The 144,179-nt window shown below is 38.6% G+C and overlaps 1 protein-coding gene across 1 annotated transcript; it reads right to left on the bottom strand.

Annotated features, from left to right (window-relative positions):
• Window positions 1-29,161: 29,161 nt before the first annotated feature.
• Window positions 29,162-102,764, bottom strand: ARSJ (arylsulfatase family member J). Its single transcript, XM_068975618.1, has 2 exons — window positions 102,364-102,764; window positions 29,162-30,560 (listed from the first exon to the last, which is right to left on the bottom strand). The coding sequence occupies exons 1-2, from the start codon at window positions 102,762-102,764 to the stop codon at window positions 29,162-29,164; spliced, it is 1,800 nt and encodes a 599-aa protein (XP_068831719.1).
• Window positions 102,765-144,179: the final 41,415 nt, after the last annotated feature.

Genomic DNA, 144,179 nt, shown 5'->3' with positions numbered 1-144,179 from the left:
GAAGATTCAAATCAACAGAATTAGAAATGAAAAAGGAGAGGTTACAGCAGACTATGCAGAAATACAAAGGAATACAAGGTACTGTTATGAACAACTACATGGGAATAAAATGGATAACCTGGAAGAAATGGCAGGTTCTTAGAAAAGTTCACTCTTCCAAGACTGAACGAGGAAGAAATAGAAATTAGGAGCAACCCAATTACAAGGACTGAAATTGAAGTTGTGACTAAAAATATCTCCCAAACAACAAAAGCCCAGGACCAGATGGCTTCACAGGAGAATTCTATCAAACATTTAGAAAAGAGCTAATGCCCATCCTATAGAACTCTTTCTAAAGATTGCAGAGGAAGGAACACTTCCAAACTCATTCTACGAGGCCACCATCACCCTGATACCAATCCAGACAAAGACAACTTAAAAAAGAAAGTTTGGGTCAATATCACTGATGAGCATGGATGCAAAAGCCTCAACAAAATTTTAGCAAGCAGAGTTCAGCAACACATCAAAAAGCTCATACCCCATGATCAAGTTGGGTTTATTCCAGGGATGCAAGGATTCTTCAATACATACAGATCAATCAAGGTGATATACCATATTAACAAATTGAAAGATAAAAACCTAATGGTCATCTCAATAGATGCAGGAAAAGCCTTTGACATAATTCAGCCCCCATTTATGATTAAAATTCTTCAAAAAATGGGCATAGAAGGAACCTACCTCAACATAGTAAAGGCCATATATGATAAGCCTACAGTAAACATTATTCTCAATGGTGAAAAACTGAAAGCATTTCCCCTAAGATCAGGAACAAGACAGGGGTGTCCACTTTCACCACTATTATTCAACATAGTTCTGGAAGTCCTAGCTACAGCAATCAGAGAAGAAAAAAGAAATAAAAGGAATCCAGAGTGGAAAAGAAGAAGTAAAGCTCTCACTGTTTGCAGATGACATGATACTATACATAGAAAACCCTAAAGACAGTATCAGAAAATTATTAGAGCTAATCAGTGAATTTAGCAAAGTTGCTGGATACAACATCAATACACAAAAATCACTTGCATTTCTATATGCTAATAATGAAATATCAGAAAGAGAAATTAAGGAATCAATCCCATTAACCACTGCAAAAAAAGAATTAAATGTCTAGGAATAAACTTACCTAAGGAGACAAAAGAACTGTACACAGAAAATTATAAGACACAAATGAAAGAAATCAAAGATGACATAAACAGATTGAGAGATATTCCATATTCCTGGGTAGGAAGAATCAATATTGTGAAAATGACTATACTACCAAAGGCAATATACAAGTTCAATGTGATCTCTATCAAATTACCGATGGCATTTTTCACAGAACTAGAAGAAAAAAATTCACAATTCATAGGGAAACACAAAAGACCCAGAATAGCCAAAACAATCCTGAGAGAGAAGAATGCAGCTGGAGGAATCAACCTTCCTGACTTCAGATTATACTATAAAGCTACATCCATCAAGACCATATGGTACTGGCATAAAAACAGAAATACAGACTAGTGGAACAAGATAGAAAGCCCAGAAACAGACCCATGCACCTATGGGTACCTCGTTTTTGACAAAAGAGGCAAGAATATACAATGAGGCGAAAACAGACTCTTCAATAGTGCTGGGAAAACTGGACAGCTAGATGTAAAAGAATGACATTAGAACACTTGCTAACACCATACACAAAGATACACTCAAAATGGATTGAAGACCTAAATAAATGTAAGACCAGAAACTGTAAAACTCTGAGGAAAACAGAGGCAGAACACTCGATGACATAAATCAAAGCAAGATCCTCTATGACCCACCTCCTAGAGCAACACAAATAAAAAGAAAAGTAAACAAGTGAGACCTGATTAAACTTAAAATCTTTTGCACAGCAAAGGAAACTATAAGCAAGGTGAAAAGATAACCCTCAGAATGGGAGAAAGTAACAGCAAATGAAACAACTGACAAAGGATTAACTTCCAAAATATACAAGCAGCTCATATAATTCAATGCCAGAAAAACAAACAACCCAATCAAAGAGTGGGAAAAAGATCTAAATAGACATTTCTCCAAAGAAGACATACAGATGGCTAACAAACATATGAAAAGATGCTCTTCATTAAAGAAATGGAAATCAAAAGTACAATGAGATATCACTTCACACCAGTCACAATGGCCTTCATCAAAAAGTCTACAAACAATAAATGCTGGAGAGAGTGTTGAGAAAAGGGAACACTCTCGTACTGTTGGTGGGAATGTAAACTGATATAGCCACTATGGAAGATGGTATGGAGATTCCTTACAAAACTAGGAATAAAAGCATCACATGACCTAGGAATCCCACTCCTAGGAATATACGTGAGGAAACCACAATTGAAAAAGTCACATGTATCCCATTGTTCATTCCAGCACTATTTACAATAGCTAGAACATAGAAGCAACCTAGATGTCCACTGACAGAGGAATGGATAAAGAGGTAATGGTACATATACACCATGGAATATTATTCAGCCATAAAAAGGAACACACTCAAGTCAGTTCCACTGAGGCAGATGAACCTAGAACCTATTATACAGAGTGAAGTAAGTCAGAAAGAGAAAGATAAATATTATATCTAACATGTATATATGGAATCTAGAGCAATGGTACTGAAGAATTCATTTACAGGGCAGCAATCCAGTACTTTGGCCACCTCATGCAAACAGCTGACTCATTGGAAAAGACTCTGATGCTGGGAGGGATTGGGGGCAGGAGAAGAAGGGGACGACAGAGGATGAGATGGCTGGATGGCATCACGGAATTGATGGACGTGAGTCTGAGTGAACTCTGGGAGTTGGTGATGGACAGGGAGGCCTGGCGTGCGGTGATTCATGGGGTCGCAGAGAGTTGGACATGACTGAGCAACTGAACTGAACTGAATGGAGAAATGGACATAGAGAATAGATTTATGGACATGGGGAGAGGGGAGGAGAGGGTGAGATATATGGAGAGAGTAACATGGAAACTTACATTACCATGTGTAAACTAAATAGCCAATGGGAACTTGCTGTATGGCTCAGGAAACTCAAACAGGGCCTCTGTATCAACCTAAAGGGGTGGGATGAGGAGGCAGATGGGAGGAAGGTTGAAAAGGGAGGGGCTATATCTATACACATGGTTGATTCATGTTGAGGTTTGACAGAAAACAGCAAAATTCTGTAAAGCAATTACCTTCAATTAAAAAAAAATAAAAAATAAGCAGAGATATTACTTTGCTGACAAAGTCTGTCTAGACAAAGCTATGGTTTTTCCAATAGTCATGTATGGATGTTAGAACTGGACTATAAAGGCAGCTGATCGCTGAAGAATTGGTGCTTTTTAACTGTGGTGGTGGAGAAGACTCTTGAGAGTCCCTTGGACTGCAAGGAGATCTGAAAGGAAATCAGTCCTGAATATTCATTGGAAGGCCTGATGCTGAAGCTGAAACTCCAATATTTTGGCCATGTGATGCGAAGAACTGACTCATTGGAAAAGACCCTGCTGCTGGGGAAGATTGAAGGCAGGAGGAGAAGGGGACAACAGACGATGAGATGTTTGGATATCATCACCGACTCGATGGACATGAGTTTGAGCAGTCTCCAGGAGTTGCTGATAGACAGGGAAGCCTGGTGTGCTGCAGTCCATGGGGTCACAAATAGTCAGACATGACTAAGCGACTGAACTGAACTGAATACAGTATTGAACTCCAAAGCAAATATAAAATTCCATTGAAAAGTAGTTGAGTTTCAAAGTTTTGCAGCTTGGAAATTTTTATTAATTACCTGAAATATTCATTGGATTATTTAAATATTTTAATATTAAATTACAAAATGAATCTTTACATTATGCTCTTCTATATATTCTCGACTAAATGTGTATAGTTTAAAATTATCACAATACCCCACCCAGTAAAACTGCAGTGTTTCTAGATGGTTATTCAGAAAACATCTAGTTGAACTTGCCTAAGATTTTTCTGAGCATATGGCAAAGAGCAGGGAGCTAACAGTTTCTGTTACTTATACTCACTGGATTTTTCTGGGTTGATATATTTCTGGAACTTTAATATTACTCAAAATAAAGTAGAGAAAACAGCACAAGGAATATGATTATTTCTGACTGGTGCTTAATCCCCACTGTTGATGGAAACCTGGCAGTTGTAACATAGCAACAGAATCTGACGGCTTTGAATTTTAAGTTACTTTATAACTTAAAGGTGGGTGTTTCAGTTTCTCTTCTGCTAATAACTGAGTGTCTATAATTATCACATTGTCCTGGTTTTTTAATGTGCAAAATTGGGTTATAATGTTGACCTTTTCTTTGTGTTTCCCTTTTTCAGAGTATTACTGTTTTCCAAATTTTTTATAGTGGAGTATCACTATGCATATATCTGGATAAAATAAAAATATATAACTAAGAAAATCACCACAAAGGGAATATTGAAATGAGAGAAATAAAATGAAACGGGGAGTAATAAAATGTTTGCCAAGAGATACTGGGTGCTTGTTGGATATGGGCCATGATTTTCACTCTGTGTTTTCTAGCAGCCAACAAAAAAGCAATGGTTTACATAATTTACAGTGTCAATAAGATAAAGCTGATATACCAATAGCCATACCAAAAAAAAACCCCAGTTGCACGAGAAGCCCTATGCTCCCAGGAACTTCTCCACAGTAAATGCATTAACACTTTCATAGGGCAATTTCTTATACAATTCTTCAAAATAGGCCAATGAGAGCACCCCAAAGTGTAATTTTGTATGATCAATCTAGATGGGACTGTAACACTAAAATTCAGGCACCAATTTTCTTGTGGAAGCACCTAGAGAGACATGGAAGGATTACACAACTTTAACGGTCTTTAATCAACCATGTTTCTTTCAAATGAGTCTCTGTTAAGAACTGGATTGCCTTTACAACACACTTCAAGTTACATTTCAAGTTTATTGCCAGTTAAGTTTCAGTGGAGCTGGCAAGGAGAAATGACATTCTCTTGTTCAAGTTGAGTTCAGAAAGGACTGCGAGAGAACAGAGAGCCACCCTACCTATCCATGCAGATGGGCTGAGGAGTCATCTGTGGGCAGGAACAGGACTCTCCTCATGATCATGAACCATGGAATGATATCGTTTAACGGAATAGAAAAAAAAAATTAAAGTGAAATGATAAGCGAAGAAACAGACATTTAAATAGGTGAAGTCTAACAGAATGGGAAAGACTAGAGATCTCTTCAAGAAAATTAGAGATACCAAGGGAACATTTCATGCAAAGATAGGCTCGATAAAGGACAGAAATGGTATAGACCTAACAGAAGCAGAAGATATTAAGAAGAGGTGGCAAGAATACATGAAAGAACTGTACAAAAAAGATCTTCATGACCCGGATAATCATGATGGTATGATCACTCATCTAGAGCCAGACATTCTGGAATGTGAAGTCAAGTGGGCCTTGGAAAGCATCGCTATGAACAAAGCTAGTGGAGGTGATGGCATTCCAGTTGAACTATTCCATATCCTTGAAAGATGATGCTGTGAAAGTGCTGCACTCAATATGCCAGCAAATTTGGAAAACTCAGCAGTGGCCACAGGACTGGAAAAGGTCAGTTTTCATTCCAATCCCAAAGAAAAAGGCAATGCCAAAGAATTCTTGAACTACCACACAATTGCACTCATCTTACATGCTAGTAAAGTAATGCTCAAAATTCTCCAAGCCAGGCTTCAGCAATATGTGAACCGTGACCTCCCTAATGTTCAAGCTGGTTTTCAAAAAGGCAGAGGAACCAGAGATCAAATTGCCAACATCCGCTGGATCATGGAAAAAGCAAGAGAGTTCCAGAAAAACATCTATTTCTGCTTTATTGACTATGCCAAAGCCTTTGACTGTGTGGTTCACAATCAACTGTGGAAAATTCTGAAAGAGATGGGAATACCAGACCACCTGACCTGCCTCTTGAGAAATCTGTATGCAGGTCAGGAAGCAATAGTTAGAACTGGACATGGAACAACAGACTGGTTCCAAATAGGAAAAGGAGTAAGTCAAGGCTGTATATTGTCACCCTGCTTATTTAACTTATATGCAGAGCACATCATGAGAAACACGGGACTGGAAGAAACACAAGCTGGAATCAAGATTGCCGGGAGAAATATCAATAACCTCAGATACGCAGATGACACCACCCTTATGGCAGAAAGTGAAGAGGAACTAAAAAGCCTCTTGATGAAAGTGAAAGTGGAGAGTGAAAAATTTGGCCTAAACCTCAACATTCAGAAAACAAAGATCATGGCATCCGGTCCCATCACTTCATGGGAAATAGATGGGGAAACAGTGGAAACAGTGTCAGACTTTATTTTTTTGGGCTCCAAAATCACTTCAGATGGTGATTGCAGCCATGAAATTAAAAGACACTTACTCCTTAGAAGAAGTTATGACCAACCTAGATAGTAGATTCCAAAGCAGAGACATTACTTTGCCGACTAAGGTCCGTCTAGTCAAGGCTATGGTTTTTCCAGTAGTCACGTATGGATGTGAGAGTTGGACTATGAAGAAGGCTGAGTGCCGAAGAATTGATGCTTTTGAACTGTGGTGTTTGAGAAGACTCTTGAGAGTCCCTTGGACTGCAAGGAGATCCAACCAGTCCATTCTGAAGGAGATCAGCCCTGGGATTTCTTTGGAAGGAATGATGCTGAAGCTGAAACTCCAGTACTTTAGCCACCTCATGCGAAGAGTTGACTCATTGGAAAAGACTCTGATGCTGGGAGGGATTGGGGATAGGAGGAGAAGGGGACGACAGAGGATGAGATGGCTGGATGGCAGCAGTGACTCGATGGACATGAGTCTGAGTGAACTCCAGGAGTTGGTGATGGACAGGGAGGCCTGGCGTGCTGCGATTTATGGGGTCGCAGAGTCAGACACGACTGAGCGACTGAACTGAACTGAAAACAAAAAAGTAGAAATAAGGTTTAATTTTAAGGTAAAAAAATGTATAAAGACAAATATAATTTTTAAAATATGAAAAAAGCAATTAAATTAAGAAAATGAAAGTTGAAAATAAATAGATGTCGAAGAAGCTATGTCTAAACAGTAAAAAGTTAAGAAAGAGGTTATTAAGACTAAAAGTGATTTTTAAGACAATAAAATGAAGTTATATTACATTTATTAAAAGTGTAGGAATAAGTTTTTAAATTAAAAAATAAGAAGCAGAAAATCTAAAATACAAAAATAAAAAAAATTAGAAAAAAAATGAGGAGTAAAACATCATACAAGTTATTAATAGCAAGTTTTAAGTCAATATTGAGGTGATGAACCAGAGAAGTCATTTTTAGTTCAGGCAGAAAACTCAGCTGCGCTGTAGGCAGGCTGGCAGGAGGAGTCCGTCAAGAGCAGGGTTGGAGGTAACCTTAAGTCATTGGAAGGTGTGTCCTTCCTGAAAGAGCAGAGCTATGCAAATTCTTTAACCTACATTTTAGCAGAGAGCCTCACTCTTGTTAGAAACATTCAGAATTATGAACAAAACTGTGATAAACATTTGTGTATCTACATCTTTAATATACATTTTTACTTCTTTGGAAAAGTACTGAAGGTTAGTTGATTAAAGTATGTAGACATTAAAAATTTTTTAAAATAATACATAGTGTCAATTTTTCCTCCTGTGGCTGATAGCAATTTATATATAAATTAGCAGTGCATAAAACATTGATTTCACTTCCCCCTTGGCTAACCCTAGTAATATACACTGTTTTCTTTGATAATCTGATAGTTGAAAAATACCTTGTTTTAAATGGCATTTCTTTATTTTGGAGATTGAGCCAATTCTCATGAAAGGAAAATTTATTTATTCAGAACTTTTCCTTCATCTTTCCTCTGTCTGCTAATCTTGACATAAATATTAGAAAGCTTCTTGCAAGGTAGATAACTTAACTGGCAAATAACTTTGGAATAGTTAATAGATGCAAAACATATTTGTTCATATTCCTTTTGCTAAACAGGTCTTTCCCAAACTTTCTGATCAATAGTTAGTTCTCAAATCTGGCTTGATTCTTAAGAAAATTTAAAAAATGATTAATTAGTGACAATAGTTGTTTGAATTCTCAGTGTTTGTTGGTAACATAAAACAAATTGCTCTTATGAGCATCTAGCTAGTTTAATTATAATAAAAAGTGAGGGATTTCTCTGGCAGTCCAGGGGCTAATACTCCTCGTTTCCAATGGAGGGGGCCCAAGTTTGACAGACAGTAAAGAATCTTCCTGCAATGCAGAAGACCTAGGTTCAATCCCTGGGTCAGGAAGATCCCTCAGAGTAGGGAATGGCAACCACTCCAGTATTCTTGCCTGGAGAATTCCATGGACAGAGGAACCTGGCAGATTACAGTCCATGGGGTCGCAAAGAGCTGGACATGACTGAGCGACTAACACCTTCACTTTCTTCACTTTCACAGGGAACTAGATACCACGTGTTGCAACTAAGAGTTCACATGCCACCACTAAAAAAGATCCCATGTGCTGCAAGGAGGATCAAGATCAGATCCCTTGCGCTGAATCAGGATCTGGCACAGCTAAAAAAAAAAAAAAAAAAAAAAAATTAAACAGAGAGGCTACAAATTAAACCCAAACTGCTCTACTGAATAACCAAGAATAGTTGTTTTTATAATAATTGAGCTATATTATCACTTTTTGTTTTTTTTTGGTATTATCAGAATTTAAAAATTAAAACAAAGTGACAAAATTGATATTTAAATTACAGATAATATATCACACAATTCAAATTTTCTGAATGTAATTTAGGAACCTACACATTTATATTCTTGTCTACTGCATATTGAGTTTTCTTTGTTTAGCTTTGAAATGTTTTCTTACCACCCATTTAGAAGATATTGAGTATTCAGAAGATAGGGGCAATAGCTTCTGTATTCTAAGATCAGTGAATGAGAAAATATTAAAAATATTTACATCCCTAAAAAAACAGTTCCAATATTGAAAAAGGAAGACAGATGTTCTCACATTTTAAAATTAGATTTCAGATTGCAATATATATAACTACAGGAAAAGTTTTAAATTTCTTAGAGAAAATAGTAATTACAAAACAGTCAAAGTTTCTAAGTAGCTTATATGCTAGTGGCAATTGTTCAAAATGCATAAAATTGTTTGAAAGCCCTAAAAAATTTCAAGATTAAAATTTCATTAGATACTATTTTAGGTTTTTTGCCTTTGCTTTTAATAGAATTTGTTAAGAATAATTTTCAGAAAGCAAAGAGTCATTACAGTGTACATCTAAGACTTTAATTTTAGAAAAAATGTTTGACTAGTCGAGCATAAAAAACACTCCCAGCATCAGTTGCCTGAAATAATTAGTTAAGTGTTTAAAAAAAAAAAGTTTTAAAAATCATTGCTAATGTGGTAGCAAATGAAGAAAAACCATCAGAGAGCAGAAGTGACAAGAAAACACCAATCCAGAGAAAAAATGAGCACTGAAGTCACTGTTTATCTAGAGAGAACCTAACAATTGTCAATAGTGCAGGGCCTGGATATTAAAGTCCCAAGCACCCAGGGAGGCTGGAGGCAAAGCATGGGTCTAGAAGGCTGTCATAGAAGGCTGGGTCAGTGATAACTTCAAAAATCTGAGACCCCACTTCCCAGAGGACAACACCCTTAGTGACTGAACTGGAGGAGAAATTCCCCCTTCAGAGGAAGATGTTGAGAGTATTTGCCAGTCTAGCCTGTGTATTGTGATTTTTACTATTTTATGATACTTTAATATTTTGGAGTCTTGCTTATCTGGGAGAGACTGCCCTGCCCAGGGCTCCCTAATTCCTAGAGTCAGCGAACAACTACCTGAGAGCATGCCTTTCATATGCAAACCAAATGATCCTGAGTCCATATCCTCAACCACCTCCTTTACCTAGCTCACACACCAAGCTAAGATGCCTTTTGCCCTACATCACCCCAAGATCATGGATATTCATGCTACTGTGTGACTTAAAATCCAAGCCAGTAAGTAAGCCAAAGTGATTTTGGATTGGTAGTGACCCCAAGAGCCCAGAAAAAGAACATGCAAATATTTTGGGGGGAAGAACTTACAGTACGTTTTTCAAATATTTCTCCGAGTTCCAAAGAATATCATTTCCTAATAAAATGTCATTCAAAACATGAAGAAATAAGCCATAAGTAAGGTTAGCAGAAACAGGATGTTATGAACCATACTCGCAAACCCTGCATATATTTAGATGTCAGGGGAGCATGTAATTTCCTTGGTTCTGTCTCACCACAGCAAAGATTTGAAATGGTGGATCAGTGTTACAGCTCGGTTACAGCTCAGTTTTATTTGGCAAGCAAAGGATAGTACACCCTCGAGGCGTGAGGGCAGGCTGACCCCAAAGGAGAGGCCTCAATCCATCTTGGCCTCTTCCTTTTATATGTTTCTCTCCTCCCCTGCCTCGAGCCTGCCCTGTACAAACTGGGCTAGCAAGAGGGGGGTGTGTTTCTTTCACCTGAAATTCTCACTCCAGTCCATGGATCTTCTTTTGCTTCATTTTTGAGGGCTTTTCTCCTTCTTTGTGTTATAGCCACCACCATTTTGGACTCCTTTTTCCTATTCTAACTACCTAACAGTAATAATCAGAAAAATATAAATAAATGAGTATTTTTTAATTCCTTAAAGAAAAAGAATGAATCAAAAATATAAACAAAGATCAGATTACTGTTGATAAAGAACAAAACAGAAGCTCTAAAAATTAAAATTAGATTTAAAAACCGGATTGATGGATAAAATACTATACTACACAGTTGAAAAAAGAATCACTAAATGACAAAGAAATTACCTGGGGTGCAGCAGAGAAAGAGAAGGAAATGAAAATATGTTTAAGAGAGAAAAGAGGGAAGTGTTCCCACATGCTCCTAATGATAGTTCCAGAATAATAAAATGTAAAGATGGTGTAAAGAAACTATTTGAAGAGATAATTATCATTTCAGGTACACCAATATCAAATTCAGGAAAACCAGTGAATTCCAAAGAGGTAAATAAAGCCAAGAGAAGTTTGTTTCATTACCTCTTGCGGTTGGGAATTCTATCCTAGACTGTACTTCTCTTAGGGAGTGCTGGTAAAATAACTCTGTGCCTAACCTACACCCTTGTAATTGTGGGAAACAGGTATCTTTGCCACACCACACAGTGGGAGTACAGGCTACGTCCCCTTGCAGTTGTCTTGCATCTTGTCTCTTGCTCCTCTCTTCTCTTGCCAGTTTTAAGTCGAGAAAGCCAAGTACCCTGCTGGTTCAGTAGCTTAGAAAATTTCACAAGGTGGATGATTGTGGCGGAGTCACACTGAATTAATTCTCAGAGCCACACAGTATTATGACAGACAGTGTAGGGAGAGCTTGCAAAAGAGCACCTCTCTGGGAAAACGCTGAGTACATAAGTATTGAGTCTTCCTCTTGGACAAGGGAGTCATATAGTAAGGCTTTGAAGATAAGGAAGTTTGTTCTGCACACAGAACGCCCGCTGAGGCTGATGTATCAGTCAAGACATCTGTCTTAAGGGCATGAGAAAGAACACGTAAGGAAAGCGTAAGACACAACAGTCTCCAGAAAACAGGGCCTTGAGAAAGAAGCATTTATATCCCCACAGATGATCAGCAGCCATAATTTAGTGGAAAGAGGAAAGGTTCTGGCATCCTCAACACTGTAGGATGGGGCAAAATAAATGAAATACTACTCCTCATCGATTGGAGGAGTACGGAAAACTGCTTCATCACCTCTGATTCCTTTAAAAGATGACTTCTAGTCTTCCTTCTTTTTATATAGTGCAGAGGAAGTAGGGAGGTGGAGGGCTGGGGTGCTGGATGGTTCCAACTGAGCTGAAATAGTGCATCTCAGCCATGCTCTCTTCAAAGTGGTTGGCTCTGCCGCTGATAGTTTTTTGATTTTAGAATTTGATATTACTTGACATAATGTAGATTTGGACATTTATTCTGGGAAAATAGGAAAATATACTTGCCTCACTTGGCATTATATTGTGAACCCTAGACATTAATTCTGGGACAGTAATAAAGTTTTCCAGTGGTGGTCTACCAACACCATGTTATAACATCATAGCTTATCATCATTGACAAACATTGCCTTTTCCATAAATGTGATTGTAAACATCAGTGACAATCACTTAGTTCTCTGAACTCTGGGAGTTGGTGATGGACAGGGAGGCCTGGCGTGCTGCGATTCATGGGGTCGCAAAGAGTCGGACATGACTGAGCGACTGAACTGAACTGAACTATATTAAAAATTAATGTTTGTAGTAAAACAATACACATTTTAAAATGTGGACAACAGTAGTTGCTGATAACTTCAACCTATAAATAGCATTAGAAATACACAGTGAAGGTAAAGTCTGTACAGGTAAACATAGATAAGAAAGCCGTGTGGTTTGCTGAATTGTTCAGAATGAATAGTATATAGAGTTACTCAACCTGAGAAATTTTTAGGGTGTTAATTTCCTTTATAAATTCAATTTCATTCTTCCAAGAGACTTATTCTGAGTCCTAAACTATGTAACACTTGGGAAAAAATTCATTTTCTATTCTCATTTCTATTTCCTCTATTCTTAATCAAATTAGTATAGTACACAATAGTAAAAAAATTGGCTATGTAAAACATTTTAATCTAGTCTCTACAAATTAGTATGAGAAAAACGCAAGTTCTTTCTACCTAGAATATTCAGCCAAGGTATAATTAAATAAAAAGTTGATTCAAGACCTTGCCTTCTCACCTGATGGTCAAAGATCAATTGAGTTTGTTTTTATTTAATATTTATTTCTTCATAAATTCTTAACGATTTTATACTACTGTTATTTTCAGACTTTGGTCCTTCAAGAAAAACTCAAATCCCTGTCACATCTAACCTCTTTCAAAGCCATTATACTTCTTCAGGGGGAAAAAAGATTAAGAAATCCTAACTCAAAGGTATGACAATAGTCTTACCCATTGATAAGCTTCTCAGTAATTAAAAAGTAAAGAATAGGTGTGATGAATGAAGTTTGATTTTGATGTGATGCTCAGTATATATCTATAAATGAATTTAGCACACTTGTAGTTGATACAATTAGGAAAAATGACAGCTCTTGGAAACATAGTTAAGCTGACTCTCGCCTTCTGATGCAACATTAAACTCTCTAAGGAGACTTGATCACACACATCTGCATTATATGAATGACTGCTGGTTAAATGAAATTTGGCAATGATTGGTCTTTCCCTATCTTTTCCATATTCAGTTAAAATAAAGAACAATATTTTTCATAAATCCACAAAACCACACTTCAAGGAAAAAGAAATATTTTTTAACAATTCCATTTTATGGAAGAATTATATCTTTAGGATATACTATAAGAACTTCATTTTGGAAATGTCTTCTAATTATTCAAAACAAACATATATGAAATGGTTCCCTCATTTACTGATTTTTTTATAGTAATTAACTGGCTAAGATGCATAAGAAAAAAATAGGTCCTCTGACCTCTTTCCCAAGCTACCAATTTAGAAGTCCTATCATTATAGAAAAGAACTAACTTTAAAGTTCCTTAAGATGCATTCTTCAGTCTTGAATATATCAGAGGAAAGGGCAGGACATTTTATTGACAAGAACTATTGTTTCTGATCGTCTCTTCTTTTTGAGAAATTCTACTGCTGCATATGATTTGTTTCAACATGCTAAGAAAAACACTGTTATAAAGTTTCACTTTTGTAATCTGTTTGCCCTTTTAACATTTTCATAATTTTGAATAAGCTAAAATATTATGCTTCACTATGTTATTTGTGGACATACTTTTTAATGTTCGATATGTGTTAATGAACCAAGCAGACACTTCTTGGGTCCTCTGGTGTCACTTCTTGCCTCTTGTAGACACATGGAATAGTCTAATATATGATTTAATATCAGTATTACTGTTTCAGTATTACTGTATCAGTATTACTATTATTATTTGCTTCTACATGTAATCCAGAACTTCCTGAAACATAGATGATTCTACCTCTTAGGATTGGAAAAATAAGAATAGGCTTGACATATCTTAAATGATATCAAACACTAAGATCAGTTCAGTCAGTTCAATTGCTCAGTCGTGTCTGACTCTTTGTGATCCCATGAACTGCAGCACCCCAGGCTTCCCTGTCCATCACCAACTCCTAGAGCTTGCTCAAACTCATGTCCATCAAACCAAACTGATCACATGGATCACAGCCTTGTCTAACTCAACGAAACTACAAGCCATGTTGTTTAGGGCCACCCAAGATGGATGGGTCATGGTGGAGAGTTCTGACAATACATGGTCCACTGGAGAAGGGAATGGCAAACCACTTCTGTATTCTTGCCTTGAGAGCCCCATGAACAGTAGGAAACACTAAGATGCTTTCAGAAATATCTGAGGTAGTATGGAAAAAGACAAGAGGTTAGTTTGTGAGAGGACTTCCAGGGGCCAGGATTTCAATTTTAATGTCAAAAGGGAAATAAATGATTACAGATGATCTGAGCATGTTAAGCAAGTTAAAGGAGATATGATTCTGTGATGAAATAAAAATGGCACAAGTTAAAAAGTGGTTGTAATGCTCATACATGATTCCACTGCTTGTACAAAAATGCAATGTATTAACCTTCATTCCTTGAAACATACACTGAAGATTTTATTAACTATAGGCTTTTAAAATACAAAAGTTGATCCCTCTTTATTTTTTAATGAAGATAAAAATTTTGACACAGACATATGCAAAAGATGGGAAAACTACCATGCTTTCAAGGTGGGGAAATGCATTCAAACTAGTCAATAAAAATAAAATATCAGTGAATCAAAAGAAAAGAGTATAGATCAACAAGACTGTGTAAAAAACAGGAAAAATAATGAGGAAACTGCAGAATGCTTGCATTTTTCTTAATAGCACAAAAGTGAGGCCAACCAAGAATACAAAGGGAATTTGTCCAGGTAGTGTAGGTTTTAAGGAAAAAAATTGTGCTTTTAGGTTGCCCTGGCAACAGGTGTGCCTTCTTATGTGAAGACATTATAATGAGAAAACCACATGAACATGAAGTAAATTACAAATAGAGGTGGCCCTATCTTTCTTGGACATAGGTTTGGAAATGAGTTTGGAATGGGTGTACGCCATCAACTTAAGATGAAGTCATGAGACTGAAGATTTGAATGATATCCCAGAGTGAGAAGTTGTATGCTCACAAGCTTCTGAGGATGGCACAAACCTCTTGTTATTTTATTCTTTTTACTGATTTCAGTTGAAGTCAGGAAAAATAAATAATGTACATACATACTCTCTTCATTACAATCACTCCTGGGAAGGGACTTGGACTGGGAAACTATGGGAGGTCATTTTTCTGGCAGTCTGTGTAAGGTGGTTTTGGACCCAAACTACTGTAGCAGTCTGGGCTCTGGGTGACTCTCCTGGCTCCTATTAACACACCAGGTCTGGATATACCCCTCACATGTAGTGTTTCACTTCTGTTAGATTTATTTTAATAACAGAAACAGTGTTTCTTGAGTCTACCACGTTGCACTGACAGCAGCACAAAGTGCTAGAAAGTTCTTGCTTATATTGAGCCAAAATTTTCTTGTCAGTTATTTCAGTCTGTTAGTCCTATGTATGCAGTTTGAAAAACATTTTAATCTAGTCATGAGCTCCAGTGAGTTTAAACTGCCTCTCATAATATGTTTAACAATGATATACCTCCTAGTAATCCTTTTTCTGTTAGTAACTCTAATGAATAAGAATGTATGCCCTGTCCAAATGGTCTAAGAGAACACAGTTTTCCTACAGACTTCTCATGTTTCTCATCTTGCAAAAAAACAAAATTAAAGACCTGGATCTGAGTAATAAAACTTTTGTGTTTCTTGTTTTTTTCTCTCTGGAGGATATATATATAACAGTAACGTGAAGCTTCCAGATAACTACTTTTCTTCTACTTATGCATCAGGATTGGGTTTCTGATTCAGAGAAAGGCAGTAAAATAAATAAAGTGAAGTTATTAGTGTTTTTGTGAAGTAGGCATTTCCTCTCTTTCACACACAATTATGGAAAGTTCATTCAGTAACACTGGTTAAATTTTTGATTCCTGGAGAATTTCTAAGATGACACATATTGTGAATGTGAGAACTAGGTGAAGGGTTTTAGCGTGGCTATATCCTTCAAGATTTACTCAATTCAAGATTTACTCAAATCTTGAAGGATACATCAAAGTTTTTAAAAAAGATATTAAATAATAATAGTAAGAATGTCAGTAGAACATATGTAAGATAAAAGGACAGAACACTTGAACAACAGCTGAAATCTATTTGTTCAAGTTTCTTCACTTCTTGAAGTGGAGATAATAGACTTTAGTCAGATATCAGAAATTTATATCTTGCATGGAAATAGTACACAAATTTTTTTTTTAGTGTAAGAGAAAAGACAAGCAATGATAAGGAAAATTTTCAAGGATTTATTTGGCAGTATTTCATGAGCATGGACAACATCAAAATCAACTAAAGAAATGGTTCAGATCAGTGCCTGGCAGCTTAAAAAGACATTTTAAAGACAAATGTCAAAAGAGAAAGACAATATAAAGAGCAAATAAATTATGAAGTAAATTAGTATGAATTACAAGGAAATTAGAATATTTCCATATTGACAAAAATCCAACATTTATTTAGAATTTTAAAGGAAACAAAATAATTCATGGTAGAAAAAATATTCAAATGATGTTTAGAGGGAAAAGGAGGACTACAGTGTATTAATAATATGAAATTTATTGAAACTATAACTTCATTTTTTAATAGGAAGGGTTAGGTGAAATTTAGAGGTAGGATTAGGTAATTCATGAAATAGTTACAGTTTCTTTAAAATTGTTAGTCATAATTTAGACTGTGTTAATTGTTTAAATTGTGTCAGTCACAATTTAGAATAATTCAAAATATATTCTACTGAAATTATACTTTAACAAAACCTGTTAGGTAATTGACAAATGCATCAATTCTGAAAGTGAATAGGAGATAATTTAATAAACTACTTCATGATGTAAAGAATTAATGCAATTTAATAGAAAAATGGTAATTCATCTTTTTCTTCATAACTATTTAAATCTTACATTAATTTTACTTACAAAACTGAACATAAATATAAAAATATTGGCAATTTAGGCAAGCAGAAATAAGACAAATATTTAACAATTCATAATCTATAAAGCAGAGACTTGCTTATTGTTTTATTATGCAGGGTAATAATATGAATCCACTTAAAATTAGTTATAATTTTATATAACTGTCAGCATATGCCCTTTTCCACTAGGAAATACAAGACAAATTTTTGAGCTGCAAACACATTTCCTCATTTAATGGCCAGTAATAGCTGTAATTAGTTCTGGAACCATAATTCAAGCAAACATTATACGATTATAATTAAATATAGAAATCCACACACAAAAATAGTTGTGAATCTGGTACTAGCAAATAAAGTTATCTTTGTTGAAATATTATCACTACCTTGATTGTAGGTAAAAATACAAATTTCAATCAGTAGTCTCGTTCACTCTCAGATTAGGTTGGAACATAAATGGCAATTTGGAATAGACTATCCTAAACATGGAAGTTTGCTCAAAGACTTTCTTTAAAGATAGGTGCTCAGAACTAACAGAAGTTAACGTTAAATTTCAACAAGTGGGTTTGTTTAGTTTTTTAGAGATATTAAATATATTATATTTATTGAAAGGTGGGTAAGGTTAGGAAAGTATGAGAAAGACGAGAGCCTAAGGGAAATAGGAGACGGACAAATGGGCACAAGAAAAGAGGCAGTGGTGGAGCGGGGCAGGGCGGAGAAACCAAAGGGTAGTCACTGCAGAGATAGTGACATGGAGAGAGCTGAGGAGTATTCTCATTTCCTAAGCAGTGCATCCTACAATTAGAAAGTCATATATGCATATCTGCATGCCTTTTAATTTCCGTTTATATTTATTAGCAATTTCGGTCAGAATTGAATTTTAATCATGATGATTAGACATGGATCAATTGTGAGTGAAATGTATATACAGATCTAATTGTAGTTACCATTCAATATAAAGTAAAGAATCTGCCAGCAATGCGGGAGACCTGGGTTCAATTGCTGGGTTGGCAAGATCCTCTGGAGAAGAGAATGGCTACCCACTCCAGTATTCTTGCCTGGAGAATGCCATGGATGGAGGAGCCTGGTGGGCTACAGTCCATAGAGTTGCAAAGAGTTGGACACGACTGAATAACTAACACTTTCAGCATTCAATAAATCATTCACATTGTGTCACTTTCCTTCTCCAGGGGGGAATCTTCCTGACCCAGGGATCAAACCCAGGTCTCTTGCATTGCAGGCAGATTCTTTACCATCTGAGCCACCAGGAAAGCCCCAGTTTTAAAGGATTTGACTCAAATAACTAAAAATTAGTTACATATGGCTTCAACCAGTTGAAGGAAACTTGTTGGCATGACACTTGGTGGCATCCCTCTATAATATGTAATGGGTAAGATGTTGATTTAGGTTCCACTAATTTCCACGTGTTGGTTAACATGGTAGAAAAATGATTAAAATAACAAATGATTATATTAGGCCTTTTTTATTTTGTGTTCAATGTTAAGTAAATACTACAGTGTTCAAAACGCTTTGCTGGGTATGTATTGGTTTGATCACTAGCTTGGGGTAAATATCCGGGGGTGGAGTTGCTGCATCACGGGGTAAGTGCATAGTAGACACTCCTACTGTCAACCAAAACAAAATAATGCAAGAAGCTGCAGATAAGGAAAGGGTTTATTTGGGGTCCTAACCAAATTGTATACAATCCCCTAAGTCCCCATCTTTTGAAGTAAACAACTTTTGCTTTAGTGTCTCCGGGCCTCCCCTGAGTCTCAAAAGCTGGTTCAAGAGTCAATAATTAGAAATGTAAACATGTAGAAACAAAGAATAGCTGTTGGGCTGGGGAACTGGTAACAAGTAGGACTATAAATCAGCCCCATCCCAGAGTTACCAAACTCCCACTTCCCTCAGAGATATAGATAAAGGTCTGACACACATTCCTAAGTTGTCTTTACAGAAACCAGATCCCCACCAGATGAAAACTGCTGACCAAAATCACGTAGATTTGGTTCAGTTAAAGCCAGAAGACTGACGATGCTAGAAATTTCACCTTGATGTCAACTAATCCTAGAATCAAGCACAAGCTGATTAGGCACCCCACAGCTCCCCCTCACACTGCCTTTGAAAACCCTCCCCTGAAAACCACTGTGGGGAGTTTGGGTCTTTTGAGCATGAACTGCCCATTTTCCTTGCTTCAGTTCAGTGCAGTTCAGTTCAGTCGCTCAGTCGTGTCCCACTCTTTGAAACCCCATGAACTGCAGCACTCCAGGCCTCCCTGTCCATCACCAACTCCCGGAGTTCACTCAGACTCACGTCCAGCGAGTCAGTGATGCCATCCAGCCATCTCACCCTCTGTCATCCCCTTCTCCTCCTGCCCCCAATCCCTCCCAGCATCAGAGTCTTTTCCAATGAGTCAACTCTTCGCATGAGGTGGCCAAAGTACTGGAGTTTCAACTTTAGCATCACTCCTTCCAAAGAACACCCAGGACTGATCTCCTTTAGGATGGACTGGTTGGATCTCCTTGGAGTCCAAGGGACTCTCAAGAGTCTTCTCCAACACCACAGTTCAAAAGCATCAATTCTTTGACACTCAGCTTTCTTCACAGTCCAACTCTCACATCCATACATGACCACTGGAAAAGGCCATAGCCTTGATTAGACTAGATGGACCTTTGCTGGCAAAGTAATGTCTCTGCTTTTCAATACGCTATCTAGGTTGGTCATAACTTTCCTTCCAAGGAATAAACATCTTTTAATTTCATGGCTGCAGTCACCATCTGCAGTGATTTTGGAGCCCAAAAAATAAAGTCTGACATTTTTTCCACTGTTTCCCCATCTACTTCCCATGAAGTGATGGGACCGGTTGCCATGATCTTCGTTTTCTGAATGTTGAGCTTTAAGCCAACTTTTTCACTCTCCTCTTTCACTTTCATCAAGAGGTTTTTTAGTTCCTCTTCACTTTCTGCCATAAGGGTGGTGTCATCTGCATATCTGAGGTTATTGGTATTTCTCCTGGCAATCTTGAGTCCAGCTTGTGCTTCTTCCAGCCCAGCGTTTCTCATGATGTACTCTGCATATAAGTTTGGGGCCCTACAAATAAGCTATACTTTTCTTTATCACAACCCAGTGTCTGAAGGTTGGCTTTGCTGCATTTATGATGAGTGGACCCAAGTCCAGGTTTAGCAACATTAAGAACTGCAGTTCGGGAGACACAGAATCTGGTAACCTGAGGCAGGGCAACTGGTGCAGTCATTATAGTCAGTAATGAAAATGATGACCGATTTCTGCTCTGGAAGCTTCATGGTTGCTTTCTGGATAACAATGAAGAAATATAGGAAGTAAAAATGTATCAGTTTTGCTGACAAGGATGGGTTCCTGTTTGAAACATGATTTGCTGGGAGAGACAGAGGAGATCCCCATAGGCTGACAGGATTTGAGAGAAGGTCATAGAAACCAGTAGCTGACAGGTTGAAAGGACTGAAAGACATTTGCTGCCCAAGGCCTGGGAGGTAGGATTGAAACAAACGGTCTAAATAGTGCTTTTGGATTTTACTCTCTCTTCCAGGCAAGGGAGAGCTTCCCAGGTGGCTCAGCGTAAAGAATCCGCCTGCCAATGCAGGAGGTGCAGGGTTGATCCCTGAGTCAGGAAGATCCTCTGGAGATGGCAGGCCACTCCAGTATTCTTGCCTGAAAAATCCCATGGATGGAGGAGCCTGGAAGGCTACAGTCCATGGGGTTGCAAACAGTCAGGCATGACTTAGCGACTAGTCAACAGCAACTGGCTGGTAGCTCTACACATGCATCCCTTTATGCCAGGAAACTTCAGGATGGGATGGATTCAAATAACAATCTTTTGGACACAGGCATCTATGTGCCTAGTTCTAGGGCAGGAAAAGGTGTGGGACTCAGAGATGGATAATAAAAGTACCAAGAATGTAACATGTGGAGCCATGGTTCTATGTGAAAAGACAGGAAGAAACAGTCCAGCCACCGTCCAGGTGCTGGAAGTGCACAAGCACCGAGTCCAGGGAAAAAAGGAGGGAAGAACCTCTCCACTTATCCTCCCCACCTACACAGTCACTGCAAGCTCCTCCCTGCAGGGAGATCATAGCTTCGTGACACCTGTGACTGTGACCTTTGAAATGCTAAGTTAACTCATACAGCTCTGAACAAAAATTGAAGAAGAGAAAAACAAATTTAATAAAAAGATTATATTTTATTTTTACATATACATGGGCAGCTTCCCAGGAGAAGCAATTAGAGCTTATGGCTTGGGTTGGACAAAGGATAGTAAACTGTGAAGACGTGACAAGGCCAAGGGGTTTGAGCCAGTGCAGTGGTTTCTGGAAATGTGACGAGGAAGATGAGGGTTAGTTTAACAAGCTCATTGGTACAGCTTTCTCTCAGCCTTAACTTCCCGTCTCTGGTGATGTCTTTTTTCCTCCTGATACAGAGAAGGTGCCTTTCACCTGCGATTTTTGTCTCCTCCTTTCCAGAAGAAAAAGGAAGATCAAAGTGTCCTGCTTGATCTGCTGCTTTTAAAGTGGCTTTAAGTCAAAATAGCTAACGTTCCAATGAGGCATGTTTTGGGACGACCTGGTCTGAACGGCTACAATTTGTTGCTGTTAAGTCTGAATGAGTAGTAGATAATGTGGGTGTTATATGCGATAATTCCCTACCTTCTAGGTGCTAGAGGATTGATTATTCCAATCAGGAAAACCTTAAAATAGAGGGATGTTAGTGGGACACATATTAGAGACAAAATGACTCTATGACTAATGAGTTTTGCCATCCTTTTTGCTGAAAAGGAGCCTCTGGAATTTCTGGTGGTGGTGACACAAGAATATAGTTTCAGATAATTAAGTAAAATTCAAGTTTTGCTTTACTTTTTTAACCTTGGTTATAAAAACATCCTTTCCCACAGTTGTTTAGAATTTAGATATTCAATTGAAATTACTCCCCAGTCATTCACAACTCTTAAGGTGGAAGAGACTTTAATTCTTAAAGTATTGTTTCCAGAGAAATTAATATGTCATGTCGAAAATTGTTTTTGGATGTTTATTCTGAAAGATAAATTTGATTTCTATTTGGTTCGTTAGATAAGATACTACAGGCTTCCCTCGTGGCTCAGACGGTAAAGAATTTGCCCTGCAGTGTGGGAGACCGGGGTTCAATCCCTGGGTCAGGAAGATCCCCTGGAAAAGGGAATGGCAACCCACTCCAGTATTCTTGCTTGGAGAATTCCATGGATAGAGGAGCCTGGTGGGTATGGTTCATGGGGCTGCAGAGTCAGAAACCACTAAGCGACTAACACTTTCAAAAGTGGAGAAGGCTAAAGGATTAATATCTAAAGGATTTCTGCAAAGAGTGAATATATAGATATTTTAAATGAGCATTTGTTATTTTCTTACACCTTTTCAGTTGTTAAGATTGATTTTATTCAAAGTTGCATAACCCAATTGAAAAAGAATAGTATAGGATTGTAGCAAGTTTGCGAGGGGAAGGAAATCTCTAATCATAGATATAACATGGAAAGGTAAGTAAATGTGTTCAAGTTTGCCTAATTCCCAAGGACAACACTGGCTGTCATGTGTTTCATATTGTCATATCTAATCAGTCAATCAATGGACTTCACAGAGATGCTACAACCAATAAAATACTTCAGAAAAACCTACCTTTAAAGAAGCACAATTCTTCCTCTGCCAAACTGGAGAGTTTCTTAAGATACCCAAGGATATAGTCCATTTTGCTTCATAATTCTATGAAGAAACAAAGGTTTATTTGCCATTTATATTTCCTCTCTTATGGCTTGCTACAAAAATTATTCATAATTTAAGTCTCCACTTCTCCTTTCTGAAAACTCTCATTTAAACTACTGTGTTCTGTTATTTTCAAAGTAGTGTCACAATAATTATGTTCCACCCTGTTAGATAATAAAGATAAAATTTACTCTCAACTTTTTGTGATTTTTTGGTTTTTGTTGTACCATTCTGTTTCTGTAACTATCCATATCAAGTTAGTTTTCCCTAATGCTAGACAGACACTTTTGCATTTTACATCATTGCTATTATTGTGAGAAATGGTATTAGGGATGATTAGTTCTGTTTTTCAACAGCGAAATTCCTACACAACAATGGAAATGGAAACCCAAGCAAATGTAGTTGACGTGTTTTTTTGGTATTTTGTCAATTCACTCAAAAAAATAGATCTATATTGAATGTTGACTAGGAGCCAGGCATTGTTTTACATACTGGCCATACAGATGGAGAGTAGACATCAACTACTTTTCTAAAGAAGCTTATAATCTAGTGGGAGGAGCTAGAGAAGAAATAAAATATGTGAGTAAAGTATGAAATATATTGAAGGGTGGTAAGTCTATGCTGAAAGAGCAAGTCAGGGAAGAGAGTGGAGGAGAGGAAGGTGTTTGTTTATTTGACTGATGGCTGTGTCTCCCAGAACAGACATACACTACCTAAAGACAGGGACTCTTCCCTGTGTTGCTTGCTACCATATCCCAGTGTGTACCATTAGATGTGGCACTTACCAAGTGTTGAATAAATGGATGGATACACCCGGTGTTAAATAATTCCTCCCCCTATCCTGATCTACTTTTTTTTTTCACACTACTTTATGTAGAATGTCATTTACTTATGTTTATCATTTATTATCTGTGTTGCTGGGCTAGACAGTTACCTGCAGAAGCAATAAGAATTTTTATCCATTTGGTTCACTGATGAATCTCAAGCACCAAGACTACTGCCTAACAAGCAGGCAGTAGGATTTAATAAAAACTTGTTGCATGAATGAATTTTAGTAAGTGATTTCACTAAAAGGAAACAATGAGGTTATTAACTTCTGACACAAGAATTCTGTTTGCTACTTTTAGCAAGCCAGTTTATTCCTGCCTATAACACACATTCTGATGGCGACTGACAAATTCACAATGTATGTACCCAAGAATCCTAGGAATAAAATGCTTAAGAAACTAATCCTGATGCCAAATTCATGTACCTTGGAATATCAAATGCCACAATGTACTATCTACTCATTCAACTATCAAAGGGACAGCTTCTCTTCTATTATTAAGATTTTTTAAAAGGGAAAAGTGAGAGAAAAGTATGTAAATGAAACATGACTTGACAGTCCTGGTGTGGATTCTTTCAATGATTGAAACTTAACACAGAGTTTTGTTTTTTCATTCGAATAAAATGATTTTGATCCTTTCCTATACAAGACACATAAGGCACAGCCACCATTTATTTTCTGACAAAGCTAGGGGGATACTCATATTTCAATCCAGGAGTTTCCTTTGTTATCCTAATAAAAGGATCACAGGTTTTAAACAGTTGCCATTTACACTGGAAAAGCCACAGGCAACTCTAGAAATACAACCTGAGGATCAGAGTTCAGGAAAATGACACCTGCAAATAAATGCCCCATATGAACATAGTTTTAATGCTTACGGCGTAGAAGTCAAGTGCACAGTATTTTTCTCCCTGGATATCTTGAAACACCTAGTGATTTGTTCAAGCATTTTGGAAACATTTCTGTTCATTACTTATACATGACTATTATATTAGATTTTAGTTTCTTAAGGGCAAGACACAGACTTTTAAATCACAGCCTGCCCAGAGTCACGTGTAGGGGATGGGTACTCTCTTAAAAATAGTGAACTTGTGGAATCCAGAAAAATGGTAGAGATGATAAAGAACAAATATATGGATACCAAGGGGGAGAGGGCAGAGTGGGAGGAACTGGGGGGCTGGGACTGACATGCAAACACTATTGATACTATGTTAAAATAGATATAATGAGAACATCCTGTATGGCACAGGGAATTCTATTTAGCGCACTATGGCGATCTGAACCAACAGGAAGTCCAAAAGGGAGGGGATACACCTCTATGTGTGGATGACTCACTTTGCTGTACAGTAGAAACTACCACATCTTAAAGCAACTACATTCCAGTAAAAATTAGTTTAAAAAAAGAGTGAACATCCTTGAAATCATTTCCAGGTAGAAAACTGTGGGTTATTCTCCATTCAGAAAGTTATGGTCATTTAAAATCCCACCATATTACATAATACGCACTGGGCTCAAATGTGAGCAATTTTTATGATCCTAATTTGCCTCTTTTCTCCTTTATGTCTTGCTCGGGACTTCTAGAAGATTCTATGCTTACACTAAAAATTTCCAAAGTCTGTTTCACACTTTGCCTAGTCCTGTGTAGTTGCCTAGTTGCTATAGACAAGTGTTTTATGGGGAAGTAAATTAGAAAACATTATATAAAAATTGCCTTGTTAGAGGTTTAAAAGGCAAGCTAGGATTTTAAAAACTGTAAGAAAGTCTGCATAAATTGACCCCTTTAACCTTGTTTAACATCACATTTCCAAAACTTGTTTTTTTCTCAGAACTCTTTTTTAACATAATAATAACTCTATCTTTGATGTTACAAGATACCATCTATTTTAAGACAACTCATTAATTTATGTCCCACCAAGAAAGGAAAACACTGACAGGATGCCTTTGATTTTTAAGACTCATTTAAATATACAGCTGACAAAGCACAAACTCAAGAAATAGCACTTTATTCTACATAACGAAATGGAAATATATATTCTAGTAATGAAAAATTAAAAATTTTAAAAGATGTATTATTGTCCATTTTAGTAATTTTGGTAAGTCTATCAATTCTTTTATAGATTTCCATACACTGTCAGAGGCTGTCCTTTGAATTGTGATATAAACACATTTAATAGTATGTTAACATACCACCTTGAGAGTCCCTTGGACTGCAAGGAGATCCAACCAGTCCATCGTAAAGGAAATCAGTCCTGAATATTCACTGAAAGGACTGATGCTGAAGCTGAAACTCTGATACTTTGGCCACTTGATGCAAAGAACTGACTCATTTGAAAAGCCCCTGATGCTGGGAAAAATTGAGAGCAGAAGAAGGGGACAACAGAAGATGAGACGACGGTTGGATGGCATCACCGACTCAACGGACATAAGTTTGGGTGAACTCCAGGAGTTGGTGATGGACAGGGAGGCCTGGTGTGCTGCAGTCCACGGGATCACAAAGAGTTGGACACGACTGAGTGACTGAACTGAACTGACCAAGCAAACTCAGGGGCTTTCCAGGCAGCTCAGTGGTAAAGAATCTGCCTGCCAATGTAGGAGTTGCAAGAGGCACAGGTTCCATCCCTGGGTCGGGAAGATCCCATGGAGAAGGAATGGCAAGAAACTCTAGTATTCTTCCCTGGGAAATTCCATGGACAGAGAAGCCTGGCGGGCTACAGTCCATGGGGTCTCAAAGAGTCAGACATGACTTAGCGACATTAAAACAACAATATCACCTCATACATTTCTTTTTTTAAAATTGATTTTTATTGGAGTACAATTGTTTTACAAAGTTATGTTAGTTTCTGCTGTACAGCAAAGTGAATTAATTATACATACACATATATCTGTTCTTTTTTAGATCTTTTTCCCCATATAGGTCATTACAAAGTATTGAGCAGAGTTCCCTCTGCTCATTGTTCCTCACTGGTTATCTATTTTATACACAGTAGTGTATATATGTCAATCCCAATCTTCAAATTTACCCCTCCCCTCACTCTTTCCCCCTTGGTAACCCTAAGTTTTTTTCCTACATCTGTGACTCTATTTCTGTTTTGTAATAAGTTCATCTGTACCACGCTTTGAGATTCCATTTGTAAGCAAAATGATATGATATTTGTCTCTCTCTGTCTAATGCACTTCACTCAGCATGACAACCTCTAGGTTTGTCCATGTTATTGCAAATGGCATTATTTCATTTTTTTAAGGCTGAGTAAAATTCCATTGTTACCTCAAGAAACAAAAAATTTGCTTACATTTCTTTAATCACAGTTGTAATATCACATATCATGGTTCTAACTCTAGATTTTTCGAGTGTAAACACTTTGAGACTTACAGGCAGTATTAGGAGAAAGCACCTTAAAGACAACTCCAGGGCTGACAGGGACCACATCAACTTGTCCTCACTGATCACTCATGATACACTTCACTACAGATCGGGCTCCTTTAACCCGCCTCATGATGCCTGCATGTGTGAGTTTCAAACTAGATGTTTAACTCCTCTAGGTGGGATCCATATTTTCACTTCTTCATACCTTCCCACCATGTTCACTTGGTGTAAGAGTAAGGTCATTATAAATCGTATTTATTAACAAGAGAATACTCTTCTCCATGCAGTAGCCAGGTATAAACACCGCCTATTTGCAAAATCCATTTTATGTTACTGTGTTTGTTAGCAAATCATACTTTCGTCTGCCTATTTGTAAAGACTTTTGTTTGTTATCTTCCCGACCCAGGGATCGAACGCAGGTCTCCTGTATTAGAGGCAGACGCTTTAACCTCTGAGCTACCAGGGAAGCCCCAGTGTAATTCTATAGAGACATTAAATCAGAAAAGCCACACGATTTTCTGGTGCTAAAAAACATGTCATTTTAATAATTAAGATACATAAATAAAGTGTTTATGATAGAAACAATAAAGTTGTCTCTCAATTCTATACAAACACTGAATTTCCAAGCAATTTGTAAGGAATATATTCATCTTCTTACATTCACAATAATGGTTGAACAATGATGTTTATCACTTTTAAATTTTTATATTCTACAAATTCACACACTATTAATTTATAGTATTACAGTGCTTGATAATCGACAATATGAAATAAAATTCTTCTAATGGTATATAGAAAATAAAATAAAATAATTAAAATTCATTTGTATAACTTTTTATTAAAACAAAATAATTAATTTTTTCTGTAAAAATAAATTATGTACTTTGTGTTGAAACATCGTTCTATTAAAGTGTTTAGAAAATAGTTACATTCACGTTTTGGCAGTGTGCTGAAACATTCTTGTTTGCCATCCCCTCATGCATGATAAAGTCAGGTGCAAGCTGTTCACATGTGAGAAAAACAGCTTGTTTTCACAGGAAAGGAAATTATGTATGAAATAGAATTCATAAAAAACCCAAGTGTCCTGTGATAGAAATACAAACATTCACTAAGAAAAAAGCATTTTTCAAGGCCTTTGAGGTGATGCAACTTTTGACTAGACTTATCAAAGGTGGTTTTTAATCATCCTACCCTGTAACTTCCATTAAATTAGCATGTCCATCAGTTGCTGGTTAAAGTTCAATGTTATAATTTAAAACATAGTGTTTGGTCAACTGACGGAAGCACAGCAGTTGAACTCATCACTGACCACCTTTCATAAAGGAGCAACAGAAACAAACATCTCCATTCTGCTTTAAGCATGGATCCCAAGAGTAGCACCTTTATCACTGAGCACAAGTTTTCCAGCCGGCAGAAGTCTCTGGAGTGGCACAATATGAAAACTGTCTAATGCTGATGGCAGGGATCCTATTGAGCCAAATTTGCTGGTTCACCTAGAAACTGGTGAAAAACTTGGAATTGATTTAAATTTAACCAGAAAGGAGAAATATGACAAAGATCCAACAAAAGTCCAATGGGTCCAACAAAGATCTGTCTAGTCAAAGCTATGGTTTTTCCAGTAGTCATGTATGGATGAATGTGAGTTGGGACTATAAAGAAAGCTGAGTGCTGAAGAATGGATGCTTTTCAACTGTGGTGTTGGATAAAACTCTTGAGAGTCCCTTGGACAGCAAAGAGATCCAACCAGTCCATCCTAGAGGAAATCAGTCCTGAATATTCACTGGAAGGCCTGATGCTGAAGCTGAAACTCCAATACTTTGGCCACCTGATGCAAAGAACTGACTCATTTGAAAAGACCCTGATGCTGGGCAAAACTGAAGGCAGGAGGAGAAGGGGACGACAGAGGATGAGATGGCTGGATGGCATCACCGACTCAATGGACATGAGTTTGAGTAGGCACCAGGAGTTGGTGATGGACAGGGAAGCCTGGTGTGCTGCAGTCCACGGGATCACAAAGAGTCAGACACAACTAAGCGATTGAACTGAACTGAACTGAAGACAGGAAAAAAATGTGTGCTTATCCATGAGAAATCCCTGAATGGCAGTTTGGAAACGAGCGCTCCTTCTGCTGTTTTTTCTTCGTCTTACCTTTCTTCTGCTTTTTCTCAGCCTTCTTTTTGCTTGGCTTCTGTTTCTTGCTTTCCTCTTTATACCATGGCCCCCAGACTCCTCCGTTGAGCCGAGGGTTACTTCTGGGGTCTTTGGGGGGGTACCTGACAGGCACTGCGGTTTTGTTGAACTGGGAGAGCCTCCGGAGGAGCTGCTTTACGATCCCGGGATACCTGTTGGAAAGGTCCACTCTCTCATAGGGGTCGGCTGTAATGTTGAACAGCCACACGCTTTTGCCCGTTGACAAGGTAATCCGTTCATTGTGCCACCGGTTTGGCCCCAGGTTGCTGAAAGACTGAGGGGGCACCCAGTCGCTGTATCCTGGGTTCCCTGTGAGCAGTTTCCAGTGTTGCACCCTGATAGCAGACTGAATGGCAGTGTTCCAGATCCCGTAGCCTGCAGCCCAAGAGCCGTTTTTCGCCTTGGTATAAATGGGGTCAATGTTGTGCAAAATGTCCACGCGGGGAGAACGAAGGCCTTCGCTTATGGTCTCCCAGACATCATAGCCATCCAGTTGAATGTTCTCATCAATCTGCCCTTCAGCCAGTGAAATCAGAGTGGGGTACCAGTCAGTGATGTGCACGAGCTCCTTACACACGGTGCCCTTGTTTTTCAGGAGTGGGCTGTGCACGAAGCCAACAGCCCGGATCCCCCCTTCCCAGTAGGTTCCTTTGCTACCTCTCAGGGGCCAGTTGCTTCCTCCTGCTGTGGGCTGACCACCGTTATCTGAAGAGTATATGATAATGCTGTTGTTGTAGAAACCGTACATCTTTAGAGCCAGGGTCACATTATTAATTGCTTCGTCTAAGCAGGAGAGCATGGCAGCATACCTGCGTCTGTTTATGTTGACAATGGATCTGTAGTGTTCAAAATACCTGCCAGGGGCTTGCAGTGGGGAGTGCACAGCTTGGTAGGCAATGTATAAAAATATAGGCTTTCTGGGGTCATGGGAAGCTAAGATTTGCTGCACTCTCTGAGTGTACATCTGTGTGGAGTATATGCCGTTGTCGTAGTCCCAGGCAGCATTGTCATTTTCGTACAAGTCATAGCCACACATCCCAGGACTGTCACATTTGTAGTGTGTATAGTAATCGCCACTTCCCAAGAGGGAACCAAAAAAGGTATCAAATCCTCTCTTGGTGGGCATACATTCTTTTCTATAAAAACCCAAGTGCCATTTTCCAACCATATGTGTTGAATACCCAACCTCCTTCAGCTTCTGAGGTAGGGTTGCATTGTCCAGAGGTAAGCAGTTGGGCTGGGTAGGTCTTATGATAGAATGTTGAAGTCCGGTGTGTATCTGATACCTAACAAAAGAGTAAAAAATGTGTCAGTGCAGGATAAAAGAGAGATTCCACAGAAAACAATGATTCTTCTATTAAATAATGTTTCTATGAAGATAAATGCTACCCCAAATAAAATATGATCAATTCAGTATTTCTCCTGTTGACCCAAAAGTCCTGCCATAATTAGCTACACATTTAACATCTGAAATGCATTTTCACTTCAAATCAGTACTTCTGAAACTAAGATTCCATTGCTTATTTCAAAGTCTTTTTAAAGTTCTTATAACAGAAGTAATTTGAATAAACTTTAATCATTCAATTAATTATATGATGCACCAAACTAACATGATCAAGGAAAGAGTATAAATTTCAGTGTTTGTAACCAAGCAGGATTCTGTGGATCCTACCATACAGTTGTGCTCATTTCACATGCTAGTAAGGCAATGCTCAAATTTTTTCAAACTAGGCTTCAGCAGTACATGAATGGAGAACTTCTAGATGTACAAGGTGGATTTAGAAAAGGCAGAGGAACCAGAGATTAAATTGCCGACATCTTTTGGATCATAGAAAAAGTAAGAAAATTTCAGAAAAAAATCTGCTTCATTGACTACACTAAAGCCTTTGATTGTGTGCATCAGAACAAACTGTAGAAAATTCTTAAAGAGATGAGAATACCAGACCCTCTTACCTGTCTCTTAAGAAACCTGTGTGCAGATCAAGAAGCAACAATTAGACACGGACATAGAACAATGGACTGGTTCAAAATTGGGAATGTAGTATGACAAGGCTTGTCACCCTGCTTATGTAACGTATGTGCAGAGTGCGTCATGCAAAATGCCAGGCTGGATGAATTACAAGCTGGAATCAAGACTGCAGAGAGAAATATCAACAATCTCATATACAAATAATACCATTCTAGTGGCAGAAGGCAAAGAGGCACTGAGAACCTTTTGATGAGGGTGAAAGAAGAAAGCAAATAAGCTGGCTTAATACACAGCATTCAGCAATCTAAGATCATGGCATCTGGTCCCATCACTTCATGGTTAATAGATGGGGAAGCAATGGAAACAGTTACAGACTTCATTTTCTTGGGCTCCAAAATCACTGTGGACAGTGACTGCAGCCATGAAATTAAAACATGCTTGCTCCTTGAAAGGAAAGCTATGACAAACCCAGACAGCGTATTAGAAAGCAGAGACATCACTTTTCCAACAAAGGTCCATATAGTCAAAGCTATGGTTTTTCTAGTAGTCATGTATGAATGTGAGAGCTGGATCATCAAGAAGGCTGAGCGCCAGAGAATTGATGCTTTCCAACTGTGGTGCTGGAGAAGACTCTTGAGATTGCCTTGGACAGCAAAGAGATCAGACCAGTCAATCCTAAAGGAAATCAACCCTGAATATCACTGGAAAGATTGGCGCTGATGCTGAAGCTCCAATACTTTGGCCACCTGATGTGAAGAGGCCATTTGCTGGAAAAGGCCCTGATATGCTGTCAGACACGACTTAGTGACTCAAAAATAACAACAAGGATCCTATGGGGCCTTCTCAGGACAGACCACGCTCCCCCTCCCCACCACTCCCACACTTCCATGTCCTCTCCTGCTTCCCAAATTCCAAAGAATATATTTAATCAAAGAGGTGAGAAAATGCAGAAACAAAGGAAAACATTCAAGTATGAAAAAATAATAATAACTTAGCCATTAAACAAAGTCAAAGAACTTCAGTTTCTCCTCAGTGGCCATAAACAATATTCTGAGCTTTATCTTTTAGCTATTTTGTAGATTCTGAAATCCCCCACCCGGTGGAAGAAGTTAACTATATGCTGACCGCAAGCACAAAGAACCCAGACCAGTTGGAATCAGAAGGTTGAAGATGTTGATTCCTGATTACATCACCTAAACCAATCAGAAGAATATTCATCTTGGAATTTGAGTCTTTTGAGCATTCATTGCCTGGACTCCTTGCTTGGGGCCCTGCAATAAACACTTTTTCCTTCACCACAACCCAGTATCAGTAGATTGGCTTTACTGAACCCAGGTGAGGGGACTCAAGTTTGGTTTGGTAATATGCTGTTGTTGTTACTGTTGTTTTTGGTCTAAAGACCTCACTGATGCTGCTGATGCTGCTGCTAAGTCGCTTCAGTCGTGTCCAACTCTGTGTGATCCCACAGACGGCAGCCCACCAGGCTCCCCCGCCCCTGGGATTCTCCAGGCAAGAACATTGGAGTGGGTTGCCATTTCCTTCTCCAATGCATGAAAGTGAAAAGTGAAAGTGAAGTCGCTCAGTCGTGTCTGACTCTTAGCAACCCCATCGACTGCAGCCTACCAGGCTCCTCCGTCCCTGGGATTTTCCAGGCAAGAGTACTGGAGTGGGGTGCCACTGCCTTCTCCGAAAGACCTCACATTAGCTCCTAAATCATTTTTCTGAATAATTTATTTCAAGCTGATCTGAAAGTACTAAAAATACATATAAAAATTATATAAAAATCTCCTGTTTGTCAAAACTTGTTAAATCTCTGTAGGGAGAAACAGAAAATCTCTGAATCACAATATATTGTTGTTGAAAAGCCATTTTAGAAAGTGTTCTAGCTAGTGCTAAGGAAAGATTACATTTTTCTAAGAACAGTAGGAAATGAATCCTTTCATATGTTTCCCACTGTCTCTTTTTAAGAAAATTACATTCACTTACAATTTAGTATAAGAAACTGAGGTAACCTTTCTATACATTAAAATTAAATATATGTTGATTTCTGGCATTGTTCTCTTCCCAAGGGTATTTGCCAAGGGCTTTTATCTGCCCTCCCCCCCCGAGAATGGTTATTATCACATAAGTATATGAATTTTCAATTGGGTCAAGATATGCCCACTAGTTCATGCCATCTTAAAAATGATTAATTCTATAGTTTTATTATATAAGTTCAAAACAATTTTTGAATAGGAAATATAAGCATTCTGAGAAAATGAAGTTTGCAAAAAGGGTTAGTGTAAAAATCAAAATATTCCTGGAATCAAATTACGAAGAGTTATATTGAGATAAAAAATAATTAAATCAATTGAATAAAGTCCCACATGTTATATATGTCTTGGATTGACTAGTTTATTTTTAAATCTTCAAATGATAGTATACTGCAACTGTGAGTTCTTTCAAAGAGTCAATTGCAGTAACAGGCTGAAGGTTCATAGCAGCTGTAGTAATGTCCAGGCAGTATTCATATAGGCCCCATCTACTCTGCTTATCATTTAGCTGTTGAAGTTCACAATGAATAAAGTAATGAACTCCAAAGAAACAAGGTTTTAAGAAACATAATTTAGTCATAAATTCATAAAAAGTATTATTGCTCGCGAGTTTCTGATCCAGTTCAAGATCTCAAACATTAACTTCTAAAACCACTAATTTTTGTATAAGCACAAGACAAATTGATAGCACCTATCTATGTAAACATTGAGGATATTTAAAAAGGAGAAATCTGTATATTGTGAGACTGTGGGGAAGGATTTGTGGACATGGGTTACTAATTGTCTTATGTAGAAATGTAGTTGGCCAGAGTATCTATTACATTCATTGAACAGCTAACCAACCGAAGTCTTTCTAATTAAAACTGGGCACTTTTGCACATAGTACTAAGGGCAAAGAGAACTGAGGCTTTTGAAAAGTGTAAAATACAGAAACTGTTCAGTGTTGGCAGACACAGAAGAGAGTGCAGAACAATTAATCAACTGTGTGGTCTCTGTCTTCTCCAGCGCAGAATGTTTTTCATATTGGAAAATTTAGAATCAACAATATAAAGGCTTGACAGCAGCTCCTAACAGAAGAGAGCTTTCAGGGAAGCTCCTGCTTAAATGAGTTCAAGACTCTGGAACCAAATAATGTTTGATGCAGCATTAGAGGCAGAGGTTAAGGGTACGTTTTGTTTTGGGAGTCAGAGAAATCAGGGTTTGAATTTGTCTGACTGCTTATTAGCTGTGTGACTTTGAGCAGTACGTAACCCCCTGATCCTCCATTTCTTCATCTGTAAAAGAGGGATAATAATATATACTGGATTGCTGTAGCCCTGAAAGAGGGCACAGATTCTGATAGGGAGAGTGCATTCAAGAAGTGATAGGCTTTACCATTGTTATCCCAAGTTCTGAGTCATGTTACTAACATGTCTTTCAAGTTTTATAACTGACAGACCTTTCGCCTGCTTTCTGTGTTTAGTCCTCATTACAACAGTGAGAAGTAGGATTATTTACATTCATTTTATAGATGGGAGAATAGAGATACAGAGATATCCCCCCACCTCCTCCAACCTGCTTTACCAGGCTGTGATATGGGCTCCTGAACAACACAGGAGAAACTGGATACTTTTCCCGTCTCCTCAAGAGTTAAGTCCAGCACTTCTTAAAAAATCAAGGAGCAGAGGAAAGATACCGTCAGTCTTGAGAAGTTAATCTAACTTTCTAATTAAAGATAGGAAGAATTTATAAACCAAATGAGGCTTATGCTGATTCTAGAAAAATTTGAGAACGTACTTGTAAGTAGATAATTTTTGAGCATCTTTCTTTTAAACAATATTAGATAGGGTCAAAAAGAAAAGTCCTGCAAAGTTAGCTTCATTTTCTTTCTAAAAAGGAGGAGAATTAAGAAAATAGCTTAGGAAAATGATTTTGTTGTTGTTAAGTTGCTAAGTTGTGTCTGACTCTTTTGCAACCCCCTAGACTGAAGCCCACCAGGCTCCTCTGTCCATGGGATTTCCCAGGCAAGAATACTGGAGTGGGTTGCCCTTTCCTTCTCCAGGGGACCTTCCCGACCTAAGATCAAACCTGCATCTCCTGCTTGGCAGGTGAATTCTTTACCACTGAGCCACCTGGGAAGCCCCAGGAAAATGATAAGCATTTGAAAAATCTGCCTTTGATTTTTTCTTCATAAAATAATGAAAAATCAACTGGATGACAGCCCTGCCTGTACACAATAAGAATGATCTTATTCTTTCATATCAGTTAATTGCAAAGAGAAAATTTTCATTAACATGATCTTCTCTGGTTTCCAGAACTGTATGGGACAGGCAAGGGGGATCCATTTATTAATTCCATCTAACAACAACAACAACAATAAAAGAACACTGAAACTCAGAGTAATTTAGAGGCTTTCCTAAGTTTTATAGCTGTAAGTTTTGAGTTATATACTAGAATCCAGACTTTGGGCTTTGGAAACTTTCTAGTGTATACTTACAGCTACAGTTAGACCCACGTAAAGTACCTCAGATATGCAGATGACACCACCCTTACGGCAGAAAGTGAAGAGGAACTAAAAAGCCTCTTGATGAAAATGAAAGTGGAGAGTGAAAAAGTTGGCTTAAAGCTGAACATACAGAAAACGAAGATCATGGCATCTGGTCCCATCACTTCATGGCAAATATATGGGGAAACAGTGGAAAAAGTGTCAGACCTTATTTTTTGGGGCTCCAAAATCACTGCAGATGGTGATTGCAACCATGAAATTAAAAGATGCTTACTCCTTGGAAGGAAAGTTATGACCAACCTAGATAGCATATTCAAAAGCAGAGACATTACTTTGCCAACAAAGGTCCGTCTAGTCAAGGCTATGGTTTTTCCAGTGGTCATGTATGGATGTGAGAGTTGGACTGTGAAGAAAGCTGAGTGCCGAAGAATTGATGCTTTTGAACTGTGGTGTTGGAGAAGACTCTTGAGAGTCCGTTGGACTGCAAGGAGATCCAACCAGTCCATTCTGAAGGAGATCAACCCTGGGATTTCTTTGGAAGGAATGATGCTAAAGCTGAAGCTCCAGTACTTTGGCCACCTCATGTGAAAAGTTGACTCATTGGAAAAGACTCTGACGCTGGGAGGGATTGGGGGCAGGAGGAGAAGGGGACGACAGAGGATGAGATGGCTGGATGGCATCACTGACTCGATGGACGTGAGTTTGAGTGAACTCCGGGAGTTGGTGATGGACAGGGAGGCCTGGTGTGCTGCGATTCATGGGGTCGCAAACAGTGGGACACAACTGAGCGACTAAACTGAACCGAACTGAAAGTTTGGATTAATTTATCCTCATTAATCTTCAGTATTTATCCATTTCCTTAGTTAAGCAATATTACTGAGTGTATGATGTGTGCCAAGAATTAAGTTTTTGTTTTATTTTGTTTCTCCCCCTACTCCCAGAGCTGTTATATTAAGTCGGTTGTAAGTAAAGATCCTACCAACAATGAAGGTATGAGTTCTCTGAACCCTGGGATTGGGTGGAGTCAGCACTATCAGTCATGGAGAACAGCACTGAATGTTAACGACTTTTCTTTTTTCAGGAAGGAGATTGTTGGGATCTAGGGAAGTTCTTGATAAGAGTTTTCGGCTTGTCAGTGACACTGACTTGGCAACAACCAACTGGAAGGCCAATCAGATAATTCTTAAAAAAAAATTACAAAAGAGCACATTGATTAACATTAACTAGTGAAGTGAAAGTGAAGTCGCTCAGTCATGTTCAACTCTTTGAGACCCCTATGGACACTAGGCTCCTCCGTCCATGGGATTTTCTAGGCAAGAGTACTGGAGAGGGTTGCCGTTTCCTTCTCCAGGGAACTTCCCAACCCAGGGATTGAACCCAGGTCTCCCATATTGTAGACAGACGCTTTCCGTCGTCTGAGCCACCACTTATCTTAGCCAAAAAGCCAAGAAGCTGGTTGAGAATTCCCAGTCTGGAAGGTAGTTTCTGAAACAGCACAACTGGAGCCTTCCTTTGGCTTCAGCTCATAGATTATTATTATCTACGATTTGAATAAAGAAATAGAAGACATGTTTATCATCTAGGAGGAATAGTTAAAGGTGGATAATGAAAACTCAAAGAAATCTAAGTGACCTGAATTGTTGTTGAAACAAATACAATGAAATATACATAGAAAGTTAAGGAAGAACCTAAAGACTGAAAGGAAATATATGAAAAAAATGTAGAATACTAAATTAAGGGCGTCTGAATGGGCCTACTCTGGGACAATGCAAGCATCAAAATAAACAGTGATAGTAATAAATTATACCCACTGAATAGAACAGGAAACCTTGAATTCATACTAACATGAATAAGTAAATAGGAAAAGTTTGATACGTAATGTGATATAAAAGTACCTCCCCACAAAACACTTATTAACTGTATATATGGAAAAGAGTAACCACACAGTGGAAGTGCTCAATTAACACATTAATCAAATGATCAAAATTAACATCATCAGTAATTGGGATAAACCAACATCATGTGCTACCAGATAAAATGCAATAAGAACATAGGATTGATTCTACAGTGTTCTACTCGAAAGTACCTAATCTGAATCCAATCCTCAGTAAACAGGTAAACCAAACTGAGGGACATTCTACAAAAAAAGTATCAAGATTATGTAAGGCCAACAAGGACTAAGAAACTTCCAGTTTGAGACAGAGGAGTCATGATGAATAAATGAAACATGTGATTCTGAGCTGGAATGGTTACGATAAGAGCATGAGGAGAACCGGCAAAACCTAAATGCAGTCTGAAAACTAAATGTGAACAATAGTGTTTTCATGTTCTCAACTGCTGTGTTTTGGATAATGTGGGTAACTATCTTTGTAGGACATACACAAGAAAGTACCGGATAAGGATGGGGCATCAGGTCGGCAATTAACTCTCAAATGGGTCAGGAAAAAAAAGTGATTTATGTTGTGCTCTACTTGAAGATGTTCTGTAAGTACAAGATGGTTTCAAAATTTTTAAAAAGAAAATCTAAACAAAAGGCAGTACATATTAATTAAAAAAAATCAATTGCCCACATGTTAGTTACATACAACCGTGTAAATAACTGGGGAAAGTTGAATCTATCAGACTATGAATTTAATAGAAAGCAAAAAAGAAAAATAAGAGCTCAAGTATATACACTGTACTATCTTATTAATTATAATAATTATAGAAATGTATACAAAATAGAAATTAAATTAGATGAGGTAAAAATAAATATAAATAGAATTTCTGGCATTTCTTCTTGCATTCTAATGAATTATCCTGCATTGCTCTAGGGTATCAGGACTACATTTGCAGATCACTGGTTTAGAAAGGAGATTGTAGACAGATGAAAAGCAAAAACACAGAATTTTTTTTTTTAAGGCTAGTGAAGTAGTTTGGGTCAAAGACGATGGTAGCTTGGACTACCATCTAGTGGCAGTAAAATGGAAAACGGAAGTGGATAGATCAAATGCATGCTTTGGACTTAGAACTTTTAGGGCTAAATCAGTGAGGCAAGGATGATGGAAGGACAACGGAAGAAAAACCAAGAATGACTTCTGGATTTGTGGCTTTCAGAACTTGGTGAATGGTAGATGGACTATCTGGTCTCTGTTTCTGAAGTATATAACTGGGACTAATGGGTAACAGTTGGAGAAAGAAATGGCAACCCACTCCAGTATTCTTGCCTGGAGAATCCCAGGGACAGAGGAGCCTGGTGGGAGGCCGTCTATGGAGTCACACAGAGTTGGACATGACTGAAGCGACTTAGCAGCAGTAGCAGCAATGGGTAACAGTGCAAGGAGGCAGATTTCAACTCAAAGCAGGAAAAAAAAAAAAGTTATAGGAAAGAAAAGAAAGAAACACCAAAAAAAATCTACCAAAGATACTATAACAGGCACACCTGAACTGGAAAAGAAGTACTAAATGACACTTAAGGTTCCTTCTAGAAAAATCCATGGGTCAAGGACTACAGCTTAGTGTTTCCATAAAGAATTCCATATAAGCTCAAAGCAGCTTTACAAAACCAAGTTTATATTATGTACAGACAACTGACAAAGAAGTTTCCACAATGTATCAATATATATTTAACTTCTTTTGAACAATATAAAGTTAGATTAAAAGATAGGTTTTCCACACAATGTGTTCTGAATACACACTGTAATCATATTAGCTAAAAAATAAATTAATTTTGAAATTTAGTGCACTTTTTTTGTCTCCATCTGGCTACCATGTGAAGAAAATTTTGTATGAACAATAGTAAAACTACAGTTGATGCCAAATCTCCTTAAAGCTACAACCACCATTCTCACTTGCCGCCAACTTAAAAGAAAAGAGCTTAGTGGACCTTTCAGCGTGGCATTAGAACACATGAAGAGTTTTGTAATTTTTTAAGATGTTAATTTATATTATTGAGTGCTGGCAGTGGCAGTAATTTTTGAATTCTCTTTTTAAAAAAATGTCTAATTTAAAAGTAATAATAATTCAATATTATTATTTTAATCCAGTTACACATTTAATTTAACCTTATAAATACAACGATGAAAGAAATGAATCCTAATAGTTTCACGCAGATTCTAAAGTCCAGGATGGTTACAGGGTGCAAAAGCAGCCAATAGCGCAGTAAGAAATTGAAAGGAAGGAGACAAGTACAAACGATCACAGTTCACGAATCAAATGTCACACAGATATGTATGTTAGAAATATATCACTATTTTCCATATTCTGAAAGGTGTTCCTTTATTACTTTCTTCCAAGTGGCATCCTTTTTTTTGTCTCAAAGCGTATAACTATTTACAGGCGTTAATTTCATTGTTTAGGTAGAGGGTGAGGGTGGGGGAGGGGTGTCACACCAAGTCTGTGCCTTGCCTTTCATCTCACGAACAAACATCCACTCGTTTATGAGATGAAAACGCGGCATAGTTTAGATGAATTACTTATTTACCACTCTTCTACCCACCATGAGTCAGACAGTGCTAGTTTTGGAGATGACCAAGTTAAATGTCAATAACCTCTGATATGCAGATGACACCACCCTTATGGCAGAAAGTGAAGAGGAACTAAAAAGCCTCTTGATGAAAGTGAAAGAGGAGAGTGAAAAAGTTGGCTTAAAGCTCAACATTCAGAAAACGAAGGTCATGGCATTCGGTCCCATTACTTCATGGGAAATAGATCGGGAAACAGTGAAAACAGTGTCAGACTTTATTTTGGGGGGCTCCAAAATCACTGCAGATGGTGATTGCAGCCATGAAATTAAAAAGACGCTTACTCCTTGGAAGAAAAGTTATGACCAACCTAGATAGCATATTGAAAAGCAGAGACATTACTTTGCCGACTAAAGTCCATCTAGTCAAGGCTATGGTTTTTCCAGTAGTCATGTATGGATGTGAGAGTTGGACTGTGAAGAAAGCTGAGCGCCGAAGAATTGATGCTTTTGAAGTGTGGAGTTAGAGAAGACTCTTGAGAGTTCCTTGGACTGCAAGGAGATCCACCCAGTCCATTCTGAAGGAGATCAGTCCTGGGATTTCTTTGGAAGGAATGATGCTAAAGCTGAAACTCCAGTACTTTGGCCACCTCCTGTGAGGAGTTGACTCATTGGAAAAGACTCTGATGCTGGGAGGGATTGGGGGCAGGAGGAGAAGGGGACGACAGAGGATGAGATGGCTGATGGCATCATTGACTTGATGGACGTGAGTCTGAGTGAACTCCGGGAGTTGGTGATGGACAGGGAGGCCTGGCGTGCTGCGATTCACGGGGTCGCAAAGAGTCAGACACGACTGAGCGACTGAACTGAACTGAAGTTGAATAAGATGGGTCCTGCTCTCAAGGAACTCAGTCTACGTAAGATACAGATAACAGTGATCACGACTGGAGTAAAAGCTACAACAAAGACAGCCACAGCATTCCCCGGGTACTCACAGCAGGGTCAGGGAATGCTCCTAGGAGGGACCATGTTAGATCTGAGTGTAATCATAGGAGTATCTGAGTGAATTTGGGAAAAGGACAGATATTTAAAATGCAACAACATGGACAAAAGCAGTTTCACAAAGGAACATGACTCTGAGATGATTCTTGAGGGTGGAGGAGCCATCCAGGTAAAGGGCTGAAAGGAAGGCAAAGAGAGAGTTTCAGCAGGAGAAGTATGACGTTCAAATACAAAAAGGGAGAGAGAGTTTGGCCCTCTGAGTACACAGATTCAGACAAACTGGCAGGAGATGAGAGCATATAGACAAGTAGGTTCCAAATTCCAGAGTGGTTCTACAGCCTCCAGCTCTGCTAAGGCTTTTGTACTTAATGGAGTGCTCATGGGAATCCACAGAAACGTTTCTGAAAAGAGAATAACATGAGTTTTGCATTATAAAAAGCACTCTGGTTGTAGTGTGAAGAATGCATTGGGATGGAACAGGATTTAAGCAAGGGGATTTGTGCTAATCTAAGAGAGAAATGTTGATAGTCAAAACGAAGATGGGTAACAGAAAGAATGAGAGAAGATTAGAGATTATAAAGAGGGACTTTTAATAGGGTTACAGGCCATATGTGAGAAGCATGGGAGAGAGAAATGTTGAGAATGAGTCCAGGACGTCTGGTCAGGGTGGCTGAGGGAAAAGAAGCTTCTTGCACTAAGAAATCCTGGAAGAGGAGCAAGAATGAGTGGGAAGACGGTGAATCCAGCTCTGCGTCACGTTGGAGCCACGTGTAAGATACCCTCTGGGAGTTTGCAGGATGAAACAACAAAGATTTGAGACTCATTAGCATATAGGTCAGAGAAGGCAATGGCACCCCACTCCAGTACTCTTGCCTGGAAAATCCCATGGACGGAGGAGCCTGGTGGGCTGCAGTCCATGGGGTCGCTAGGAGTGGGACACGACTGAGCAACTTCACTTTCACTTTTCACTTTTATGCATTGGAGAAGGAAATGGCAACCCACTCCAGTGTTCTTGCCTGGAGAATCCCAGGGACGGGGGAGCCTGGTGGGCTGCTGTCTCTGGGGTTGCACAAAGTCGGACATGACTGAAGCAACTTAGCAGCAGCAGCAGCAGCAGCAGCAGCAGCAGCAGCAGCAGCAGCAGCAGCAGCAGCAGCAGCAGCGTATAGGTCATACGTGAATTCGCCACAGCACATGACACCATCTAAAGACAGAACAGAGACTGAGAGCCACGGAAATGCCAACATTTAGAATTAAAGCAAGGAGCACCAGGGAAAGTCTGAGATGAAACAGCTACTGTGTGAACTAGAGTAGTAGAGGGGAATTAGAGTCACCTGTTTAACAGAGCCATAGCATTCCAGACTGTGAAAGAGCCAAAGAAAGTGAGAATTGAGCAGGGTCACTGGATTTCACGAGCATGTGTGACCTGTTAAGTAATATTTTAGTAGAATGGTGTGGGAAGAAGGCCAGACTTTTGTAAGCTGAGATATGACTGGAAAAGTGAAAATGTCTAGATGGTGAGCGCAGACTACTTCAAGACTATAAATGAAAAAGAAAAAAGAAAAGAACATGTGTGGCTCAAAGCACTGACGTGGTAAGTGCATATGATGTACTGCTGAGTGACTGCAAGAGCATCTGCCTACAGAATATCTTAACTGCATCATTATCTCTTTATAATAAAAAGTATTTAAGTTCCATGAGGGCAGGGACTATTCATTGCTGCATCTGCACCACCTAAAATAATACTTGGTTCATAATAGGATCTCAATAAGTATTTTTTTTGAATGAACGAATGAATAAATGTCAGTGTGTATGTATTCACCGAGAGAGAGAAAGAAAATGTAAAGATACACGCCAAACCCTCAGACATGATTATTTCCAGAGGATAATAATTGTGGGAGAAGAAGCAGCTGTTACTTTCTGTTACATAAATTTATATATAGATGAAATCCAGATGAATCAGTCTCAAAATAACTAGCTTATTCTACTAGGACTAATTATTAATATGGGACTAATTTTACCAAGGCATTACTTATCCTTGGTAAATTAAAAAAGAAATCTAAATGCCAGTTGAATGGAAACACTCATTCATTTTATCAAGGAATTTTCTTCTCAGTAAGGACGTCTACTTGGGAGATTACCTTTAGAACAGAAGAAAGAGGATGGTATGTGCTAAGTGAATTCTGTGCTCATAGCGACCCCACAGACTATAGCCCACCAGGCTCCTCTGCCCATGAGATTTCCCAAGCAAGAATACTGGAGTGGGTTGACATTTCCTTCTGCAGAGAATCTTCCAGACCCAGGGACTGAACCCGCTCTACTGCACTGGCAGGCAGCTTCTTTACCACTACACTGCCAGTGTCTCCTTTTACCCAACAAGGAAAAGGGTAACTTATCACGTAATTTTAAAAACTCACGCCTGTGAATGTCTTTGCTGGTCGTCAGAGCCTGCTGTTTATCCTTGGAAGGCAATTGCTACACTGATTACAGTTTTCCTGGTCTCCTAAAACACAAGGCTGCAAGTCACATGGTAAGTGGTTTCCTTCTGAAAACATTCTTTTTACTCTCATCTATAATGTGTGTAAATTCTTGTTAGTGTCCATAAAAAAATAAGCTTCGTCCCTAACTAAAGAGACTTTGCCATGACCCCTTTTTCCTGTATTATCTCTTGGATGTATTCCTTTTAACGAAATACTGGACTTTCTATACTTCATTGTTAAAAAAAATAAAGTTTAAAACATAAAGACTATCAAACATCTAACTAAATGAACATTCACTTATATAGTTAATTGATTCCTTATCTGCAAAATTATTTACAGAGTAAAATTTAACAGGGAATCCAGAGTACATTTAAAATAATTTAACTTACAGAGACTTTTTCAAGGACACATGTATTCCATAAAGCAAAGTGTACCCATACTGTCAAAATAAAATTTCTGTTTTTCTTGCTATTTTCACTACTACCATAGAGTATTATTAAATCAATGTGGAAAAATGTGATTTATCTCCTCTGTTCTAAACAGAAAATGTGCTTAGAGGTGTAGAACAGAGAGTAGCTTAAATATTAAACCACATTTCATGTAACCAGTTTTGCCCTAGAGACAGGATGTGTTAAAGAAAATATCTTTAGCTAATATTTTGCTGAAATTTTTCAATGTAAAATACAGCTTCCTTATAAAAAATCTTTTAAATATTTTTTGAAAATATGAATACACTTTTCTCTGTATTTATCAGTGCATCATTTAGTTAATTCCCTTGAAAATAGGACTGCCATATTTTCAAATGTTGGTAAAGTTCAACATTTTCTTTATGGTTCTGACTTTGGAAAAAAAAAGTTAGAACTTGATATATCTGTTCACCAAGTGTCTTCTGTAGAAACTGGACCAACAAAACTGTGGTAACATTCTTGCATCTTTGAGCAAGATTATCTCCTCCCATCCATGGTTTGGAATTCTTTTTCAAATAACTGAGTGTCTTTGCACCTGAAATCAGCCATACAGTGTTGGCTGGATGGCATCGCCGATTCCATGGACATGGCTGTGGGTGGACTCCGTGAGTTGGTGACCGACAGGGAGGCCTGGTGCGCTGTGGTTCATGGGGTCGCAAAGAGTCGGACACGACTGAGCGACTGAACTGAACTGAGGTTAAAGTACTTCATGATAAACTCATGTGGAAGACATCAGTGTTTTAGCTGCAAGCCATGACTTACAGTGGCTCAGTAGAGAAAATGACAGCAGTCTTTAGAAAAATTCACGAATTCAGTTTAATGAGAACAATGTTTATTAAGAATTTGCAACATTCCAGGCACTGAACAGTGCAGGGGACAGATAGTGAGAACTTATGATAAATAACTCTATGGGGCATTTATGATATACTAAGTATCAAAAGTAGAGAATGATTTTTATGTTTTAGGGAAGCTTAGGAAAGAATATACTCGATAATTCCTCGAGGCAGTTGGTTTATGCACTTTCAATAAATTAGCATTATTTGTAAAGGAAGCTTGTAATTCTGTTGTAAAGCAGTTGCAACTGAAGGTAAAGTCAATTACTGAGTAAAAATTCTATTAATTGGTATGACTAAATTCTCAAGGCTAGAGCCGTGCATTTTCATGTAGCCATCATTAGAAATAGAACTCAGACACCAACTGACATGTATTAAAAACATGTATTAAATATTTTCTTTCCTAAAAGATAAATTTATGGACTTCTAATCTATCTGTGGCTTTGCCCTTTTATTGGTGTCTTTTCTAACAGTGATGGCTATTGATTCTGTCCCAAATAGAGATATTGAACTATTTTAAATAGCTTAGGATTTATTATTAAAGTGGCAGTATTAACAAGCAATTAGTGCTGGCAGATAAAAAAGTGGAATTGATATTTTATATTCTGAGGTTTTGAACTTTGTAAGTAGTTAAATGAAAGAAATTTAGCAAATTTAAACAGACTCCCTTGCCCTAATCATTCTTATATATCATCTTTCTTCTACCCCATGTTTAAGAATAAGGTTACAACTGACTTAATTTTATATAATAATTCCTTTGATTCAGTTTTTTCCTTTGTGTAGAAAAATACCCAGAGTTTGCTAAATTATTCTTAAAAAGTTCTAGTATCCTTGAAAAACTTCATAGTAATAATAATTCTAAAAATTGGAAATAAAAAAGAAAAATAAACATGCCCTGAAGACCCCCTACACATGTTTTTGTTTTGTTTTTCTTTTTTGGTTAAGATTATAGAAAATACAATACAGAAAACATACAGTAAATTGTAAAATGTTACACAAGTGTTGGGCTTCCCAGGTGGCTCAGTGGTAAAAAATCTGCCTGCAATGCAGGAGCCACAGAACAGGCAGGTTCGATCCCTGGGTTGGGACGATCCTCTGGAGTAAGAAATGGCAACCCACTCCAGTATTCTTGTCTGGGAAATCCCATGGACAGAGGAGCCCGGTGGGCTCATCCATGGGGTTGAAAAGGGTTGGACACAACTGAGAATAAGCACACATGTTAGTTATAACTATTGTGTGTCTTCTCTTGTCTTTGCATTTCCTGTCCACCAACTCCTCCACATCCTTCCCCCACTGCTCTGTTGTGTGCAAATGATGAAACCAAGCAAAGCAAAAGATAATGTCAGCATTTGGGACAAGGGAATTATTGTCTTGCCCACTGTCTTTCTTCCTGACAGTCAGATTGGAAATTTCAATTGTCAAACTGAAGTTTACCCCACGTGGTTGCTTATTTTCAACCTTACTTGACTAATTTGTCGATTCCTTTAAATGTCTATAGAGGAATGCAAAGAAATAATTCACACTGATCTACAAGGAAACCCATGTGCCAAGTACTCAGTTTTACTTTTACAAAATAAATGTTCTGAATAGAGACAGTTTTGTAAGAAGAAGGATTTGTTGTTGTTCAGTTGCTCAGTAGTGTCTGACTCTTTGCGACTCCATGGACTGCAAAAAGCCAGGCTTCCCTGTCCTTCACCATCTCCCAGAGCCTGCTCAAACTCATGTCCATTGAGTCAGTGATGCCATCCAGCCATCTCATCCTGTCATCTCCTTCTCCTCCCGCCTTCAATCTTTCCCAGAATCAAGGTCTTTTCCAGTGAGTCAGCTCTTCACATTAGGTGGCCAAAGTATTGGCACTTCAGCTTCAGTATCAGAGCTTTCAATGAATATTCAGGATTGATTTCCTTTAGGATTGAGTGGTTTGATGTCCTTGCAGTCCAAGGGCCTCTCAAGAGTCTTCTCCAACACCACAGTTCAAAAGTATCAATTCTTCAGTGCTCAGCATTCTTACAGTCCAACTTTCACATTCATATATGATTACTGGAAAAACCATAGCTTTGACTAGACAGACCTTTGTCTGCAAAGTAATGTCTCTGCTTTTCAATATGCTGTCTGGGTTTGTCATAGCTTTTCTTCCAAGGAGGAGGTGTCTTTTAATTTGATGGATGCAGTCACCATCCACAGTGATTTTGGAGCCCAAGAAAATAAAGTCTCACTCATTCTATTCCCACCCCCCCTTTATTTATTTTATGAATGTTGAGTTTTAAGCCAGCTTTTTCACTCTTCTCTTTCACCCTCATCAAGAGGCTCTTTAGTTCCTTTTTGCTTTCTGCTATAATGGTGGTATCATCTCCATAACTGAGTTTATTGATATTTCTCACTCTATTATGTTACTAGAATGTTCAATATGCTTATCAATAACTTTGTGATTCTATTACGTGCCCTTGTCATTAAAGGTTATTTTACTTTAAATCTACTATCCTGTAAAACAACAGAGCTGAGGATTAAAATGGCAAATTCACTGCAGAGAATCTCTACTCACCAGTTTCCTCATTTCCATTTTTATGCCTCAGTTTACTCAGTTGCTTCAGTAACCTGAAAATGAGGTTAATATTAGCACATTTCTCATTGAGTTATTATGAGGATTAAAAAAGCTAACATATACAAAGTGCATGGAGAAGGAAACGGCAACCCACTCCAGCATTCTTGCCTGGGAAACCCCATGGACAGAGGAGCCTGGCAGGCTATAGTCCTTGGGATCACAAGAGTTGGACACAACTTAGTGACTAAACCACCACCCCCAACCCCACCATGCAAAGTGCTTTAAACTGTGCCTAGCACAGAGAAACACAACTGAAAAAAAATCAAAGGGTTCCATGGGGTTACTAGAGTTTTGGCAGACTTCACACGTTTCCCAACCTTTGATTGTTGTGTGGTCTCCAATAATTACCACTTGTCAAATTTGGGTGTAGTAATCAAGAAGAGGATCAAAAGTATCTAAAAATATGATTTGAATACATCTCCCTTTTTCAGCTATATATCTTTAAGAAGCTAAGTTTTCTTCACATACTTCAAATATAACAACAATGAAAATCCAATTATCTTCTATTAAGTCAGGCGTTAAAGAGAACAGTAAAATTAAAAATAATGCTACGTTTCTCACTTCTTTTTAGAAGAGCATAGTTATAGTCATAAAACTATCTTATTTATGTTAATATGTAACTGGTTTGTCATTTTAAAATAAATAAATATTTTAAGATGTTCTCAGTTTTAATTTCTATTATGGCAAAAATCAACAGTATTAACTCAAATAAGCAAAAGACTTTGGAGTCTCCTGTGATTTTTGGGACTGCAAAAGGGCCCTGAGGCCTAAAAAGTTTGAGAACCACTGATGTCTTAATATTCTTTTAATTATTCTACGATTAAAATTTTCTGAATAGATATATCAATCATTACCAAACCTAACTAACAAATACTTCTATGAAATAGTATTTTGTGGTAAAAAGAACAAAAGATTAGGAGTAGAAATTCTAACACTGATTCCACTGTTAACTCTCTAGTAAAGTGAAAAAAATGATTTTTTAAAGCCAAAACAGTATGCCAGTTCTGGTAAAATTCAGTGGTGAAAATTTTCTCTATTGCTTTCTTCAGCTTCTGGAGTAGCTGGCTTTAGTTTTTCCAAAAAAAGCAAAATAAGTAAAGAAATAAAAGACTATTTTTCATATCTGGGTTGCACTGAAGCTGAAGGGTATACTGTCCTAGGAAGAAGGTGAAATTTAGCTGAGTTCAGGGCTCAGCTCTAGAAAGAGATGACCACGAGACTGCGGGAACCCCTAGAAATTAACAGAAATTACTGGGACACCATGGGACTTCTCACAAAGAGATGAAATCAGTTTTAGGCAAATGAAATCTCAAAGAAAAGGGTAAAGTTGAGCAGTAACAAACAAGCATTGGCTAAAGGAAGTTAGCTCTCCACGTGTCCACATCTGCTTCTTCAAAATGGAAAAATAAGACATTAAAATGAGTTTACATGAGTAAAATGTCTATGTAAACTATAATGTGCCAAATAAATTGATATTTTTAAAGTAACAAGCGGAGCTCTGGATCTGTCCTCGGAGCACATGGCTTTCAGGTCATGCTCCATCACTTGGATCCATTGCTTACTCTTCCTCTACCTAAGTTTCCCCTCCTGTGTGAGGAGCAGGGGTAGTTAGTGAGATGGCGAGCCACAGAGATGGCAGAAAACTGTTGCTATGCAACACGACCCCACGTTTTCAGAAAAGTTCGTAAGGCCTCAGAAAAGTATTGGGAATCTTATGGAGAAAGGAGAGGGCAGAAGTTCATGGGTCAGTGACAAGAAGAGGAAGCTGGAAGATGGACAGATGCAGGAACACAGCCTAGGAAAGGCAGAGAAATGATGGGAAGGGCCTTGGCCAGCCCTGATTATGAAAGAGGGTGTGGATTATGGTTACCTAAATGACTGCTCCAAATGACATCTGACATTCATTTAATATGATCAGCGTTGTAACACATGACTTTCTCTTGAGGTTGCTGTGAAAGTTACATAAGATAATATATATAGAGGCCCTTTAATAAAGAATGAAATATTATACAATTTTAGTGCTGCTGTGCTATGCTTAGTTGCTCAGTCGTGTCTGATTCTGTGTGAATCCATGGACTGTAGTCGGCCAGGCTCCTCTGTCCATGGGGATTCTCTAGGCAAGAATACTAGAGTGGGTTGCCATGCCCTCCTCCAGGGGATCTTTCCAACCCAGGGATAGAACCCAGGTCTCCCAACATTGCAGGCGGATTCTTTACTGTCTGAGCCACCAGGGAAGCCCTACAATTTTAGTAATCATTATTAAGTAGTATAAGAACAAAACAGAGTCCTGTTGAAAAAATATTAAGGTGCATCCTTATTCTAAAAGAATAAGATCGCTTACAGAATCCTGCAGATATCTCTCATAGAGACAATCTGCGTATTGAAATAGCTTTGCATCTAACAGGATTCAAGCTCTGTAAAGTGAGTATTGTCATGTTTTATTAAAGATTTCTAGTAGCAACTAGAAACATACAGTTCTGTGGAAAGGAAGCACTTCCTTCTGTATACTGAACACTTTGTTCTATACCCCTTTGCATTTTAATAGAGTAAATTGATATTCCCTTGTATAAAAGCCAACAGCTAGTTTCTGGGAGTTAGAAAAAAATGATACTACCATTCTGCCAAAGATCAAAATTATTCTCTAGATCTTGTAACAGGACAGTTTCAGTATGAATGGTAAGGCTTCTACAGAATGTTAGAGGTGAGGTGAGGTAAAGTCGCTCAGTCGTGTCCGACTCTTTGTGACCCCGTGGACTGTAACCTACTAGGCCTCTCCGTCCATGGGATTCTCCAGGCAAGAATACTGGAGTGGGTTGCCATTTCCTTCTCCAGGGGATCTTCCTGACCCAGGGATTGAACCCAGATCTCCTGCATTGGAGGCAGATTCTTTATCGTTTGAGCCACAAGGGGAGTCCTGGACACAGGTGAGCAAGCAAAGTACACATTTATGAAGCAAGGCAGCAAACATGAAAATTACTCAGGATCACTTGCAAAATCACTGTGCACTACAGACTACTGGTACGTTTGCAGAAATGGGTTAGGATAACTATAGGTGATACATCTAAAGAAATACACTAGCTAACATCAGGAAACTCCTTTCACAAAACTGTAAGACTTCTTATATAAAATAAAGAAGGAATTAGGAAGTCTCCAGGGCCTTTCTGTTCTAACAATCTATGAATCAGTGACTTTTACTAGCCATTAGAAGCTGGAAGATGGGCTGAATTCTCCTAAAATGAAAACTTTAAGGAGAGAAATCATAAAGAGTCTGGAGCGGCACAGACTTAGAATCACAGTCCACACCAAATGGAAGTCCCCATGGGGCATGAGTTATCATCATGACCTGTTTTGAATGCCTACTGTGAGAAAGTCAATCTGCATTCAATATACCTTATCACCTTTTAGAACAAGAATGAACTGTAGCATTTTTTGAATAGCTTTGAGGTCCAGAATAACCAGAAATGTCACATTCTCATTCTTGAACAATTTAATCTGGGCCACTGCCAAGCTTAAGGAAGGTATTTGATAAAAAGCAATAGCACCAGTAATGATATCCTGGAGCATTAAAGCTGGGGTTACTGCATGAATGGGATGGCTGAACTGTGTGGGCATTCTATGGAGTTGAATTCAACTCACCAAACAAAGAGAGCAGAATATTGTTTAAAATTCTCTGAAACAGGATGTACAGATACACATTTTTAAGTAACCATAACTGTGAAACCACTGGGAAACCCAAGTGTAGAAAGAAAAACTGTTTAAGTTTTAAACTTTTGAGTCATTGTTGGTTAAAATGAAAAGAAAGGATAGAAATCCATTGTATTTGATGACAAGCCCTGAGTGAAAAGAATCTTGTTGACACAAGTGCTTTGCAACTTCCATAAACAGTGTTGAGTATTACTCATTCCAGTAACAGAAGGAAGAACACAAAGAACCAGGCTGTGAAGAGACTGGGAATTGGGAGGTGTGTGTAAAGGATTTAGAGAAGATTCTTTTAGCTTACACACACTCTTTCTTAGTATCTTGAATGACAGCTCCTATGTTTAATGTTTATTGAGAGGGGACAAGAGGTTCTCAGAGTTATTTACCTGCAACTATAAAATTTGTTTAATCTACCAGGAATGTAACTTTTAACCAAGAGACTAGGTTAACCACAAAGCTGATTAAAAAGGCTTGCTCACGTAGACTGTAAATGAAGCCACCAACTTAGTGATTATTAACCCATCATTCTAGGAATAATCTCACCAGCCTTGTGTTAATTAAACTCAACACATGGCATAGCTTCTGTTCTTAGCCAGAAAGCTACAGTTACTTGAGTTCAGCTTTCCATTTTGCAAATTACTAAAATAATAGCTGCCTCTAGCCATTTCTAATCCAAATGTAACATAAAATTTCATCCTTCACAACGGCCACATACCAACAGCCTGATGGACAACAACCAGGAATAAGGAGTCTGGGTGAAAACTTCAGGCAGACAGTGAGTCTAAATATCTAAATATCAATGAATTCTCAAATAAGAAGAAAAAACTAATAACAATCACCATGCTTGTACAACATGAACAGGACATAGGTTTTCTTCCCTGTGATCCATCTTCCTCATTCAAATATGAAAGACAGCAATGTCAACATCAGAGTTTGTGAAAGAAGTAATGTCTACCACAGAGAAAAACACTCAAAACTGCAGGAAATATCTGTCTACTTTTCTTTCCAAGGCAGCCCTTTACTTAAGTAAAACTTCATGCTTTAGTCAAAGATGTTCTGTTAGAAAAGTACTGAGCCAAAATCCTTGGCATGAAATTAAAAATAAGCCCAAATCAAGTATTGTTATTCATTTTATTAATTCCAGTTACTAACAGTTTGCAGTCAGTGAAGAAGTATAACTTAACACTTAAGTTTTACAAGTGTTTTATAAGTTTTATAAGTGTTTATAAGGAGGATTATTAACAAATATTCTAATTATTCTTTTATGATCTGCTAATTGTTCCATGTTTAATTATGTCATGTGTGACATAATATCCCATCAGCTCTATCATTATGCTTTTTCCCAAATATATTAGTTGTGTTTTGTAGTTGTTTTATGAAAGTAATGGTAGATTCAATTCCCATCAATCACTATGCTATTTTCAATATGGGAAAATGATAATAATATTTACTGCAGTCCTCATATTTTTGGGCTTCCCAGCTGGCTCAGTGGTAAAGAATCCACCTGTCAATGCAGGAGATGTGGGTTCAATCCCTGGGTCAGGAAGATCCTCTGGAGAAGGAAATGGCAACCCCCTCCAGTATTTTTGCCTGGAAAAATTCCATGGACAGAGGAGCCTGGAGGGCTACAGTCCATAGGATTGCAAAGGGTCGGACACGACTGAGGACTCCTCCTCCTCCTCACCCTTTCGCTCATATACTATAGGAAACAAGAAAGTAGTATCTGATAGCAATTAGAAAGCAGGAAAGAATTTTAGAATACTCGGAAACAAACAGCATTATGTTAGAATGCTTTATCTGATGATTTATTAGGCCTGTCAGTTTTGAGTTTATGAAATCAATTTATTACCAAATTCCTTTCTAGTGTACTCTACGGAACAATGTTGTTTGTTGTGTATTGCATACAGGAGTGCTGAGTGAACTATGTGATGATTAATTAATTTTTGTGTCAACTTGGCTAGGCCATGGTACCTTGATATTTGGTCAAACATTCTAGATGTTTCTGTGAAAATATTTTTAGATGAGAGTAACATTTAAATCAGCAGATTGAGTGAAACAGATTATCCTCCAAAAAGTGGGTAGGCAAACTCCAAGCACTTGAAGGCTTTAACAGAAAAAGACTGAAGTCTTCTGAAGAAGGGGGCATTCTCCCAGTATAGTGCCTTCATACTCAGCTGCAGGGTTTATAGCCTGGTGGCTTATCCTGAAGAATTTTGGACATGCCAACTTTCAAAATCATGTGAGCCAATCATGTAAAATAAATCTCTCTGCAGCTATTTTTATTAAAAGTAATTAAGTTAAGCTAAACTAAAATTCAGTTTCTTATTCATAGCCACATTTTCAAGGTTTCAAGAGTCACATGTGGCCAGTGGCGGCTGCTGCTGCTGCTAAGTTGCTACCATGCTGAATACACAGATATTGAATATTTTTATCACTGAATACAAGTTCCATCGGACCACATTTCTTTAGCATGAAAGTACCTAGACGTACATTTTGAGGGCTTATTACCAGTGTGAACTTTGTGCAATTAGTCTCCTCTTATGTAATACAATAGTAGTAGAATTTATCACCTAGGGTTGTTTTGGGAAATAAGTTTTATAATTTATGTAAAGTACTTATTTTTTGTAAGCGTTCAGTAATTCTTAGATTTTACTGTTAGTAATATTACCATAGTCCCTAATTCTAAAATACTAATTTTTCATTACTTAACTATTTCAAATTTAAGTATTTTATAATATATTACATATTTAACATGACTTTATTTAATATATTGGGTTCTCTACTATTAATGGCATCTTATAATCAATAAAATATGAAATATTTTTCCAGAGCAATGTATGTGTTTGAAATTTGCATATCAAAGTGGTATAAAATTCTAAAAGCATCATAAGATGTAAATTAGGCAGGAATACTGAGATGAAGAGCTTGGAACAAAGATAATTTTTTTGAATTTTATATCGTAACAATGTAACTTCAAATTTATGTCCTACTCTTCATATTATGAAAGATTTCCAGCGAATACTTATCTGTTTAAAGATAGACAATAGCATTCTCTAGTTTTCTTCAGTTTTATAGTTAACTTCCTCGTTCTCTTCCCTCCTCCCTCCCTCCCTCCCTCTCTTTCTTCCCAAACAATGTGCTGCTTAAACAAAGGTGAATAAGACCTAGTGGCTTATCTCAAGGAGTTTACAGCCAAACAATAAAAGATAAGGTGAACATCCAGGTAATTTCAATTCAGCCAGTTAAGTGCTTCAGTAGGGGTGATGGCAGTGTGATATGGAAACTCAAATGTTGGCATTTCAAGAAAGTTCAAAGAAATATTCCCTGGGGAAATATTTAAGCTGAGTCTTGCATATAGAACACAAAAGTGAAGAGGGTAGGAATAAGCCTTTCAAGCAAAGGCTTCATGACATGAACAGGCACAATGGTGGAATTTTAAGTTGCTCAATCTGGTAGGCAAGAGCCAGGGTTGAGGATGTTGGGGAGGGTTTCAAGCGGTAAAAGACAGGTAAAACTGGCTAACTGGGGTGTCTGATGATAGGACTTTGCCAACAGAACTCTATCGTCTTCAAGATATGTTAGCTTTCACGGGATAGCATAAGAAAATTCCTCTACTGAGGAATGGGGAAACATCAAGTTTCAAAATATTGGAAGTGGGGGACACGGGCATAAAGCCCAGGAGCTGTCCTCAAAGGGCAGGACTGGGCAATGAGGTGATAAAAGTCATTTGGTGAAGACGCTCACTGACATCTGACACATTGACACAATTACCAATGACATTCACACCTATATAAAGAGGACTGTGTAACTCAGAATGAGGACCATTGGCCTGCAAGTCACCCAGAAAAAGAGGTGAGAGGGGCAGTCTTTATTCTTGTGTCTCCACGGCTGCTCTGCTATTTAAGTGCCTTGGATGTTCAACTCTTTTATTTTCAGGTAACTGTAATAAGTTTATCTCCACAGCAAAGATGTAAGCACTTGGTCAGTGGTTTCCAAGCTAACGTGTCCTCCATGGGGGAGGTACAAGGCATAAAGAAAAGATTAGAAATACTGTGTATATTTTTAAATTCTTAGAAAATTTCTGATTTGGGAGGTACTATTTCTTATAATACATATTAAATAGTATTTGTATGTGTAATACATGATTAAATATATATGCGTTATGTTGGGGGAATCTGCTAATCTTTTAATTCCAAGTTGTTTTCAATCAAAAAATAAAACTTGAAAGCCATAAAACATTAGAATCATAAGCATGTCCACCAGCTCTAGGCTCACTAACCATTTTCTGCTTATAATTTGTCTTCCATTCAAGCAGAGAATGAATGCAGTGGTTATGTCAACACAATAGCATTCTATACCATATGAAAATTTGCATTTTAGGATAATAAATAATTACTTGGTCTACGTGCTTATGATGCCAGCTACTAAGCATCTATTTGTAGGAAAAAGATCTGTTTTCAATGCAGTGGCTGAAAACTCAAATACTACACTCTGAACCATGAAAACTTGAGTTAAATATCAACCAGTTAAGTACCAATAATTAAATACTGCTTTTTAGTGTGATTTTTCAATATGGTTCACACATGTTTCTGAGATGAAGCCAATAGAAGTATAAATAAATATGCATAAAAGTAAAGACTGTCAGTGGCTTAGCTTCCTTTGCTTTGGCCCAAATTCAATATTTTGAACAAGAGGAAAAATAAGAGTGAAGTCTTCCTATTCTTGAACAACCTTACTCTCCCCTGGAACCTAGCACGATTCAAAATTAAAGGGAAGGAAAGAGCAAAAGTAATTAATGAGATAACCAAAGCTACACAGGGTAAAGAAGAACAATTGAAGGAGGAAAGCCAGCTAAAGAAAGGACAGTCGTACTCCTCTCTACTCCAGTCCTCATTTTGTTACTGCGTGCATGCTAAGCCGCTTCAGTCGTGACCGACTCTCTGCGACACCATGGACTGTAGACTGCCGCGCTCCTCTGTCCATGGGATTCTCCAGGCAGGAATGCTGGAGGGGGTTGCCATGCCCTCCTCCAGGGGATCTTCCCGACCCAAGGATGGAACTCATGTCTCTTGTGTCTCCTGCACTGGCAGGCAGGTTCTTTTTTGTTACCAAATTTATTTAAATAAATGTTAACAAACCAGCTATTTCCCCCTGGTTATGGTTCAAAAATAATTCTTGGATTATTTTAGGATGGGAGAAGCGAATATCTTTCTCCTCTGAGGAAGTTTTACATGTAAGCAAGAACTCATGTCAAGGTGTTCAGAATATTTGCAAGAAAAAAGTAATAATTTTAAGAACAAATACATAAAAATTAGAACTGAATTGAAGAACAGGAAACATCTTGATCTAGGAGAAACTAAAATGAAATTTAATATGCTGAATCAAAGTAAACTGAAAGGTAAACAAAGGGACAATGAAATTATTAATCCCAACCGGAAAAGAATGATGAGAATTAGTAACAAACCAACAAAGAAACCAAGACAGGAACTGAACATCACAGCCTCAAAAGTGGCAACAAGGAGAATTCACTAAAAAGCCACAAGGGAAAGATGCAAGAAATGAGAATAGCTCAGAGACTTCAACTATTTGCTATTACTTAGATTGCTAGCGATTCCTAATTTTCATTCTTAAGCAGGAAATTTAAGAGTATAAATGTATTTTTAAATAATTAAAACTGATGCATGGGCCAAGAAATTCGTTCACTCAGCATACTCAGTCCTCATCATAACTACAATAAAATAAAATATTCACAGGGAAGCTTAGACTCTGGGAAACTGAAGGGAAATAATGGGGAGAGGATACTATCTATAAATTGTGTCATGTGAAAATCCAGATTTTCCCAAGAAGTTAATGACAAAACATATATGAATTCCTGGAACCACAATATCAGCCTAATTCTGGCAAAACTCATAAAAATCATTCCCTAAACAAGCTTTTTCTTTTATAAGGTATGAAACATCATAGACTATTTTATTGACTATCATCTACTGTAAATGATCAAAGCAGAGTTTTGTAGCAAAAATTAAGACTCTCTATTCACATTCTACCTTTCTACTCATGAACATCAAGACTACAACCTGTGTCAAGCATGCTTGCTTTCTGATAGTATATTCTTAGCTCTGCAGACCCCTGGCAAGACCCTTCCCCACAACACTGACAGGTGCCCACCACGCTCTGGCTCTGCTCCTCTCCTATTTGGTCCTTTATTCCTATCTAAGTCACAAGCCAGGTGAAACCTGAGCTCCCTCACATCACTGTCTGCAATTTCATGAAGGCTCTGTATATTCATTCCTCCATTTGCTCTCATTTTCAACTTCTCCCCAACACCACGTGTCCTCTGGAGCGGCCTTAAGTGAAGTTAACTTAATCTTCGATCTTTTCTTGAATGTGACCTTTATCTTCTTGCTGCCACTGACGACTGGCTCTCCTCTGACAGCACTCCATTCCCTGGAGCTCCCTCCAGCGGCGGCCCTTTCTTCCATCTGCTCTTAACACTCAGGCTGAAAGCAGGATAAACGCCCCACCTGCACTTCGTTACTACTTCCAAACAATTCTCCTCCTCCCCATAAACCTGAACATCGAATCCCATGTTATCAGACTAGATAAGATACCAAACTTCAGTTTCTCTTCGCCTTCAGGTTTACAGATTTTTGGCTCTTGGTTTACTGCAAAACACTCTTCAACTCAATTTCAATATCCACATGAATGATTCTCCAATGTCCTGAACTCAGTTCCTTTGCATCTTCTATTCCTATGACCTTGTCCCTGCAGCTACCAACTCCTGAGATCATGTTTTAAATCATATCATTACCATTCATGGGGACCCCACTCAAGTCACAATTTCAAGCACTTCATGATCTAAGCACCGAATTAGTTTTTTCCAGCTCATTCCTTCTAGCACTTAATTTTTTTAATTCTGTGCTCACTGAGACCAGCAATCAATTCATTCTACTACCGTTTCACTATCCTTATACCATTGCCTAGTATGAATCCCATGTGAACTCCCTGTAATTACCTTTTTGTACATGTGTGAAACTCTTCTTTCCTTCTAACTTTATCACATTCTTTTAGTAAACTTCAATTCTAAATCTAAACCCAATTTTCTGCCTAAGCCATTTCCTGGGGGGGGGGGGGAGGAAGAAAAAAACTAAAATGATGTGTGCTAGTCTCACTTGAGAGTTATTATTATGAATTGCAATTGGGCCCTTAGTGATAGCCATCAATTCCTACTATATTTTCCATGTTCATCACCTCTGTCAATCCCCTAGATAAAATATTTACACTCCTCCACTCAATTCTCTAACAGCTCCCCCTTCAGCCTCACTCTCAGCTCGTAAAGTTACTTCTTGATCCACAAGAGGAAGCAGAACCACTCAGGCTCTATTCTGATTTCCACAGAGTACTCATCCCAATCTACCAGCTCCTTGCTTCTGTGCTCATATACTGCGTGTTCCTTCCTCATTCATAAAGCCAGTCCTCCACCTGGCACCTTAGATCTCGTGACCTCTGTCATCTACCCGGGAACATCTTTTCAAAAATTCTGCCACCCTATCTTTAGCATCAGCACATTCTTCCTTTGTATTGAACCAACTCCACCAACTTACATAACACTGTTGCTGTTATTTATTCCATGTTACAGAATGTCTTTTCTTGACTCAACTTCCCTTTCCAGGTTCTGTCCCTTGAAATATTTGTTGACACTTATTTCCACCTAGTTTTCTCCCATTCTCTCTTGAACATATTTCTAGTAGGTTTTTCTACCCACTACTCCACTAAAAGATCACCACTGACCTCCATGTTGTTAAGTTCAAAGGTCAATAATCAGTCCTCCTCTCTCTTGATTCCATGAGTAACTTTCAGCAAGTTGATCAGTTGCTTCTCTTTTACATTCTTTGTTCTCTTGGCTTCCAGAACACTCTCTCTTGGTTTTCCTCCTAATTCACTGGCTGCTTCTTTTTAGTATCATTTTGACTCCCTCCATCTGCTACTCAACTCTAGAGTGCTCAGGTTCAGCTTTGGATCCCATATAATCTTATGGCTTTCAATGTCTTTCATTTATATCTTCAGATATATAATCTCTTTTCCAGACCCCAGCTTCTTGTATTTAATTGCTTACATGATAACTCTACTTTAACATCTAATACTTGCCTCATACATAACAAAGCTCAAATAAAACTTTTTATTTACCTCCCTCCTCAAAAGTCACAAATTCAAAACAATAAGCATAAATTCAAAACAATGAACAGTTTAAAATTGTATATTCTAAACCGTGGAGTTTCTCTTTTGTCTCACTGGAATATGAACTGATCCAAGAAAGCAAGAGCAAACAAAACCAGTTTTCCGGTGTAAACCCGATTCAAGGCTTCTCTAGGTAGCTCCAGTACTTAGGTCACCTGGTGCAAAGAGCCAACTCACTGGAAAAGACCCTGATGTTGGGAAAGATTGAGAGCATGAAGAGAAGGGGGTGACAGAGAATGAGATGGTTGCATGGTATCATTGATTCGATGGACATAAATTTGATCAAGCTCTGGGAGACAGTGGACAGAGGAGCCTGGTGTGTTGCAGTCCATGGGGTCATAAAGAGTTGGACATGACTTAGCAACTGAACAACAACAAAATCAAATAATTAGGGAATGTGTTGTCCATTATATCCTCACCATAATTTACAATGTAAATAAATACAAAATATGATGCTTTAAGCTAGAAAACACATAATGATCATATGGGTAATAATTTTGACTTAGTCTGACCTTCTCCTCATTCATGTAATAGACACATATTGATCAATTTCTGTGGGTAAGGCACAACTTTAGGTGCCATGATGAATGCCAAGATATATAATAAAGGGCTAAGTAAGGAGAACAAGACACAAACAGAAATACATGCAAGACAGAAAATTATTTGTCTGCTCTGAAGAGGAGGAACTAATTTTGCTTGGACAAACAGAAAGGATGTCACATGGTTTATAATTTACTAGAGAGTAGAGTCTGAGTTTTTGAACTCAACGTTCACAAAATGAAGATCATGGGACCTGGTCCCATCACTTCATGGCAAATAGATGTGGAAACAATGGAAACAATGACAGACTATTTTCTTGGGCTCCAAAATCACTGTACATGATGACTAACTAGACAGCATATTAAAAAGTAGAGACATTACTTTGCTGACAAAGGTCCGTCTGGGCAAAGCTATGGTTTTTCCAGTAGTCATTCATGGATGTGAGAGTTGGACTATAAAGAAAGCTGAGTGCTGAAGAATTGATGTTTTTGAATTGTGGTGTTGGAGAAGACTCTTGAGAGTCCCTTGGACTGCAAGGAGATCAAACCAGTCAATCCGATCAACCCTGAACATTCATTGGAAGGACTGAAGCTGAAGCTGTAATATTTCAGCCACCTGATGCAAAAAACCAACTCATTGGAAAAGACCCTGATTCTGGTAAAGATTGAAGGCAGCAAGAGAATGGGACAACAGAGGATGAGATGGTTGGATGGCATCACCAACTGGATAGACATGAGTCTGAGCAAGCTCCGGGAGTTGGTGATGGGCAGGAAATCCTGGCATGCTGCAGTCCATGGGGTCACAAAGAGTCAGACTGAGCAACTGAACTGAACTTTCTAAAAAAGAGGACGTTTCCAGGCAGAGGTAGATAGATTAGACCGATGTATTCCAAAGGGTAATATGGTTTGGTCAGCAAAAATTAAAAAAAAAAAATTGAAGAACATTTGAAAAGCACAACTTTCATTAGGTAGCTGCTTTTCACACTTTACATACAGGCACTTGAGTCTGTAATTTCTGGCACACATAATTCCTACTTAAGAAATCAATATATTGAATGAACACACACACAAGTGAAGGTTGAACTTTAAATGGTATTCTCTGTCAATTCAACCTGTATATTTTCTGCCTAGCATAATCTGAAGTTACCTGACTCATGGGGTTATTTGTTCCCTATCACTGTGCACGGGAATTAGAATGTAAGTTCCATGAGGCGAGGGCTTCGTCTGACATCTTCATCACTACCTTTATGGTGCACTGCAAAGTGCCTAGTATGAAACAGTATGCATGAGTGCATGCATGTGTGCAACAGGGGCAGAGTATGAAATAGTACAGCATGAGTGTTTTACTACAGGCCTGTGGCAGAATGAAGACTAAGAAATAAGGATAAAGTTAACTATTGCAAATGACGAAAGCTGCTTGGAAAAATGGGCACATTGCTAACGACTGATACTTTGTGAATATTCACCATTTATTTGACATTGGGCAGGATGCTATATGGGAATTACACACTAAAAAGCAAGGAATATAAAAATTATAGTGTCCTTTACCTCTTGCATAAGATGAAGACAATAATCTGATCTTCCTCATCATAACCCACACAGAAAAATGTATCTTTCATTAGACCTAGAGAATTGCTTAAAGAATTACTATATAAAGAAGAGAAAACTAATAGCTAAAATTAAAAATAATGTACTAATTAAAAAAAACTTAGTTTCTACTTTTTATACTACACTGAAATTAACCACAAAATTAATCATTAAAAAAAGAAACTAGTACATATTCTTTTACAACCAGACTGAGATTCACTGTAGGTTTTTTTAAATCTAAAAATAATTGGAAGGGTGCTGTCATTGATCACAGAGGTGAAGATATTTTATTACAGCTTGAATTTTTGTTTTGGAGCTCATAAAAGAATAATAATAATGAAGCAAAATAACTTTAAAAACATCTATAAGAATGAAATAAGTATTTGGCTATTCCAAATGAAATATTAATGTGCCTTTAGTATCTCCTGTTCATAGGTTCATATCTCTACTTTTAGTTATATTGCACTGAAGTCTATGAACACAGGAACACTAATGCCTCTGTAAAATATGAAAACCTTAGTGAGATAAGGTCCTTCTGGATTAGGCAACAGGATAATGCTGAATGCCTAGAAAATGAGGATAAAGACAGAGAACTCAGAGAAGGAGGTGGAGTTACCAAAGACAGATTTTTATCCACCTTAAAACTTCATCTAGAATTGGCTCTAAGAAAAATTACATTAAAGAGTAAATTCAAAATGAAATACAAATTTAAAATGAGAGAAACATTTTTTCCAGTTAAATCCAAGTATTATGACAGGCCATAAAAAAAAACCCTACTCTTGGGGTAAGGTTCTTATGATTCCTTTGCACAACTGATTTCCTTTTTCTTTTCCAGTTTCTACAAGTCCCTCCTAAAGTAAACCTCTGGATTTCAGAAAAAAAATGGAGATAGCCTTCCAGCTGAGTAGCCTTTGAAAGTCTATTAACAGAGAGCAAATAGCTCTATTTGGTTCTCCATCTGAACTTTTGTGCTCTTCACAGAGTTAGGAACATTGTAGAGGCTCATAAATATTTCCAGAAAGAACAAAATGCCATCTTTCCAGATGAAAATGTGAGATACACAGGGACATCAGAACAGCCTCTATATTCTGAAAATAAGATAGAGTAGTCAGAGTTCCTAAAGCCTTCAAAAGTTGTATAACAAATACCCCCACTTTTCAGTGACATAAATAAGCAAGCCAACGTGTAGTTCTTTGGCATCTCAGAGAACTTAAAATAATACAAGAATTGCTTCTGTGTTCATGTTTGGTTCATCAAATATTTATTTGTTTCATACCATATGGAAGAAATCCTAGGAGCTTAAAAGATGGGAAGGTATGCCTAACTGCCCTCAGATGACTCACAATGAAATAAAGTATCGGATATAGCTAATTCCCCAGAAGCCCCCAAATAATCACAATCCAAGACAAATGTGCTGTTAAAAACTCTTAGTTGTCACTTAATTCAAAACAAAACATGTATTTAATACCTAATGTATACGGCAATATAAGAAACTCTGTGGTGGAAACAAAAAAAAATATATATATACAATTTACACTTTAAATTACAATCTAGATGAAGCAAATAATTCATGTATATGAATTAGTCAGGTACAGTATTCATGTACATGAATACTGTAAGCAAGACAAAATGTTAAATTAATATTGCCAAATTAAAAGTACAGCAATTCAAAAATAAGAATGCTCAAAATATTTTTATTCCCTATCTACTGTAGCACAATTCTTAGATTTATTGTTATTGTAGATTAGAAATCAGAGGTTTAGAGAGGTAAGACATGTATAAGAGATCATTTTTCGAGACTGTGGATTTGTAGGGATGATAGTGGGAACAGGTTGGAGAAAGTGTCAGGGATCTGACTTTCCTGAAATATGATTAAACTGTTGAGATGCTGAAGGAAGAAGACTGGATACCAATTACAAGGAATCTTGTGTAAATGCGAGACAAGTAGTGAGCAAAAAGGTAAAGAAAGATTAGATCCTGGGGTGACTAAAAGACCTAGTCAAATGATGGTCACAGCCTCTGAATTCATGTTTCTACCCCTTCTCACTTTGTCTGTTGTTCTACTCAATTTATTAAGAAGCTTCAGGAGTAATATATTACAAAATAAAGCCCAATGATATAATCTTGTTGCTAAAAAACCAATAACCTACAAAGTACACAAAATATAGAGACATTGTTGAACATGAGGCACTTGAAATAATAGCTGCAAATTTTCAGAGACCCAAATAACAAGGATTCATCTTGTTACTGTTCCAAATAAATCCCAAACAACATCATTCCTGTGACTTGATTCAAAATGAATCCTTGTTCTGGAACCACTTCCATATTTGTTTTTTTTTTTCATATTTAAAGGCCTAATTCAATTGCCACCTCTGCCATGGATCTTTTCTCTCTGCATCAAGCATAAAGTAGAACACAATAAAAATGACTAGGGAATGCTCTTAGATTTGGCAAGGAGTGGATATGAGTGATCTTTTCAGATCTTCATTTTAAGTTGGCATACATAATGGGCAGTGCTGCTAGAACTGCAGAACTTATTCTATAATGAAGAAGTCCTAAAATATGAAAAATATTTCCCACATGTTTATGTAAATAGCACCCAAGTCATATGTTTATCATAGCCTTAGAATAATTAACTCTTTGGTGGAAATAATAGAACTAAGACCCCCAAAAGATGTGCTTTTCATCTGGAATGCAAAATGTGGAAGTCAAGAGATACCTGGAGTAACAAATTTGCCTTGGAGTACAAAATGAAGTTGGGCAAATGCTAACAGAGTTTTGCCAAGAGAACACACTGGTCATAGCAAATACCCTCTTCCAACAACACAAGAGACGACTCTACACATGAACATCACCATAAGGTCAATACCAAAATCAGACTGATTATATTCTTTGCAGCCAAAGATGGAAAAACTCTATATAGTCAGCAAAAACGAGACAGAGAGCTGACTGTGGCTCAGATCATGAATTTCTTATTGCCAAATTCAGACTGAAATTGAAGAAAGTAAGGAAAACCACAAACCATTCATGTATGACCTAAATCAAATCCCTTACGATTATATAGTGAAAGTGACAAAATAGATTCAAGGGATTAGATCTGATAGACAGAGTGCCTGAAGAACTGTGGACGGAGGTTTGTGACACTATACAGGAGGCAGTGATCAAAACCATCCCCAAGAAAAGAAATGCAAGAAGGCAAAATGTTTGTCTGAAAAGGCCTTACAAATAGCTGAGAAAAGAAGAGAAGCTAAAGGCAAAGGAGAACAGGAAAGATACATTCATCTGAATGCAGAGTTCCAAAGAATAGCAAGGAGAGATAAGAGAGCCTTCTTCAGTGATCAATGCAAAGAAATAGAGGAAAACAACAGAATAGGAAAGACTAGAGATCTCTTCAAGAAAATCAGAGATACCAATGGAACATTTCATGCAAAGATGGGCACAATAAAGGACAGAAATGGTATGGACCTAACGGAAGCAGAAGAAATTAAGAAGAGGTGGCAAGAATACACAGAAGAACTGTACAAAAAAGATCTTTAAGACCCAGATAATCACGATGGTGTGATCACTCACCTAGAGCCAGACATCCTGGAATGGGAAGTCAAGTAGGCCTTAAGAAGCATCACTACAAACAAAGCTAGTGGGGGTGATGGAATTCCAGTTGAGCTATTTCAAATCCTAAAAGATGATGCTATGAAAGTACTGCACTCAATATGCCAGCAAATTTGGAAAACTTGGCAGTGGACTAAGGACTGGTCAGTTTTCATTCCAATCCCAAAGAAAACAATGCCAAAGAATGTTCAAACTACTGCACAATTGCACTTATTTTACACACTAGCAAAGTAATGCTCAACATTCTCCAAGCGATGCTTCAACAGTATGTGAACCACGAACTTTCAGATGTTCAAGCTGGATTAAGAAAAGGCAAGGGAACCAGAGATCAAATTGCAACATCCATTGGATCATTGAGAAAACAAGAGAGTTCTAGAGAAACATCTACTTCTGCTTTACTGACTGTGCCAAAGCCTTTGACTGTGTGGATCACAACAAACTGTGGAAAATTCTTAAACAGATGGGAATACCAGAACACCTTACCTGCCTCCTGAGAAATGTGTATGCAGGTCAAGAAGCAACGGTTAGAAGTGACATGGAACAACAGACTGGTTTCAATCAGGAAAGGAGTATTTCAAGGCTGTATATTGTCACTCTGCTTATTTAACTTTCATGCAGAGTTCAGTTCAGTTCAGTTCAGTTCAGTTGCTCAGTTGTGTCTGACTCTTTGCGACCCCTGAATCGCAGCACACCAGGCTCCCCTGTCCATCACCAACTCCCGGAGTTCACCCAAACTCATGTCCATCGAGTCAGTGATGCCAGCCAGCCATCTCATCCTCTGTCGTTTCCTTCTCCTTCTGCCCCCAATCCCTCCCAGCATCAGGGTCTTTTCCAGTGAGTCAACTCTTCACATGAGGTGGCCAAAGTATTGGAGTTTCAGCCTCAGGATCAGTCCTTCCAATGAACACCCAGGACTTGTCTCCTTTAGGATGGACTGGCTGGATCTCCTCGCAGTCCAAGGGACTCTCAAGAGTCTTCTCCAACACCACAGTTCAAAAGCATCAATTTTTTGGCACTCAGCTTTCTTCACAGTCCAATTCTCACATCCACACACGACCACTGGAAAAACCATAGCCTTGACTAGACAGACCTTGTTGGCAAAGTAATGTCTCTGCTTTTCAATGTGCTATCTAGGTTGGTCATAACTTTTCTTCCAAGGAGTAAGCATCTTTTAATTTCATGGCTGCAGTCACCATCTGCAGTGATTTTGTACATCATGCCAAATGTCAGGCTGGATGAAGCACAAGCTGGCATCAAGATTGCCAGGAGAAATATCAATAACCTCAGATATGCAGATGACACCACCCTTATGGTAGAAAGCAAAGAAAAGCAAAGAACCTCTTATTGAAAGTGAAAGAGGAGAGTGAAAAATTTGGCTTAAAACTCAGCATTCAGAAAACTAAGATCATGGCATCCGGTCCCAACACTTCATGGCAAATAGATGGGGAAACAATGGAAACAGTGTCAGACTTTGTTTTCTTGGGCTCCAAAATCACTGCAGATGGTGACTACAGCCATGAAATTAAAAGACACTTGCTCCTTGGAAAGAAAGCTATGACAAACTTAGACAGCATATTAAAAAGCAGAGACATTATTTTGCCGACAAATATCCATCTAGTCATGTATGGATGTGAGAGTTGTACCATAAAGAAAGCTGATTGCCGAAGAATTGATGCTTTTGAACTGTGGTGCTGGAGAAGACTCTTGAGAGTGCCTTGGACTCCAAGGAGATCAAACCAGTCTATCCTAAAGAAAATCAGTCCTGAATACTCATTGGAAGGACTGATGCTGAAGCTGAAACTCCTATACTTTGGCCACTGACTCATCTGAAAAGACCCTGATGCTGGGAGGAATTGGGGGCAGGAGGAGAAGGGGACAACAGAGGATGAGATGGCTGGATGGCATCACGGACTCGATGGACGTGAGTCTGAGTGAACTCCGGGAGATGGTGATGAACAGGGAGGCCTGGCGTGCTGTGATTCATGGGGTCGTAAAGAGTTGGACACGACTGAGCGACTGAACTGAACTGAACTACTTTCTATCTGCTAGATTGGATGTTGCACAATTTGAATTGATTTTTGCTCAAGTAAAAGTTTTAATGTCCTTCAGTTTAATCTCTTAACATGCATTAACAAAAACAGTGCATTAAAAATCAAGAGACATTTTTGAAATCAGAATGGAAATTTATCTGCTGTGATTAGTTCTCTCGTGATCTCTCTTAAAACGCCCATTTCTGATGATGAGACAGGAAAAGACAGAAATAAGTAAACTTTGAATAGTTAGTCGGAGAAGGCAATGGCACCCCACTCCAGTACTCTTGCCTGGAAAATCCCATGGACAGAGGAGCCTAGAAGGCTGCAGTCCATGGGGTCGCTGAGGGTCAGACACGACTGAGCGACTTCACTTTCACTTTTCACTTTCATGCATTGGAGGAGGAAATGGCAACCCACTCCAATGTTCTTGCCTGGAGAATCCCAGGGGCAGGGCAGCCTGGTGGGCTGCCGTCTATGGAGTCGCACAGAGTCTGACAGGACTGAAGCGACTTAGCAGCAGCAGCAGAATAGTTAGTATTATAACTTACTGGTAGAGACATGAATGATACCAGTATTTTGATTGAGTACACATGGAATGGTTCCTAAGATACTCATATTCTAAGGGATTTTGGGTTTTCGTTTTTTTTTTTTTAATCATCTTTCAAAAAAAGGCATTGTGAGCAAGTATGAGAAAAGTAGCTTAACTGCCATTGTAAGTCTGGACCACTGACACATTTCCATATTAAAATCCTTAACACAGTTTACCTTTATGTATTTGACATTTACATAAATAGATGTAACCATTGTTTATAAGCACCCTATCTATTTACAGTTTGCCTGTTCTTTGATTCCTTTTTACTCTCTTCCTTATGAAAAGAAAAATAATTTTCCCAGTTTTCACCGAGCTTCTTTTCTGATTTGAACCAACAATCTTGGTTGTTGGGAGAGGGTCTTTGGGGCTTAGAAACAGCAATCTGTTCATAGATGCAGGTAGAGTGATCTAGGAAAGCAATTTCTCACAAAGTGCTTTCTTCTACTCTTTAATTCCTCCCACTAAGAATCAGTTCTTGGTGTAAAATAATGTGTCTTGTGGTTACTGGGTAACCTAAAATAAGGGAGGTATGAGTCACTTGTAACTGCATTCCCCAGGTTAGAGAAGAAGTGAAAAGTGAGCATGAATTTACTCCTCCATTCTCCTAGATGTATTTCTCACCACTTATCTGCTTCCTTCATGCTTTCCTAGAACTGGAAACCACAGGGATTGTGCTTGCTCTACAAAATTAAAGTGAAAATAAATCCTAAATGTTGTAACCACCATCTTAGAATGACTCACAAACCACTAAGCCTAAACACAACAGTACAATGCGGGCACAGAGACTTTTCACACAGAGAAGATTCCTTTTCATAGCAAGTAGCATTTTAGGAGGATAAAAAAATGTACTGAAAAGAGGAAAATGTTGAGATGTTGAAGGTAGCTTAAAAATGCCATACTTTACAGTGGATCAGTATACCAAGATTTGCACATGAACAGTTCAGAGTAAACAACAAATCAAGAAATGTAATATATACACACAAGTACACACACACAGGCACACACACATGTATGTGCACACAAACATGTAACTACGATTTATATAGTTAACACGCCAAACTCTTCATGTTCATAAATTTACATTTCTCCTTGACCTCAATAATAGCAGTAATACTCCATCTATAACATTTTGTATGTGCATAAATTACACTGTGCATTTTCACACACATTATTACAGTTGAGTTCAGTGGGTAGTCATGAGGAAGCCGATGCAGTATTAAAATCATTTTGATAATCTGAATTATAACTGTTTTGTTTTCACATGCAGTGGTTCTGGGTTTTTATTTTCTCTTCCTAAACACATTTACTACTTCTTAATTTTACAAATTTTAAGGATACTGTAATAATAGTTACAGGTTATTTGTGTAATTTAAAGTTTAATATAATCAAATCTTTATCCATCATCAACAGAACGAAGTGGCATTCAATATTTGGTGATTCACTAAAACACTGTGATGAATGTGACCTATTGATTCCATGACCTAAGTGGAAAACATCCGAACTTTATTTATTTTTTTAAATATAAATTTATTTATTTTAATTGGAGGTTAATTACTTTACAATATTGTGTTGGTTTTGCCATACATCAACATGAATCCACCACAGGTATACATGTGTTCCCCATCCTGGACATTTCATACAACATTTGACACATATAGTCAAAATTTTCAAACTGTTATGTTTAGGTACTTTAATTGTGACTTAAAAGTGAAAAAATAGCTGTATCTTTATTAAATAGAAAACAAACTGCCTTTATTAAATAAAGAAATTATATAAACTGCATTTTACAAGTTACTTAAATTTTGCTTTCCATTTTTGATCATTTAGCTTGGGAAACCTTATACTTTCTTTGTATAACAATAACATGTAAAACATATCACTAAATTTACCTGATACAAAGTATTTTCCTCAATTATAGCTTTTGGAAAGCAAGTTTTAAAGCTTTTTATCTAACAAAAATATATTAAAATATAGAATTTTGTATTATTATATTATGAATGATGGGATTCAGGAAACACTACCCCAAAATATGGCAACTCAGTAGATTGAATACTTTAAGCTTGAAAGAGTTTGAGGAACCAGCAGAAGCAGAAAGGTCACTCTGAAATTCCTGCTTCTTCCCTGAAAGCAGGAGATAAGCCTCCCCTGAGAAAGGGTGCCCCCTCTGCCAGGAGGTAGGGAGGCATTCTCCTCCCAGAGAAGGGAAATTTAGAGAAGGTTGTATAAGCATCTGGTTGTTACTTCTTCACCATTTACTATTCACAGCCCAAATCCCTTTGTCTGTCAATTTTTCACAAATTTGTTTTTGACCTAAAGGTATAAAAGCTTCTTGCTCTGGTTACTTCCAATCTCCGTTCTCTTGTGAAGGGTCCCATGTACATGTAAACATTCAGTAAATTTTGTACTTTTCTCCTGTTCATCTGTCTTACATCCATTCTTAGGCCCAGCCAGAGACCCAAAAAGGGTAGAATTTTTCCTTCTCTACGGGAGAAATATGCTTGTGAATTATTTATGACTTCATTCTACTATCTTATCTACAGGAGTCTGAGTGGGGAATTACTTGATGAAATGTCTATTCTTTCATACAGATCAGTAAACTCAAATGGTTCATAATCACCAAGAAATTTGAACCAGGAAAAAAATGGAAAATTATTACTCTTTACTTCAGAATCTTCTTTACAATTAATAGTTGTAGATTTGAACATTCCCTGTCCCTGGAACCTTAAAATTATGCAAACTGCCGTATTTTGTAATATCTGCACAGCTTCACTTATTTTAAAACGAACCATGTAAGCTTTTTATGCCCTGATACTAGTTGCAAGCATGCTGTACTCTAGGGTTTTTTCCAAGCATATTGTTAATGTTATCCTCATAGCCTTGAATTTTACTGTGCTTTACTGAGTTTATCTATTGACGTCTAGGCAATCATATTTTAGACCCCAATTCCAAAGCTTATTCTGGGAAACACAGCAGTCTATTGGCATGAATTATACAGCGCTGCGCAGGAGGAGATGTGCACAGCCCCGTGCTGTTCCGCATCTTCCAGGCTTCTTGGATCTCTTCATTTCTGTATGTCTTCACTTGGCTTTGCTCTTCATTTTTCTGTTATGTCTTCATTGCAACAGATGTTCAGCGAGTTTCTTGAAGTCCATCTTTAAGAAACATGCAATCTCATCTATGGCACTTTTTTTTTTTTCCTGGCTGGAAGTGAAGATATGGTGAAAACCAGAAATCATCTTTCCTATATGCTTGACTTTCATCAAAGGAGGAAAAAGGGATGTGGATGAAAGTTAAGGAAGCACACACTAGAATCTGCCATCTCTCAACCAAGTTCATAATCTGCACACAGTGAACTAGGACGGGTATTCAAAGACCCGCTCTCATTGGACCAATATTTACTGATGCCCCCTTCTGTGTCTAGCTTAAAAACAGACAAGAATGATGCTAACAGCCGAGTGTCAGTGAGGTTTGATTTCAGGCTGTCCCTGTGCTAAGGGTATTACTTTCCTTCTTCCTATATATTTCTCATAATGACCCCATGGGTTATATACACTAGTGTTATTTTATATTTATTTATTGCCATGCTGCATAGCATGTGGGATCTTATTACCCAAACCAACGATTCAACCCATGCTCTCTGCAGCGGAAGTACAGAATCTTAACTACTGGACTGTCAGGAAGTCCGCTGGTGTCATTTTACATATGAAAACATGAAGGCATAAAGAGTTGAAGCCAATGGTCTCACGACTTGAAGCACTTTTGAAATGTGTAGAGTTACCCTACCCCATATATAACATATTGGTTCCTCGTGCCTCCCACCACCCCTGCAAAGCAGATGAAAATCACTGTTATTATGGCTCAAAGCCTCTTCTCCACTTGATTTTTAAAGGCTCTCTGGAGGAAAAGAAAAAGTTAAGGGGAACTTTCTTTCCTAGGTTTTTCCTATGTTTAATCTGGGAATGGAGTCAGACGCTGTAAATGCCAGGACTCTAGGGGTCCACAGAAATGCATGCTACACAGATGCAAACTTCACGGTTTCTCAGGAAATAAAAAGAAGTTCTAATAAAATGTACTGACTCGTAAGATGGGGTTGTCTGAAAGGAGAAACCTGCTTCTGAAAGAACAGCTTCTCTATTTCCCTCCCTTCGAAGCAATTTCAGCTGTCCAGCGCTGTCCTGAAGGAAATCCACTGCATAGACGAAAGGAGATTCCCCTTCTACACCCTCCTCGTTCCTTTTATGCTCCTCCTAAACCTGCCTCCCCCTGCACCTCATGCTTACTTTACCAGCTGGTGAAGGGAAAGCTCTTCCTAGCACAGCAGATGTACGAAGTACCAGCCAGATGAGCCCTGGACCCGGCAGTTGGCTTGGTTTGGTGATAAGGAAACAGCTCAAGAGAAACATAGGGATGGGGCACTGAACCATTTTGCAACAGCTGTGAGAAAATCTTGAATGAAAGAGGAAAAATAGAGGGAGCAGAGGTAGGAGGGAATAAAAGGAAGAGAAAGAGAGCAAGGGGCGGGGGAGAGAGAGAGAAAGAGACTGACTTTATTTCAAAGGGCCTGCAAATTCTATTTGGTTCTGTAACATGAACATCAAAATACTGCTCACCAGCTCCTTGGGCTTATGCTAAAGCGTCTGTGTTCTCTTTATTTTTATAGTCCCTAAATATAAAGGCTTGCATATTAAGAGGCTATGCTTTTCTGATTATACCGTAACTAGGCATAGAAACAGAAATTGTTTTCTCTGGAGTCTGTTGTGAGACAGCATTCTATTCTTAAAGAAATGTGCATACAATTGAAACACTGGCATACAGGCTTGGCCAGGATACTATGTAATTCTGTTTACAGCACTTTCTCATCCAACTGCACAAATCTGGGAGCACGAATTGGGGAGTAAAAGAAACTAAATGAAGGTTTCCATGTTTAAAGAAACAAATAGAAAAGAGGGAAAGGAATCAGAATCACTGAAGTTAGACGTTATGCAGGGAAGGCATGTAAAGGCCCCAAGAGCAAAGTTGTAAAGAGCCATACCTGTTTCCTAGTCTCACTGTCTGTTCTAGAAAGCCTCCAGAGATGGGAATTTCAGTTTCTCACGACAGCTCATTTTATTTCTGAGGAGTCTGCTAATAGAAGGTTCTTATTTGGACTGATCCAGGCTCTACTTGTCTGGAATCTTAATAAATGCAGACTCTCTTCTCCATTACAGGTCTTCAAATATGTGAAGTCAGGCGCCATGCTGCAGAGCGGTGTCAGCTCTTCCGGCCAGTCCTCACGCGCAGCAGTTGCCAGATCTCCTCCCCGGCACGCAGTCCAGCTCGTCGGTGTCCTTCTGTAAGTCGGGCTCTGTGAAGTGAACGTGACGCTCCAGATGTGGTCTCAACAGTGCAAAGTTCAGCAGGACCATGACCTTCCTTGGTGTGCAGTCTACACTTTCGTGAGAAGTCACGTCAATGTACTGGCAGTTCACATGGCTGGCACATGATGAGTTCACAGGCAGCTAAAACCTTCAGTTATTTTTCTCATGTTTGATTTTCTTAAGCCAGATTTCCTGCATCTTGTAGAACAGTTTAGTTGGTGAATCTACACAGAGAATTGCCCATTTCCTGATTTTTTTTAAATCTCATTCTTCTTGCCACTTGATTCTTGATTCTGTTGTCCAGTATGTTAGCTACTCCATCCCTGTCAATTTTGGTAAATATGTGTCTTCACCCGATTCATGTGTTAAAGACTTTGAGGGGACAGCATTAACTCAGAGCAAAGGCTTATAAAATGTTATTGGAGACCTGCCCTCCGATTAACTTTGATTGATTTCACAGTTCACTTTGAATGGCTCACTCAACGTTTTACTTATCATTAAGTCTATTTTTTATTTAAAATGATTGGCTTTTCCATAAAATTTGTTGAAACTGAGATATTGTATATCTGTAACTTCCCTGATGTTGGCATGCCCGAAGAAAATTAAATGAGGGATGTATTCTTAATAAATGTGGGATAGATTCTCATGATTGAATTTTACTCAATAACAATTAACTGCCTAGTCAAGCAGAATTTTTAATCAGGGCACCATAATTAATTCAGCAGTCTTGCTCCTAAAATCCAGACTTTTCTCTTTTTGACACTGGGATGCTGCTGCTAAGTCACTTCAGTCGTGTCCGACTCTGTGCGACCCCATAGACGGCAGCTCACCAGGCTCTCCCGTCCCTGGGATTCTCCAGGCAAGAACACTGGAGTGGGTTGCCATTTTCTTCTCCAATGCATGAAAGTGACAAGTGAAAGAGAAGTCACTCAGTCGTGTCTGACCCTTAGCATGGACTGCAGCCTACCAGGCTCCTCCATCCATGGGATTTTCCAGGCAAGAGTACTGGAGTGGGGTGCCATTGCCTTCTCCCACTGGGATGCTACATACCTTCAATTTCTGATGCATTTACTTCTCAGTTCTCAATGGAATGGCTGCTTTCCAATTTTTTCACACATATGTTACTGTTCAAAATATGGCAAGTAATTTAATCCACTGTGGAGTCTCAATTCAACCAGCTGTTCTTACAATTTCTTAATCCAGGTAACCAAGTGCCTCAGTACAAGGATAAACCCTTGGATGAGGTAGTGCTGAAAGCAGTCACTAGAGGGCAATACAGGGCTGAGAAATAGGGAGTGTGCTGGGTGATGGCTGGCAGGAGCAAGAAACCTATGGGCTGAAGGAGAAGCCAAACTTTTAGGCTTATCTAAAAATTCCAGTTTATATACACGGTTCACATAACTGGGGTACAACTGGGATGACCAAGAATGGATCTGCCAGTCAGCACTCAGATGGAGGACACAGCAAGGACACAGATTTCTAGGAAGTGTGATATCAACATCAGAAATATCCTCAACAATTGGAGTCTTGGTGTATGGCTGAGGTCTGTACTCAAAGCGAAGATAAAAAATGGCACAGAGTCAGCAATGATACATACAATTTACTGAGGGTTTACTACATATGTCTAGCAATAAAGCAACACCATCTCCCATTCTTGGAACCACCTTTGGAAAGTAACAACATACTTATTTCATAAAAAGGAAATTATGTGCAAAACTGGGATATAAAAAGAGATCTGTGGAGCACCAAAGCATGTATTCTCAATGCTGAAAGATTATACAGCATCCTAACTCAATAATTAGAACTCTGGGAAGAGAGCATGGCAAAACCTGTGACAACTGACTTCAAGGTCCTGGCCTTCTCTCTTAGAACCTGTGAAGAGTGAACACATTTATCTTGGGCTTCTATTTGCTAGTAATCGTAATCATATTTCATGAATTCTTTACAGTTTGAAGCTCATTGTACTTTTTTTAAGGAGGGTATAAACAAAATACATTCTATTTTCTTTAAAGTCTTAAAGTAAATGCATACTTTGTAAATAAATCATTTTTTTTAGTTCTATGGATTTAATACAAACTTTGTGCAATAAATATTCTCACTAACAGTTTGAATTTCAAATAGGATCTGCACCTTTTGACCCGAGATATTGGCCACAAAATTTAGCACCAGATTAAGTTAGTGAAAATGCATACTAATGAATTAATGGAGGAAATATTTAAAGAGGTAAAAAAGGGTTTATAATCTTAGTATCTGTAAAGCAAACAAAACAAAAACCCACCATGATTAGTGGTAGCATAGAAAAGGATTTTAAAACTGCTGAGTGTTAAATTCCTTGGAAGAAAAGTTATGACCAACCTAGATAAGCATATTGAAAAGCAGAGACATTACTTTGCTGACTAAGATCTGTCTAGCCAAGGCTATGGTTTTTCCTGTGGTCATGTTTGGATGTGAGAGTTGGATTGTGAAGAAGGCTGAGCACTGAAGAATTGATGCTTTTGAACTGTGGTGTTGGAGAAGACTCTTGAGAGTCCCGTGGACTCCAAGGAGATCCCAACCAGTCCATTTTGAAGGAGATCAGCCCTGGGATTTCTTTGAAAGGAATGATGCTAAAGCTGAAACTCCAGTACTTTGGCCACCTGATGCGAAGAGTTGACTCATTGGAAAAGACTCTGATGCTGGGAGGGATTGGGGGCAGGAGGAGAAGGGGACGACCGAGGATGAGACGGCTGGATGGCATCACTGACTCGATGGACGTGAGTTTGAATGAACTCCGGGAGTTGGTGATGGACAGGGAAGCCTGGCGTGCTGCGATTCATGGGGTTGCAAAGAGTCGGACACTACTGAGCGACTGAACTGAACTGAACTGAACTGAGTGTTAAATAACTTAGATGAAGTGAAGATAAAGTGCTGGGGAAGGAAAAAGATTCAAAAAGGAGCAGAAGTGATGATAAGGTCACTGATGTCAAAGATGTGTGACACAGTTTGAATAAAATTGTTTCAAGAAATGTGAGATTCAAAACACCAGTGTTTTTAAGTATATTGAAAGCATTCTAGAACAAGATTTAGGACTAAGTAAATGAGTGTGGTTCTTCATAACTTTAATGTTCTGAGTTTCTAATGACTTTCTCAACAGAGAAGTAATTAAAATAATATATTAAAACCAAAATCTATTTTAGATTTTCTGAAAGGATGTCTTCTGGTTTCCTAGAGTCACTGACATCTCATTAGATAGCTGACTACATCTATTACTTATCTGAATACATGGAACTCTGTTAATAGTGGGGTCTCCCTTCTCTTCCCAGCACATAAAAAATATTCCTTGCAATCAAGAAAGAGTTTTCCTTGATATTAATGTGTGTTTCCATAGTAGCTGTCTCTGATTTTAAAGAAATACTATCTGCAACTGGTATGAAATAGAACAAAATTTCAAGTTCATGTAACACAAATCTGTAATTCATATTATTTGCGTGTTTCCATTCTTAATGAGGATACAGATTTCAAATGCTTATAAAAGAAAAAAAATAAAATGTTTATTTCAAATTTTGCTCCAAGTAGAAACATCTGTTTCAAAAAACTGAAATATCTTCATCTCATTGAAAGTTAAACACAGACTGTACTTTAGAAGTCCATATCTATCTCTTTTAATTCATACCACACTAACTTTTCAAGAACAAAGACTTCCAGTTACTGTAGGCATTTTCTGATGTACAGGTATTACTGATAGGTGGGAATTTATCTCACAGCAGCGAGAGAGATGAAGCCAGCTCACACTGGGCAGCCGAAGAAGGCAATGGCAACCCCCTCCAGTACTCTTGCCTGGAAAATCCCATGGACGGAGGAGCCTGGTAGGCTGCAGTCCATGGGGTTGCCAAGAGTTGGACACTGCTGAGCGACTTGCACTTTCACTTTCCTGCATTGGAAAAGGCAATGGCAACCCACTCCATTATTCTTGCCTGGAGAATCCCAGGGACGGGGGAGCCTGGTGGGCTGCCGTCTATGGGGCTGCACAGAGTCGGACACGACTGAAGTGACTTAGCAGCAGCAGCATACCGGGCAGCAATCTTCTAATGGCCCACTTGCTGAAAATAGAGCCACACCTTTTAAATTTGTGCTCTTTCTGCAATGTCCATAAACATTCAACACCTATACCCTGGGAGCCAGATGGGAGCCCTTAGAAATAATTGCTAATTTGTTCTAATGCAGTAATGCTTCTGCTTTGTTATTTTCTATGCACTTATCTGTCTTGAATTATTCTGGCTTCCTCCTTTTCTCCTACAAACAAAGCTATGTTCTTTTCTATTCTTCTCTCAGTTTCTTGACTGTTTTCTTTAGCATATGTGAGCACACAGCATCTGTTTTTGAGTCTATGACAGATGGATGAAATTAATTATTGGAGAAATCTGAGGAAAGAGAGATCACAGGCGAGGGATAACAGAACGGTAGAGCAGGAACTGAAAACTGGAAACACCCATTATTGGGGACACACTAACGCCCCTTTCAAGGTCTTATTAGATCCAGGGCATTAGGTCCAGTGTGAGGAAGTCCTTGAGCCGTCATGGCAGCTATATTACACTTACTTGCCCCTACCCCCCAAATTATTGTTAAAATCTATCAAAGTAAGTGGACAGAGTGGTTATTATTCGGATGTTAACTCAACCGATTAGCTAACTTCTTTCAGGTCCTAAATCTACATGGACTCATGGTAATCTGAATGATTATATAACTAAATAAGCAAGTTTGGTAAAGAGAATCAACTGAAATACTCAGAAGCCCAGGTTTCACACTATCTTGCAGGGGCTGTGCCAGAGTTTTTATTATAAGAGAACCTACTAGGATGTAGCCTATTAAGTTTCTCCAAGCGCCAAGCTCACAGGAGTAAAGCTCAATAAATACCGTGAAAATAATAATGATTAACATGTGCAGAGTGCTTTCTAGTCTACACATGGCTTTGTTTAACTTTCATAATTGTTATAATTCTCATTTATATATAAGGGGACTGAATCGTATGGAAGTAAATTGCACTAGTTAAGATCACATAGTAAATATACAATGGAATATTACCCGATCATTAAAAAGACTGAATGTGACTCAGTTCTAATGAGGTGGATGAACCCAGAGCCTGTTAAACAGAGTAAAGTCAGAAAGAGAAAAACAATACCATGTAATAATGCATATATATGGGATCTAGAAAAATGGATTTGATGAACCAGTTGCAGGGAAGGAATGGAAACTCAGCTCTAGAGAATGGACTCGTGGGCTCAGTCGGGAAAGGAGAGAACGGGATGAATGGAGCAAGGAGCATCACCATGGACACACTGTGAAGTGTGAAACAGGTAGCTGGTGAGGATTTGCTATGGACATATACCGTAGAGAGCCCAGCCTGGCGCTCTGTGATGACCTAGAGGGGCGGGATGGGGGAGGAGAAGGAGGCTGGAGGGGGAGGTGAGATCTGATTAACCATGGCTAATGACACTAGTGGTAAAGAATCTGTGTGCCAATTCAGGAACCTCAGGAGTCATGGGTTTGATCCCTGGGTTGGGAAGATCCCCTGGAGTAGGAAAAGGCAACTCGTTCCAGTATTCTGGTCTGGAAGATTCCATGGAAGATGAGCCTGGAGGGCTACAGTCCATGGGTTCTCAAAGAGTCGGACATGACTGAGGGCGTGCACACACACACACACAGCTGATTTGCATTGTTGTGTATAGAAACTAACACAGCACTGTAAAGCAATTTTCCCCCAATTAAAAGTAAACTAAAAAATAAATAGTAATATCACAAAGTAAAAGACAATGTTTTAAACCATAACTTTCAAATTCCAAAATGAGACTTTCTGATTCCAATTCTAGTGTTATTTATACAATGTTGTGCTGCCTCTTTTCAAAATATTTGAACAAATTCTACATTGGAGGTAAAATAATGTTGTGATTATACTTTTTAACGTATTTTTAAGAAAATATTGTCTTTTAATATCTTCCAGCAATAGGTTTTATGGTTTAATATTTCACGAAGATAATGTTTTTGAGCCATCTGTAGTATAGAAACTGAGTCTTTTTAAACTGAAACTTTGGCTATGTTATTGAAGTCAACTTAAATGTTTTTGTTTTGTTCCACTTTATTTTATTCTATCTGAACTTTTTTTCTGTGTACTGAAACTTGCAGTTTGGGTAGATTATAGCCCTAGCCAATCTAAAACCTCATCCAGGGGTCAATGTCACGGTCATTGACAAGTACTCTACACAAAAGTGCCAAGAACTCAAGAATAATGTTATGCCTCAGAATAAAGATCACTGATTTAAACAAAATCTGCTAAGAAAATAAAGTTTCAAAGCATACTAATTTTGATTACCTTTGATTAAAGTGCTGTTACAATTATAGAGGTTTCTGAACCAAAAAATACATATTCATTTCAGTGAGGGAAAAATAGATAACCATGTCTTTAATTAGATAAGACAATGTAATCTCTAAGAGTAGTTAATGTACTTTTGCATGAAGCCTGTTGGAGCTCACACTTTTTATAAACAGGCCTGTATCATCTCTATAGCAGAAATATTCCAAAAAAGTTAAAAGCAATGCTCTTGCTTGGAGCAACACATGAAAATATTTAAACAAGGAATAGCTTAAGAAGTTCTGAGTGGCTAAACTAAGACTGCTTGTTATTTTAATCACAAACGACACTTTTGTAATTTTAACAGAAACAAAGAAGACAATGAATTGACCTCTTTCTTGGAGATTTTGATCTTGTCCAGAGGCCAAAATAAACGAGGGCTCTTTGGTCCCACGGACCCCCTCACGGCAGCCTCAGTGAAGCACTGGACATGGTCCAGGAGCTGTGCCCACTTTTGAAGATGCTCTACCTCCACCAAATGCTTCCACTGGTGAACCGGGTTGAGGGACAAGGTCCCTGCACTAGCCAGATGGGGCCTTTATAAACAAGCTGTGGAGGCGGCTACAGTGAGGAGTGGTGGTGTTCTCTGCTTCTGAACACTGGGCTGGGTTTAGGGTAGGACTGGGGAAGCCTGCCTTGGAAGCACGGGGAGTCGGACTACATTCGTGCACATGTATGAGCCTGGATTTTGCGGTAGAGGCTTGTTTTGGGGTCAATATTTGCTTCTGTGGACCAGCTTCCCTGGGCCTAGCTCAGTATTCAAGAGGCTATGAGTAGAGACAGCAAATCCTCCTCTATCCTGGGAGACACATCATCCTTACCTTGTGAATCTGGAGTCCTCTGCCCCATATAGTCCAACTGAGAAACTCAAGGCAAAATGCATCATTCCGAAACATAAATTAGATCATGGCACATCTGCTCAAAACCTTTTCCGTGTCATCTCATTGCTCTTGGGTTAAGTCTCAAGGTCCTTATTATGTCTGGCCTCTGCCTTTGCCTCTGCTCTCAACTCCCACCATGTTACGCTTATGCACCCCGGAGTCCTGGCCATTCCTCAGCCACGCCGAGCTGACTCCCTTGGCCACTCTTGTCCCATCAGCTTGGATCAGTTGTGAGATTACTTTGTCCCTCATTCAAGTTGCAAATGTTTCTTTGTCACAGACAACTTCCCTGAATGCCCTATAGAAATAGGGCAATTCCTTTTATTCTCTTTTTCCATAAGTTGCTTTTTTTTAAAATATTGCTTATCACCTTAGCACTGTATTGTCTTTTTGTTTATATATATATATTAGGTATAAAAGCACCATTAAAAAGTCCTAATATGAGAAATTTAAATGATACCACCTAGTAGATAACATGCAATCTGTTTATCTTCATTGATGCTTTTTTCTTTATGTGAAAAAATTTCATGTCAATCAGTTCTATTAGGAAGAATGCAATGTTTGTTGAATTATTGTATTTTATTTTATCCAGTTTATATTAGTTTATTTTATAAGTTTTATTTTGTTGGAGATTAGCTAGTCACAAAAATGTTCTTTCTGAATCACATATATTTATTATATATGTGAGAGTATAAATATATCTGTATATACCATTATCTGGCTTATGAAAACTAAGTGCTTTGCTAACATTTACTTCACGTCGAGTTCTTATTACATGTATAATGCAGTCATGAGGAAACAGAAAAACACTCCACCAAAACAAAAGCTTCAGGAAGTAAGGCTAAAGAATGAATAAAGGTATTTATAACTTATGAAAATGGTAGCTTATGGGAAGTATTCTAAATCCCACTGACTGCGAAGAAGCTTAACTGGAATTTAAAACTGGTTAAGCAGGGGAAACTTGCTGCTTATGCAGTTGAAAATAACCACAACTTTTTCAAATCAGAGAATGCTTTGGATGTTCTCTTCATTATTTTTTTCAGTAAAAATTAACTTTGGGAAATTCTTCAGCTATCATGCAGCTCCAACTTAACATAAAGCAAAGATTGTCCAAAGCTGCTACAGAAGGAATGAAACTCATTCCCAGGGTTTTCTAGATAATAATACATCATCCTACTTATGAGAAGACAAAGTACATAATTCAGCCTCTCCCTATTATATCCTGATTTTAATCAGAAATTAATAGATTAAGGAAACACGTAAAAGAACAAAATCTTTCCACTTATATTAAGTAAAATTAAATTATTCCGTAAGGATAAAAGTTTTATAACTTTAAAAATTCTGATTAGAAATTTATAGTAGAGGTATAACTGTTATTCCACAAAACGTGAGAAATGCAAATGGACACAAAATATTTGGAAAAATGAACAACATATATTTAGGCTTCTTTGCCAGCTATGCCCAAATGGTAGCTATTTGGCATACAGTCTGATGACAATTTCCCTTTTTCACTCTTTTCTTTTTTTTGCCTTTATATTTCCAACTGACTTAGGTTTCTCTCTAATTATCTGGAACAAGGTATAATTTAAGCTATAACCAAATATTCATTGAACCCCATCTCTTAACCAAGATTGGATAGATGGAAAAGGTTAAAACAGACATGTATTGAATATTTTCTCAAGTCAGCATTGGAAAAGTTGAATAGTCACTGAGCTAAGCTAAAAAATTAAAAAAAAAAAATCTTTTAAAATGTACTTGTCCGAAAATATGAGAATACTATTGGGGAATATAGTGATTTTGAAAGAGAGTGAGATAAAGCCTACTGTATAAAAAAACACCTAGAACAAAATAATTGGGATCCAAAGGAACCTCCTCTCTTTATAAGGTGTAGTTAATACATATTGTTCCCTTAGAACACAAAGAATTAAGAAAAATAGGAGACAGGGATCTAAGCTAATAAAAGCAAAAATATTAAGAAATATTACAAATACACTAAAAATCAGTAAGACATATATTCACTTAATAGATATTCAGTGACTGTTTACTACATGCCAAGCAGTGTCACATATAGAGCAAATTTAAATTTTTAAAGACAAGGCCTATGCCTTTGAAGAGCTCAGAGTACAAGGGAGAATATGGTGATGAAAGCTTAGTCCATAAAATACATGAATTGAAAAGGAGAAACCCATCTGCAGAAAGAAGCCTAAGAAGTAAAATTTGACTTGAGTTTTTTAAGGATAAATCACATACACAGGATGAGAAAGGGGTAAAAGGCTCTTCAAGAGGAACAGCATGAAAAGGCATAAAAGTATGAGAAAGAGGTAAGTTCATGAAATGGCTACATGATCAGACATATAAGTAGATTAACAGGGTACTTGGAGAAGAGATGAGAAAGAATTCTGGGAAGACAGCAAGGGACTAGCTTGCGAGGGGTCTTTTGTGTCATGATGTAGGCTCCCTATTGTCAAAAAAGAGCACCATCCAATATGCAACTGAGTGAGCTAATTTCACTGGCTTAAGGGGAAAAAGTGGTAGAAAAAGAGAAGGGTGCCCGTGGACATTTCACAAGCTGTTGTAATCGTACAGGTGCATAACTATGTGGGTTACCACACAGATAATACATTTTACTTTAGAATAATTAATGTTTTTAAGAACTATGAGCAGATCATAATTATGAAATGTTTTTAGGCAGGGCCAGGCTTGGGGAGGCAAGTCTTGAAGGGGACTCATTACATGGTAAGTTAATAGCATTAAGGCTTCTTTAAGCATCTTATTTTAAAAGTTAATTTCAGAGTCCCCTCCTGAGAAAAGGGAACACAAAAATAAATCTTGTATGACGGCAAAGCTAAGCAATACATTTTATTGGAAAATAAAATGTAAAATTAAATCAACTATTTAAGAATGGCAATGGGTCTTTAAAGTTCTTCTGCAACAGTGTGACTTTTAATTCCATCAAGTAGGAAAATTTCAAATCAATCTTTCCAGGATATAACATTGAAAGACAAAACGTAACAACTCCAAAGTTCTCTTTCTATTACTGAGTACAAAGCCATAGTCACAAATGCATAACATATCCTCTCATAGCTCATGGCCAGTGATTTGTTTGTATATTGAACACAATGGTTTGTTTCTTTAATGTTTCTTTTTTTTTTTTTTAAGTAACATTAACTTGTAAGAAAGACTCCAAATTGTCTATGTGAGGAAAAACCTTAATAGTCAGATAGAATTTCATCCACATGGCTTAAATACATCTATTAATCTTATGATGTAATGGCAGTCATAAAACTTTTATGAATAAATAACAAATTGGTCAAGCACACAGACCTTCTAAGACATCTCTTTGGATATCATCCCCTAAATCAGGAGTCAGTGATTACCATTCTGGAAAAAGGGAAAGGCTACCCAGTCCAGTATTTTGGCCTGGAGAATTCCATGGACTGTACAGTCCAGGGGGTCGCAAAGAGTCGGATACGACGGATTACCCTTCTATTCTCCATGCTAAGGTGCTCGAGAAAACCATTTTGTACTGAGTGACATATACAAGTGCATAAAATCTTTTAAAATGTGCATGTTGTTTTGGGAACCTTTTTAAAAGAAACTGTAAGCCAGCATATGGAAAGTTACAAATGTGGCCCAAGTCTGCCTGGAATCTAATTAGAGATGCCTTCCAGCTGTTGCTAGTGCCTGTAGCCTCTGTTTCCTCTTACTCTCTCCTTCCAAACTGCCATGGAAATGAAAGCTGAACAGCAGTTCTCCTTATGCAGCTTGAACTGAGTGAGGCTGCCCAGTAAAAAACGAGGTGAAGAATCAGCCAACTTACTCAGTGTCCCTGTGCATAAAGCACTGCAATGTGAAAATCCAGCCGAACTGGAGAGAGCTACAGAAGCAAAATCAGTGTCAAAGAAAAACTTGGATGCTTAACCAGGAGCAAGAACAGTGTTATCAAGGTTATGATTAAAGAAAGACAGAAGGCAGTCTAACGTTTCACTGTGTAGAGAGATTAAGGAATGCATTAATTATTTTTCTGTTTGTACTATATCTCCCAAACCAGACACCTATCATAATTAAAGAAGGTCTGTAAATCATTAGTGTTAATAAATATCAAGCCTATGCATTATAGACTTGCTATTTTTCTCTTTATATAGTAACCTGAATATTTTGTCTTTAGCTCTTATAAATACACACCCACACATACACACACACACGTCTATGTAACAAGGCTTAATGCATAGCATATTTGGAGGACACTGATCTGGATCCTTAAGAATAAGTAAGATTTCAAATAGGCTGAGAAGAGGATGATTGCGGCACAATTTTACCTCTCTCACGTGTTTAATCACTTACTTCCCACTAAACTCCCCTCTATTTTCTGCTGTGCCTTCACCCATCTCTTCAAGCATTTGTCCCTATCTTGAAAATGCCCTCTCTTTGAACCTGCTACTTTTTAAATCACCACATATTTCTCTCTTGCTTTTGTTTCAAGGCCAAAGCCCTTATATAGGTTACACACACTCTTTTTATTTCTATTTCACTGACCCTTTTAATAACCTCTCCAAAATCAAAGTTTTTTGAGTTTGGAGGGGCAGATAAAATGTCTTTCTTCTTTAAATAATGATTTTAAGGGACCATAAATATTGTAATAATAACTAGAACTATCTGAAAAGAACATTTCTCTTCAGGCAAATGTTATTAAGGAATCTGCCTCAAATTGCTGCAGACATATTTTTGAATGGCTTACCTAGAATATACACCTCATAAGCCAACAGTGCACAGTGCGGGGTTGGGAAACGGAGAAATGATTTCTGTTTATCCTCAGTCCAGTGCTCCGTCACATTAACAGCTTTACCTCTAAATATGCATGACATTTCCTTTAAAAAATCTTCTGTTTAATGTTTCAAATGCACAGAACAGTCCTGACCCAGCGAATAAATTTCCTAATGTTGAATCATTCTGGCCAAACATGAGTCAGAGTAATACAGTTCCTCAGGACGCTCAGCCATTAGAACATCAGGCACATATGTGACCCTGTGAACAATTTCAGTCTCAAGGGAAACAGTGTTTAGCTTTTATGAATGGCCAGGGTAAGAGAGAAATCACAATAAATTTGTTTCATGTCCTTTTTTAAAACTGAAGTATAGTTGATATATATATTATATATGTTACAGGTGTACAATAGTGATTCACAATTTTTTCATGTCTTATCTTTTCTAAATTTCAACATTAGAGGAACCTCAATTTGCTATCTTTTTTAACTTATGTAGGTACAATGATCATGTGTACATTTAAATACAAATTTTACAGACGCTGTATTTCACTTTGTATTCATTTAATTTGATTCTTTCAGACCATTTGGCAACTATAATTAACATAGGGTTAACTCACCAGAAGATTGTATATGATTGCATAGTAGCAAATGGTATTTGGTTTCTGAAAATGGATTCCAAATATAAAGCCAAAGGGCATGGTTTAAAGTTAGAATATTCCCCACCTTGAATTCTGATTAAGTCTTATTTTGGTTAATGTTACTATAATCTCCCAGTCCCCTGAACAGAACGTTTCTGAAAATCTTCCAGTTTCTCCTCCACTTCAAGCTATGTTCTTTCAGGTACTAAGTCATGTCCATTCTATCAATAACTGTCTCTTAAATTTTTGTCTTCTTTCCCTTTCTTAATATTATGACTTTTCAATTTCGCATTTCTCATCTGAACAGCTGATTCCCCTGCTACAGAATTAGGGAAATAATTATGAGGCAGTTGCCTTAGATCAGGTATTTTATAGAACATACAAAGGAGAACAAATTGTCAGTGTTAGTTCCCAAAAACTGTTCTGCAATGAACTTACCTACAAACTAGTTATTTTTTATAACTTTTATTTTATATTGGAGTACAGCCAATGAACAATGTTGTGATAGTTTCAGACACCAATTTCCTTCAAACTCCGCCCCATCCAGGCTGCCACTGCAGCAACCATGGATGAACCCAGAGATGACCACACTGAGCAGAAGTGAATCAGCAAAGAGAAACATCATATGATACCCCTTACTTGAAGAATCTAAAAAGAAATGATACAACCTAGGTATTGAATGGGCTTACCTGGTGGCTCAGCTGGTAAAGAATCCCCCTGCAATGCGGGAGACCTGGGTTCAATCCCTGGGTGGGGAAGATCTCCTGGAGAGGGGATCCACTACCTACTCCAGCGCTGGCCTGGAGAATTCCAGGGAGTCGCAAAGAGTTATTGAGTAATATTTTCCTTCTACTCTTTTCTCTGTACTGGGATACTGAAATGGTATTTGATGACAGGAGAAAAACTTGAAAGTCTTAACGCATGAAAAGGCTTCTCTGCTATTTCGACACTGTTGTTTCATCATTATTTTCTACGTGCCTCCATGTCTCCTCCTTTGGATGTCAGTCTTTCATGCCCTCTCCACTGCAGTATTACAATGAAAAGTGAAAATGTCAGTTGCTCAGTTGTATCTGACTGTTTGTGATCCCATGGACTGTACCCCGCCAGGCTCCTCTGTCCATGGGATTCTCTAGGCAAGAATGCTGGAGTGGGTTGCCATGCCCTCCTCCAGGGGATCTTCCCAACCCAGGGAGAGAACCTAGGTCTCCTGCATTACAGGCAGATTTTTTTTTACCAGCTGAGCCACCAGGGAAGTATTACAATACCTCAAGATTATTAATTGCTTCATCTTTAAAAGCATTAAAATGACATCATTATTTGTAAGAGAAAAAAAGCCCCACTGTAATCAAAGCACATTTTGAAGAAAAAAAATGTGTTTAAGACATTTAAAAAATGCGTTTGAGACTGGTGACTCTGTTGCTGCTGCTGTGTCATTATTTTTACATTTTATACACCAATGCCTGTATCCTATATTCTTGAGAGAATGACTGTATTACTGAAAAGGTACTATTTGTAGAACTCAGTCAGTAATTCATCTTCCTTGACATGTTGGAAAATTACTCCCAGAGTAGATTAAATAGGTCTGAGTATCTCAAACAATGGCCCAGGAGCCCTGGAAACTGAACAGAGGGGCTCTGAGCCTGCATTAGAAGGAAGGGGTTGAGGCCGGGAACTCCCTCCAGCAGTCCTGCTTTCATCTGTTTTGTATATGGGGCTATTCTATCAAAGAATTCACTTGAATAAAAAGTTCCACGGTTAAAAAAAAAAAAGTCTGTAAATTACAGAACAAGTGATAAGTCCAACAAGGAAATAAACCAATTTACGTATGGCAGACAAACATGCATGAACTGGCCAGCTCCTTGAGGTCAAAAGCAAGTAACGGAGAAAGAGACAGCAGTGCAGTTCCTGTGCAGACAGGCTGGGATGTGTGCTCAGACCCCGCTTCTGAGACCAGGAGAAGGCCTCCAGCACTTGGGAAGTGGAATAACACTTACGTGACAGGACAATGTACCTTGGCTACAGTTTCACACAAAGATTTAAAATTAAGAGACTTAGAGGAGGGACTGGAAAGATTCTTTCTATTCAGCATTCTTTTAGAAATAAATCATTGAAAATTTTCTTTCCCATCAGTAGGAGATTTTTTGCAGTGCTTGTCCTTAAAATCCAAGAAAGGGAAACATCCTCTGGTATAACCTTTTGATCTCAGCTGTAGGCGGTTAACTAAGGTGAATGCATGGCAACAAACATTCCTCTCAGCATAGCTTTTCTCAGTGTCTGCACAGCTATTGACCGACTCTTTGGTCCAGAAAAACAACAGCAGAAGTCAGCAGTAATACAACTTACTGAGGTGGTTTATAAGCTATTCAGGAAGTGTTTTACTACCGTGAAGAGCAAAAAGAAGAGATCATTAGAGTGGAAAGTTTTCCTAAATGACTATTTTTCTAAAAATAAAAGCAGGTATTCTACTTTTAGCCATTTTAAACTGAGACGCAAAATGGATATAAATGAGAAACACTGTATTACAAGGAGCAAAGCCTTAACATCATAACTCTAACATTACAGGCGCAGAGCTAAGCACAAAGCATTGTCCAGACTCTATGGCCTTGACAGTAATCCAAGAGAAAGGGAGAAACGTGTGACTGCATGCCTGCTTGTTTGCATACACTTGACACCTAGTCTGAAGTAGCAGCACTTTCAGCATGATAGAAATCGAGAGGAATGTTGAATTCATACACCAGGTTTTCCTGTTGGTTCCTTTTTTTTTTTTTTATCAACCATTTAAGACACTCTAGATGTGCAGGGTTTGTGTGGTTAAGTGACAGGAATGATGAATTCACCCAGTCAATACCATCCTGGGACAGCCTTGGGGCTGGACAGCCATCCTTGCTCTAAAAAGCCCCCTCTTCCACATTTACCTATGTTGTTTTTAAAGGTCTTTCATTTGAAGTATTAGGAAGTGGCTAAACTAGAACTCAAATGCAGATCTTCTGACCACTCTTCTCTTCAATTAACCATAAAATGAAATATATATATATACATGTATATAATGAAAATGTACATATTACTACAATCCTTCAAACATCAAGGAGTCAGCAAAGGAAGGAGAATGGAGAAACAGAGGCTATTTTTCATCAGTGGGCTTTGAAATGTACAAGGTAATTGTCAAACAGGTTTCTCTAAATCATGACTTAATCTGCCTGAGTGAGTCCTTGTTTGTTTCTATTTTTGTGTTTTTGCTAACAGCAGAATGAATGACCTTAAAGTTGTACTTAATTCATTTTTCTTTCCAATCATACAACCCACTTGTAGTCTACCCCCAAATTCTGTCTGCTCTGCCTGTAAAATGTACTCAGAGTTAACCTTCTCTGTCCCCCCTCTCCACAGCCCATCATCTCTCAAACAGGTTAGTGCTTTGGTCTCTTTACTAGGTCTCCAGGTCTTCCGGCTGTAAAGCTTATCTCTAGGATCTACCTTCAACACATCTGCCGAAGCAGTTCTGTTAACACCCATATTTAACAATATTTAACATTAACATTCACCTACCTCACACATTTGTGATGTAGATTGAGTGGGAGTATAAACACTTCCTTCAAAAACTCTAAATAACCTATTTTTGTTTTTGTTGTTATTTTGAAATCTGAGATCATTCAGAGCCACACCAGAAAGATCTGCAGAACTTCCTTGGTGGTCCAGGGGTTAAGAATCCACCTTCTAATGTGCTTTAGAGCCTCCATGCCACAACCAGAGAGAAGCCAGAGGCTAGAGAAGCTAGGGAAACCTGTGTGCCACAACTAAGCCCCTACAAAGCCAAAGAAGGAAAGAAAGAAAAGCGATCGGAAAAATGTTAATGTTAGAACCAAGTCATTAAATTAGTTTAGCAAATCTCAGACTCCTGATCCCAATGCCTCAGTTTTCTTTTGAAGGTAAGTGATGACAATGAATTCCTCAGCTATGCTAGGCTATGTACAACCCTGTAGAAAATTAGGATATACGTGTATACGGAACTGATGCCAACTTGATCAAATTCATAGTTTGAGTTAAACAAGATCCCAAAATAAAACTCCACTTTCTTTAGGTTGGCCTTGTAGTAGAATGGTTCTAAAAGAAAAAAGCAACGTGTCAAAATGCCTACATTTCCTAGCACCTTTAATTTCAGGATGCATAAAGTGAGTGCTACATAAATGGTTAAAAAAGTAAAAAGAGAGAGATAAAGATGGTAATAAACAGTCATGGAACATTAAATGCCCAAACTGTACTGTTATCAATCAGTGTATTATCAGTGTTATCAATGTAGTTCGCAGATGCACAACTTCAGCATTACCAGACAGAGTGACAGAGATATGGCATCTCAGGCCCCATTCTAGACCTTATGAAAAAAACTTCTGAGAAGAGCCCAGAGGAACGAAAGGAATGAAGGCTTTAGCAAATTCTCCAGTGGTTAATATTTTGATTAATAATTTAAGTATTAAAAATTCTGAAAAGTAAACTTATAACATTATCCTTAATTTATATATAAAACAAATGAAAAACAAGAATGCACCCCAGTGTTCTCAAAGTGAATGGGAAAGCCAGTTTGAAATGAGTTCTGGTTCTTAGAACAACTATATTTAACTCTTTGTTGTTGAACAGGATATTCATTTATTTCTACTCTAAAGATAAGCTGTACAGCTAGCTATACCAAATCCATCCTGTCAACCATCTGTGTAATGTAGTGGAAAATCATAGTTTTGTGGTTGGAATTCTAGTCTCATTACTTACCATAGGACTTTGCAAAGGCATTTTACTTCTGAGAGCTTGATTTTCTTCTTATGTAAAATGTGGATATTAATATTTATACACAAATTATGAGGCTTAGAGAATATATAGTTTAAAAAATATGTATTATATATTACTACATGCATATAAAATAATATATGTGCCAAATAATACTTAATACTTAAGTGCCAAATAAATGTCACACCTCTACTTCTAAGATTTTATCTTCAACTAAATCTTTTAGATAGAAAAATGTATAATTAAATTAATTTTATAGCATTACAAAGACATCCAAAGAAGACTCAGAGTAAAAAACTGATTTTAGGTATTTGAACTGATTTAAAGACTGTTCAAAAAATCTAAATTAAACTTTAATTGATGAATATGAATTACTCAGTTCACATAAACTTATTATGCATTTATTATGGCTTTATCTTCTGTAAGAACTTGATGTGTTCCAAAGATATAACTTAGTCTTTAACCTCGTGATATTCAATCTCAAAGATAATCTTTAAGTCTAATAAAGCAATTAAAAACTTCTTGAGTTTTTCAGATCCAAGATTATGGCATAATCTTTCTGTAAATTTCTAATAAATTACAGATTTAGTGAAAATCTTAAAATTTTGATCATCTGTAGTATACATCAATATTATAGTATACATTATTATGGCATACATGAATACAGTTGATATTATAGTATTAGATTATATTATCAGAACTGTAATATATATTGATAATTATAATACTGCAATATATTGATAACTATAGTATAATTATTGATAAATATAGATTGATAGATATAACTGTAGATTAATGTAGTATAAATTAATAATTTAGAATGGAGTTTCCAAGTATAGATAACTCATGAATTTTTGCTAGGTAGGAAAGCAGAGAAATTGGGTCAATTAACTTTTTTTCATGTTTTTGTTTGTAGATCCAAGGAAGTAAAATTCATTCACATGCAGATGAAAATGATTTTGTAGAGATTTAAAAAATTAATAATAAATGAGAAAAAGGGTAAAATTTAAGAATCAGGCATCTGAGGAGGGAAGGAGCTCTGGGAGGTGTGTGTCTGACAGAGGCAAGTGCTTCAGTGCCTATTGGAGGAAGGAAAGCAGACAACGTGGCTACTGATGCCCCTGGGTTCGGAAATTTTGTATTGGTAAGAGAAAGCGATAATTCACTATTGCTTCTTTTCTCTCAATGGAATTTTGAAGTAAAGTAGTGAGCTGATGAGGGCATATTGGCAGCTTGAGATCAGAAATCTTGAAGTAGTAGTTTTGAAGAATTGGACACATCCTAGAGGACACAATTCTGAAGAACTGGACACACACTTGAAATCTTGAAATAGTAGTTCTGAAGAATTGGACACACTGAACACAAAAATGCCCAGTGATTAAAGGATCACTGGGCATTCTTGTGTGCCTCTTTTGGATCTGTGATCATGAATTTAATATAATCAAATACTGGCTGTCACTCAGATGTCTGGTTCTATGCCCGCCTACTCACTGGACCTTCTCAGACCCTGAATGTTGCCAAATTATGCTTATCCAGTTTGTCTGGACACTGCATGGAACAATCCAGTACTCTCACAGGATCTTGTCAGTTTCCCCAGCCTTTTTCTCATCCAGGGCTACTTCCTTACCTCCTCCAACAAGTCGAGAACAACCAAGTATTGAGAAAGCAATCAATGTATCTCCTCAGCAAGAGGACAATGACTTAGTAATTATTTTCTGGCTTTTCTCTCCGCCAAGCCCAGGTACTTGGTAGACTGATACTCACCATATGATAGAGATATGATATTGATTCAGTCTGGTCAGTGGAGAGAAGAGTCCCATTCATTGCTTTAAAATGATCAACAATGTTCTTTGCTGGAAAAAGTTGTGTGCAACATGCCTTTGAATTCTAAGAATCCTATCATTTGTTTACTGACTGCTGCCTCTTATATCGGCCAAAAAAACGTGTACCCGTGTATAAAGGTGTAAACAAGTAGTACTGGAGGGGACCTGGGGGACGTAGATAGTGGGGAAGGATGCGATGGTATTTTTCCAGAAGACAATGAAGAACATTCTAGAAAAGCGAATTCTGCTTAGAAGGGAACAGGGCTTTAAGAGGAATAGCCTTGGTATTCTGGCAGTGATAATGAAAAGAGGGAATAATGGGAAAGTGTTAGGAGACTGTACCAGAATCTTGTTAGAGGCCAGATTTTGAAGGTCCTTATATGAAATGGTTAGGAATTTAGTCTACAGGCAATGACAGCTTCTAAAAGATTTTATGCAGCGAGTGGCATAATTTTGACTGTGTGATTTTGACAGAGATTTCACTCAGGTCTTGGTGTGCACTGTGGATTCAAATGCTGCAGGCAGTATAATCATTTAAGAGGTAATGAAATAGTGATTATAAAGCACACGGAATTCCAATCACCACGAAGCCTAGAACAAAATCTTAATTCAAAACTCTTTACTGCACACCTACTGAGTGGTCGTCCCTGGGTCAAGCTAAGCTAGCATGCAAACATAAGTAAGTTATAGAAATTATATTCAATAAAATGTTTTTTAATTACTGTTGATTGAAGGAATTTGAAATAATTAATCACTGGCCTTTCCACTACCCAACTTTTAATTCTCATTTAGTGTGGTACTCTTAAGGTTACTGTTTAAACATACATCTGGCTTTTGCTTGTCACAGGCTTAGCAGGGTTCCAACAGATTCTGCCAAGCATGATGAGAGCAACACGCCAAGCGTGACAACCAACAGCAACACATACAACCTCCAAGTGCAGAAAATTAAAAGAAAAATAGAGCCCTAATCGCCTTCTTGGACATTTCAGAACTAAAAATATCATATGAAAAACCGTGATGGATAAAATAGATTAAAACTGAAATATAAGGGATTTACTTGTAAATTTTTGTACTTATAGAATGAAATTGGAAAAGAGATGTGAGTACACACACAGCTTTTAAAAGAACAAGTAGTCAGTTCTTTTAAAGTCAGTATGTGATTAAACATTAAGGAGATATAGTTCTAAATATAGAGGAATTTTTACTTAAAAATTATATAATACCTGAAAGTTTTCCAATTATTTTCCTTATATGTTATCTCAGTTAAGTGCTACAACCTTTGAGATTGTCATTACTCCTATTCTATAGATAAAATCATGGAGTCTCCAAAAGATTAAATTACTCATTCAAGGTCATAGTCTGGACTTTCCTAAATCAGAACTGTAATTCAGATTTCCTCACTATATTCTGTTATTTCTGCTCTGTCACATGGTCTGCCGGAGGGAAATAAATAAGTGTTTACTCATTTTTCATTCATTCATTCTTCATGCCTGTTAGTACAAAGCACTGGATTGGCTGCTGTGAAATTTATGGAGGTAATAAATCAGCCTTGCTATTCAGGGGACCAGCGTGTGAACGAGGTGGAAAATCATGCCTAATAAGACAGTAACAGAAAGAATTATGTAAGGTCATCACTGGAATAAATATTTCTGGCTAAGGAATCATGGAAACCTATATAGGAAAGGTGGCATTTTAGCTGAGTCTTAATGAGCAACTGGCATTAGGGCCAAGTGAGATAGGGTGTGAATTCCAAGGAGTGTAAACAGTCTGTGCAAAAGGAGGGAGAAAGTCAAGTATGAGACAGGCTCGAGAAACACTGAATCATTCTTTTCACTGGAGTACAGAGTTTAAAGATAAAGAAAGATAAGGCTAAAATGGTTTTCGAAGACCAGACTAAGGTATTTACAAATTTCATGGCAGAAGGAATGGGGTCATGAAAACAGCAAGGATATTGTTGAAGCCACACGAGTTTAGATTCCAATACATGTTCTGCTGCTTAGAAGCTGAAACACCAAAAACTTACCTAATTTCTCTAAAACATTCATATACCTATTAAGTGAGGATATACATATTTGATAAATATTTTTCAAAATTGTAAAAATATTTTACCCTCAGGGTGATGTGCAGGTCAAATGACAGGATGTTTGAAAAGCAACTGGCACAAGGAAGCCCTCAGTAAAAACCACTTTCCTTCCCCATTCTGCGGTAGTCATTGGGAACCAGAGACTCCCTAGTTTGCTGAGGCTGATGATATAATGACTCATGTCCAAGTAAAGTAAATGTGGTGGGTGAATTAGGGAGAGAGAGGAGGAAAAGCAGGAGGGACAAAAAGTCTTTTCTGCAATAAAGCACACAGGGAAATGAATGTCTCAATGAAGTTACACTCTTTGGAATATTTAATATCTGGAATGAGAAAAGAACATTGCTACACACTCTAATTATATCAAAGTAAAATACAGAAAAAGACTACATAAAAATGAATTCCATAATATTGCTATAGTAAAAAGTCCAAACGAAACTAAACTTTGAAATAAAAAGTTTCCATGCTGAGCTGTTAGAAGCAGGAGTTCCAAGCCTTTTTGGTTCCTCCCTTGTCTTTGATCTCTGGGAGAGGTCATAAGGATGAAACAAAATGATCTGAACTTCAGCACCTGGATAAATTTACACCTTACAGGACAGCTATTCAGGAAACTCATCAGATTTACCTGAATAGGAATTCATTTCAAAGGGTGTCTTAAAAAGACTCAAGTAGGGTCTTTGATCATAAGGGTGTGCCGATAGCTTACCTGACTCTGATTCTACTGTCAGGAAAATCCATATGGTAAAACAAGAAGAGACAGCTATTTGTTGAATGGTGTCATCTATTGAGCCATTCTTTTTGAAATGGATATGTGAGGTTTTTAAAGCCGCCCTGTCCATCTGCTGTTACATTCATTTTCCAAAGCCAAAGTGTTTCTTCCAAACTTCTCCAACTACAAACATTTTTCTAAATGTTTATGTATTATTTAAATATTTATGAATGCAATAAGTGAACTCTTAGTAACTGGTATTTATTGTGTACTTTTAGGGTGTGTAACACTATTTAAAACTAAGTCTTGGATAAAAGAAATAGATGGAAGAAGCATGCATGATCCTTGATGTTTACAGTCTAAGTGTATGTGTCTGTGGGGGGGTGGATGTTGTGTGTATGTATCACATGTCTGTGAAATGGAACAATCACGAAACCTTTGCTTTCTTGAATCTTTCTCCCAGGCTGGGTCCTGGGACTCTTCACTGCCCTGCTGCAATGTTTGTACCTGGACACAGCTCTCTTCAAGCTACAAAATACAAAGAAACAATATAGGACTAAAAATAACTGTGTGCCTGGGCACCTGGGGCAAATTCTGCACAAAAAGATACAAAAAGACCAAAAAAAAAAAAAAAAAAATCCCCACCAAAACTGCCATTTCTGAAGATTTAGGAGCAAAAACAGGGTACTGTGCATGTGCCCTGCACTCAATACCACAAAGGGATGGGCAAACCATCTAAGCCACTCCTCCAGTCTGACCCCTGGACACATCCCTACCTTCAATCCATTTGAGGAATAAGCCTGTCCCTTCTCCTTGGGGGAGGAGCAATGGAACTTGTTATTTATTTTGCTCCATCCTGCAGCCAGCACAGGAGCCCCAGTAAAGCCTTGCCTGAATTTCTTATCTGGCCTTTAGTCAATTTCTATTGACTGGAGAAAGCCAAGACTCTGGCTGGTAACAAAAGAATTCAATTACTCTTTCAAGGTTTTCAATACTGAGGTAACTGTTAGCTAACAATTTCATATCTGAAAATGATAGTTTCTAAACTACTGGAAGACACATTCCCTTGCTGCTACAGCCCACTGCAAAAAGCCAACACAGATCCTGTCTTCCTGGACAAAACCCCCAGATCTCCTGACTGTGTGCCTGACACTACAGTGTGGCTGCAGTAGTTGGCTACGGATAGGGAGGAGGCCCCACTCTGTCAATCTCTAGAAAGAAGCTGTAATTACAATTTGACACTTACATTTCCTAAGAGATCATCTGGAAAAATTCCCACCATGCTTTTCAGCTTCTTTTATTTCAATCTTCACAAGAACTGCAGCCTTTCTCCAATCTTTTCAATGTATCTTTCACTCAGTCTAATCTTTCTCTATGTATCACTGTTTATTCTCTGGTCTGATTAAATCCTTCTCCCCTCTTAACTCCTTTCCAAAGAGCCTTCTGTTACTAAAAATCTGTCATTAGCCAAATCCTCTATGACCTCATCTGTTTCCTGGACATTCCTTCCATCTTTTTGCTCTGGCTGATTGCTGGTTATCCTCTCAACTTAGGAAGGTTCTTCTTCCCATAGGCCAATTATCAAGGATTCCAAAGCAGGGATTGGGTATCTTCCTAGTAGCACTTCTACATGGTTTGGCTCCTACTTCTTTTTAAAGGCTCAACTTTTTTGAAACGTCAGGCAACAGATCAGAGGCTCATCATCTTTCCTGCTATGGGCTTCCCTGATGGTTCAGTGGTAAAGAATCTGCCTGCCAATGCAGGAGATATGGGTTTGATCTCCCTGGAGAAGGAAACAGCAACCCACTATAGTATTCTTGCCTGGAGGATTCCATGGACAGAGGATTCCGAGGGGCTCCAGTTGATGGGGGTCACAAAGAGTCAGATACAGCTTAAGAGAACTAGACAAAAACACCAATCTTTCCTGTTAGAGTCCTCCAAATCCAGGCCCTGCCCTCTCACTGCTGTGAGATTCCAGCAACTGGCTTACTGCACTCTTTAATACAATTTCTCCCATTGTTCTTAATGGTTCAAATATCCACCCAAGTGATCCATCAACTCCATGTCTGTCTCACACTGTGCCTTCATTTCTAAAGCTTTATCCTCCATCTCACAATTCTCCTATCATTTCTAAAAACTGCACTAATAAAATTTTGCTTCGGCATGCATTTCTTCAACTATCATTATCTACCTTTCCAGTTTTCCAAGTTGACTGTAGTATCCTCACTTCAACCCTAGACAGACAATCCATTGACCCTGACACTTTTTCAGAGAATATAAACTGCTTATACTCTTCCTCTTTCCCTTGCCAAGTTTAGAGTCTAAAGACCCACTCTATTCACTTGGCAAAGCTCCAAATCTAGTGAACACCTCTGCAACAGTGCTTCTGCACTCACACAACTGAACACGGTGCAAGAAAAACAAGCGAGGACTGGTCTCTGTTTAAATTTATGACCACAGATCTCAAATGAGTTCTCATCGCTGCCCAGTATTTTTACAGCACTTCTCTATTTAATTCACTTTCTCACTCTCCTGGAATATTTTCTATCTGTCTTTTTAAACCTTAAGATTTTTGTTCTCATCTAATGACCTCATTTATTATTTCACTTAGAAAGTAGAATAATCAGAAGAAAACTACCTCATATTCTCTAAAACCAAATCCTTCAACTCCTTTGAATCTGTACATCCATACCCTCCCTTCTTTCATATTAAAATGAATGAACTAGTAAAGAATAGCTTAGGCAATTTGGAAGAAGAACAAGTAAAAGGACTTACATTCCAAATATCAATATTTATTATAGCGCTACAATAGTTAAGGGAATGTAGCGTTGGCAGAAGAATGGACAGAGGTCAATGGTGTACAATAGAGTCCAGAAACAGACCCAAACACATACCTTTTCTGGTTTATGAAAAAGATGACACTGTAGTAAAGTGGAGAAAGTATATTTTTTAATAAATAGTGTAGATTAAGTGAGTTTACATATGGAAAACAGTTTGTTTGAATCATGATTTATAAAATATTAGAAATTAATTCCAGATGAATTACAGATGTAAACAAAAAGAAAACTATAAAAATTTTTTAAAAGACCATTGTAATGATCTTGATTTAGTCAAAGATATCTTAAATAGAACATCAAAAAAAAGATTATAAATAAGCCAACAATAAATTTAAAACCCTCTGTTCATCAAAAAACATTAAGAAAATGAAAAAAACAAGTCACAGAATGGGAGAAGTCATTTGCAATTCAAATATCTGACAAAGGAATAGAATATAAAAATAACTACCACAAATCAATGAGGAAAAGCAATCACCTAATGAAAACTCAGGCAAAAATCAGATACAACTAAATATCCAGTCCATAAAAATATGAAATATGCTCAATTTCTTCAGTCACCAGGGAAATACAAACCAAACCATAATGGTATACCAGTGGATAACAACCAAAATGACTAAAATCAAAGAGATACCCACCAATGTTAGCAATAACGTGAAGCAAACAAACTTTCCATCGCTAATGAGAGTATATGATGGCTGAGCCACTTTGGGTAAGTGCTGGGAAGTATCTACAAAAACTGTATATACATATATTCCAATTATCCAGTAATCCTGCTTTTTATAGATACCCTAGACATATACAAATATATTCACCAAAAATATATGCAAGTATGTTTATGGAAGCACTATTAATAATGGCCCAACACCGAAACAACCCACATGTCATTCAACAGAATGGAAGAATAAATATAGTATATTTATATAAAAGAACACTATTCACCGATGAGAATAAGTGGATTATAACTCCAGCTAACAATATAGGTGAATTTTACAACAAAATGTTAAGAGAAAGAAGTCAGACATGAAAAAATACCTTTTCTACAATTCTATTTATATGAAGTTCAAAAAGAGGCAAAATAAAGTGTTAGAAGCTGGGTTGTGATTACCCTTGGCGAGTCGCAGGGTTTTTTTTTTTTTTAATTAATTAATCAAATCAAATATCCTATTACAAATACACATTATTTGGTTTATCTTTACATTTGTTAAATGATCATCATGGTATTTCAAGTGGGAAAAAATGAATAACAAAATAGTCAGAACACAAAAGTATTACCAAAGATATATATTCAGCTCAGATTGCCAGTTTTTTCAACTCTAAAGTCTGCATGAAACACATCTAAATTTTGCAAAATTTATAACTCTCTTCTGAGGTCTTCATTATATTCTCTTTAAGAAGAAATGATGTCATTGCTATATGTCTTTATTTGAAAAACTATTTTTTTAAAAGGTGGGAAAATTACTTTGAAATAAATCAAATGTAGGCAGCTGCTTTCTCAATCAACCTTTCTATCTGTAGTCTAACTCTGAACACTTACAGTGTTGTTTCTCAAAGCCCAGTACACAGAATGTCTGCATTACTCTCTCTCCTGGAATCGACTGCCACATCTACTCAAAGTGGGGATAACAATAATAATCACCTCATAGAATTGTTGTAAAGATTCAATGAGATAAAAATGCATTATCTCGGAACACAGTAACTGCTCAGTAGATGCTAGTGTTTAATATTAACACTCAGTTTATATAGTATCATTATTAGAGTAACTGGATATATTTGTTAAATTACTATTAATTTCTGGGCTCAACCCCAGACCACTGAAGCTGGAAGACTATACTTCTGCTACTAGCAGTTGGGCTGATTCTTTTGCACAAACTTGAGAGTCACTGTCCAGAGATTAGGGCTTACTTCTTTGCTCCTCACAGTTCCAATATAGGGATCTGTACACAGTGAATGCTTATTGACAGGCTGGCTTATGCTCAATATTGCCAAACTGATATGATGTAATTTGTTAAAGAAGCTGGAATTTATCATAGCTATGTGCAGTATAAGGGAATAATTTTTACATTTTGACTCGAGCAAAATATAAAGCAAGGATTGTTTTGTTAATAGTATCAAAAGTAGCTCCAGCTTCAATCACTTAAACTCTTCCTTCATAAATGTGACAGTTGTTGAATTCTATCATATTCCACATAACCTGTTCTTTCCCTTAATATAGTTAATTAATTTAGGTTTTCTATTAACTTTAGAGGATCCAGAAATCATAGAAAAGTACCCATGTAGAGAGAGGACAAATGACCGTATTTTCTGGGCTTGCATTATGAATATTAGACCCAGAACTAGGCTTCTATAACCACTTTCTTTCTTACATCTGTGTTCATTTAAGGATGGTTCCAGCAATTTGTCTAAAAGGAGAACTGAAAGTGCAAAAGTCTTCAGCTGTTTAATTCAAACAGAAATTTAAGTCAAATCACAATAGTTATTTGAACTTTCCTTTCTATAAAACAGTTACACAACTTGTTACACTGAACAGAAAAATTTAATAAGGAGAATCAATCTTTTTCTGAGATGTTTGCATTGAAAAGACAGGAGAGTCAACCTTTGACAACAAAGAAAAATGAGACTATTTCCACCTTGACTTCTGCTTCATGTCATTAATTAAACATCAAGATTAAAAGATAAAAACCTAGATATTTTATCAGTGCAAGATAATGCTTAGGAACTATATGTTCTTTGGTGAAAAAAAGTCTTAAATGCTCTATTGTGAAAGATAAATTAATACCATTTAGGTATATGTTTTTCAATTACTCTTGGCTATCTGAATAAATCCAAATTCTATAAATTTAGTCGAAGAGTTTCAGGGAAGCATTTACGACAAATTTATTTCAAAAACCAAATATAAGGATGTTTGGATTAGATATAAAGAACTTGACCCCCAGGCCATCAGATGGACTTATTTTCTAGCCAACAGTCTGCTACTTTATAAATACCAAATGCCCCTGACTTTCTGATGCCACAGTTAACCTTTAGAATGACTCTGAAGTACAGTGAGTCTTCTTTACTCTCACAGGAAATGATTGGACTTTTTTTTTTTTTTTTCTGGCAGTGATGCTAACTTCTGACAGTTTGCTAAGCAGTGGAAATCGGGTAGTAAGCAAAAGTCTCTGCAAGACAGAGATTCCTACAAAATAGTCTTTATTTTTCCAATGGATACTGGCTACTCTTTTAGGAACCAATTCCAAGAACAACTTCACTGAAGCAAGCCTCCCCTGAAACTGAAATCACAAGACTCATTCACTGAAACCTCTAAGGCTTTTCTTCTACCTCTGTCCAATGACTAAACCCTTGGGTCTCCTAGTTTATCTCCATTCCACAGGCTGAATTTGGACAAGCAAACTAGTTATAGTAACCTATATTCGGACAAGATAGAGTAAAAATATGAATATGAGTGAACGCCTTGAGTAAGAGATTCAGCTATTTAGCAAAGTAACAATAATATTAAAAACACTTTCTTAAGCATCCAAATAATCTGATTTTTCTTAGAGTTAATCAGAAAATCCCCAGACTTGTGAGGTACAGTGGAAAACTTGGGATGAATTTTAACTCATACTGAGCATTTACCACTGTATTTTCTCCCATTTTGAGAACTGCCTTGGTGATTACATATTGCCTTTCCTAATGATCTTGTAAGAGAAAATTACCTATCAAAGACCCAGACAGAGTCCCATGTACACTGGCCAGATTTTACACTGCCTTCCATGTTTCTTTGCCCTTCTCTCTGTGATTACCTGTGGCTTTGATTATTCAATTCTAGATTTACAAATAAACCAAGAGTCCAGAAAAATTTCGGTCTGTGTCTCTTATCAGTGACGGTGACTAGGAATTCTGACACCTGAAACAACATCTGAGCAAGCTCAAAAGCCAAAATCCATTTAGAAAAGAACACTTCTGGAGATCTCTGGTTGGTAGGTGGGAGTTTGTAAGTTCTGATCTCATTTTAAAATTCTGAACACACTTCACAGCAGGCTCTGAGAGTAAGGAAAATGAGACTAATCTAGTGAGGAGATCGTCAACAGGACATCCAATTTAATACCCACCACAGCTAAATGCATTTTATCCATCCATTCATTCACTCATTCATTCATTTAGTTTCCCATATTTACTGCAACTCCATTAAGTTAGGGGCTGCATCTTAATTAAATGCTTAAGATATCTGCAAAGAATAAAGTAACACTTACTTTCCAGTAATAAACTGACTCCTGGACGGTGTGCAAATAGGCTGGACATAGTAGTTCTCCAGTTTAACTCCTTCGGCAGCAAGCTTGTCAAGAGTGGGAGTCTTTATCTCTGATCCGTGGTAACCCACATCTCTAAACCCCTGATCATCCGCTAGGATGAAAATGAGATGGGGCTGGGACACGGCAGTTACGCTGGGCTCCAGTCTCTCTCCAGTTTGAGCTCGCAAAGCCCCTTCTTCCTCCTCCTCCAAGCCCTGGCCCCAGGACAGGTAACCGTAAGTGAGGAGGCTGAGAACCCAGAAGCCTGCCAGCGCCCCCATGGCTAGCATCTTTCTGGGCCAGACCCAGGTCTGTGGAGAAGGTGGCGGAGGCAGAGGCCCCGCGCAGCCCCTGGGGGCCATTCGCTCTGGTCCCAGCTGAGACTCCAAAGCAGAGCAGCGCACCCCGCGCCGCCGCTGGCGCACGCATGCACGCAGGAGGGACAGACTCAACAGGCGGTGGAGGGGCTCCACCTGGAAAGAAGTCCTGTTCTCCTCTCAGCTGTCCCCACGTCCAACAACTTTATCTTCTAGAAGTGGTGGCTTAAGGGATGGGACGTGTGAGAAAACAAGGAGTCGCTTTTCTCCACCAAATTGCACTTTTCCCCCCTCCTCGCTCCCCAAAGTAGCTTCCACGCAAAAAGTCAAAGCCTCCACCCAAAAGTTCCCAAGAGGAAAACAAAAAAACTCAAGTAAGGAACTGAGAATCACCTTGGGCAGGAACTCCTTGTGGCCAGAGCTTTTCGCCCTCGAGGTTGAGGAGCTGAGGAGGGTCTTGAGGAGGAGCTGGGAGGCGCGCGCACTGAGGGATGTGGGATCGACCGTCGGTCTAGCAGTCCCCTCAGCTGGAAAGTACTGGGAAGCTGAACCGCCGATAAAAAGCTCTAACCCAGGCAGATAAAGAGCTGCAGGCAGTGAACCGGCTTCCGGATCACTTTCTCCACTCTTTCAGGGCTCTCTGTTTCTCTTTCCTCTCCCAGGCGTCTGCCAATCTCCCCGACACTCACCAGGCGGCCAAATGAGTAAAAAGCACCCCGCTTAACCGATCTCCCTCCACCGTTGACCACCCCTTCTCTGGAGGAACTTCTCCTCGTCCCTGGAGCGCACGGGGACGCAAATCGGTCCCTGACCCCGTGCCTACTCCGCGCCAAGCCCACTTGGTCTTCGCGGGGTTGGAGCGCTGCAAGCTGCGTGCGTTTTGTCAGCTAACCAACTTAGTTCTGGCACTCGGAGTTCTTTGCTGCCTCCACCCTCTTTTCTCTCCAGTGAATCACAGAACCGTACTTTCTGCTTCAGCTCCCCCAGGAAGAGGGGGAGGGGTAAAGTCGGTTTAGAGGTTCGATCGTGCCTTTTTCCCTTCCGGGAGGAGGATGGAAGAGGTAAGAGAGGCTTTGCAGAGGCAGTGCTGCTCGCTGTTTGAGCCCTGCGGGATCGTGGGCTACAGCTTCCCTGGGTCTCCAGGAGGACTGCCTTCCGTCCTTCCGAGATGGGACGACGGCTGCGGGAGTGGGGAAGAGGGAAGCGGGCGCTTTACTTCCAGGGTCTGCAAATCAACATCCCGCTCACCCATCCCGAGAGCTGCGCCTGCAAACTTTTTCTAGCTTCTGGAGGGAGTGAGAAAAGAAGCGCAGGAGAAACAACAGAGTGCGCAGACACACTCTCTTTTCTGGTTTTCTTTTACTAGCCTCCCCCTCCCCCAATTTTTCCTACTTCTTTTATCCCCGCCTCTTTTTTTTTTTTTTTCCCCCCAAACAGTCGCTACTACAAGTTGAATTTCCTTTGGCTATTGCTGGCCTTTACAGTCTGACTTCCTGATTAGCGTCTCTCTACGTGAAGATACTGAAATCGCCTTTTCTTTCCATCTCCCCACACTTACCCACAGCTGTCTCCAGCCAAGAACATGGAGAGGAAGACGAGCTGCACGTTCCACCCCCAGGAACCACGAGGCCGGTCTACACTCCTGCAGTAAAGAAACCTCCATTTCCCATCTAGAAATTCGGGGAACTCTGCCCGCCCCCCCTCCCCTTTTTTAGAACTGTGGAGTAAAACAAAAGCTTGTCTTGATTGTGAAGATACGCCTGCTTTTACTAGAGTCGTGTTTTTAAAGCCCTGCTCCAAGACAGGAAGGGGGTTTAAAGTATCTGATGGGGAGGCAATCAACGCCAGGAACCACTGAGACATACTTTCCCCCTCCACAAAGTTATTCAGCAGTTATTTATTGGGCACTACTATGTGCTGGCACATAAAATGACAGATTCTGTTTGTTGCCTAGATATAAATCTAAGTTTTACTTAGCTATTTATCTTTATGTATTCATTTACTTATTTATTTTATTGAAGTATACTTTGTTTACAGTGTCATATTCCATCATGTTGCTAAAGTTCCTAGGCAAAATGTGTAAAATGGAAACTTAACACCTTTGAAACTTTCTATGTGCTCCATGCAGTTAATTTTGCTAACACGTGTGGTCTTCCATTAGGCTGTTTTCTTCTCTGAGGCCATTCTGGTTAGTCTGTGGAGAGATGGGCAGTTTTAGAAGACTGCTTGGGAATGTGATCTTAGCAAGTCTGTGAGTTAAATCACCCAAATATGTAATGAGAGAACTGAGTATTGGGAGACTGAAAGCACTGTGAGGTAATGCTCCCAGCTCTGGGCCTGATCAGGTGCTTCCATGGAAAAGAGGCAAATGAACATTCAGATCAATCCACTGCTTTTAGTTGGGGAGAGTAGAAGGCAATGGCAGCCCACTCCAGTACTCTTGCCTGGAAAATCCAACGAATGGAGGAGCCTGGTAGGCTGCAGTCCATGGGGTCACTAGCAGTGGGACACGACTGAGTGACTCCACTTTCACTTTTCACTTTCATGCATTGGAGAAGGCAATGGCAACCCACTCCAGTGTTCTTGCCTGGAGAATCCCAGGGACAGGGGAGCCTGGTGGGCTGCCGTCTATGGGGTCGCACAGAGTCGGACACGACTGCAGCGACTTAGCAGCTGCAGCAGTGATATAACACAAGAAGTGTCTCTGTTGCTACTGCAAGAGGGAGGGCTATTTTCAGTTCAGATTTCAAGCAAGAATAAAAAAATAAATGTTCCGTTCAGTTCAGTCGCTCAGTCGTGTCTGACTCTTTGAGACCCCATGAACTGCAGCAAGCCAGGCCTCCCTGTCCATCACCAACTCCTGGAGCCTACCCAAACTCATGTCCATTGAGTCAGTGATGCTATCCAACCATCTCATCCTCTGTCGTCCCCTTCTCCTCCTGTCCTCAATCTTTCCCAGCATCAGGGTCTTTTCAAATGAGTTAGCTCTTTGCATCAGGTGGCCAAAGTATTGGAGTTTCAGCTTCAACATCAGTCCTTCCATGAATACCCAGGACTATCTCCTTTAGGATGGACTGGTTGGAACTCCTTGCAGTCCAAGGGACTCTAAAAGTCTTCTCCAACACCACAGTTCAAAAGCATCAATTCCTTGGTGCTCAGCTTTCTTTATCGTCCAACTCTCATATCCATACATCACCAGTGGAAAAACCATAGCTTTGACTAGACAGACCTTTTACCAAATACCATGTACTAACTGTGGTATTCTGTGTACTGATAAACACACACACATATGCTCTAAATATTTATATAGTGTTTTACACTCTTTACCTCCTCTCCTTCTCCACCAACCATGTAAGGAATTTACCAATTCAACAAATATTTGAGGAGTTGGGCCAGTGCTACAGGCTGGAAACATAATGGTGAACTAAGTTTGGCATAGCTTTTGTTCTGAAAAGCGTTAGCCAGTCATGTCTGACTCTTTGCAGCGCCATGGACTGTAGCACACCAGGCTCCTCTGTCCGTGGAATTCTCAGTCAAGAATATTGGAGTGGGTAACCAATCCCTTCTCCAGGAATATTCCCAACCCAGGGATCAAATCCAGGTCTTCTGCATTTGCAGGCAGATTCTTTACCATTTGAGTCACCAGGGAGCCCCACGTGAAAGTTTTAGGCACTCCTATCTAACTCTTTGCAACCTGGTGGACTGGACTGCAGCCTCTGCTCTAGTGGAACTTAAATTGTGGTGGGGAAGAAATATACTGATGATAAACTAATCATCACCAAACTCTAATACCTATTACTCTGTGGTATTCTGTATAGCTATTCAGATAAGTATTCAAAAATGAAGAAACAATTCAAAGAAATTTTAAAAGAAAGGAAGTTGCCTTAGACTGGGTGTGGTTAGTGAGTGGGGTGGTACAAGAAATGACCTTCAAATTGAAGGCAATGTCATTTTACTTGTTATCCCCTTTATGCAGGAAATTTAGACTTAGGAATCTGTCTGACTTCAAGACCCATGTTTTTCAGAAGATAGTCTTCCCATAAGTGGCTTTAAGATGTTTTCCAGCCACACAGCACAGAACACAGCTGCTAGAGTTGGAGAATTCTAATTCCCACACAAGGCATGCAGAGAATCCACACGTAGGATGGAAAGGCAGAACTCAGCCCTAAAAAAGCCACTTCTAGAATAAACAAGACTAACACAAAAGGAGACCAAGAACTGTTTACAATTAGAAGAGCCAAGGAACAAGAATGGTCATGCCATGGCAGACCAAATGAGATGTGACTTGAAGGGTAAAATCTATCAGCTGGGTGCCCTACCCATAGTAGGGAATAGGTAAGGGTTATATCCACATCCATAAGGAGGACTTGAGAATAAAATCAGAGGCAGTTGAATGGTCTAGCCTTTATTGTACCTCTACTGATATTTTAACTACATAGACATCACATTTCTAATTATAGGATTGGGTTTCATGCACTCTAAGCAATAGTTCTAACATCCTCATGAAATCCAAAGTTAAAGGCCCTCAATAACTTCTAGTTCTTTTCTGAGCTGGTATTTTGGTGTTCAGGCATCAGCTTCCCTATGGAATCACATCTTAGGTTTATTTTGGCTTGGATGTGGTCACATTGCAAATATACTCCTCTAGTTATAGAATGATTATATAAAAACTAAAGGTATTATTTGGCTCAGTTTAAAAAAATGAGAAAAGCAGGATTGTTTAGAGATGAAATTAGTGTGAATTGATTATTCATGCAAAACAATCAGGAGGTGAGACTAAAGCTATGTCTTAAAGTATGATGGAAATGTGGGAAGGAAAAGAAGAAGTTGAAGGACATTTCATGTAAAAGAACAGAGAATACCAACCGGCTGAGACACATTTGGACTGGAGGAGTTTGGGAAATAATGTTAGAAAGTTCAAGTGACACCAGATATTAAAGAGCTTTGAAAGGTATGAAGGGCTGGAACTTGATTCCAGGGGCATCAGGAGTGATAAGGTCCTTTAAATAGGACATAGCATGATAATATATTCTATTAAATCTTATTAAGGTTATTTCTGGGATTTATAGAGCTAAACTACAAATGAATTGCCTCAGTCAATAAAAGTTTGAAGAATTGTAGTTTCACCCTAAGAGTACCGAGTCTCTTGAAGATTTTTGTTTTAGAGCAAGACATGATAAAAAAAATACAGGAAAAGAAATCCCAGGATGTTTTTAGGGAGAGATTTTAGGGAGTAAAGACTAGAGTCATACAACTGTCAAAATGGGTAAAATTTCTACAGTAATATATTCCTTATGATAAAGAACTATGCTATGGCTATGTCCTCTGACACCATTTTCTCCTTCTGAGGAGATGGCTGGATGGTATCACTGATGCAATGGACATGAACTTGAACAAAATTTGGGAGATGGGGAGGGACAGAGAGGCCTGGCATGCTGCAGTCTATGGGGTCACAAAGAGTTGGACACGACTAGGAGACTGAACAACAACAAATGGCTATGTCATCTGATGGAAGAGAGCATTCATTCAAAGTGTAGAAGGAGTAAGCAAATCAACTAAGAGGAACAAAAGGGACAAAGGAACAAGAGACACAGATATGACTTCATTTAATTGGATAATGTTAATGGAAAAGTTTACTGGCTGGGTAAACTGGCAGGATCCTCACTACCAGAGAGGGGAGCTCAGAGTAAGGTACCACAGTGTGGCCTGGAGCCCCTCAGTGGGCATACCAAGGATATTGGATGGTCAGGGGTGAATGGTGGCATGAAGGAGTGGATATGAGAAGCCTATCTGTAAATAGAGAAGCTAAGAAAGCCACAGATGAGCAGAAAAATGGGGAGCTGCACCAGGATATCCTTGAAATATTTATATTGCTTCTCATCATAAATATGACATTTTCTGTAGCCTCCCCAGTATGGATGGACAGAATTGCCCTAACTTGCAAACCACATACCCCTAAACAAGATTTTAGTTTGTTTTGTCTTTGCCTAGTAAGATAGCATGCCTGTTAACGCTATTTTCTTTTCTTCTGTAGGTTATTTATTTTCAGCTAAACATGTACTCAGATACTTAACAGATACAGCTAATTTTTAAATGCATCTTTAAAAGATGTGAAAATAGTCAATCCAGGGGTTTATAGACTATTACAAGATTTAAAATCCTAATTGCTGCTTGTTTGGGTTTATAAGTATATTAAGTTCTTAAAAATGAAGAATGTCACTAAGTTTAGACTTGAACACAAATTGTCTAAAACATGGTTGTCCTATATAGTCATCTTCACATGGCTTCCATATAATAAACTTCTTGTTGATCATTAGTAACTCGTTATTAGGCAGGCCATGGATCTAAAGCTACTTTGAGTCGTTTGTGCTCAGTCGTTAAGTCATGTCTGAATCTTTTGCAATCCTGAGGACTGCAGCCTGCCATGCTCCTCTGTCCATGAGATTTCCCAAGCAAGAATACTGGAGTGGGTTGCCATTTCCTCCTCCAGGGGATCTTCCTGACCCAGGAAGCATCTTCTGCATTGGCAGGTGGGTTCTTTTACCACTGAACCACCTGGGAAACCCCTACTTTGAGTCATGTTACAAGAAACAAAAGCTCTCTGAATAAGGCCAAGTAGGATGATTAAATGTCTGGTTTAGTAATTAAGATCATTTGCTTTCTTTGAGAAAGTCTCTGTTGAAATAAGCTGTAATAATTTATAACGATGAGACACTAAATTTTCAACTTAGTAAAACTGTAGCTAGGCTTCCCTGGTGGCTCATTGGTAAAGAATGCATTTACCAATGCAGGAGATGCTGATCTGATCCTTGGGTCAGGAAGATCCTCTGGAGAAGGAAATGGCAACCCACTCCAGTATTCTTGCCTGGGAAATTCCATGGACAGAGGCCTGGGAGGCTATAGTCCATGAGGTTGCAAAAGAGTCTGACACGACTTAGCAAATGAACAACAACAAAATTGTGGCAGCCCCAAAGTAGCAAGGTTTTTGACATTAGAAACTCGGAAAAGCTGAACTCTTAAAGAAAAGATCTTTCTTCCATTCTGTAAACATCTTTACATGAAAGCAGGAATTGAAGTGAAAGTCGCCCAGTCATGTCCGACTCTTTGCGACCCCATGGACTATACAGTCCATGGAATTCTCCAGGCCAGAATACTGGAGTGGGTAGCCTATCCCTTCTCCAGGGAATCTTCCCAATCCAGGGATTGAACCCAGGTCTCCTGCATTGCGGGAGGATTCTTTACCAGCCGAGCCACCAGGGAAGCCCAAGAATTATGGAGTGGGTTGCTGTTCCCTTCTCCAGGAAATCTTCTCAACCCAGGGATTGAACCCAGGTATCCTGCATCACAGGAGGATTTTTTACCAGCTGAACCACCAGGGAAGCCCCATGTGAAAGCAGACTTTTAAACAGGCTGCTTATTATGGGAAAAGATGGTAATTTCTATAATTTTAAAATCTGTTTTTATTGCTTAAATTGTAAATAAACTTCTATATTATTTACATATAATTTTCTTTTTAGAAAAATCAGTTCCTAAGCCTGGCTGCTCATTAGAATTCTCTAGTGATTTTTTAAAAGGAAATTCCCAGTTCCACCCAAAACCTAATTAAAATATCCAAAGTCTGAAAATACTTAAATGAGAAGAAACATTCCAGGTGATTCTCATGTGTATTGAGTTTTGAGCACCAATGATTTGAATTGAAGGCATTAAAAAAGTTTTAATGGGATTGCTTAATGGATAAGGTTGGTGAAGTTTACCAAATATTAATATAAAGTGGGAGACACAGCTGAAAAATAGGTGGATAAGCTTAGAGTCAGAACATCCTATGATTGAGCATCTAGTTTTTGTAATATGGCAGGAAAAAGTACAGTTGGGATGTGACTAAACCACCAGGATCTAGAAAAGAAGAGACAAGCATTAGCGTCTAAGTTGGTGATTATCTGGGACAACCATCTGTGCAGGCATTGGTGGATTCCCAGGCCAAATGTAAAGGGTGCTGATGTCCTGTGATTGAAGTGGTCTGGTGTCTGGTCTCAATGGGGTGAAACAGATGTGAAATACAGAGTCAAGGCTCATCAGTAAGAGTAACTTCTTGATTGGATATCTAAGAAGTAGCATATTCCTGATTATTAGCTTTATGAATCTATAGTAATCATATGAATTTAAGAATGTAAGAATTGATTGAAATAAAGACTAAAAATTGTATGAATTTATGTGATATTCAGTAGTAAAATCAATAGATGTTGTTGACTTGAGAAAAAGAATGAAGGAAGAATGAAGGATTATACCTAGTTTCTGGTTTTGGAGAAGTTGAATGAATGGTGGTGCCATTTATAAGGACAAGAGTCGTGAAAAAACTAGCAGGTTTGGGGAGTAGATGGCAAAAAATTACTTCAGTGCCATTGAATTTGAGGTCTGTGAGGATCTCAATGGAGGAGTGCAGTAGGCAGGTGAATATTTGTGTCTGGGTGCTTCCCAGGTAGCACTAACGGTGAAGAACCCAGCTGCCACCAGTGCAGGAGACATAAGACACATGGGTCCCATCCCTGGTTAGGAAGATCCCCTAGAGGAGGGCATGGCACTCCTCCAGTCCATATGGTCACAGAGAATCAGACTGAAACTACTTAGCCCACACACCCACACACATACATGGGTCTGCACCTCAGGGAACAGGGCAGACCAGAAAACTTCATCCACATCTAGAGTGGGTAAAATTTCCCAGGGAAAGGTAGAAAGTGGGAGTGAGAAAGGGTCTAGGACAGAACTATGCTTAGTGGCTCAGTTGTGTCCAACCCCTTGCAACGCCATGGACTGTAGCCCTCCCCTCTGTCCATGGGGATTCTCCAGGCAAGAATACTGGAGTGGGTTGCCATGCCCTCCTTCAGAAGGACAGAACCATACAGAACTATTTAAGGACAGGGAAGATGAATAGGGGTTCACAAGGAGACTGAGAAATAGCAAGAGAAATACAATTGCAAAGAAGGTGAAATTTATTGGACATTACCTAATAATGGAATGGTGCCAGCACCATATGAAGTGGTTTTTCATGAATTGGCTCAGTGTTCTTCACAACCAAACCTTTAATTGTGCAAATAAGTGCTATAATTTTATAACAAAATGGGAAGCAACAGAAGGACATCAAAGAGATTAGGATATCAGATAGCGAAGAGCCAGGGAGTCATCAATAGAGTCAAGAGTAAAGAGGATAGTGAAATGAACACAGTGGATGCTAGTTCATTGGGATACATTCTCTGTGAATAGCTTACTAAAGCTTTTTTCTCATGTGTTTACCAACATTGACAATGACAGAGCTCTAAAGTTTTAAAGTATTGATAACAAAGTAGGTTGAAAAATAAAACAAAGTTTTAGTCCAAAATCTATAAAGATAAACCCTGATAATGATCAAAAAATATATATTTCAGAATAAACTAGATGAGAAGTGTGACATCCTTATAAAGAAAAGTACATATTTATATTAGATGAAAAAAATAGAATATATGGTTTTGACGAAACTTTCTTCTTAACGAAGGCTCAAATATTGTAAAGACAGTTAAAAGCATGTACTCTGGAGCCATTCTGCCCATTTGCTAGCTAATAAGTTACTTAACCTCTCTTTGCCTCATTTTTTCGCATTTGTAAAATGGTAATAATAGTGCCTATTGAGTATTGTGGCTTATCACTTAGCTGTTGCCACACAATACTGCTTAACAAACTACTCCAAAACTCAATGGTTAAAAGCAACAATAATTTAGTCTTATAATCTGTGCATCTATTGGACGAGCTTTGCTCTAAGTGTTTCCTGGCCCTCCTGGTTCAGTGGGATAGACGCATATTCTTCTTATGGCCATGACTGGAGCACAAGAGAGCAAGCCAAGCTGGGCAAGCGTATTTCTATACTCAGCTTACCTCTTTGCATCCTACTCACCAATGCAAATCTTATCACCAAGTCCAGAGTCAATCCTAATCCTAATCCCAGGATTAGGCCATGACAAAGCTGCGGATGATATAGGAAGAGTTAAAGAAATAAGGCCAATAATTAAATAGATCAAAGTTATTCTGAGCATTAAATGAGTTAATATTTGAAAAGCACAAGCCAGAAAGAAAAACACCAATACAGTATACTAACATATATATATGGAATTTAGAAAGATGGCAATGACGACCCTGTATGCAAGACAGGAAAAAAGACACAGCTGTGTATAACGGACTTTTGGACTCAGAGAGAGAGGGAGAGGGTGGGATGATTTGGGAGAATGGCATTCTATCATGTATACTATCATGTAAGAATTGAATCGCCAGTCTATGTCTGACGCAGGATACAGCATGCTTGGGGCTGGTGCATGGGGATCACCCACAGAGATGTTATGGGGAGGGAGGTGGGAGGGGGTTTCATGTTTGGGAACACATGTAAGAATTAAAGATTTTAAAATTTAATTAAAAAAATAAAAATTAAAAAAAAAATGAAAAGCACATAGAACAATGTGACAATTGTAAGCATTTTAATATTTGTTTTAATTTGCTCTTACTATGATAATTATTCCTAAATTATAAATTATTTCTAAATTTAATGTCATTCAATCAAAACCTCAACATGAGATAATCTCAAAAAGAAGAGTAATGGGAAGACCCAGCCTAACCAGATAATAGAACATATTATTATACAATAAATATTAAACGCTGATTAATGAAAGAAAGGAGAGGCCAAAAATGGATACATATATGAAAATAAACTTTTCAAAATGGAAGAAAGGATTAAGCACAGAGAGATAAACATACCTGGATAATTATGTAACCATAGTAAAAAAAAAAAAAAGAATAATTAGCACACACCAAGGGAAAAACACATCCAGTTGAAGTTGGAGAGCTTAAAAATTTAAGTGAAAGGAACTCCAACAGAAAATTTAATTAACTATATATCAGATATAAGGGGAAACGATTCTATTTTTCGTATTTAATTGATACAAAAATTTCAGTGGTAAATGATTGATTATGAAATACTTTTAACAGAGTATTAAATCAGAAGTTTTAATAGAGGTGCCAAGATTCGAGCTGTGATTTTCCGAAGAGGTGTGCCAGAACAAGATACCAGTTCTCAAAGGAGATTATTAAAAACCAGTTTGGCAACTCTGAAAATTCTTACCCATGCCAAGGCAATAAAGGGTCAGAGTGTATGGAGATTGAAGAGGATTTGTGAAGACATATTTTCATAAAGTAGTTGGTGTGCCCTGAAAACACCTAACCTGCCTACATGGTTCTAAGGTGGGACATACTGACTCTGAGGTTCTATGGTCTGCTATTTAGATGTTGCTTCAGAAAGCATCAGGACTGGCTGTCAATGAATAGCAAAGGAAGAGAAAACTCTGGCCAGTTCTCCCAGAGATTGTTGGGGCAAAGGATGCTAGAGAGTTCCCTGGGAACCAGATGTGGGCTACCTGTGAAAAGAAGCAGGCCTGGAATTATCTCAGTTGTGTTCAGAAAGGTCTCTTGCAGGCTCAGGCAGACCACTATAAAGAGAATCAAATGGTAGCTGTCCATTCTGAGAGGGTGCCTCTTTAGAATAGACCTCTTTAGAATAGATGCCTGTTCCCATGTCAAGAGAAATGCAGAGAAGACACTGTAGGGGGTCCATATGAGGAAAAGTCACCCTGAACACCTGTTAAGCCTAGATGCAGCACAGGGTTCATTCTAGAACTTACCTGACTCCCTTCTCTGTTCTCCCTTCCTGTACACTGATCCTAGAGGAGTAGAATTTGAAGTTAACAAGCTAGGGTGGGAGAAGTGGAAAGACTAGGCAGGGAACAGAGAACTAGAAAACACTCTAGGTTTCTAGACTGAAGTAAGACTGATCTGGGGAAGGGAAAAAATATTTGTTATATGATGAAGTTCAGAGTTTTCCTAATTATATATGATTGAGCATCCTAATTCTGAATTAAGATCAGCTTTTGTGATATATTGGCTTCCCAAGTGGCTCAGATGGCAAAGTGTCTGCCTGCAATGCTGGAGACCTGGGTTCGACCCCTGGGTTGGGAAGATCCCCTGCAGAAGGAAATGGCAACCCAATCCAGTACCTTTGCCTGGAAAATCACATGGACAGAGGAGTCTTGTAGGCTATAACCCATGGGAGTTGCAAAGAGTTGGACATGACTGAGCGACTTCACTCACTTTTGTGATACACAGAGACCACAAGATTATTTGTTATTTGGGAGTGAGGAAATCTGTGTGCAAGAGACATCGGGCTCATAGAATTTAAAGAAACACTTAGAAATAAAGTCATAAGAACTTTGTTACGCTTGTTCAATATAACATATAGAAATTTTAACTGTATGAAAATTAGTTACTAAAGCTACACCTTGAAATGAAGATAAACTGGTAAAATATTTCTAGTATGATAGTAAGAAATGGGGCTTCCCAGGTGGCTCATGTGGTAAAGAATCTGCTTGCCACTGCAGGCTTGAGCCTCAGAAGACACAGGTTTGATCCCCGGGTTGAAAAGATCCCCTGGAGAAGGAAATGGCAACCCATTGCAGTATTCTTGCCAGGATAATCCCATGGATAAAGGAGCGTGGTGGGCTACAGTCCATGGGGTTGCAAAGAGTCAGACATGACTGAAGTGACAGAGCATGATAGTAAGAAAAGAGATCATATGCCTTTCATATAAAGAGTTCATTTGAATTTATAAGAAAAATATCTTGACCACCAATAATAAGTATGTAAGAATTTGGGCAAACAATTAATGCAAGTAGAAATGAAAAAAATGTAAAATTAATTATCTTTTTTGCAATGAAGGAAATATAAAGTAAAGCAAATTATTATACATTTTCATACCTATCAGTAAAAAGAATCACATATGATATGTAATATTAGTTAAGATTGGAGTGGAATAGGTACTCTGCTGAGAGTATTGGTTTAACATATCCCTAAAAAACAGTATGACAATAGGTACTGCAATACTGTATCACAAGCCATACAAATATCACGACCCATCAGATCAGTAATAGCATTCTTTGACATTTATCTTAAGAAAATAATTCAGTAGAATAAAAAAAGTTTACTGATGAAAGAGTCAGTAAGTAAGTGTTAGTCACTCAGTTGTGCCTGAATCTTTGTGACCCAATGGACTGCAGCCCACCAGGCTCCTCTGTCGGTCCATGAGATTTTTCCAGGCAAGGATACTGGAGTGGGTTGCCATTTCCTTCTCCAGGGGATCTTCCCAACCCAGGGATCAAATCCGGGTTTCCTGCACTGCAGGCAGATTCTTTACCTACTGAGCTACAAGGGAAGCCCACTTCCCTTGTGATGAAAGAGTCATGCGACCACTATTTATAATCCGAAGGATGGAGAGAGAAGGGAAGCCTCAGAGTTCTGAATCAGATGGGGTTTCAGGGTCAAATTCTTCCGTCTCTCTGTGATTAAGGGCAATTCACTTAACTTTTCTGAGCTTCAGTGACATCAAGTAAAAATTAAGAATAAGAAGAATTCTAGCCCTAAAATGATATCCTATGTTTCATTTTTATATTCCTTTTCTCTCTCCTTAATAAACATATAGGATTTCTAGGCCTTCGTCTGTTAGAACCAGCTAAACTGATGAAGTCAAAAAGATTTCGAAACAGAAGCTGAAGAGTAGAATTTGTCTTTTCAAAATTCTACAGCATCTTCTCACAGTGAATTTATATATAGTTATTCGTTGTAGGTTTTCATATCTTATGTCATTAAAATATATCCTCAACATTTGTAAATATGTTACTTCTTTCCTTACTTGAAAAATAGATTCTTTACTTGAAGGCTAGATTCAAGTTCTAGGTCTGCTATCCACCATGGTGCAAGCTCTCAATTTTTTCAGCAGTCAAGAGGGAAAAGAATACCTTCCCATCTACTTGCACATGGCTTCCCAGGTGGCTCAGTGGTAAAGAATCTGCCTGCCCCGGCAGGAGACATGGGTTGGAAAGGTCCCCTGGAGGAGGAAATGGACACCTGCTACAGTATTTTGCCTGAGAAGTCCCATGGACAGAGGAGCCTGGCAAGCTACAGTTCACAGAGTCACAAAAGAGTCAGAAATGACAGAGCTACTGAGCACTCACACATATACTTGTACAGTGTGGTTCCACAAACAAAATTGAGACTATAAAACATAAAAGTGTTTTAAAAGCTTCAAGCTCTGTATAGGTCCTTCATCTCGCCCCAGTTTTCTTTACTTTTCTGACTTCAGAAAAACCCTTTGTCTCTGTAGACTCCTGAAAAAGGAATGACTCGGTATTCATCTGAAAAAAGTGGGTGGAACTCTAAGCCTAAGGGAGTGGTTGTGGAACAATCTGGTTAACTTTCCACGTAAAAGTAAGAGTAGATATGGATACTAACAAATCCACAACCAGCCAAGATCAACCCGTAGTGAAAGATCATTACAAAATCATAGCCTTCTAGCATAAGGTAAACATCTTGTCTAAGCCGACCCCTAACATTACACAGCTGGTCTCAAGACTGAAACTGGATATCTATGTGTCATATCAGAATATTCAATATTTATGTCATGCTGTGCTGTGTGCTCAGTTCAGTTCAGTTCAGTCGCTCAGTCGTGTCCGACTCTTTGCGACCCCAAAATCCCAGCACGCCAGACCTCCCTGTCCGTCACCAACTCCCAGAGTTCACTCAAACTCATGTCGATGATGCCATCCAGCCATCTCATCCTCTGTCGTCCCCTTCTTCTCCTATCCCCAATCCCTCCCAGCATCAGAGTCTTTTACAATGAGTCAACTCTTTGCATGAGGTGACCAAAGTATTGGAGTTTCAGCCTCAGCATCAGTCCTTCAACAGAACACCCAGGACTGGTCTCCTTTAGGATGGACTGGTTGGATCTCCTTGCAGTCCAAGGGACTCTCAAGAGTCTTGAGTCTTCTCCAACACCACAGTTCAAAAGCATCAATTCTTCGGTGCTCAGCTTTCTTCACAGTCCGACTCTCACATCCATACATGACCACTGGAAAAGCCATAGCTTGACTAGATGGACCTTTGTTGGCAAAGTAATATCTCTGCTTTTCAATGTACAATCTATGTTGGTCATAACTTTCCTTCCAAGGAGTTCATTTCAGTTCAGTTGCTCAGTCGTGTCCGACTCTTTGCAACCCCATGAATCGCAGCATGCCAGGCCTCTCTGTCCATCACCAACTCTCGGAGTTCACTCAGACTCGTGTCCATCAAATCAGTGATGCCATCCAGCCATGTCATCCTCTGTCGTCCCCTTCTCCTCCTGCCCCCAATCCCTCCCAGCATCAGAGTCTTTTCCAATGAGTCAACTCTTCGCATGAGGTGGCAAAAGCATTGGAGTTTCAGCCTCAGCATCAGTCCTTCCAATGAACACCCAGGACTGATCTTCAGAATGGATTGGTTGGATCTCCTTGCAGTCCAAGGGACTCTCAAGTGTCTTCTCCAACACCACAGTTCAAAAGCATCAATTCTTCGGCGCTCAGCCTTCTTCACAGTCCAACTCTCACATCCATACATGACCACAGGAAAAACCATAGCCTTGACTAGACGTAATGTCTAGTAGTAATGTCTCTGTTTTGGAATATACTGTCTAGGTTGCTCATAACTTTTCTTTCAAGGAATAAATGTCTTTTAATTTCATGGTTGCAATCACCATCTGCAGTGATTCTGGAGCCCTCAAAAATAAAGTCTGACACTGTTTCCACTGTTTCCCCATCTATTTCCCATGAAGTGATGGGACTGGATGCCATGATCTTCATTTTCTGAATGTTGAGCTTTAAGCCAACTTTTTCACTCTCCTCTTTCACTTTCATCAAGAGGCTTTTTAGCTTCTCTTCACTTTCTGCCATAAAGGTGGTGTCATCTGCATATCTGAGGTTATTGATATTTCTCCTGGCAATCTTGATTCCAGCGTGTGCTTCTTTCAGTCCAGCGTTTCTCATGATGTACTCTGCCTATAAGTTAAATAAGCAGGGTGACAATATACAGCCTTGATGTACTCCTTTTCCTATTTGGAACCACTCTGTTTTTCCATGTCCAGTTCTAACTGTTGCTTCCTGGCCTGCATACAGATTTCTCAAGAGGCAGGTCAGGTGGTCTGGTATTCCCATCTCTTTCAGAGTTTTCCACAGTTTATTGTGATCCAAAGTCAAAGGCTTTGGCATAGTCAATAAAGCAGAAATAGATGTTTTTCTGGAACTCTCTTGCTTTTTCCATGATCCAGCGGATGTTGGCAATTTGATCTCTGGTTCCTCTGCCTTTTCTAAAACCAGCTTGAACATCAGGAAGTTCACAGTTCATGTATTGCTGAAGCCTGGCTTGGAGAATTTTGAGCATTACTTTACTAGCATGTGAGATGAGTGCAACTGTGCGATAGTTTTAGCATTCTTTGGCATTGCCTTTCTTTGGGATTGGAATGAAAAAGGAGTAAGCATCTTTTAATTTCATGGCTGCAATCACCATCTGAAGTGATTTGGGAGCCCCCCAAAATAAAGTCTGACACTGTTTCCATTGTTTCCCCATCTATTTCCCATGAACTGATGAGACCAGATGCCATGGTCTTCGTTTTCTGAATGTTGAGCTTTAAGCAAACTTTTTCACTCTCCTCTTTCACTTTCATCAAAGGGCTTTTTAGTTCTTCTTCACTTTCTGCCATAAAGGTGGTGTCATCTGCATATCTGAGGTTATTAACATTTCTCTGGGCAGTCTTGATTCCAGCTTATGCTTCCTCCAGCCCAGCGTTTCTCATGATGTACTCTGCACATACGTTAAATAAGCAGGGTGACAATATGCAGCCTTGACACACTCATTTTCCTATTTGGAACCAGTCTGTTGTTCCATGTCCTGTTCTAGCTGTGTGCTCTGTCATGTCCAACTCTTTGTGACCCCATGAACTGTAGCCCACCAGGCTCCTCTGTCCATGGGATTCTCCAGGCAAGAATACTGGGGTGGGTTGCCATTTTCTTCTCCATATGTCATGCTAACAGACTATTAAATAAAATAGCTTCTACTCTCCTTTATACGGTGAATTCCTTTGGCTTGAAATCTCTGACTTCGTCAGTTTAGCTGGTGTCTAACTTGCTTGTGACCTAGAAATCCTGCATTCCCTTATTATAGGAAGAACAAGAGAATGTACCTGGGAAACAGAGATATCATGACTCCTTTTTTTTGGCCATGCCACATGGCATGTGGGCTCTTAGTTCCCCAACCAGGTATGGAATCCCTTCCCTCTGCATTGGAAGCACAATTTCTTAACCACTGGGCCACCAGGGAAGTGTATCACTTGAGAGCTGGAATGTATATTTACCTTCAGAATAATCTGGAAGCCTATTTAGAGTTCCTGAACTTGTCAGAGTTCCCTGTCATTAGTTGGTGGTTCAGGGGGCCCCAAGTCCATGTTCATGCCTTTCTCTTTCTGTCCCAGCTCCTGCACCAGAAGGCCTTAGATACTTGGTGTGCAGACCCTCCAGACCACACAAGATCAAACTGTATCCTGCTAAATTGTCTTATTCCCACCTTGATCCAGGGAGTGTACTCTTGTGCTGCCCACTCTCAGGATAACAGATCTGTAGAGGGATCTTTGCATGGAATTTTGTGGTCCTGTATATTCCACATATGATCTAAAAGAGGGTATGTGGACTCTGAGTAGATTTCCTGCCTTCTGGGAAGGAAGAGAACTGGAAGAGAGCCAGAGAGCAGGTCCTTTACAGGGTGGGACCCGGGGTGGGTGCCCCTTTTGCTAGGTCTACAGTACTATTTCTGGCTTTTTAATTTATCAGCCTCTTCAACTGCCCAATCTCTTTCCTGCCTCCACGATAACCACCCTTAGGCATAGTTTCACTTGGGTCCCCTAATCCCTCAAAATGAGAAGTCTTTGCTCATGCCCTACTTCTACTCTTATTCCTACCCAATATATTTTTGTTATAATTATTTCAGTGGATGATCATTTTCTTTCTTAACATGTGTGACCAGGCTCCTCTACTGTGTATACCTTCACTCCGCTCACATCTTGTTAATCAGTTTTTAATGTGCTTGTTTTACATCTCTGTTTTGTCCTTCCTCCTGCCTTTCAATTCCTACAACTATCCCCTGTCGAGGGTCCTCTATTGCTCAGTCATTGGAAATATATACAACAGGGCATAAAACACGTATTGTCCATGCTTTCATGGAGATTGCAGTTTACTGGGAGAATTGATAATGGGTAACTAAGAATGCTCAAACTACCGTATAATTTCACTCATCTCACACGCTCAAAATTTTGCAAGCCAGGCTTCAGCAATATGTGAACCATGAACTTCCTGATGTTCAAGCTGGTTTTAGAAAAGGCAGAGGAACCAGAGATCAAATTGCCAACATCCACTGGATCATGGAAAAAGAAAGAGAGTTCCAGAAAAACATCTATTTCTGCTTTATTGACTATGCCAAAGCCTTTGACTTTGGATCACAATAAACTGTGGAAAACTCTGAAAGAGATGGGAATACCAGACCACCTGACCTGCCTCTTGAGAAACCTATATGCAAGACAGGAAGCAACAGTTAGAACTGGACATGGAATAACAGACTGGTTCCAAATAAGAAAAGGAGTACATCAAGGCTGTATATTGCCACCCTGCTTATTTAACTTATATGCAGAGTACATCATGAGAAACACTGGGCTGGAAGAAGCACAAGCTGGAATCAAGATTGCCGGGAGAAATATCAATAGCCTCAGATATGCAGATGACACCACCTTTACGGCAGAAAGTGAAGACGAACTAAAAAGCCTCTTGATGAAAGTGAAAGAGGAGAGCGAAAAAGTTGGCTTAAAGCTCAACATTCAGAAAACGAAGATCATGGCATCCAGTCCCATCACTTCATGGGAAATAGATGGGGAAACAGTGGAAACAGTGTCAGACTTTATTTTTTGGGGCTCCCAAATCACTTCAGATGGTGATTGCAGCCATGAAATTAAAAGACACTTACTCCTTGGAAGGAGGGTTATGACCAGCCTAGCTGCTGCTAAGTAGCTTCAGTCGTGTCTGACTCTGTGTGACCCCAGAGAGGGCAGCCCACCAGGCTCCCCCGTCCCTGGGATTCTCCAGGCAAGAACACTGGAGTGGGTTGCTATTTCCTTCTCCAATGCATGAAAGTGAAAAGTGGAAGTGAAGTCACTCAGTCATGTCTGACTCCTAGCGACCCCATGGACTGCAGCTTTCCAGGCTCCTCCGTTCATGGGATTTGCCAGGCAAGAGTACTGGAGTGGGGTGCCATTGCCTTCTCCGACTAACCTAGATAGCATATTGAAAAGCAGAGACATTACTTTGCCAACAAAGGTCCGTCTAGTCAAGGCTATGGTTTTTCCAGTAGTCTTGTATGGATGTGAGAGTTGGACTGTCAAGAAAGCTGAGCACCAAAGAGTTGATGCTTTTGAACTGTGGTGTTGGAGAAGACACTTGAGAGTCCCTTGGACTGCAAGGAGATCCAACCAGTCCATCCTAAAGGAGATCAGTTCTGGGTGTTCTTTGGAAGGAATGAAGCTAAAGCTGAAACTCCAATACTTTGGCCACCTCATGAGAAGAGTTGACTCATTGGAAAAGACTCTGATGCTGGGAGGGTTTGGGGGCAGGAGGAGAAGGGGACGACAGAGGATGAGACGGCTGGATGGCGTCACCAACTCAATGGACGTGAGTTTGAGTGAACTCCGGGAGTTGGTGATGGACAGGGAGGCCTGGTGTGCTGCAATTCACGGGGTCGCAAAAAGTCGGACACGACTGAGCGACTGAACTTAACTGAATTAGTTACAATTGTAATGAGTGCTTTGAAGATGATATGTATAGTCCTATGAGAGTCTAAAACAGGGGCCCTAATCTATATGGGAGGGTTTCCCAGGTGGAGCAGTGGTAAAGAATCTGCCTGCCAATGCAGGGGATGCAAGAGATGGGGGTTTGATACCTAGATTCGGAAGATCCCCTGGAGTAGGAAATGGCAGTTCACTCCAGTATTCTTGCCTGGAAAATCCCATAGACAGAGGAATCTAGTAGGCTACAGTTCATGGGGTTGGAAAGAGTCAGACACAAGCGAGCATGAATGTGCACTCATGTGCACACATGCATGTGCACACACACACACACACACACACACACTCTATATGGGAGCAAACATATCCCAACTTAGGTAAATTCAGCACTATTTTATTTACTTTGGTTTCCATGCTGTTGAGTATTGTTTGATTTTATGCTATTCAGTCTCAGCAGAGATTTTCTGCTGTTTAGTAATTCTTTTAATGATTTTGAAGCTCCTCTTCCGTACCTTTCTCAAGTCTAAAATGCAATCAGTGTAAAGCAGGCTCTGATGTAATTGTCATCTACATGTGATAAGCTCACGCCAGAAGGATAAAGCCAAATTTAATAGTGAAAACATGAGAGATGTAGGTTTCCCCTTCATTTTAGAGCCTAGACACTCTCAGCTTCTATCTATGTCTGGACGCAATATCTCCTAAGAATCATCGTATCTATTTGCCTTGATCGATTTCTTACTGTTTGACCTTTTATTACTATTTAAACTATAAGGAATTAGAAAGCAGTTACCTTCACTAGCAAATGCAGCCTGTTTGGCTACTGAAACTATAATAATAGTTTTTAGTCATTTTCTGATAGCTTTGGTTAGTGTAAATGACACATAAATTGCTAATCTGCTCACATTTGGATGAAATAATACAGCAGAGCTAGGGTTTCTGAATCTAGCATGATGAGACTATATCTTGAATCTATATTAATATTACTGGCATCGTAAAATGAGGATGTGCTGTTTAGTTTCAGGTTTATCTCTGAAACTGCTTCTTCTAAAACTGTATCAACTATGGATGCAAACAAAAAAAGGAGGACCGAAAGTAGATCCCTAGAGTTTCTAAGTGCTATGATCTGAATGTATCTCCCCAAAATGTATTTGTTGAAATCCTAGCCTGTCAAAGGTGATGGTATTAGTAGGTGGGGCTTTTGGGAGGTGCTTAAGTCATGAAGGTGGAAACTTCATGGGGAGCAATGTCTTATAAAAGAGGTTCCAGAGAGATCCCTGTTTCCACTATGTAAGGACACAGCAAAGAGGACAAAGGACACTGGATAGTAAGAAATGGAATATTTCCTGTCACATCAGTAAACAAAGGATGCCACAATCATCAGCAGTTGCAACCACCATGGATGGTGAGTTGGTGAGTCCTAAGGGAATTCAGCCATGAAATTAAAAGACGCTCACTCGTTGGAAGGAAAGTTATGACCAACATAGATAGCATATTAAAAAGCAGAGACATTACTTTGCCAACAAAGGTCCGTCTAGTCAAGGCTATGGTTTTTCCAGTAGTCTTGTATGGATGTGAGAGTTGGACTGTGAAGAAAGCTGAGCACCGAAGAATTGATGCTTTTGAACTGTGGTGTTGGAGAAGACTCTTGAGAGTCCCTTGGACTGCAAGGAGATCTAACCAGTCCATCCTAAAGGAGACCAGTCCTGGGTGTTCGGTCGAAGGACTGATGCTGAGGCTGAAACTCCAGTACTTTGGCCACCTGATGCGAAGAGTTGACTCATTGGAAAAGACCTTGATGCTGGGAAGGATTGGGGGCAGGAGGAGAAGGGGACGACCGAGGATGAGATGGCTGGATGGCATCACTAACTCGATGGATGTGAGTTTGGGTAAACTCTGGGAGATGGTGATGGACAGGGAGGCCTGGCGTGCTGCGATTCTTGGGATCGCAAAGAGTCGGACATGACTGAGCGACTGAACTGAACTGAAGGGAATTCAGGAAAGAAACAATATCTGCCATCTAGCAGCCATCAGACTGCAGTCACTCACTATGGTGAGTCCTGGGGAAACTCACAGAGAAGGCAATGGCAACCCACTCCAGTACTGTTGCCCGGAAAATCCCATGGACAGAGGAGCCTGGTAGGCTGCAGTCCTTGAGGTCGCTAAGAGTCGGACACAACTGAGCAACTTCACTTCCACTTTTCACTTTCATGCATTGGAGAAGGAAATAGCAACCAACTCCAGTGTTCTTGCCTGGAGAATCCCAGGGACTTGGAAGCCTGGTGGGCTGCCATCTATGGGGTCACACAGAGTTGGACACACCTGAAGTGACTTAGCAGCAGCAGCAGCAGGGGAAACTCAGGATGTGACAAACACAGGATACTGGACCCAGAGAGCAGAGATGCATATCGAAGGAATGCTTTCTGTGAACCCAAACGCTGGCATCTTCCCACACATAGAAAAGTGCTGAATTCCTTAACTTGTGATATCTGGTTTTCTCTAATCAATAATAATCAATGTTCATACTACCTGCCCCTTGTTGAAAACTTCTATATAACCTGGCTCCTCCCCTTGACTCCTGGTAGCAGTTCTTTTAGGGTTACTTAAGATGATGTCTCCCAGACTTGAAGTCCTAATTCCCACTGAATAAAATATAACTCTCAACATTTAGACGGCACATATTTTTTAAGTCTTTGATAGGAACTAAGAAGAAGGTCTGCAAGAGAACACAACTATGCTGGCACTTAGATCTTGAATTCCTAGCCTCCAAAACTGTGAGAAATGAAGCTCCCCAGTCTGTGGTATTTTGCTATAGCAGCCCAAATGGACTAAGACTCTAAGTAATGAAAAGAAGTGCCCACTTTTGTTCCACATATAATTTAAAACATCAGGATCCTATATCATCATAAGAAAATCCAACTTAGTACTGATTTTTCCTTAATAATAACTTTAATGCCTTTTTGAAATTTCCAGTATCAAAAATTTCACCTTCCCCCTAATATTTGTGGTATATTGGCTTCTATTTTTAGGCTCAGCCTTCTGTGCAAACTGGTCATAAATTCTTCCTATCTCTCTGTATGCTGCTCTTTGCAAAGGTCCTCCCATCAGGAGAAGGAATCACTATTCCCCTCCTTGAATCTGGGCTTGACTATGTGACTTGCTATGTTCAAAGGGGCCCAAGTACAATTAATATAAATGGAGGTTTAAAAAGGGCTTGTCCTTGGGGACTTGCCTGTTCTGTTTCCATTTTTCAGAAACTCGAGAAACCAGAACTAGCCTCCTGGAGGATAGGACACTACATGAAGCAGAGATTAGTTGTCTGTCCTTCCAGAAATGAAGCCCACTAGGCCTAACTAGTTATGAAGGAGGCCATCCAAGATCATTAGCCCCAGGTGAGCTACCTTCTAGGGCTTCTCTGGTGTCTCAGACGGTAAAGAATCTGCCTGCAGTTCAGGAGACCCAGGTTTAGTCCCTGTGTTGGAAGATCCCCTGGAGAAGGGCATGGCAACCCACTCCAGTATTCCTACCTGGAGAATCCCATGGACCGAGGAGACTGGTGGGCTACAGTTCATAGGGTCACAAAGGGTCGGACACAACTGAGTGACCACAGGGATCAGTCAAGCTTGCACAGACCAGAATTGCCCAGCTTACTCAAGAAATCTTGAGCAAATAAAGTGACTATTATTTTAAGCTACTCAGTTTGGGTGTTGCTCACCATACAGCAACATCGTGTTGCCAAACCACCCTGTGGGAAATTTGGCTCTGCCTGTACCCAGGCCATGATTTAAGGCTGGACAGCAAAAGGTCAGGATTGAAGCATGTTTTTCCTAAAAAAGAAGCATGCTGAACTGAGAATGGAAAGACCAACAAGGACTGATTCCAGGTACCAGAGTGAGGAGAAAAACGAGTTGAATGGCTTCTTAGAAAGGAGATGCCAAACTAGAGGGCAAAAGGCACCTGGGAATACAAGTCATGGATCTGATGGACATGGTAGGAAGTCTGTTCTGACCTTAACTTTTGTCATATAATAAGCCTTTTGTGAAAGAAGTTCCTTCAATATTATACATACAGAGTTTCGACATATTTCTGGCAGTATTTGTGGAAAAGAAGTAACTTCAATAGATATTTTCCCATTAGGATATTTCAAGATGGAGAGTTTCTGAGTTTCTCCGCGATTGTGGGTCTCCTATGGAGCATGTTTATCGCGAGACTGTCTCAGCCGCTCCTACGTATCTGCGGATGTGCCGCTTTTCTTATTTCCTCACAGAAGGAGCTAGCTGTTCAGCTAGTTTCAGGCCTCTGACGGAGGCCTTGCTTCGTATGTAGTTGCAGACTTGGTGTGTCGGTAAGAGGAACGATGCCTCCCTGGACCTTCTTCAGCCTGGTGCCGCCTGTGTGGTGTTGGCCACGACGGAGGCTTTGTGACAGAGCGCATGCCTTTTGGTCCCATACAGGCTCAGCCAAGCCCAGCTGACGTGCATGCATGTGACATGGGAAGATCCCACCCAGACTCATGGACCCTGGAAACAGCTGGTAACTATAACTTTGTATTTGCTTCACAGACAAGTAAAGGGAGGCTTTGAGTTGTTAGTTGACTTCTCAAGGTCACATAGCAGATCCGAGAAACAATTGGCAATGAAAAGCGAGGGGTGTCTCTTGCCTCTGCTTTCAAGCTTTCCTTTTTTTCATGACATCATGCTCCCTATGCTTTTTAAAGTAGAGGCCTTCCTTCTTCTTTATAAATTAAATACTGGAAGATTTTAATTTAGAAAAAGTTAAAAAAGCATAGCCCTCTGTAAAAATATTAATGAAGTCAGTTCTTATACTCAGTTATTCAGAAGGAATTTAATTTTCAGAAAGTGGAAAATAAGTGGAGTTGGCAATGACTATGCTATAATATTTAGATGGAATATAATATAATACTTAGCCCCACACTGCCCCCACTCCAGTCTCTTAGGAAGCGTTTGATTCTTAAGTTGCTGGGTCGGCTGTAGCAACACTAACTAACAATGTTTGGTGATACTAAAACATATGCAAATTTTTACATTATTATTAATCCAAAATGGTGGACACTAGTTTTGCTGATAAGTCTTTTAAAATATCTTTCAAAATTGCATTCCATATTTTAAAATGTTGCTTTCCAGATTTCCATATGAAAGTAATACTACGGGAAAGGCATTTCATTGCTTTAAATATTATAGTAATTGATGTAATTTCCTTTTGATACCAAAGATTCAGCTAATAAAAATAAGGCTTTATAGGGCATGTTTTCCCTTGTGGCTGTTTTCTGTTTACTTGCCACAATTAAAAAAAAAAAAAAAGATTTTCTGCAGATGTTTCTCTTAGCATATTGAGAATTCTGAGCCATAAAGTCTGCTTATGAACTACAGTCTGATTCTAGTTTATAAAAAATATCCACCTTAAAAACTTTTGGAAATAGAATGTATTCTGTCTCTTTTAGTTTAGTACTGCATGGAAACTAGTTTTGTAGCATTCATAAATTTCTTTGGGTGTGAATGAAGTTAAGGAACTGACAGTTCCTATTTGATATGTTTAATAGTTTGAGCAAAAAACTTACATGTAAATATACATTAAATCATATAGTATCTTTTTTGTGAAACTATCCAATGAACTTATATGTCTCTGAATTCAACATAGAATAATGTATAATTATAGGTGTACGGTTAGTCTAATAGGAGTTTTTCAAATTTATAATTTGATAGGTGGAAAATAATTATGATTTGATTAAGCGTTCTTTCTCTCACTGCTATAAACTTTAATGACATTTGTAATGAGAGAATTTCTAGTTCTCATTTTGTGAAGTAGAAAAAGTCAAAATGTAAGGGAAAGAAGTAAATACTTTAAATGCTAGAAACAGTAGACTGTATAGGGAGTGGTAAGCAAATAGTGGTGTTTCAAATAATTTGAGAAAAGATTGTAGCAGAATAATGAAAGGATAATTAAATATTTAGAGAAAATAAAAATATATAATGGCAAAACCCACTACAATATTGTAAAGTAATTAGCCTCCAACTAAAATAAATAAATTAAAAAAAAGAAAAAAATATATAAACATGGAAAGAAGTCACTTTCAATAAAAAGGTATCTTTCCCCCATACTGTTCTAATTTTAACATGTTGATGTCATGTCTATTAGTTGAATTTCTTAAGTCAGTGTTATTTTCTGGAAATAACTAGAGGAATCTGTTATAAAAAAGTATATTTTGTGTTGTGGTTCCTATTAAAGATCCATGTTGTTGAACTAATACATTGATTCTGAAATAACAAGCAGCTGAATGTAGTTCCACTGTTACCATATCCTGAAGTTTTATAGAGCACACGACTATAGCAGGTTTAACAAGGGGTACTTGCCTCCCACCCACTCAGCCCCCACTCCAGTTAAAACATGCACGAAAATAATACACAGTGAAACATCAAAAGTACCTTGAGTGTAGAGTAACTTTGCCTGGGTGTTGCCCAGCTTATATGTTTTCTCATATAGAATATAAAATTTATTTTTCAAAGTTCCAGATACGTGCACACAAGATGAGGTTTCTTCTGTGTATATTTTTATTAATCTAATATTAAAAAGTCAGTTACCTTGCACAATGATGAATTACTTGGGTTTCCTCCAATTGATTTTCTACATTCAGCAATTATATTGAAAAAAAAAAAAAGAAAACAAGAAACAGATCTGTTTCTTTTGTGTTTGTCCCTCTAGGACATTAAGTGCCTTTTGTCCAGAATGCTTATTTTAGCTTATAACGATGGTGCATTTGATTAATGCCTGCCTCCCCAACCCCACTGCAGTAGTGAGTAGGTCAGGCTTTGCTAGACCTAGGGCTTAGCACAATGTCTGCTCTATAGCAATACTTAATGAATATCAGCTGAAGGAAGAGTGCTCATGGATATTGATGTTGCACAGAATCAGGGTCCTTTCTACATTGTGTTTAATTATCTCAGTGAATATTAAGTTTCTGGGATCTTTGATATTGCTTCTTAACTTTGAAAAATGTCTCAGTTAACTCTACTTCTCCAACACCCTCTCCCACCCCCTCCCCTTGCCCCTTTGGAAGTGAGAGATTGATTGGGAAGTTATGGGGACTCCTAAAGTCCATCAAATGTCTGGCTGAAAAAAATTGCTTTTATCTTTCATGGGTACACTGAGATAACTCATATTTATTAATTTTCTCTTTTATTTCTTCACTTAACAAATATTTAAGAAGTATGCTACAACAAAAGGGTTTTCCTAGTGGCTCAGTGGTAAAGAATCCCCCTGCAATGTAGGAGACGTGGATTTAATCCCTGGGTTGGGGAGATCCTCTGGAGGAGGGTATGGCAACCCACTCCAGTATTCTTGCCTAGAGAGTCCTATGGACAGAGGAGCCTGGTGGGCTGCAGTCCATGGGGTCACAAAGAGTCAGACACGACTGAAGTGACTGAGCATGCATGCACGTGTTACAGCGAACCCTAGAATAAAGGGTAAAGAAGTTTTGACAATGGTACATCGGCTTACAGGCCAGTTTCCTTGCTTGAGAGTCACTCACCTGAGAGGACTGTGTTATTTTCTCAGAAGGGATGAGTTGAAGAATTAATATGCAGCTTAACAGGCTGAGCAGGGGTTCTTTCCTCTTTAGGAATATGGAGCCCAAATTGAAAAATAACCGTATCAACCCCACCCCTCCATCTCCTTGTGGAAGATTAAGATGAAGCCCTGTTCAAATCAGCTTAAATAGAAGGCAATGGATGTATTTGATTTTCTAGTGCATAGTTAGCCAAACAAGTTGTTAACAGCTGTGCCCCAGGAGACAAGATTTCCACTAGGAATGCCATCGTTAACTAAGAGGATGGAAGCTGAAAGTCTGGGTGACTGCTGGGAGAGTTCCTCCTTCACGCTGAAGGTGAACGCCAGCATCATAAACAGATCATACGGCATGCTTGAGAAGAAGAAAGGGCTTAAGGAGTGTTTCTCCATATACTATAGAAGTCCAGAGATAGAAGAGTTGCTGGAGTTAATGGAGGAAGTGAGAATAAAAGAGAACAGAATGTGAAGATTTCAGTAATGTGAGAGGAATACACATCTGGCAGTAGGAGAAGCAGAAAGGAAGAGGAGAAAGGGGGAAGGAAGAAAAAGAAAGAGCGAATATGGAGAGGGAGAGAGAAGAAATTGACAAGGGCACACAGAATTGCCATTCTGTACCCCTGGAGACATTCTTTGAAGGATCTCTTTTATTTATTTTTTTTGAAGAATGCTAAAACAAGAAACATCCCCAACTCTGAAAGCTGCAAGGAAATCTGCTACTGGTCCTGTGAGGAAACAGCATTTATGATAGCTGATGATAATGAGTATCGCCTCTTGGGGAGGTTGGGAGCTGCTTCTTCAATCATGTCTCTAAGACATGGGAATAAGGGCCATGGAAAAAGGGCAGGATCAGAATCAGATGTACTGAAGTTTGACTCTAGATAAGACCTTTAGTAATGTGTTTAGCTTCTCTAAATAGCCTAGTTTCTACATGAATGGGCTAGTGTCCTTTATAAAGTTTTTTTATTGAGGGTTATATGAAACAATTGGCATATCACAGGACTATCAAAGTGTGATTTCCATGTTAACATGTTATTTCTATCTTCCTAAGATTTTTTCAGAGATCAAGTGGTGATGCATAGTTGTTGTGGGGGTGAATGATAATTCCATGAAAATAAATGGAGGTATATTTACAGCATACAATTTTTCTTGTGTAGGAAATTCAAAAGTTTGGGTTCATAACTGAAGTTTGCATTCCTACTGACAGTTGAATCTTTCAGACAGAGAACAAATGCAGAGTGAAAGGTCTGTTTTGCATATGCTGTAAGTCATAGTTTTCTGATGTACTTCTGGCTTTTAGTTAGTTGTGGGGTTAAGGATGGAGTGCAATCCAGAAAGACCAGCTTTCAATCCAGTATGTGAATGCCAAGAGATGGGGATCATTGGGGTATCTTAGAGGCTGCCTTCCGCAATAACCAGGAAAGAAGGAAAGTGAAGTCTCTCAGTTGTGTCCGACTCTTTGTGACTCCATGGATTGTAGCCTGCCAGGCTCCTCCGTCCATGGGATTTTCCAGGCAAGAGCACTGGAGTGGGTTGTCATTTCCATCTCTAGGGGATCTTCCCAACCCAAGGATTGAGCCTGGATCTACCCGCATTATAGGCAGATGCTTTACTGTCTGAGCCATCAGGGAAGATCCCTCAGAAACCAAATCCTGCTTTTAACAAGCCCATGAAGGTATTTGGAATTACTGCCATTGTCAGGAAGGACCCTGTGTTATCACTGCATATGTAATGTTGCCTTGAGCTAATTGCACTTTACACTTGCTGAAATGTATGCTCTATTTAATACATTTGTAGACTTGACCATAGAATTCCCTTTTATGATCTTTTTTGTGTATTTACTGTTTTTCTACATTTTTAATGGCATTTTGTTCTTACCAGTCCTTTGTTACCGCTGCACCATCCTCCCCTGATGGAAAAGAGAGCTGTAAAAATGTTTAAGAACATCTGACAGAGGAACTGAATAGGGAATTGGATACTGTATTCAGTTTAGGGCCAAAAGCAATAAATTATAAGTTGACAATTTGAACACCAAAGATCTTTCCTTCTAAAACAGGGGTCCCCAACCTCCAGGATCTAGTGCCTGATGACCTGAGGTGGAGATGATGTAATAATAATAGCAGTAAAGTGCACAATAAATTTAATGTGCTAGAATCATCCCAACATCCCCAACCCTAGTCCATGGGAAAAGATCCAGTGAATTCATAAATAACAACAAAAACAAAATAAAAGTAATATAAAAATAAATATAAATACAAGTAAAAAATAAAGAAAAATAAATTAAAAAGCAAATAAAAATCAGTATTTAAAAACATTTAAAGGTGACAGAATAAAATCAAAGTATATGGTTGAAAGAGAATCTTAGAAATGGTTTACTCAGCCTCTCATTTTAAAGGTATGGAAAGTGAGCAGTATAAACCTCAGTTTCCAAGCTGTTGATCAAAGATACCCCAAACATAGTAATGTAAAACCAGACTCCTCACCCTCCCTGCAAACATGGCCCATTTCAGTCAATGGTGTCTGCAAGCCCCGAACCTGTAGGTCCCTGTGGATACTCTCGTCTGCTGTATCCAATTCATCATAAAACTTGGTTCATTTCACTCCTCAAATAAAGTGTATTTGAATCCATTTACTTTTCTCTCTCCTACTAAACATCTCTCTGGTCCAAATGACCATAATCTACATTCTGGATTCCTGTAAAGTTCTCTTCCCTGGTTGTGCTTTTACACTTTTCTAATCTAGCAACAGTTACAACTGGGCATGGAACAGACTGGTTCCAAATAGGAAAAGGAGTACGTCAAGGCTGTATATTGTCACCCTGCTTATTTAACTTCTATGCAGAGTACATCATGAGAAACGCTGGGCTGGAAGAAACACAAGCTGGAATCAGAATTGCTGGGAGAAATATCAATAACCTCAGATATGCAGATAACACCACCCTTATGGCAGAAAGTGAAGAGGAACTAAAAAGCCTCTTGATGAAAGTGAAAGAGAAGAGTGAAAAAGTTGGCTTAAAGCTCAACATTCAGAAAACGAAGATCATGGCATCTGGTCCCATCACTTCATGGGAAATAGATGGGGAAACAGTGGAAACAGTGTCAGACTTTATTTTTTGGGGCTCCAAAATCACTGCAGATGGTGATTGAAGCCATGAAATTAAAAGACGCTTACTCTTTGGAAGGAAAGTTATGACCAACCTAGATAGCATATTGAAAAGCAGAGACATTACTTTGCCAACAAAGGTCCGTCTAGTCAAGGCTATGGTTTTTCCAGTAGTCATGTATGGATGTGAGAGTTGGACTGTGAAGAAAGCTGAGCACTGAAGAATTGATGCTTTTGAACTGTGGTGTTGGAGAAGACTCTTGAGAGTCCCTTGGACTGCAAGGAGATCCAACCAGTCCATTCTAAAGGAGATCAGTCCTGGGTGTTCTTTGGAAGGACTGATGCTAAAGGTGAAACTCCAGTACTTTGGCCACCTGATGCGAAGAGTTGACTCATTGGAAAAGACTCTGATGCTGGGAGGGATTGGAGGCAGGAGGAGGAGGGGATGACAGAGGATGAGATGTCTGGATGGCATCACTGACTCGATGAACGTGAATCTGAGTGAACTCTGGGAGTTGGTGATGGACAAGGAGGCCAGGCGTGCTGCAATTCATGGGGTTGCAAAGAGTTGGACACAACTGAGCGACTGAACTGACCTGAATCCATACTCCACAGATTTGGTACAATAATTTTTTTAATGCAAATCCAATACCATCAATCCTATTTATTTATTTTTTTAACATTGCTCTTAACTTTGAGACCAAAATTTCGAACAAGTCCTCCTAGATTCTGCAGGATCTGGCCTCTTTCTATCATATCTGATACTGTCTTCTCCTTACCTAAGGACCTAAAGTTCCATTTTAAAGTACTCTGCTGCTTCAGTTCAGTTCAGTCACCCAGTCATGTCCTACTCTCTGCGACCCCATAGACTGCAGTATGCCAGGCTTCCCTGTCCATCACCAACTCACAGAGTTTACTCAAACTCATGTCGATTGAATCAGTGATGCCATCCAACCATCTCATCCTCTGTCGTCCACTTCTCCTCCCAGTCTCAATCTTTCCCAGCATCAGGGTCTTTTCCAATGAGTCAGTTCTTCACATCAGATGGCCAAAGTATCAGAGTTTCAGCTTCAGCATCAGTCCTTTCAGGGGATATTCGGGACTGATTTCATTTAGGATGGACTGGTTGGATCTCCTTGCAGTCCAAGGGACTCTCAAGAGTCTTCTCCAACACCACAGTTCAAAAGCATCAATTCTTTGGCACTTAGCTTTCTTCACAGTCCAACTCTCACATCCATACATGACCACAGGAAAAACCATAACTTTAGGGCCTTTCTTTAAAGACTTTACTCTGCCCAGACCAGTGTTCTCTGCTCTGCGTGTCCAACCTATTCATATCTTGGGTCAGATATCACTTCCTCTAGTATATCTGATGCACATATTAACCTTTCAGATGCAGTCAAGTTTTGCCTACATTTGTAACAATATTTTTAATTTGTGTGATTATTTGGTTACTTCTTATCTTCCTCACCAGATTGTGTTAGGACTGAGAAAATGAATTTTTTGTGCACTATATTATTTCAGTATTGGGCACAGAATCTGAGATCTCGAAACACTTTTATGAATAGTATCTGAATGAATGAGTTGGATCCTGGACTCAGGAATTATTGTACCAACTCATGATCCTGGATGCTTAAGTCAGGTCCAGTGCGACTTCTACCACGTTTAGCTGCCTTTTCCTCCCTTGTTAAATAAATAGTTGAAAGTGAGAGAAGCATGGGAATTTTAATTCATAGTGAGTTCTTAAAGTGGAAGGTGAATAATCACTGAAATGGAAAAACAAGGTCAGTTGTTCATAATGGAGTTTGTAAATAGAAAACCTTACTGCACACAAGTCTCAGTGCTATAAAGTACAGAGAAACATGGAACAATAGGGAAAAATGAATTATTTTACCATTATTATGATAAAATAAAAGAGGAGACTATAGACATAGAAGCCCAGTGTGTTTCCCTTTGCCTGGCAAAGCAATAAAGCTATCCTTTTTTTATTTCATATTCTGCACCCAAAAAAGTAAAAATATTAAAAGCAGGGACTAAATGCGTATATTATTATAAGTGGGCACAGTATAGAAAGTAAGTTAAAGGACACAGGACCGGAGAAAAAGCACAGTCACACTACCATTGCCAGCACACCTGAGAGAGATGGGCAAAGCCACAACTTCTTTTTAAGCTGTAAAATGTAGTATCACAGACTTTTCACTTTTTTCTAGTTAGTTCTCAAAAACTTTAGAAAAACTGATCATGTTGATATTTGTGTGTGTGATGTGTGTGTGTACATGTGTATCAGTCGCTCAGTCGCGTCCCACTCTTTGAGACCCCATGGACTGCTGCCCACCAGGTTCCACTGTCCATTGGATTCTCTAGGCAAGTGTACTCGAGTGGCTTGCCGGTTCCTTTTCCAAGGGATCTTCCCGATCCTGGATTGAACTCAGGTCTCCCACATTGCAGGCATATTTTTTACCATCTGAGCCACCAGGGAAGCCCTGTTGATATTTGGTTAGAGTATTCCCCAGCCCTCTCACCCCCTGGAAGGGAAAAATAGTTTCAGTGACCTACTAACCAAGTTTGTTAGAATCACTGTCCACAGAAAGCTGCCCTGTAATTCACACTGGGCTCTGAATAAACATTCTAACTTTTGGAAGTAGTTTTTTTTAAAATCACAATATTTTTCCCCAAACAATGAGAAGATCTATTTTGAATATTGCAACTGAAGAGCTTGGAATTCTGCTGTCCCCTGTGGAAGAAGTAAATAGAAAAGACTGCCAAAAATATACTAAACACCTGGAAAGGATGGGCTTTAAGCCCTCTCTCAGGAAGTGATCGTGCTGTACACCTCACACCTGGATGGAAATATCCATTCTTGCTAACTTCCTGAGTAAGAGTGTGTTATTTTAAAACTGACAAACGAAAGACTTGCCTAGACCATACCTGATTGTGTAATTGTTGTTAAGAATGATCACTCTAATAAGAAATTGCTGTTGCGCCAGCATTCGCAGGTACTGATTCAATATTTTTTGGATTCTATACAAAAAAAGTAAAGTAATAAATATAATTTTAAAAGTACTTATATTTGGAAAAAAGGAAAAATTAATGACTAGAGAGAAAAGAAGAGAAAGATACCTGTATCTTTTTTACTTCATACAAAAATCTTTGCTATTTATATATGGGAGGTGAAAAGTTTTCAAGTTTTCTTTATGATTTATATGAAAATTTATTAATTTCTAATGGAGATTTGGGTTTGACCCTGAACACATAGGCACATGGTTTTCAACCTCAAGGAAACAGAATATATTAAATCAGGAATTGTATTTTAACTTAAAAAAATCATTAATTGGAGACAGAATTTTCCTTTGTTGTTTATTTTACATTACATGAAAACCCTTCAATAAGTAGTTTACTTATGATATTTGAACAATGAATATCAGTGGCACTGTTGAATTTAAGGTAATGATGTTCATGGCAAGTTATTTGTGTTTTGGGAGCTTCAGTGTCTTAATCCATAAAATAAAGATAGTTGTTTGTGAAGATATGTGCCTATTCTGACAACTTTATATAACTCAGTATGAAACAGCAAAATTAAACTATAAAGGAAAACTAAAGGAGTTAGAAACTAAACACATCCCAAACACGCAGAAAGCAACTTTCCAGCTTTCCCCATCTTTTTGTTGTAGGAGAAGTAAACACATTTTTGGCTTTCAAAGGTATATTTTAGAAATATTATTTTATCAGTGACTATAAATGTTAAGCAAAGAGAAACATAATAAACTTCTTAATGCCATGACTTGATTTGGTTTGCTTTTCATATATATCTCAATGGAATGTTTTTCTATATACAAATGCCCTTTCCGAAGGCTCTATGAAGCAAAGTTGGGCATCCTCTGTCCCCACTCCCCCAACACCAGTGAAAGTTTGAAAGCGTGTACCCTGCAGGAGAAAAACCACAACAGATAAAGTAATAAATGTACCTTTTTAACTAAGAAAATTTATGGTGTAAGGAGATACTATTTAAGTTGAGGATTTGATTATTCTAACTACTAATTTGCAGATAAAACTTAAGCAAGTCACTAGATACTAATTTTATGATCTATAAAATAAATTGAGAATTCTGAAATGCCTTATTCCAATTTCAAATTATAAACAGAGGATTTATAAAACCATCTACCAAGTTCTTGGTGGAGGACAGTCTACCTCTAGACTGTCAAAAAAGGACAATCTTTTGACAAGGTATAAAGCCCAACTGGCCACCTGATGGGAAGAGCCAACTCATTGGAGAAGACCCTGATGCTGGGAAAGATTGAGGGCAGGAGGAGAAAGGGATGACAGAGGATGACATAGTTGGATGGCGTCACTGTCTCAGTGGCCATGAGTTTGAGCAAACTCAGGAAGATAGTGAAGGACAGGAAAGCCTAGTGTGCTGCAGTCCATGGGGTCACAGAGTCAGACACAACTTAGTGACTAAACAACAAAGTCCATGGATTTTGTCAAGGCAAAACAAATTAGAAGCATTCTCATTTTGTTTGACTTTCTAAGGAATAAACAGGTAACTGGTCTTTCTTTTATTTCTGGGATTTTCATCTCATACTTTTCTCTGGGTAATATGATCAATGGAGAACTAGAAAATGTCTTATTCCTTTTAAATTCGTATTACTAAATGTCAGCGCTGTAGCCATTTGCTAAAATGCTCAAAGTTTTAGCACTAGCACCTTTCTGCTTTGTCTTAATTAAAAATGCATTAGTTGACTATGTGAATGAAAATTGTCAGAAATTCAATATTGGCTCATATGCTGAATTTCCTTCCTTAAAAAAAGATATCGTTTATGTTACACCTTGATATCTTCCTCTTAGCCAGTATTTTGAAGTTTACAAGGGGCACAATACCAGACAGAATTTAGAAAAACACGGTTTCTCTGTTAAAGAAACACAACAAAATAAAGAGAGTAAAGTATGTCTTACTTTATGGAAATTAACCTGCCCCAGCAGCTTATCTGCCCTAAATCAAATTTATAATGGGCATTTTCCAAAGTGGAGTGTATTCTTCTGGTTTCCCATCTGCCTGGTCCTCCTGATTTGTGATGTGTTATGGACTGCCACCATTCGCAACCATTCTGATTCATTTCCTGGCTTTTAAAGTTCTTTCCTGAACTAGTGCCTTCTTGGGGTGCCATCTCAGAAGCAGACCTCTCTTCCTTCTTTGGACTTACTCCAGTATCAACTATATGCAGCTCAGGACTTTTTTGTGATGACTTGATCAACCAAGGCCCAGATCCATTTACTGTTTAGCTCTAACAGATAACATAACCAGACAGAAGCAAGATTCCTTCTTTGGATCTCCATTACTTTGGACTTTAAAGCATCAGTTTTTAAATTATTTTACTGACTTGTAGGGAAAGCATAACTGATAGCATTGACTAAGAAGGGGAAGCATGGCAAGCGCATTAATTCAGCATCGTGAGGCACTTCTGTGTCCAATGCAGTGTCTGATCACACATTCTGGGTCTTCTGTGTCTTCCAGTAAATCCTTAATTGATTCAGAGGATTGCTGGCTTGTCTTCATACCTCATTTCTATCCCTTGTATGAGTGAGGAAAAAATTATGGTCCCTACCATGTTTGATAAAATAGCTATCTAGTTGTTTTATTATCTTTTTAAAAAATTCATCATTTGAAGATTTACTCACTATTCCTCTAAAACTTCTGAAAGTTTTAAAACTACATTTGATGTAGCGTACCAGAAGCAAAAATAATTGCAGCTATCTTATGTATCTCAATCTTCACGAAAACAAATTGACACTTGACTTCAAACTGCTAAGCACCTAGAAGGTTTCAGTGGAAAGAATTAATGATTTTGTTTGCTTCTTGTTTTCAGTTGGAATATAGTGACAAAAAAAGTTTATTTTAAAGTTATGGAAAATATTCATGGTTAATTTTAGTAGAAAGATTCATCTTAGAATAACTAGTTTAAAGTTTGATCTATTTGTGCGATACAATTATTTATATTTTTGTGCTAGTGACTATAGAAGAACATGCTTGCATCTTATTAATATTTTTTCCCAACACATTAATGGAAACTTGATGTCCATATGGTTATGACTTTATGGTAATGATTCTTGTCCTTATGTAGGTCTTCCAGGCCTATAGAGAAAAATTCTCATTCCAAGACTACTGGTATTAACCAGCTGCTATTCAGATTTGAGGTCTGGGTAAAAAGACAGAGGAGAAGAGAGAATGAGAATAACACACAGTCCAGAATGTGTAAAATGTTCATCATATAAGCAGACTGATGCGTGGAACTCCTCCGAGCAAAATTATGCCTCATGAATCTGTAAGACACTGTCGATTTCAAAAATGATTTAAGGTTCATTTCAAGGGTGGAGCACCCCGCAAATAGAGGTTACAGTAGGCTGGTCCAACAGCTGCAGTGAATTGACTCCCAAGCCTGGCTCATTGTTGGAATCTCTTGGTGGCCCAGAAATGCTAGAATCAGAAGTTCTATGATACATCCTGAGAATTCTATTTTAAAAGCCTTTCTAGTATGTGAGCTATCCTTCTAATGGTCAGAGAGTAGACATGGAGTCAGAGAACCAGGGTCTGAGTTTAAGTCTCACTTTTCTTTCACTAAATATAGGGAAATGATACTTTTCCTGTAGAGCAGGTGTCTGCAAACCCCAATACCAGTCCATGGTCTGTTAGGAACCAGGCTGCAGAGCAGGAGGTGAGGGATGGGTGAGCGAGTGAAGCTTCATCTGTATTTGAGCTGTTCCCCATTGTTCACATTACCACCTGAGCTCAACCATCTAGTCGCAGGAAAACAAGCTCAGGACTCCCTCTGATTCTGTATTAGTGAGCTGTGTAATTATTTCATTATATATCACAGTGTAATAATAATATAAATAAAGTACACAATAAATGTAATGCACTTGAATCATCTCCAAGCCACCCCTGATCCATGGAGAAATTGTCTTCCATGAAACTGATCCCTGGTGCCAAAAAGGCTGAGGAGTACTGCTGTTGAGTGCTGCAATATGAGAGTAGACCATGTACAAAACACTTGCCAAAAAATTTTCTCTTAGAGGATAACCACTATTTTTAAAATGGATAATAAAAGTTGTGATCCAAGGTGAAGAACTTCAACAAGGAAAATAAGATTTGTTAAGTAGAACTAGAAGAGTTTGGAAGCTGACAGTTAGGAAATAATATAACAAATTAAGAAAATGGTGCACAAGGAAGTGGATGAACAAATCAGAGTGATGATGGAGATGCTGAGGTGGAGCCATGAGTAATGACGTTCAGAACCACTGAGAAAGTAAGAACCAAGTGGTCAAATAGTGTTGAGGACTGGCCTGGAGAGGGAGCCAACCCAGAACTCATGGAGAAAGTCCCTGAACCCTAGATCAAGAACCAATACAAAAAGCCTGAACAGCAGAGATCAGAACCTTCCACGTGTGAGAATGTGGCATATGGTTCAGAGCTAAGATACTGCTGGAACAGTCTTCCTAGATTTAGGGTATGGGAACAAGGAATGAAGAGCACATAAGTAGGGATCATGGGTGAGCACAGGCAGTGCTGGACCGTTGTGTCTGAGGTGACAGTACAATTTTCTCCAATTGCTTTCCATCTTGTAGATATTAACAAACTGATCAAAAGACCAAGGCAGTTGACATTCTCACATTTGAACAGAATGTGAAGAAATAGATGTCTTTCATGACCATGACATGACACCAGATTATGCATTAATTATTACTTATTATAACCATCACCATATTGTTAATTAATTAGTGCAGAAGATTTTTCTCTCAATGCAAAGGCCTGTTGGCTCAGATGTTAAAGAATCTGCCTGCAATGCAGGAGACCTATGTTTGATCCCTGGGTCGGAAAGATCCTCTGGAGAAGGGAATGGCAATCCACTCCAGTGTTCTTGCCTGGAGAATTCCACAGACAGAGAAACCTGGCCAGGCGAGAGTCCATATGAGGTCACATTGGACATGACTAGGCAACTGTCACTTATCACTTGGGTCTGAGGAAGGGAAAGACTTTGCTTGTGAAAAAAATATAAACTGACACTCGGGTAAAAGAAACAGCATCCTTTCAGGGGCGAAAGTGGTCAGTCAACAGAATTACTAATGAGTTGGAAGTGTACACAATGATTGAATATAAAACAATTAGCATATTATTGCTACATTTATTTGGGTGTTGTACTTAATGAAATTTTGCTACCTAGTCCAGATCATAGGGTAATTTTAGATTAAAAGAAGCCAGTTTTTGTATTCTTTTTTCCTGTTTGATTTTGGTAAAGTCATTTTATTCCTTTGAGGTTCATGAAATTGTTCTCATGGTTTTAATCCTACCATTTAATTGTGTAAATCCCAGACAGAACTAGAGATTAATTTCTTGTTTGAATATTGTTCACTCAAAATGTTTAACAGTGTCATCTGAATATTTTTGCTAAGGCATGACCATTTAAAAGTCTTCATAGAATCTAGGAAATTTTAGAGATCTGACTTTCTCTTAAAACAAACACTAAGATGCTACCACCTTCCACACTAAATATTTATGCATAATTAAATAAGTTGGGTCTCAATGCAATTGAATAGTTGATATAACATACAATTTTGTACATATGGTATTATCAGTTAATAATAATTTCAATTTATAATTTTCTTTTCATAGTTTTGAGCACATAAAATTTTTAAAGAGTCTTAAAAATCTGGCAAGCTCAAGATGCGGTGTTTAAACAATTGGCTTAGGAGTAAGGATTATTTTACATATACAGGTTAACTTCTTAGAAAAAGCATCTCTTAAAATTCATTACAAAGAATCGGGAGAATGTTGATCCATTAAATATCTTATTTCTCAGAATAATAGAATTTAGTGATTAGTTTGGGGGGTGGGGTTGATATATTTATGTTTATGTGGCTTCTTTCCCAAAGTAGTTTGTAAACTTCTTAAGGCATAGTTTTCCTTTTTAGGCTTCATTTTATCCTCAAGATTCATCTAGTGACTTCTACTTAGTAAGAGTTTATAGATTAATTATTCCTTAAAATGTAGCTACCTCCTTTTTTTTTTTTTTAAACATTGTGAGTATAGTTTCTATGTTGGTACCAGCTGGCAGAAATCATGAAAATATGTTGCTAATAGATTGATTGTGCAATATTTAAGGATTTTCTGTGACTTCCCATATTCTAACCAACAGAAAAAAAAATTAATGGTCAGCATTTGGGTCTTTGTATTGAAAATAACCTTCTCAAAGTTTATATCTTTGCATATTACTGAGTTAATGCCAGCACTGAACTAATACATGAGTAGAAAAAAGAATATCCATTTCACAGACTTGCTAATAAAATTGTTACAAATTAACTGGTTCATCTGCTAAGAATTTTCTAGTATGAAGAAATTTGTCTTTTTAAACAGAGTAAAATCCAATGTATATATTTATGCCAGATCTAATTTCATCTACTTTTCCTTTTCAACTGGCTGTTTAAAATCAAGTAGTGTTGAAAGGCATTGTGCCACATCTAAGCCTGAAATGTCTTAAAGCTGTAACTTGGGTGGAGGTGGGAAAACAAAATAGTTTACAGAGGTTTATTGTGAAAAGACCACAAGGACCACTAATTTCATGTTGTAGGGCAGATTCAGAAAGTTGCCTAACGCTGCAACACTGCTGTCTTCATATAGTCGAATCAAAAGATTGTTGTTGTTTTTCAGTAGCTAAGTCATGTTTGACTCTTTGCAACTCTATGGACTGCAGAATGCCAGTGTAAACTCATGTCCATTGAGTCAGTGATGCCATCCAACCATCTCATTCTCTGTTGCCGCCTTCTCCTTTTGCCCTCAATCTTTCCCAGCATCAGGATCTTTTCTAATGAGTCATCAGGTGGCCAAAGATACAGTTGATAATATGGTGGAAGAATGGAATGTGTAAAATGGGCATAAATTTCCTAAATTATTATTAAATTGTGGAACTGACTTTCATTTTGAAACTGTTTTTCTCCGTTTTTTAATTTAACAGAAATGATATTACCTGCTAAAACATCACTCATTTGGAAAAATACAAAAAATATACCAGAGATATTTTATCTCTGTATGTAATTGTGAGGGAATAATTAAAAATATTATTCTACAATATGCCGTTTGGGAGCAAGAAAACAATGACATCATTTAGCAGATTTTGAGTTTGTAAAAACATAATGTGACAAAAGAAGCCAACGTCTCTAGCCAACTTAAATCATTACAGATTCTTACAACATGTCTATATTCTTAGGAAAGAAACATAAACGAATGTTAGAGGATGACATATACCATCTTAGTCATAACTTTCGATATGTTTCCTTTAACAAGTTTTGGTTACAGATAAATGCTTCTAAATAGGAGCAAAACAACTCATTAGATTTTTGCCTGAGCATGTGCAAGAAAGTATTTATTCGTTAGAGAAAAGAGAGGGGAATGAAATGAAGAGTGCAAAGAGAAACAAGGAAAAATACATCTGTGTGGTGTGATAGGATAATGGGATACAGAGTCCTGGAGACAGATCCCTATGGATTTGAGAAAGGGCTGGAACCCCTGACGAGAGCTTACTCTAAGTAAAATAAAAGCACTGCCAAATATAGAGGCCATAGATTAGGGTCCCAAAGTGTATTTACTGAACCTAATTGGATAGCTTATGATGTATTTGAATATCTGGTTCATGTTTTAAAAAAAAGCACTGTTAAAAAAGAAATCTGTAGCTGCTGCTCTCCTTCCCCAAAGTTGTTACCATAGAAACCACACTCCACTTTTAAACAAGTATGAGTGTTTTGGTCTCACATACATAGTGACACTCTTTTGGCCATTTTCAAGATGGTGGTGTTTCTTTTCCAAACATGAAAGCCCAGATGCTGATGTAGGAGGTCCTGTGATGAAAAGACAAGGGCTCACCGACTCTCCAGGATCAAAACTTAGAACTCTTCTGAGCAGAGGGGAAAGAATTTGGAACTAAGAATTAAAGAATTTTGTTAGGCCAACAATTTCTGTTTATTTGTGTGTGGGTGCTCTGCCT

Source organism: Capricornis sumatraensis, chromosome 7, assembly GCF_032405125.1.
Source record: "Capricornis sumatraensis isolate serow.1 chromosome 7, serow.2, whole genome shotgun sequence".
NCBI lineage: Eukaryota > Metazoa > Chordata > Mammalia > Artiodactyla > Bovidae > Capricornis > Capricornis sumatraensis.
Note: the sequence above shows the minus strand (reverse complement) of the source record. Positions and strands in the feature narration are given on the sequence as shown.

What these genes read in the sequence shown, in the direction of transcription:
- ARSJ (XM_068975618.1), bottom strand. Translation starts at nt 102,764, where the DNA reads ATGGCCCCCAGGGGCTGCGCGGGGCCTCTGCCTCCGCCACCTTCTCCA. An exon ending in AGTCAGTTTATTACTGGAAA is followed by an intron (nt 30,561 to 102,363) that starts GTAAGTGTTACT and finishes CTCTTTTGTTAG; the next exon opens with GTATCAGATACACACCGGAC.